This window comes from Salvelinus sp. IW2-2015, unplaced genomic scaffold, assembly GCF_002910315.2.
Source record: "Salvelinus sp. IW2-2015 unplaced genomic scaffold, ASM291031v2 Un_scaffold16448, whole genome shotgun sequence".
Lineage (NCBI taxonomy): Eukaryota > Metazoa > Chordata > Actinopteri > Salmoniformes > Salmonidae > Salvelinus > Salvelinus sp. IW2-2015.
The window spans coordinates 28,487-172,665 of NW_019957591.1; the positions used below are offsets into that span (position 1 = coordinate 28,487).

Sequence of the window (144,179 nt, forward strand, 5' to 3'; positions counted from 1 at the left end):
GACATTATGGGATATTGTGTGTAGATCAGTGACACAAAAATCTAAATGTAATACATTTTTTATTCAGACTAACAAACAATTTTTGAAAAAGTAAGAGGATGAACTTTACCGATGTCAACTAGATTGAAGCATTCATTCTATTGATGTATGACACATTTTCTGGTGAGCAAGGGTTTATTCAGAAAGTATTCACATTTCTTTACTTTTTCAAAAATGTGTTGTGTTAATCTGCATAAAATGTATTACATTTAGATTTTGTGTCACTGATCTACACACAATATCCCATAATGTCAAAATGGAATTATGTTTTTAGAAATGTTTACAAGTCAATAAAACATTTAAAACTGAAATGYATTGAGTCAATAAGTATTCAATCCATTTGCTATGGCAAGCCTACAAACTTGCTTAACACGTCACATAAGTTGCATGGACTCACTCTGTGTGCAATACTAGTGTTTAACATGATTTGTAAATGACAACCCCATCTCTGTACCCCCCACATACAATTATGTGTAAGGTCCTCAGTCGAGCAGTGAATTTCAAGTACAGATTCAACCACAAAAACCAGAGATGTTTTCCAATGGTTCGCAAAGAAGGGCAAAAAAAAGCTAACATTCAATATCCCTTTGAGCATGGTGCAGTTAGTAATTACACTTTGGATGGTACACCCAGTCACTACAAAGATACAGGCGCCCTTCCTAACTCAGTTGCCGGTGAGGAAGGAAACTGCTCAGCGATTTCACCAGGAGGCCAATAGTGATTTTTAAACAGTTACAGAGTTTAATGGCCGTGATAGAAGACAACTGAGGATGGATCAACAACATTGTAGTTACTCCACAATACTAACATAAATGACAGAGTGAAACGAAGGAAGTCTATACAGAATAAAGCTATTCTAAAACATGCATCCTGTTTGCGATAAGGCACTAAARTAATCTGTCAAAAATGTGGCAAAGAAATTAACTTTTTGTCCTGAATACAAAGCRTTRTGTTTGGGGAAAATCCAACACAACACCTCACTGAGTACCACTCTTCATATTTCCAAACATGGTGGTGGTTGCATCATGTTATGGATATGCTTGTCATTGGCAAGGACTATRGAGTTTTTTTAGGATACAAATAAACGGAACAGAGCTAAGCACATGCAAGTTGCTTACTMGAGTGATCTAGTTACAGTTTTGACTTAAATCGGCTTGAAAATACAGTTGAAGTTTACATACACTTAGGTTGGAGTCATTAAAACTAGTTTTTCAACCACTCCACAGATGTCTTGTTAACAAACTATAGTTTTGGGAAGTCAGTTAGGACATCTACTTTGTGCATGACACAAGTAATTGTTCCAACAATTGTTTACAGACAGATTATTTCACTATATAATCACTGTATCACAATCCAAGTGGGTCAGAAGTTTACACTAAGTTGACTGTGCCTTTAAACAGCTTGGAAAATTCCAGAAATTATGTAATGTCTTTAGAAGCTTCTGATAGGCTAATTGACATCATTTAAGTCAATTGGAGGTGTACCCTGTGGATGTATTTCAAGGCCTACCCTCAAACTCAGTGCCTCTTTGCTTGACATCATGGGGAAATCTAAGTAGAAATCAGCCAGACCTTCAGACAAAACAATTGTAGTCTGGTCTGGTTTATCCTTGGGAGCAATTTCCAAACGCCTGAAGGTTACCCGTTGTACAAACAATGGCACGCCAAATATAAACACCATGGGACAAGCAGCTGTCATACTGCTCAGGAGGGAGACGTTGTTCTGTCTCCTAGAGATGAATACTTTTGGTGCGAAAAGTGCAAATCATCCCAGAACAACAGCAAAGGACCTTGTGTGAGAAGATGCTGGAGAAACGAGGTACAAAAGATTATTCTGTCCACAGTAAAACGATCCTATATCGACATAACCTGAAAGGCCCGCTCAGCAAGGAAGAAGCCCACTGCTCCAAAACAGCCATAAAAAGCCAGAGTACGGTTGCAACTGCACACGAGGACAAAGATTTTACTTTTTGGAGAAATGTCCTCTGGTCTGATGAAACAAAAATAGACCGTTGTGCCATAATGACCGTCATTATGTTTGAGGAAAAAGGGGATGCTTGCAAGCCGAAAACACCATCCCAACCGTGAAGCAAAGTGTGAGTGGCAGCATCATGTTGTGGGGTGCTTTGCTGCAGGAGGGACTGGTGCACTTCACAAAATAGATTGCATCATGAGGGAGGAAAATTGTGGATATATTGAAGCAACATCTCAAGACATCAGTCAGGAAGTTAAAGCTTTGTTCACCAAATCGGGGTCTTCCAAATGGACAATGACCCCAAGCATACTTCCAAAGTTGTGGTAAAATGGCTTAAGGACAACAAAGTTAAGGTATTGGAGTGGCCATCACAAAGCCCCGAMCTCAATCCTATAGARAATTTGGGGCAGAACTGAAAAAAACGTGTGCGAGCAAGGAGGCCTACAAACCTGACTCAGTTGCACCAGCTCTGTCAGGAGGAATGGGCCAAAATTCACCCGACGTATTGTGGGAAGCTTGTGGAAGGCTACCCAAAACGTTTGACCCAWGTTAAACAATTTAAAGGCAATGCTACCAAATACTAATTGAGTRCACTTCTGACCCATTGGGAWTGTGATGAAATAAATCATTCTCTCTACTATTATTCTGACATTTCACATWMTTAAAATAAAGTCATCCTAATTYTTACTCGGATTAAATGTCAGGAATTGTGAAAAACTGAGTTTAAATGTATTTGGCTAAGGTGTATGTAAACTTCTGACTTCAACTGTATATGGCAAGACTTGAAAATGACTGTCTAGTAATGATCAACAACCAACTTGACAGAGCTTGACATTTAAAAAAAAGAATAATTGGAAAATATTGTACAATCCAGGTGTGCAAAGTTCTTAGAGACTTACCCAGAAAGACTCACAGCTTTAGTTACTGCCAAAGGTGATTCTAACATGTATTGAWTCAGAGAGCTGAATACTTGTGCAACAACTATATTTCAGTTATTTAATTTGTATTAATATTTTTTAAAATATTGAATAGTTATCTAATCAAGATATAATAGTATTTCATTTTCCATAATAAAAATAAATGTAAATAAATTTTTTCTTCCACTTTGACATTACAGAGTATTTTGTGTAGACTTTGACAAAAAAAATGACAATTACATCCACTTGAATCCCACTTCGTAAGACAACAAAATGTGGAAAAAGTCAAAGGGTACGAACACTTTCTGAAGGCACTGTATGACAGAAGATAAGTTGCATGTAGCTAATTATAGACAAGTTGACGAACAAATAACCCATCTGCAACTGCCCTACTATATGTGATAAAGTAAAAATCTGAGGCCCACACCGCACCCTAACCCASAAACACAGAAAATGCACTGTAGAGATGCTGGAAAAATGTTTTGACGGGGTGCAGGATATTTTTTTTACCGCCACTAGGCTTTGTTTCTTATAATTTCCAACATTTTGATAGGCTATTAGGAATTGTGGGCTGTTGCGGGTTAACAAAAATATGACCCGCACATCACAATAAGGTGCTCTGTACTGAAGTTATAGACTAGGGCATTTGAACTTTGAATGTGTATTTACAGTTACATTGATTGCACAGAGCCGACAGAGTAGACTTAAAGTACTCATTAGATTACAGCAAGGTTCAAAATTTTCAAGCAGACGCACTCCACTTTTCCAAAACCATAGATAGCACACAAACTCCAATGTTTAATCGCATTTTAATGACATCGCACATATTTGAGGGAGAGAGAGAGAAAAAAAGTCTACAGGTGCAGTTTCATACATCAGAAATCCGGGTCAATGTTCTATATATGCCCAAAGACCCAGGCATTGCAAAGCATTTCATTCCTATTACATAATTTATGATTGTACAGTAAGATGTTATTTTTCTCAATACAATAGATAAAGTGACAAAGAAATGCACACTATGTATCTAWTAGCAGGATAACATAGCAAAAAGTATAATGTGCATTGCTAGAGCCAACAAGCAAGCAACCTTTTTTTTGCAGTAAATGCTGAATTTCCACTTTTCCATTTAACATCAATGCTTTAAAGTGTTTGTTATACATACTCATTTTATAACCTGTAGCCAACTATTATTATTTGGAAACATATTATGATGCAACTCAAGAGGGACAAAAGTAAACAAACAAAGGAAAAGAATTACTGGTCCATGATGTATATAAAACATTACTCCATGAGGGAATAATTTAAAGATATTCATCTTGTTTCAATTACAGGTGTATTATTAGGCTYATCTTGACCTAAAAAGAAATGCGCTTATTGATAATATTGGCTAGCTATGCCCTTTTGGAGCCTGATATTTTCTCGAGGTTGTTTGTTTTCAATTTAAACTCAAGTAGGAATCATAGTAAATTATGTTGAAAAGTTTCATAAAATTCTTTATTCARTATGTGTATGTCCAGTCACAAAAATGATTTATTTTGAAGTAATGTTGTCTCCCTTTTCAACAGAAAAAAAATGTAGGCCTGCCTCTTGAAGACACCCTCACAAAATTGAGGAAATGTTTAAATACTCAGACCCATTTTAACAAAACACAATGACAAGGAAAAAGCACAAAAACACACAAAACACATTTTTACAAGTAAATAATTAAGGTTAAAAAATAAAATGGTCCTCATGATATTTGATATTACCAAATCTATTTCATGATGGAACCTGCCAGATACACCTTGACACTAACAAAGTTCAAATGTTTCATTTACATTTGTATTTCAAGTYTCAATCGTTTTACCCAATTCAAGGAACATTWAAACACAGCATGTGGTGTAGTTGAGCAGGAATATCATTGTGGCTGGACAGACAAAAATTAAAAAGAAGTAAAGAAAAAAACAATACTGCACTAATAAAAAACAGAATGTCTTCATTGCTGAGAAACTTTATAGTTTTTTCTTGCCAAAGAGGCTGAATCGCTTCTCCTTGTCCTTTTCCTTGTCTTTCTCCCGCTTGCCCGGGCTGGATTCGGTGGTGAGGGTGACGGTGGCGGGCAGGGTCTGGGCTCGGCTCGACGCCGGAGTGCTCTGGTTGCTGGGCGTAATCGATACCTTGTCAGGTGTCCCCGCATTCAGAATGGCCTGGATCCATGTGCTCATCTCCTCCTGTAAGGGGTCATTGAAAGGTCAGTTTCCTAAGCMCTTTTTAGCTAATGTTGTGCTTTCTGTCTCAAAAAGAGAATGGCAATTGTAAAGATCTATGTTTATAAGTGAATGAAATTTGCCAAAGAAGTACTTTTCTTTTCTACAAGTGGACTGAGTCTGGGTCGTCATGAGATTTAAAGTGCCACATTAGCTAGGGAATTTTGGGGAAACTCACCCTAGAAGAATAGGTGAATGCAAGGTGGTGGAGGCCAGTTTAACAACTAGCCCAAGAATTAGGTTGGGTAGTCAAGACCAGGGCCTCTATACAAAAGTTGTTGTTCATTTGTTTTACAGTATACCCACTGTTTTGTTTTGGCCTACTGAAACAATCTTTAACACGATTACACAAAATGTTAAACAAAGGAAGCCAACTTACTTCTTCTTTGGCTTGGAAGAGATACTCATTTCCATCAGCAACTCTGAAAGAAAAATGAAAAAAAAATTGGTAACTTTATAAACATATATATTTCAGATTCAAAAGAGATTCGGATAGCAACATTTGCACAAAAAAAAAACATTCTGAAGTGGCAGTCATTAAGCTGAACTGGTTTGAACAAAATGAACTAGAACATTAAGAAATCCGATTTAGACTGAAGCAGATAGCKTAATGAAGTGCAACTGAGAGGATCCACTTCTGGGGTGATTCYGTGAGAAGAACCATGAACACAACTCAAATTTTTAKMATTTTTAACCTGAGTTTGAAGACATGCTTCTTTTTTTTGTAGTCCATGGCCACATCACACACAGCCCCCATTAGACTGATCGGAATCGCATTATGGTAGGGGATGCCTTGACCAGCACCCTTGTTGTCTTTGTAGAAGCCCATTTCCTGATTGTTGATAACGCAGTACACGTTATGCCAGGATCTGAAAAAGAGAGCCGAATGAGTCATTGTGAGCCTGGGATGTATTGTACAACACAAGTTAACTTCCTTAAAATAATATATTTTACATAAAAATAAACTGTATAATTAAATTACGTCTTCMAAACAATGCTATTTGGATTCTCTCTTTTGATCCAGTTCACCATACCTGCTTGAGGCCTTCTTGTTGTGTCCCTCCCATTCATGCTTGCGATGCAGGAAGCCCTCCAGCTGAGCTGCAGGCGAATCGTGGTTTTGGGTCAGCAACGTGGAGGACAGGCTGCCCTTGCCCTGCCGGCTGGCTGTGGGTGAGGGAATGGGGCTCGGGTCCTTTGAGTTCTGCTCCGCCACTCCATTCATGATCTCAACTCTATCCAAGCCATTCTATGTGTGTGAGAGAGAGAGAGCCCAATCATTTCCCCAATCATGCCTTAAAACTAGAGTATGCAACGCTAATAGCTCATTTTGGTTTCTGAATTGTATTTGGACAAAGAATGTTGTGACTGAGTAGGCCTCTTGTTGCCTCGGGCTGTGATTGAGCCCTAGACCTGTTGGAGTGTTGGAACACGCTGAGCCAGGAGCTTCTGTCTACATCCAAGGAGCCTGTGCGCATGGACTACTCGTYGGCTGTGAACGGAGAAGCGTAATAAGCCATGTAAGTCATTAGAGCAGCCTCGAATGATGCTGACATCTAAACTATAATTTCCCCTTCCAGAAATGAGCCCAATATAACATATTGGTCYATATTATTAGCAATAGGCATTATCACCTGATGTAGCTAACCTGATCAGTGGTGTAAAGTACTTAATTAAGTAAAAATACTTTAAAGTACTAAACTCTGCAAAAAAGAAATCTCCTCTCACTGTGAACTGCGTTTATTTTCAGCAAATTTAACATGTAAATATTTGTATGACCATAACATGTGACTAACAGAAATGGAATAATGTGTCCCTGAACAAAGGGGGGGGTCAAAATCAAAAGTAACAGTCAGTATCTGGTGTGGCCACCAGCTGCATTAAGTACTGCAGTACATCTCCTCTTCATGGACTGCACCCGATTTGACAGTTCTTGCTGTGAGATGTTACCCCACTCTTCCACCAAGGCACCTGCAAGTTCCCGGACATTTCTGGGGGGAATGGCCCTAGCCCTCACCCTCCGATCCAACACGTCCCAGATGTGCTCAATGGTATTGAGATCCGGGCTCTTCGCTGGCCATTGCAGAACACTGACATTCCTGTCTTGTAGGAAATCACGCACAGAACGAGCAGTACAGCTGGTGGCATTGTCATGCTGGAGGGTCATGTCAGGATGAGCCTGCAGAGGAAGGGTAGTCTGACCACACTCATTGGGTTGCCGGCCAGCCTGTCCTCTCACAGCCCTTTGTCTCCTGTTTCTAGGCCCACCCCTCTTATCGATGGCCAACCGGTGTACACGGGGAGGCGCCTCCTGAAGGTTCGACAGCGGGGCAGGGGATTCCAGTACCTGGTTGACTGGGAGGGTTATGGCCCGGAGTAGAGGTGCTGGGTCCCCGCTAGGGACATCCTGGACTGTCACACAGTACAGTCCAGGATGTACTGTCACACCGTGGTCTGTTTCACATGTCTCTGTGCTTGTTTCCACCCCCCCTCCAGGTGTCGCCCATCTTCCCCAGTGTACTTATACCTGTGTTCTGTCTGTTGCCAGTTTGTTTTGTTTGTCAAGCCTACCAGTGTTTTTCCTCTTGCTCCTGTCTTTTTCTAGTTCCTGTTTTCTAGTTTCCCCAGTTTTGACCATTCTGCCTACCCTGACCCTGAGCCTGTCTGCCATTCTGTAACTGGTCACACCCTCCTGGATTATTGACCTCTGCATACCCTGACCTTGAGACTACCTGCCGTTCTGTACTTGATGGACTCTGATCTGGATTACTGACCTCTGCCTGCCCTTGACTTGTCGTTTTGCCTGCCCCCTGTTCTAGTAATATACTTTTGTTACTTCGACACTGTCTGCATCTGGGTCTTCTCCTGAAATGTAATAAAATGCCTGGGTTACATGCATGGAAGTGTATTTGAGTTTTAAAATACATTCCAATTGTATTTCCTAATACATTCCAATAATGAACTATTTGTAGTAAAAATTAAAAATAATACATATTTACTTTGGAATGTCTTTGAAAGTAATTAAATTACCCTAAATAGTATTTGAACCCTAGGCTGCACTGTAGCACCATACCAATGCTGTCTATTTGTATTTGTATTTATTATGGATCCCCATTATCTCTTCCTGGGGTCCAGCAAAATGAAGGCAGTTATACAATTTGAAAAACATTACAATACATTCACAGATTTCACAACACACTGTGTGCCCTCAGGCCCCTACTCCACCACTACCACATATCTACAATACAAAATTGATGTGTACGTGTGTGTATAGTGTGTATGTTATCATGTGTATGCATGTGTCTCTGTATATGTTTGTGTTGCTTCACAGTCCCCACTGTTCCATAAGGTGTATTTTTATCTGTTTTTTAAATCAAATTGTACTGCTTGCATCAGTTACTTGATGTGGAATAGAGTTCCATGTAGTCATGGCTCTATTTAGTACTGTGCACCTCCCATAGTCTGTTTTGGACTTGGGGACTGTGAAGAGACCTCTTGTGGCATGTCTTGTGGGGTATGCATGGGTGTCCGAGCTGTGTGCCAGTAGTTCAAACAGACAGCTTGGTGCATTCAAAATGTCAATACCTCTTATAAATACAAGTAATGATGAAGTCAATCTCTCCTCCTCTTTGAGCCAGGAGAGATTGACAAGCATATTATTGATGTSAGCTCTCTGTGTACATCCAAGGGCCAGCCGTGCTGCCCTGTTTTGAGCCAATTGCAATTTTTTTAAGTCCCYTTTTGTGGCACCGGACCACACGACTGAACAGTAGTCCAGGTACGACAAAASTAGGGCCAGTAGGACCTGCCTTGTTGATAGTGCTGTTAAGAAGGTAGAGCAGTAGCGCTTTATTATGGACAGACTTCTCCCCATCTTAGCTACTGTTGTATCAATATGTTTTGACAATGACAGTTTACAATCCAAGGTTACTCCAAGCAGTTTAGTCACCTCAACTTGCTAAATTTCCACATTATTTATTACAAGATTTAGTTGAGGTTTAGGGTTTAGTGAATGATTTGTCCCAAATACAATGCTTTTAGTTTTAGAAATATGTGACAGGCATGCACAAGCAGGAATTGCTGCTTCATTGTTCTACATATACTTGGGTCTTAGTTTGTCGTTAGTAGTTATTGAAGAAGTACTGTAATGACAGGGTAGCGCAGGACAAAATGCAGATTAACCTACATAAGAGGTGGCCTTGACACCAGTGGGGTCATGCACCAACATGAATTATTATTATAATTTGAAGGGGCATGGATGGGCCTTCACACCAAAATAATTGAATTTATATTTTTTTTATACATACATAAAATATTTCAATATATTAATATTTCATTCTTCAGCTTTAATGCAATTATGTTTTCTGGGAAACACCTCAGATGCAAACAAGGCACCTTAGGTGAGATTTAACAATGTAATGCTCTGAGAAGTAAGGCCCTAGTCAGTCTATTGACCCTAAAAGCTGGCACATTTTTGGTGGTAAACTTTGGAGCAGTAACTTACCTGTGGAGAATCTTGGTCTGAGGGCAGTCCGTTCTGCAATCCGTTCTCTACCCCACTGTGGAGAATATAAAGTAGAAAGGGATAATCAGGAAGCAAGTCAACGAAGATAAGTAAGTGTCCATGAGCTACCTAACAACTTGTCTGTGGTGATTTTCATAGCTAACTTGATTTACTTGAAAGAGTCACAATTGTTTGATGAGTGCACATGTTGGTTCTTTGCCCTAGCACTACACAGATTATTCAAATAATCTAAGCTTAATGATGAGTTGACTATTTCAATCAACTGTGTGGTGCTWGGACAAAAACCAAAATGTGCACCCCTTGGGGTCCCCATGACAGAGTTTGGGAAACACTGAAATACGTAAAAGGAAGCACTTTGTTATTCTACGATTGGAATGAGTCTGGGAGTGGAATGAGTCTGGGTCTTTGAGATAAGTAACAAACTACATTAGCTATGATGACTTTGGGAAACACACCCTTGTCTGTTTCTTTACCAACACCGCTACTAGGGCGGTGACAGTTACAACATTTCGTCAGCCAGTGATTGTCAAGGAAATAACTGGTCTCACCGTAATTGACCATTCATATCCTGGCTTTCACACATAGCCTACCAATGCAGACCTTCAGAACATCTACATTTTAAAAAGTATAGTAAATCCATGTAATATAGCCTACACCTTCACAATAAATCCCTTATTTATTTTAGAYAGGTCTAAAAAATCATGATATGAAGAAAATGTAGTCTATTTCAGAAGAACAGAATAACATACTCTGATATGTCCTTGTGTCACGTTCATTATAAGGATGAGACCAAGGCGCAGCGTGAGTAGAGTTCCACATATTTTAATAAACTGAAACTCGCCAAWACAATACAATACAATACAATACAATACAATACAATACAATACAATAAAGAACAACCGAAACGTGACGCTACTGGTATGCACTCAGGCATCTCAATGTAGACAAGATCCCACAAACACAAAAGGAAAATGGCTGCCTAAATATGATCCCCAATCAGAGACAACRATAAACAGCTGCCTCTGATTGGGAACCATATCAGGCCACCATAGACATACAAATTTACCTAGATAACCCACCCAAGTCACCATCACGCCCCAACCAACACAGAGAAAAAACAGCTTGGCTGTGGGCTACACTTGTTCATTTAACAGACAAGATTTGTTTAGAATTCTGTGACATTATTTTATATTATTTTATAGTATGAAGAACACAATTGAACAAAGCTGAATAAAATCGAAATATTTTTTCCAAACGATTTGAGGGAGTGCGCAAATTCGGCTATTCTGTATTGAGCGATTAGCAAAGAAATAGGTACTCCTATATGCTTCATTTAGAGTTATTAATGTAACTTTAGTTGTTCTAGAAACGTTGTGCTATATGTTTTGATGTTTAATACATTGTAAGGCTGCATGATGCGACTAATGATGATTTGAAAACAGTAGCATGAGCTCTGCTTTGTTTTTTGCACAGGCTGTAAACACTTCACTAGTCTTTCATTCACAATTTGACAAACACTTGATAATGCCTCGATTTCACTGTGGCATCCCCTTTGTGGCCGTAATGCACTCTAAAAAAATCCATGCCTTTTGCGGCCAGTGGCCGGAGTGCTGCGTTGTGCCCTTCTCCCTGAGTGCTGCATTGTGCCCTTCTCCCTGAGTGCTGCATTGTGCCCTTCTCCCTGAGTGACGAGCTTCAATGCCATACAACTCTCCTTCCGTGGCCTCCAACTGCTCTTAAATGCAAGTAAAACTAAATGCATACTCTTCAACCGATCGCTGCCAGCACCTGCCCGCCCATCCAGCATCACTACTCTGGACGGTTCTGACCTAGAATATGTGGACAACTACAAATACCTAGGTGTCTGGTTAGACTGTAAACTCTCTTTCCAGACCCATTTTAAGCATCTCCAATCCCAAATTAAATCTAGAATCAGGCTTCCTATTTCGCAACAAAACATCCTTCACTCATGCTGCCAAACATACCCTCGTAAAACTGACTATCCTACCGATCCTCGACTTCGGTGATGTAATTTACAAAATAGCCTCCAACCACTCTACTCAACAAATTGGATGTATCTATCACAGTGCCATCCGTTTTTGTCACCAAACCCCATATACTACCCACCACTGCCACCTGTATGCTCTCGTTGGCTGGCCCTCGCTTCATACTCCGTCGCCAAACCCACTGACTCCAGGTCATCTACAAGTCTTTGCTAGGTAAAGCCCCGCCTTATCTCAATTCACTGGTCACCATAGCAGCACCCACCAGCAAGCACGAGCTCCAGCAGGTATATTTCACTGGTCACCGCCAAAGCCAATTCAACCTTTGGCCGCCTTTCCTTCCAGTTCTCTGCTGCCAATGACTGGAACGAACTGCAAAAATCGCTGAAGCTGGAGACTCATATATCCTTCACTAACTTCAAAACACCAGCTGTCAGAGCAGCTCACAGATCATTGCACCTGTACATAGCCCTTCTGTAAATAGCCCATCCAACTACCTCATCTCCATACTGTATTTATTTATTTATTTTGCTCCTTTGCACCCCAGTATCTCTACTTGCACATTCATCTTCTGCCACATCTACCACTCCAGTGTTTATTTGCTTATATTGTAATTACCTTGCCACTATGGCCTATTTTTATTGCCTTACCTCCCTTATCTTACCTCATTGCACACACTGTATATATACTTATTTTTTTTCATACTGTATTATTGGTAATGTATTGTTTATTCCATGTGTAACTCTGTGTTGTTGTATATGTCGAACTGCTTTGCTTTCTTGGCCAGGTCGCAGTTGTAAATGAGAAGTTGTTCTCAACTAGCCCTACCTGGTAAATAAAGGTTAAATAAAAAAAAAAAAATTGGAGGTGTACCTGTGGATGTATTTCAAGGCCTACCTTCAAACTCAGTGCCTCTTTGCTTGACATCATTGGAAAATCAAAAGAAATCAGCCAAGACCTCAGACAAGAAATTGTACTCCACAAGTCGGTTCATCCTTGGGAGCAATTTCCAAATGCCTGAAGGTACCACGTTCATCTGTACAACAAATAGTATGCAAGTAAAACACCATGGGACCACGCAGCCGTCATACCGTTCAGGAGGAGACGCGTTCTGCCTCCTAGAGATGAACGTACTTTGGTGCGAAAAGTACAAATCAACAGCAAAGGACCTTGTGAAGATGCTGGAGGGGGGCGGGGGGGGGGGGGGGGGGGGGGGAGGGGGTGGGAGGGGGGGGGGGGGGGGGCGGGGGGGGGGGAGGGGGGGGTGGGGGGCGGAGGGGGGAGGGGGGGGAGGGGGGGGGGGGGGGGGGGGCGGGGGGGGGGAGGGGGGGGGGGGGGGGGGGGGTGAGGGGGCGGGGGGGGGCGAGGGGGGGGGGGGGTGGTGGGGGTGGGGGGGGGGGGGGGGGGGGGGGGGGGGCGGGGGGGGGGGGGGGGGGGGGGGGGGGGCGGGGGCGGGGCGGGGGGGGGGGAGGGGCGGAGGAGGGGGAGGGGGGGGGGGGGGGGGGGGGGGGGGGGGGAGGGGGGGGGGGGGGGGGGGGGGCGGGGAGGGGCGGGGGGGGGGGGGGGGGGCGAGGGGGGGGGGAGGGGGGGGGAGGGGGGGGGGGGGGGGGGAGGGGGGAGGGGGCGGGGGGAGGGGGCGGGGGAGGGGGGGGGGAGAGAGGGGGGGGGGGGGGGGGGGGGGGGGGGGGGGGGGGAGGGTGGGGGGCGGGGGGGGGGGGGGGAGGGGGCGGGGGGGGGGGGGGGGGGGGGGGGGGAGGGGGGGGGGGGGGCGGGGGGGGGGGGGGGGGGGGGGGGGGGGGGGGGGGAGCGTGGGGGGGGGGGGGGGGGGAGGGAGGGAAGGGGAGGGGGGGGGGGCGGGGGGGGGAAAACAGGTACAAAAGTATCTATATCCCACAGTAAAAACAAGTCCTATATCGACATAACCTGAAAGGCCGCTCAGCAAGGAAGAAGCCACTGCTCCAAAACCGCCATAAAAAAGCCAGATTACGGTTTGCAACTGCACATGGGGACAAAGATGGTACTTTTTGGAGAAATGTTCTCTGGTCTGATGAAACAAAAATAGAACTGTTTGGCCATAATGACCATCGTTATGTTTGGAGGGAAAAGGGGGAGGCTTGCAAGCCGAAGAACACCATCCTAACCGTGAAGCACGGGGGTGGCAGCATCATGTTGTGGGGGTGCTTTGCTGCAGGAGGGACTGGTGCACTTCTCAAAATAGATGGCTTCATGAGGAAGGATAATTATGTGGATATATTGAAGCAACATCAGTCAGGAAATTAAAGCTTGGTCGCAAATGTGTCTTCCAAATGGACAATGACCCCAAGCATCCTTCCAGAGTTGTGGTAAAACAGGGCTGTCCCGCAAGCGGGACACCTGTTGACAGCTTCCGGTGAAATTGGAGTGCGCACAATTCAATTAAATAATCATAAAAATTATGGATATTAAACATTTAGGTACATACAAGTGTCTTATATCGGTTAAAAGCTTAAATTCTTGTAATCTAACTGTACTGTTTTACAATAGGCTTTACAGCGAAAGCATGYCATGCGATTGTTTGAGGATGGCGCCCCACATCAACATATTTTTCCACCGGCACAGGCTTCATAAAATCACAAATAGCGATGAAATATTCACTTACTTTTTTAAATCTTCCTCTTATTTGCGATCCAAAGGGTCCCAGCTACAACATGTAGTGTCGTTTTGTTAGATAAAATCCTTCTTTATATCCCAAAAAGTCTGTTTAGTTGGCGCCATCGATTTGAGTAATCCACTCGTTCAACATGCAGAGAAAGGAATCCAAAAAGCTGTCGCTAAACTTTGTTAAAACAAGTCAAAATACATTTCTATATAATCCTCAGGTACCCTAAAATGTAATTAAACTATAATATTTCATACGGAAAGCAGTATGTTCAATAGGAAAACGATATTAACAGATGCGCGTCCTCTTCGTCGCGAGTGCACAGACTGATTTCCAACTCTGAGTCCCAGTACTAAAACTCGTACTTCTTCCTCGTTTGGGAAGAAACAAGCCTGAAACCTTGAACAAAGACTGTTGATATCTAGTGGAAGCCATAGGAATTGCAATATGGGAGCTGAATTTGGATATGCCCCTATACTTTCCATTGTAAGAGCATAGGCTCTCAAAAAAAAAAGAATCTGGTTGGTTTTTCTTTGGATTTTCTACTCCCATATCTATTGTGTGGGAGTATATATGCATATACATTATTTTAACATTTCTACAAAATTCAAAGTGTTTTATATCTAATGGTACCAATGATATGCATATCCTGGCTTCTGGGCCTGAGTAACAGGCAGTTTACTTTGTGCACGTCAGTCAGACAGGAAGTGGAGAAAAATAGACCCTAGCCTGAAAAAGTGTTAATGACAACAATGTCAAGGTATTGGAGTGGCCATCACAAAGCCCTGACCTCAGTCCTATAGAGAATTTGTGGGCAGAACTGAAAAAGCGTGGGAGAGCAAGGAGGTCTTAAACCCTGACTCAGTAACACCAGCCCTGTCAGGAGGAATGGGCCAAAATGCACCCCTTATTGTGGGAAGCTTGTGGAAGGCTACCCAAAACGTTTGACCCAAATTAAACAATTTAAAGGTAATGCTACCAAATACGAATTGAGTGTATGTAAACTTATGACCCACTGGGAATGTGATGAAATAAATAAAAGCTGAAATAATTAATTCTCTCTACTATTATTCTGACATTTCACATTCTTAAAATAAAGTGGTGATCGTAATTGACCTAAGACAGGGAATTTTTACTAGGATTAAATTTCAGGAATTGTGAAAAACTGAGTTTAAATGTATTTGGCTAAGGTGTATGTAAACTTCCGACTTCAACTGTACTAAATAATATATGTGTGATTTTTTTTAAATATAGAATGGACCATTATCATGCACCTGTCTCGAAACAGGGGCAGCGGGAAAAAATACAAGTCATCTATGCACTTAAATAACAAATGGAGGACGCTTTTCCCTTGGTTCATTTTCATGCCAGCCAGGTAGGCTATACTCCTGTTGTAAAGATAAACAATGTGGTTAATATTAGGAATGTTGAGAATTAAATATAGTAGGCCTAGCCTATGTAAAGCTGATGGGAWCCTCCTCTTTTTAGTAGAGGCCATCACTCTGTTTTTTGGCGAAAATGCAAAGGCTATAGAAATGTTGCTCAACATGAGCTCATGGGCTCTCATGAAGTGTTTGATTAGATTTTCGAAGACATTTGCATTGATGTCAGCGTGATTACAGGGACAATAGAGTGCTGAGTAAAAGGCAGTTAGCAAGTTTGGTAGGCTACTAATGATCATAAGCAGCATCAGAGCTTRCCGTGACAAAATGGTCACGTGGAATTTGCTGCATTCATGACTCGTGACCGCCGGTGTGGAGGGAATATGGTCACCGCAACAGCCCTAACCGTTACACTTACCTCTGCAGTGGTGAGTCCTGCACCGGTAAAGGCTCCGGCGAAGGGGGTTTTCTCCTTCTCTCTTCTTCCTCTTGCTGTCTTCTCACTTCCAATAACTCCAACTGGAAGAACAAGACACAACGGAACCTCAGTCTCATTTTACCACCTTTATCTGAGTAAATTTGGCAATGCCACCTTCAAAGAGTGATGGGTCACACATCAATTTTAAAGTTTGCTATTTACTTGGGACTTAAGACGTGAAAAATGGTAGCTCATTTAATTACATTGTAGTTTCTTTGGGATTCATTGGAACATGCAAAACGTTGTACCAATTATGTTGAATTCTTTGAACTTTGTATTATATTATTACTACCAAATTTTTCATGAAATATTGGGTAAATACTGTAATGACATGCAGTTAACACTAGGTGTCAATGTTAGTATGTGAACTTAAATAATTGACTAGCACAAGATAGCTGTTCACTAAACAATGTTTTATGAACATTACAAATACCCACTGGAATAGAACTGAAAAAGTAACTGTCTATGAGTAAGACTAATGTCTAAGAATAATTTTATCATAAACATTCGTGACACGTGACAGAAAAATTGCAACCCGCCAAAACACTCACCGTAGTCAACCTCTCCAGCGCTGAGAAGCGCTCCTCCCAAGTAGCGGCTGACTTCTCGAATGCCTCGTGCCTCTTGATCAGTTTCTCCACTTCGTCCACRCTCTGCCCCAACTCCCGGCCGAACAGGTATGGTTCCTGTCCCAGTAGCCACGCCTCTGCCACCCCTGCATCCCTCCCAAACTGGTGGACTTCCAAAACTAGACCATGCAGAGCAAAGAGAAGAAAGTCAGCAGGGAAAACTGGAGGAGAGAAGGCCCAACTGAAATTGTTTCCTTACAATGTTGTAGCTAACTTATGGCCTCTGGCATGGGGGAACAGGTAACCTGAGCACTCATGACTAATATCCACCCTCCCAAAACAGAAACACTCACTTTAGCCCACAAGCATTAGTTATCAGCAGAGCCAACATGGTCTCAGAGCATTTCGTATTATTCTGTATGTAAATCCGAGACAATCCATTTAGTATAATATTTCATGTGGTATGTATTAATTTGTTGATTTGCATCATCAATTTCATATATGTTACAAATGACAATTTCTATGATATGTTATGAATTGCAATTTGTACAATATATTAYGAATTTGCAAAACATATTATATGTTACRAATTTGCAAAACGTACAATATGTTATGAATTGCAATTCATACAGTATGTTATGAATTTGCAAAACATACAATATGCTACGAATTTGTTAAACATACAATGCATTCGGAAAGTTTTCAGACCCCTTGAATACTTTTTGTTACGTTACAGCCTTATTCTAAAAWCGGTAAAATATTTTTTTCTTCCCCTCATCAATCTACACATAATACCCCATAATGACAAAGCAAAAACAGGTTTTTCRATTTTTTTGTAAATGTATGAAAAATAAAACAAATACCTTATTTACATAAGTATTCAGACCATTTGCTGAGACTCGAAAATTAGCTCAGGTGCATCCTGTTTCCATTGATCATGTTTCTACAACTTGATTGGAGTCCAACTGTGGTAAATTAAATATTCCAGTCTGTGCAAGCAAAACAGTCCTGTAATTTAGCATCTGCTTCATCTGACCACTTTYTTTATAGACCTAGTCACTMGTGCTTCCTGCTTTAATTTTTGCTTGTAAGCAGGAATCAGGAGGACAGCATTATGGTCAGATTTGCCAAATGAAGGGCGAGGGAGAGCTTTGTAAGCGTCTCTGTGTGTGGAGTAAAGGTGATCTAGAATTTTTTTCCCTCTGGTTGCACATTTAACATGCTGATAGAAATGAGGTAAAACTGATTTAAGTTTCCCTGCATTAGAGTCCCCGGCCACTAGGTATTTTATACATAGATTCCAAATCAAATCAAATTATATTTGTCACATACACATGGTTAGCAGATGTTAATGCGAGTGTAGCGAAATGCTTGTGCATCTAGTTCCGACAATGCAGTAATAACCAACGAGTAATCTAACCTAACAATTTCACAGCAACTACCTTATACACACACAAGTGTAAAGGGATGAAGAATATGTACATAGAAATATATGAATGAGTGATGGTACAGAACGGCATAGGCAAGATGCAGTAGATGGTATTGAGTACTGGCCACCCCYCMTAGCCTGGTTCCTCTCTAGGTTTCTTCCTAGGTTTTGGCCTTTCTAGGGAGTTTTTCCTAGCCACCGTGCTTCTACACCTGCATTGCTTGCTGTTTGGGGTTTTAGGCTGGGTTTTTTGTACAGCACTTCGAGATATTAGCTGATGTACGAAGGGCTATATAAAATAAACTTGATTGAGTACAGTATATACATATGAGATGAGTAATGTAGGGTATGTAAACATATAAAAGTGGCATTGTTTAAAGTGGCTAGTGATACATGTATTACATAAAGATGGCAAGATGCAGTAGATGGTATAGAGTACAGTATATATATATGAGATGAGTAATGTAGGGCATGTAAACATTATATTAAGTTGCATTGTTTAAAGTGGCTACTGATACATTTTTTACATACATTTTTCCATTATTAAAGTGGCTGGAGTTGAGTCAGTATGTTGGCAGCAGCCACTCAATGTTAGTGGTTGCTGTTTAACAGTCTGATGGCCTTGAGATAGAAGCTGCTTTTCAGTCTCTCGGTCCCTGCTTTGATGCACCTGTACTGACCTCGCCTTCTGGATGATAGCGGGGTGAACAGGCAGTGGCTCGGGTGGTTGTTGTCCTTGATGATCTTTATGGCCTTCCTGTGACATCGGGTGGTATAGGTGTTCTGGAGGGCAGATAGTTTGCCCCCGGTGATGCGTTGTGCAGACCTCACTACCCTCTGGAGAGCCTTACGGTTGTGGGYGGAGCAGTTGCCGTACCAGGCGGTGATACAGCCCGACAGGATGCTCTCGATTGTGCATCTGTAAAAGTGTGTGTGCTTTTGGTGACAAGCCGAATTTCTTCAGCCTCCTGAGGTTGAAGAGGCGCTGCTGCACCTTCTTCACCACGCAGTCTGTGTCGGTGTACCAATTCAGTTTGTCCGTGGTGTGTACGCCGAGGAACTTACTACCCTCTCCACTACTGTCCCGTCGATGAGGATAGGGGGGTGCTCCCTCTGCTGTTTCCTGAAGTCCACGATCATCTCCTTTGTTTTGTTGATGTTGAGTGTAAGGTTATTTTCCTGACACCACACTCCAAGGGCCATCACCTCCCTGTAGGCCGTCTAGTCGTTGTTGGTAATCAAGCCTACCACTGTAGTGTCGTCTGCAAGCTTGATGATTGAGTTGGAGGYGTGCATGGCCACATAGTCGTGGGTGAACAGGGAGTACAGGAGAGGGCTCAGAACGCAACCTTGTGGGGCCCCAGTGTTGACGATCAGCGGGGTGGAGATGTTGTTACCTACCCTCACCCTCACCACATGCAATGATGTGTATAAACCCTGGATTGGTTTTGCTATGTAAYGGCCAATGTGAGGCTTTGAAGCCATTGGCCTCCATAGGAATGAATGGAAGTCTACAGTATTTCAATAAAACATTTCTAGGACAAAAAACATGTATTTAAGTATGTCTTTGTTATGGGGACAGTAACATTAGTACTCTACCCCCAAAATGTTTTTAAGTAATATATTTATATATATATTTTTATTTTCTCTTTCATGTTCAGTTCAGAAAATATATTTTTTAAGTAAGCATTAAGGTGTCTGTAATAGAATAGACTTGTCAAAAATGAATATAGACATACAAAATGTGATTTATATAGCTAAAATATTTTTTTTAATGGAGGAGAGGTACCAAAATGGCTGCTCGTGGCTTCAAAACAGTGCCCTGTCAGTCATCTTAGGGTAATACATATATTAATTGCATGTCATAATACATTGACAAATTATGTTGTAACAATGTTGATTGAATCAGTTTGGTGCCCAGTAGTGACAAGATTCCATCCAATAGCATGTGGGAAAGTATGAACAAAAATCCTTACTTAGTCTTAACCACTCCCGTCGGTCCTCCCACTTGTCAATCATGTCTTTCCTCTTGTCCATCAGCTGTAGTAATTTATCTTTGATCTAAACAGAGGACAGAGCAGCAAGTTATTATCTTTTAACATTGGGTATCATCACATACAAACAATGCAATACACTAAAACCTGAAGAGGCTACGATGCAGTATGGTCAATCCACAAAATGAGTGCCTTTGATATTTTAAGAAGAAATGGTGCCCTTTAATAAATCAGATTTTTATATCAATAAAGACGTGCTAAAGTGCGAAGATTCAGAACTTTGACGTCCCTCATTGCACCCTCTGTGACTTCCAGGAACCCACTTCACCCCAACATTTCTCCAGGTTTTCACCATCATTGTAAAGCCCTAGTTATTAGTTTTTTTTGACAAAGCCATTTCTGAAGATGATTATTTATTTAATATGATTAGTGATTCATTTTAAGGTAAAAAACAACCTGTCCCTCATTTGAAGGTCAACCCTGTTATGTGAACTGAACTCTCGTTTTAATATGGCGAAACTGTTCCTTAAAAAAAATACAAATCAAAAGAAACATTAAACATCTGAACAGTCAAATCATACTGTAAAAGCAGGTGAGATGGATCTACTCTTTTAGGGCATGTTCTGGTGTTTTGTGGTGAGAATCYGAGTGGGTCGAGCATAACATGTCAATCATGTTAAATATTTTTTATGAAACCTGCATTCAATTGCACCTCCCTGTTGCATATAACAAGCTTCAATTTCCCCTGTCATTTAATCCCAATTTCCCCTGGGATTTATAGTCAACCATGTTCTGGTCAACACTGTTACTTTATTTGGCAGTTAATAGGCACTTACTATTGTAGTTTTTTTCATTTAACCTCTTGAGATGTAAAAATATGTTTTTTATTAAGTTGAACATGTACTCTTTATGACASAATGTTAAAATTAGGTGAAATCAAAAGTTTATTTTCACCAATTTACACATCTCAAAAGGCACCAAATTGGTGGAACCACCCAATAACATCGGCCTGTCAAATTAATTCACCCAAATGGACCATTTCTTTGAGAAAGAGCAGTGGTCCTCAAATGGCTCATGAGCTGCCCTGCAGTAGCATAGCATTGGTTCGGCAATGGAACGTACCTCCTCTGATGCATAGTGCTTTCTGGCTAGCAGAGACTTGCCCAACTCAATGCAGGCGGTGAAGCTGTCATTGCGGGCGTCGATCTCAGCCTTGATACCCTGGTGGTTGTTCATCAACAACTCCACCGAGGACACGTCCCTGTGCAGAGAAAAAAAATGCGCATGCACGCAGACAGGCACACACACACACACACACACACACAGATCAGGATATCAGTATACAAACCTAAGATTGGAATAGGAATTTCAGTTTACAAACCTAAGATTGGAATAGGAATTTCAGTTTACCTCCTGAATTGACTGAATTGAAATTGAACTGACCCCCACCTAGCTAAGTACAATAATAATTTACCTTGGATTCTCCTGGGCTTCGATGAGACGGATGACGTCCTCCATCCACAGCATGAGGTCGCGCACCATGCTGAAGAAGCGGAATTTGTCGCCCGTGTSCAGGAGGTGGACTCTGCGGACATCGCAGGCCTCCAGCAGGGTATTCCAGGCCTCCAGCACCTCGCTCTCCYTCCGCTGGATGTCGTCTGCCTTGTCGCCGGCGTAGGCCGACTGGAGGCGGACGGCATCCTCCTGCAGCTGCCTCACCTGAAGGTCCAAGCACAAGTCGCTTTAATGCATTTTATTCTACAWTTACACTACCTTTTGCTGCCTGGTATTAACATGAAATTACAGGCTATGTGTATTTAACAGGTTAATAATTACTAGTGATGTGCATCGATATGGAAAATCTATATTGATATTGGTAAAAAAAAATWATAACCGATACCGATATCATAGCGGTTTTATGAATAACATTGTGTGATTGTTTCATTTTCTGTTCATTTCCATGGCTTTGTGAAGCTCAGACAACTGCTTTCTTATTGCCTATTGGGATTGCCTATTTGGATTGCCATCTGGGGGCCAGTTTGAATACAATGGGAAGCCAGTTGTTGACCCATCAGCAGGCAGTTAAGTACAGCGCATTCTGAAAGTATTCAGACCCTTTGACTTTTTCCACATTTCGTTACGTTACAGCCTTATTCTAAAATGGATTCAATACATTTACCTCAATCTACACACAATACCTGATAATGACAAAGCAAAAACAGGTTTCTAGAAATGTTTGCAAATTTATTAAAAACAAAAAACAGAAACACTTTATTTACATAAGTATTCAGACCCTTTGCTATGAGAYTCAAAATTGAGCTCAGGTGCACCCTGTTTCCATTGATCATCCTTGAAATGTTTCTATAACTTGATTGGAATCCACCTGTGAAAAATTCATTTGATGGGACATGATTTGGAAAGGCACAGAACTGTCTTTATAAGGTCCCACAGTTGACAGTGCATGTCAGAGCAAAAACCAAGCCATGAGATCAAACAAATTGTTCTTAGAGCTCCAAGACAGGATTGTGTCGAGGCACAGATATGGGGAAGGGTACCAAAAAATGTCTGTAGAATTGAACACAGTGGCCTCCATCATTCTTAAATGGAAGAAGTTTATAACCACCAAGACTCTTCCTAGAGCTGGCCGCCCGGTCAAACTGAGCAATCGGGGGAGAAGAGCCTTGGTCAGGGAGGTGACCAAGAACTCGATGGTCACTCTGACAGAGCTCCAGAGTTCCTCTATGRAGATGGGAGAAGCTTTCAGAAGGACAACCATCTCTGCAGCACTCCACCAATCAAGCCTTTATGGTAGAGTGGCCAGACGGAAGTCACTCCTCAGTAAAAGGAACATGACAGCCCGCTTGGAGTTTGCCAAAAGGCACCTAAAGACTCTCAGACCATGAGAAACAAGATTCTCTGATCTGATGAAAATAAGATTGAAGTCTTTGGCCTGAATGCCAAGTGTCACGTCTGGAGGAAACCTGGCACCATCCCTACAGTGAAGCATGGTGGTGGCAGCATCATGCTGTGGGGATGTTTTTCAGTGGCAGGGACTGGGAGACTAGTCAGGATCAAGGGAACGCTGAACGGAGCAAAGTACAGAGAGATCCTTGATGAAAACCTGTTCCAGAGCGCTCAGGACCTCAGACTGGGCGAAGGTTCACCTTCCAACAGGACAATGACCCTAAGCACACAACTACGACAGCACAGGAGTGGCTTCGGGACGAGTCTCTGAATGTGCTTTTGAGTGGTCCAGCCAGAGCCCGGACTTGAACCCGATCGAACATCTCTGGAGAGACCTGAAAATAGCTGTGCAGCAATGCTCCCCATCCAACCTGACAGAGCTTGAGAGGATTTGCAGAGCAGAATAGGAGAAACCCCCTAAATACAGGTGTGCCTAGCCTGCAGCGYCATACCCAAGAAGACACGAGGCTGTAATCGCTGCCAAAGGTGCTTCAACAAAGGACTGAGTCAAGGGTCTGAATACTTATATAAAATGTAATATTTCTATTTTCTAAAAACCAGTTTTTGCTTTGTCATTATGGGGCATTGTGTGTAGATTGATGAGGGAAAAAAATATTTAATCCATTTTAGAATAAGACTGTAACGTAACAAAATGTGGAAAAAGTCAAGGGGTCCGAATACTTTCCGAATGCACTGTATGCTAAGTTGAGAGCCTGTGAGAGGGTTTTGTGTCTGCAAGAACAGTCATGTKTCCTATTTTACATAATAGTGTAGGTTATCAATATCAATATTACATTGAATGATCGATATTGGTGCCCACTACTAATAATAACATGAGATTTCATTTTCCGCAGTGCAGTGATCTGGTGAAGTGAGCTACAGGGAGATATTAGCTATATCTACCTGTGTTCCCAGGGCCTGGATGTCATGCTCGAAGGTGGTGTGCATCCGCTGCAATGTCTCCACCGTGTTCTGGTCACGTCCCAACTCCTCGGGAAGCTTCTTGTGTTTGTCCAGGATGCGGCCCAGGATCTCCTTGGCGTCGTGGTAGAACTTGTGTAGCTCGTAGGAGGCGGCCAGGATCTGCGTGCGCGTGTCRATGAGCTCCAGCAGGTCAGCCCAGGCCTCGTTGAGGCCGTCCTTCCACTCAGCCACCGTGGCGGCATCTGCGTGGCCCGCATTAATCAGCTCGTCGGACAGGCGGTTGACGGCATCCACACGCTCCTGGCCGATGTTGCCTGTGTCGCGGGCAAACTCCCGGAAGCGCTCCTGGAGCATCTGTGGATGGATAGATGGATGGAGAGGAGGAGAATGAGGACCTTTAACACAAATATACATTGTACTGCCCTGTCTTACCTACTAAAAGGTAATGGTGGTATCAAATGGGCAGTACTGAAATCAGTCTACGGCCGTGTTACAGACTGTTTGCAAAGCAGTCACACACCAAAGCACACAACACCTGGATAAGTGTTAAACATGTCAACCATATCAATATGATATTGAGATATGATACCCAACTGCAATGCAGCATTCAATTATTGGTACATTTGTGCAATGTGCTGCTTTTTAGATGATCTGGAMTGCAGACAGTTTTTCCTCCCTGACAGCACCAGGAGTGAAAGGWTAGGGTTTGAAGTCAGGTGACGTAGCTTACAGTGACATGCTCGTAGTCCTGTCCCAGCTCGTGAGATCCGGCCACCACCTCCCGCTCGGCAATCCACTGCTCCAAGTCGTCAACCTCGCGGTTGAGCTGGAACAGGCGGAACCTCTCATCCAGTTTGCCCCGCCTCTCCTCAGACAGGTCCTTCATGCCGGCATAGAGCTTGTCCACCTGAGACTGACGCATGCCTATCCTCTCACTGCCCACACAAACAGAAATCAAGACTTCAATGATCAGTGGATGGGTTTATCAAGAGTAATCTTTTTTGTTTTTTGCAAAAAATCAAGGCTTTCGTTAGTGAAATCAGGTCTGTTAGGGTTAAGATGAAACAAAAATATGCATACACACCACACTCTGGTCTACTGAATGCTCCACTCATAGAAATACTGTTTCTAGATCGGACATTCATATTCAGGTCAACGTTCCTTGACGGGTGGCAATAAGTGACATTCTACTTCAATGGCTTCACTCTGGGCTCTCTCACTGACCTCTCTGGATGTCCTGCAGCTGTCAGGCCTCTGCTGGTCTTGGAGAGCTGATGGACTGTCTCAGCGTAGTCCTCCACCGACTGTTCCACAATCTGGTGCTTCTTCAGCATGGCTACAGAGCTCTGCTCATCCTAAGAGGGAAAGACACTTGTTTTTAGCACTTTTGGGAATTCTATGTTAGAAGCAACATTATCAATACAGACACACACAGACAAAATTCCTCACAATAGGGCACACCCATGGCAAAAATATTATTTGTACAGCACCAAAACACTGTCAATAACACCAAGGCATTCCATGCTTTTCTTAACTCCTGTTCTGAACATTTGGGATTTACTATGCAATCTGATAAACGTCAAATCAATTTTCTTGATCTTCTGATCTTGTGTGAAAATAATGTTCTATACACTGATCTTTACAGGAAACCTACTGATCATAACAGTTTGTTGAGGGCTGATAGTTGTCACCCACTTCCCTTGAAAAATAGTTTGCCCTACAGCCAATTCTGTCGAATCAAAAGAATTAGCAAAAAACAATCAGATTTCGACAGAAATATGGCTGAGACGCAAGGAAAGTTCAAGGAGAGGGGGTACAAAAATTATCTGATTAATATTGCCATTGAGAAAATTCAAAACAAAACATGACCTTTTTCAAGGGCAGTCTCGCAAAAAGACGCATTCTTGCATTCTAACTACCCGCTATTCAAAGCTCTCTGAACAAATTAAGGGAATCGTTCACAAACATTGGCACATTCTAAAATCCGATGACAGTCTCGGTAATGTGTTTTCGGACCTTCCCTTGGTCGTATTCTTGCGGGGCAGAAATCTCAGAGACCAATTGGTACACTCTGATTTACCACCCCAAGATATTACAGAACAACGTCTATTTGCGCCCCTACTGGATGGAAATTACAAGTGTAATGGCTGTGCTCAATGCAATGGCACTTATAAATGCAGATCCTTCAAACACCCACAAACAGGGAAATCGATCCCAATCAAAGGCAGTTATTTATCTTATAACTTGTCCTTGTGGTAAAAATGATGTGGGTAAAACAAAGCGCAAATTAAAAGTACGTATCTCAGAGCATYGTAGCACCATTAGGTGMAAAAACTTGACTTACCCAGTTGCGGCCCACTTTTTGGAGGCAGGCCACTCGATTTCGTCTCTGCGTTATATTGGCATCGAACATGTCAACCTCCCTAGGAGAGGGGGTGACCTTGATGATTTATTGTTAAAACGAGAGGCTGCCTGGATCTTTAACTTAAAGACCCTTGCTACCTTCGGTCTCAACGTAGACTTTGATCTGAAGCCATTCTTGTGATTATTGTGACTTTTCCATTGTAATTGTTTGTAAGCTTGTGTAGTCTAAAATGAATCTATGATCGTATGCTATCCATTTGTTTTTTGTATGCTGTTTTTTGTATGCTGTTCTTTTTATGCCATTTTAATATTTGAGAATTAACCAATGATATTAGGCCACTTTTGGCCATGATTACAGACACCTGTGTGTCTTTTGACACTATATAAACGAGTCATCCCGCAGTGTTTGTGATTATACCCTGATGAAGACAGCTTTGCTGTCGAAAACGTTGGRTATTACATTTTTGCATCTGAGCTCCTAGAGTGTGCGGCTCTCCTTTATTTTCAAATAACACCCTAGTACCTTGGCCTTCTCCTCCGACATCATGTACAACTCCTGCTCGCTCATCCAGGCCTCAGCCTCGGCGGCATCAAAGTAGTACTTTTGGGCGTTGTGGGACTGCTCCAGTCGGGCGTGACGCTTCTCTGTCTCCTCAATCATCAGACCCCACAGCTGTTGCAGGTCGGCCAGGTGCTGGCGAATGGCCTCCACGGCAAGGCTGTCCTCCATCAGAAGGCTCTCGCTCCGCTCGAAAATGTCATCGAAGCGGGGCTGGTGTCCCTGAATCTCCTTCTGCAAAGTCTGAGAAGGGGATACAATRCTTTTATTGCACATTTCCATGGAAATTAATTTTGTAATGTTAGCAATACATTAAAATACTAGATACACAAAACCAAGAGCACAATACAGTAGATACACTTCAAGTAAGTAAGTAAGCCTTGCCTGAACGGCTCAAAGGGCAGGAGCCCTATTTCTGTACTGTACACCCCCTGGAGAGGACACAAATCTGTCGTAGCCTATATCTCAATTAAAACTCAATAAGACAGTGATAGTCTTTGCTATGTATGATATCATTCAATATATTTGTTTAAATAACTTGGTAGGAATAGGATAACAGATCTAGGCAGGCACTATCCAGCCACCTTATCACCAAAATGATCAGCCTCATTGCTTTTAAAAGTTTTGTTGATGCGAGTGGTTGTATTAGGTTGGGATCTATCGCATCCCACAACTCTCCCAGACTATGTTAGGAATATTTATTTATTGCACAGAAGGACAAGTTGACCAATAGAATAGATCAACTTTTGTACTATGGGGGATAGTAGATTGACATAGGCTATAGTAGATTGACATAGGCTAGTGCTTTTGCTGTTCGTTAGGCCTAGTCATCTCGTTGGCTGACAAAAAGCAGGCTAAATGTGGACATATTCAATATGCGCCTCGGAATTCACAGTTGTGTCACCGTCTGTCATCATTCACTTGTAGCCTACGTCTTGCCTGAGAAGGACCCAATCACGTGATGGGCATTGGCTACATCTGAGAGACCCATGTGAGTGAGAGGTGCTACAGAGCTCGGCAGCCGGGAGAAGGGAATTATAAATCRCCTATTATATTCAGCCCAGGGGCACAACTGCCACTTTTTCAATTGTATTCCTCATACTGTAAAATAATGTCACGGAATTGTAAGTAAATCTTGTCTGCTAAATTAACTAGTGTAGCCCACAGCCATAGCCATATCAGGGCCTAACATAAGAACAACTGAGAGTATGCTATTCTGTTCTTCTGAAATAGACTACATTTTCTTTATATCATGTTTCTTTAGACGTGTCTAAAATACATAATGGATTTATTGTGATGGTGTAGGCTATATTAAATGGATTTATTAGACTTTATAAAATGTAGATGTTCCAAAAGGTCTGCATCAGTGGCTTGTAGGCTATGCCTGGAAGCCAGGAGATGCTAAACGTGTTTATGCTAATTACCAGGCAATTACCAGTGAGACCAGCAGTTATTTGCTTGACAATCACTGGCTGACAAAATTTAATGAACAACACAGCCCTAAACACTGACACTAGCAATTATAATTTTGCTTATAAATCAGTGCATAAACGTATTCACAACAATAGAATGGTGCTTATTTTGGGCCTAAGTGTGACTTCCTTGTAAAGTGACATTGTCACGATCGTCGTAATAACATTCGGACCAAAGCACAGCGTGATATGGGTTCCACATGTTTATTGAATGAAACGCACAAAAACAATAAAGAACAAACGAAATGTGACGTAAATGAAGTGCTCACAGGTAACTGCACATAAACAAGATCCCACAAAACACAGTGGGGAATGGCTGACTAAATATGATACCCAATCAGAGACAACAATAAACAGCTGCCTCTGATTGGGAACCATACCAGGCCAACATAGAAATAAACAACCTAGATTACCCACCCTAGTYACACCCCGACCTAACCAAAATAGAGAATGAAAAAGCTCTCTATGGACAGGGCGTGACAGACATGTTCAGTACATGAGAAAAATACACATACCTGATTTTTCTTGATAAGCAGTTGAACGGTCTGTAGGTTGTGACCATGCTCTGTGGAGGTTGCAATTGGCATCCTCTCTTCGACCCAAAGCTAAAATGGACAAGCCAAATAGATTATTAAGTGCATTGAATGAAAATACCAGAACAAATAAAGCCTCAGTAGAACATGTGCATGCATGCCCACACACAAACGTTTGTTTTAYTATCCTTGTGGAGACCAAACAATTGAATCCCATTCAAAATCCTATTTTCCCTAACCTAACCTTAACCTAAAAAAAATGCCTGAAACTAGATGCCCTACATACTGGTCTTGACGAGAACAAAGACATTTGTTGAGGGAGATTCCCTTCTGTACCGTTCAACCAATCCAGTAAATGTGGGGGAGTTAAGATGGAGTGTCGCCTTGTTAACGTCCCAAAGTTGCGTCACAGGCTCTCTTTACATTTCCSCTGAAAACCAAAATGTCTCCACTTGTCTGAATTTTCCTTGTTTTACTATTKGAAAACCAAAAACACACAAACAAACAAACACACACAGTACGCCCCCAGGAGGCAGCTCAAACAACTGTCAACTTACTATCTCGTCCTCCACGTCGCGGTTGAACTGGTGGATCTCGCGGGAGGCCACCAGGAAGTTCTTTCTCTTCCTCAGCGGGTCGAGCAGCTCTTTGAACTTGTGCTCCACCATCTGTCTCTGGCAATCCACCTCCTCTGTGACATTCCCTTCCTGGCTGAGGACCAGTGCCTGGCTCTGCAGCTGCACCACCTCCCTCTGACGGACCTCCACCTGGTTCTCCAATATCTAGGGGCCACCAGGGAGAGGGGGGAGAACATTTTGAACACTATGTTTCCCCTAGATGATGTTCTTGGCGTTGCCCAGGCCACTAAGTCCACATCCATGGTTTCGTATCCAAGATTTTCAGATCAGACCAATTGATGCCATACATTTTGTATTGTTTAAAACCAATTAAAGCCAACTTATTTCAATTATTATTAGTATTAATATTTGGCATTATTATTTTATTAATGCCAACATGATTTATCAATTTGATTACAACGACGCATGCTCCACCATGTACAGTACCTGCTGCTTCTTGAGCAGGATGTTGACGCTGGTCAGGTCTTTGCCATAGTCATCCGATTGAATCTGGCCCTCCAGGCCACCCAGCCACTTGTCCAAGTCAGCACAGCTCTGTGTTAACAGCTCGGCCTTGTTGGCGTCAAACAGGCACTGGGCTTTGGTCTGGGTGGTGGACTCCAACACTTCCCACATCTTCTGGAGGGCTGAGAGCTTCTCCTTGACCACCGACTCTGTCTCAGGCTTCTCCAACACCAGCTGCATCCCATCCTGGAGAGGAAAGAATTAGAATCACCTTTATTCGCCATGTACATTTTACAAGTACCAGGAATTTGACCTAGTGAAGTGGTGCTGCCATGCCTTACAGTAACAAAATATGCAGTATAAAATAGAAAAGGTAAAGTTTATGGATAATCTTTGTGTTTCTGCAGTTGTTGAAACACATTTTATGGTAGTGAAACACATTTAGTGCGGTGGGCAGGTACAGTCGGTTAGTTATGGTGGGGTAACCCCATGAGTTTTGGAGTGGGTATAATAGGGCAGTTAGTGAGTATAGGGTAGTCATAACCAGTTGGGGAGTTATTGTGGGTACATACACTCAATAGACAGTTTATTAGGTACACCCATCTAGTACCGGGTTGGACCCCCCTTTGCCTCCTGAACAGCCTGAATTCTTTGGGCCATTCTACAAGGTGTTGGAAACATTCMACATGGATGTTGGTCCATGCTGACGCGGTGGCATCACGCAGTTGCATCACGCAGTTGCTGCAGATTGGACGGCGGTACATTCATGCTGCGAACAGCCCATTCCGTCTCATCCCAAAGATGCTCTATTGGGTTGGGGTCTGGGGACTGCGCAGGCCACTCAAGTAAACTGAACTCGCTGTCATGTTCCAAGCGATGTTCTTCCACTCCTCAATTGTACAGTGTTGGTCATCTCGTGCCCACTGGAGCCATTTCTTCTTGTTTTTAGCTGATAGGAGTRGAACCCGGTGTGTTCGTCTGCTGCAATAGCCCATCCGCTACAAGGATCAACGAGTTGTGCGTTCCGAGATGCCGTTCTGCACACCACTGTTGTATTGTGCCGTTATTTGTCTGTTTGTGCCCCAACTGTTAGCTTGCACGATTCTGGCCATTCTCCTTCGACCTCTCTCGAAGCTATACAAGCTATTTTCGCTATACAAGCTATCCATTTTCGTGAACGGGGTKGTGTACCTAATAAGAAGTGAGTTGAATATTTTACATAAAGTAATGCTAAAGGAAATTGTGACAGTTTACCGTTATGTGCTCTGCCTGTACTTAAAACTTCTTGTCAATAGGGGGGGGGCGCTATTTTCACTTTGGAAAAAATCATGCCCAATTTAAACGGCCTCATACTCTATTCTAGATCATACAATATGCATATTATTATTACTATTGGATAGAAAACACTCAAGTTTCTAAAACTGTTTGAATTATATCTGTGAGTAAACCAGAACTCATTTGGCAGCAAACTTACAGACAGGAAGTGAAAATTCTGAAAATGGGGCTCTGTTTCAGGGCCTGCCTATTCAATTGCCTTATATTTATCGATATGCATGCACTTCATACGCCTTCCACTAGATGTCAACAGGCAGTGGAAGGTGGAATGGGGTGTCTAGCTTGATCTGAGGTCGAATGAGAGCTTTTGGAGTGGCAGGTCAGGAATTTCCTTTGTCTACCAAGGCGTGAGGCGGAACTCGACATTAGCTTCTGAAAAGCTTTCGGTTTACACGGCGAATATCTCCGGCTCTGATTTTATTTGATACATGTGATAATAACATCGTAACGTAGGTTTTTTCAACCGAGTTTTATCAGTTTATTCAACGTTTATTGGGACTTTTGGAGTTTTCCATTCTTTGCGTCAAGAGAGGATGGGAACGTTACCAACCTTGGCTAGCATTGTGGCGCGAATTCGACAGAAGAAAAGGACATTCTAAAACCAAACAACGATTTATTGTGCTGTCTCACAATAACGCAAGCTGTATGTTATGGTAAAGTAATTTTTTTAAATCTAACACAGCGGTTGCATTAAGAACCAGTGTATCTTTCATTTGCCATACAACAAGTATTTTTATGTAAAGTTTATGATGAGTTCTTTGGTCAGATTAGGTGAGTGTCCAAAATATCTCTGGAGATTCTGGTGAATCGATGCTACGTATTCACAATGTATAATCAGGATTTGTAGCTCTAAATATGCACATTTTCGAACAAAACATAATTGTATTGTATAACATGATGTTATAAGACTGTCATCTGATGAATTTGTTCAAGGTTAGTGATTMATTTTATCTCTATTTTGTCGGTTTTGTGCAAGCTATTTTTGCGGGGAGTAAATTGCGTTGTGTGTTTGGCTACTGTAGTGTGCTGAGTATTAAGTAAAGGTTTTAAACAAATGTGGTTCTTAAATGGCTCTTCCTTAGCTCTTAAAGTTCCTTGGAGAATTCTTGCTCGATAAAAAACTTTAAGTGTGGGGTTCTTGATGTGGCATCTATGGTTCTTCAGAATTCTAAAAGGTTCTTGAAACGTAACGAAGCCTGCAGATGTGTCCCTTTCATAGCACACAGAAAATTGGCCAGTGTTGATTTTTCTGTGTAACATATTTTAGTGTTGACACTGTAAAGAGTTAAATTAACACTCAGTGGTGTAAAAGAACCCCACTGTTGGTGTTAATAACCAGAGTTAAAAAAAAAACACAGTTATCATTATCATATTTCCCAGCATGCTCTACTGCAGGTCGATTTTTGAAATTGTTTGTTTCAATATATTTTTTTTTGCATGTACATTGATTAATTAATCGTATGCTACTCAGAAATAAATAACATAAATTTTCTAAACTATTCAAATATGTTACTTGGACTTATTGTACCCGTTACTGAAATTGTTGTTCAATTCTAGATGTTTAAGGTAGTCTCATACCTTAGTCTTCCCAACCCTGGAAGTCATTCTGAATGCAGGTTGCGGGTGAATAAAAATTCTAAATGTTGGATATCTCCACTCCAATAGGAGTTACACCACTTTGCAAGCCAGCATAATGTGGCTTGCAGGTCTGATGTGGCCTGTAAACTATGAATTTCAGGCCACTGTATAAGGGTAAAACTAGGCCCTCAAAAGAAGAACTTATAAAATATGTATTTTATTCTTAAAATAATGTAATTTTAATGACAACATACACTTAAGAATACTTAAGTCTCGATAACTGATCACGCTAATTTCATGTAATTGGAGGCGCTTATTAACTTGTGTTCATTCATGTAATACCCAATGCAAAATCATCAAGACAGAGTGAATCTTATTTTGGTTTGCTAACCTTCTCAATTTTGTCCAGCCACTCCTTGTTGGACTGCAGCTCGGCCATGAAGGCCTGATGCTTGAGCCATTTGCTGTGGAGGTTCCTGGCCTCGTCGTACGACATGTCCTGGGCCGTGAGCATCTTCTCATTGATCCACAGGGACAGCTGCGCACACACACACACACACACACACACACACACACACACACACACACACACACACCAACACACACACACAACACACACACACACCACACACACACACACACACACCACACACACAACACACACACACACACACACATCACACACACACACACACACACACACACACACACACACACACACACACACACACACACACACACACACACACACACACACACACAACAGCACACACACACACCACAACACACACACAAACACACACACACAACACACACACACACACACACACACACACAACACACACACACACACACACACACACACCACACACACACACACACACACACACACACACACACACACACACACCACACACACACACACACACACACACACACACACACACACACACACACACACACCACACACACACACACACACACACACACAACACACACCACCACACACCAACACACACACACTACAACAACACACACCACAAGCACTACACACACACACACACACACACACACAGCACACACACACACACCACACACAAACACACCACAAACACACGACCAGACACCAGCACACAGCACCCACACACACAACACAACACACAACACAGCACACAACACACACACACACACACACACACACCAACACACACACACACAGCACTACACACACACAACACACACACACACAACACACACACACACACACACAACACACACACACACACACACACACACGACGAGCAGAGCGCGGAGGACACGCACTAACACACACACAACCACCACCACACACACGACCCACAACCCACCATACACACACACACCAACACACACACACACAACCACCACACACAACACTACACACAGCGCGAGCACACACACACACCACAGCACACCACACACACACACCACACCACACCCACACACAACCCCACACACACACACACACCACACACACAGCACCACACGCACACACACACAGAACAAAACAGCAACACCACACACACACACCACGACACACACAACACACACTCAACACATCCACACACAACACAAACAGCACAACACACCACAGCAGCATCACACATACGCACACACACACACAGTCACACACAACACACACAAACACACAGCAACATCACACACACACACACACACACACACACACACACAGGTAGCTAGGTCATTGTATTTGACTGCCTTAGACTGTGAAAGCAGTCTGTCACTATGCATACATTGCCACACAACGTATTAAATATAAAACAGTGCAAGTAAGTATTCATAGTATCGGGACTGATACCAATGTTAGACTGTTATGAATGATTTCTCACATCCAGATTAAGCATATTCCTGGAATAATAAGCACTTTCAATGGAGAATCTCTATTTTAAAGGAGTGGGCTTAATCTGGGTCCGGGAAAGACATGTTAGGCAGCAGACCTCCTGGCAATCCTGTAGGAACTTCTGAAGGTCCCGGTTATCCTTCAGCCTCATCAGTAGCTCCAGAGCAGCTTCGCGGTTCTTCTTATGCCTGTGCAAATGTTGGGTAAACAGATTTGATCATGGATAATAGATCCYATGTTAATTGTGACTACCACAAGCAAGCTACCAGTTGTGTGTACCATATATACAGTTGAAGTCGTAAGTTTACATACACCTTAGCCAAATACATTTAAACTCAGTTTCACAATTCCTGAAATTTAATCTGAGTAAAAATTCCCTGTTTTAGTTCAGTTAGGATCACCACTTTATTTTAAGAATGTGAAATGTCAGAATAATAGTAGAGAGAATTATTTACTGAGTGTATGTGGGTCAGAAGTTCACATACACTCAATTAGTATTTGGTAGCATTGCCGTTAAAATGTTTAACTTGGGTCAAACATTTTGGGTATTCGTCCACAAGCTTCCCACAATAAGTTGGGTGAATTTTGGCACATTCCTCCTGACAGAGCTGGTGCAACTGAGTCAGGTATGTAGGCCTCCTTGCTCGCACACGCTTTTTCAGTTCTGCCCACACATTTTCTATAGGATTGAGGTCGGGGCTTTGTGATGGCCACTCCAATACCTTGACTTTCATGTCCTTAAGCCATTTTGCCACAACTTTGGAAGTATGCTTGGGGTCATATTTGCGACGAAGCTTTAACTTCCTGTCTGATGTCTTGAGATGTTGCTTCAATATATCCAGATAATGTTCCTTCATGAAGCCATCGATTTTGTGAAGTGCACAGTCCTCCTGCAGCAAAGCACAAACAACCTATCCCTCAACGTAACAAAGACTAGGAGATGATTGTGGACTACAGGAAAAGGAGGACCGACCATGCCCCATTCTCATCGACGGGGCTGTAGTGGAGCAGGTTGAGAGTTCAAGTTCCTTGGTGTCCACATCAAAACAAACTAGAATGGTCCAAAGACACCAAGACAGTCGTGAAGAGGGCACGACAAAGCCTATTCCCCCTCAGGAAACTAAAAAGATTTGGCATGGGTCCTGTGATCCTCAAAAGGTTCGACAGTTGCAACATCGAGAGCATCCTGACTGGTTGCATCACTGCCTGGTACGGCAATTGCTCGGCTCTGACCTCAACGCACTACAGAGGGTAGTGTGTACGGCCCAGTACATCACTGGGGCTAAACTGCCTGCCATCCAGGACCTCTACACCAGGCGGTGTCAGAGGAAGGCCCTAAAAATTGTCAAAGACCAGCCACCCCAGTCATAGACTATTCTCTCTACTACCGCATGGCAAGCGGTACCGGAGTGCCAAGTCTAGGACAAAAAGGCTTCAACAGTTTTTACCCCAAGCCATAAGACTCCTGAACAGGTAATCAAATGGCTACCCGGACTATTTGCATTGTGTCCCCCCAACCCCTCTTTTTACACTGCTGCTACACTCTGTTTATCATATACAGTGGGGAGAACAAGTATTTGATACACTGCCGATTTTGCAGGTTTTCCTACTTACAAAGCATGTAGAGGTCTGTAATTTTTATCATAGGTACACTTCAACTGTGAGAGACGGAATCTAAAACAAAAATCCCAGAAAATCACATTGTATGATTTTTAAATAATTAATTTGCATTTTATTGCATGACATAAGTATTTGATCACCTACCAACCAGTAGAAATTCCGGCTCTCACAGACCTGTTAGTTTTTCTTTAAGAAGCCCTCCTGTTCTCCACTCATTACCTGTATTAACTGCACCTGTTTGAACTCGTTACCTGTATAAAAAGAACCTGTCCACACACTCAATCAAACAGATTCCAACCTCTCCACAATGGCCAAGACCAGAGAGCTGTGTAAGGACATCAGGGATAAAATTGTAGACCTGCACAGGCTGGGATGGGCTACAGGACAATAGGCAAGCAGCTGGTGAGAAGGAAACAACTGTTGGCGCAATTATTAGAAAATGGAAGAAGTTCAAGATGACGGTCAATCACCCTCGGTCTGGGCTCCATGCAAGATTTCACCTCGTGGGGCATCAATGATCATGAGGAAGGTGAGGGATCAGCCCAGAACTACACGGCAGGACCTGGTCAATGACCTGAAGAGAGCTGGGACCACAGTCTCAAAGAAAACCATTAGTAACACACTACGCCGTCATGGATTAAAATCCTGCAGCGCACGCAAGGTCCCCTGCTTAAGCCAGTGCATGTCCAGGCCTGTCTGAAGTTTGCCAATGACCATCTGGATGATCCAGAAGGAGATGGGAGAAGGTCATGTGGTCTGATGAGACAAAAATAGAGCTTTTTGGTCTAACTCCACTCGCCGTGTTTGGAGGAAGAAGAAGTATGAGTACAACCCCAAGAACACCATCCCAACCGTGGAGCATGGAGGTGGAAACATCATTCTTTGGGGATGCTTTTCTGCAAAGGGGACAGGACGACTGCACCGTATTGAGGGGAGGATGGATGGGGCCATGTATCCGGAGATCTTGGCCAACAACCTCCTTCCCTCAGTAAGAGCATTGAAGATGGGTCGTGGCTGGGTCTTCCGCATGACAACGACACGAAGCACACAGCCATGGCAACTAAGGAGTGGCTCCGTAAGAAGCATCTCAAGGTCCTGGAGTGGCCTAGCCAGTCTCCAGACCTGAACCCAATAGAAAATCTTTGGAGGGAGCTGAAACTCCGTATTGCCCAGCGACAGCCCCGAAACCTGAAGGATCTGGAGAAGATCTGTAGGGAGGAGTGGGCCAAAATCCCTGCTGCAGTGTGTGCAAACTAGTCAAGAACTACAGGAAACGTATGATCTCTGTAATTGCAACAAAGGTTTCTGTCAAGATTACCTATAGGATACGTTTATTGTATGACTGTCGTTATTTATGCGTGTATGATCCTTCAAACTATATCGCAACTTCATAGACACACTACTTAACCTATAAGATCTAGACACCTAACTAGGCCTAACCCTTAACATCTATACTTTAAACTCATACACTAAAATAAGCCTTTAATAGATTATTTCTCGGATAATCTTTGACTGAAACTCTCTTATAGCGATTCAGGTCCAGTCTCTTAGATTTATCTACTCGATAGGTGTAGTGATCTCGTATGATAGTGCTGACTAACAGATGGAAACTTTCACCATGACAAGTAGTTGAACCAATATGAGGCTTTGTAGCCTTTTAGTTGTCACACGGTCGGTCTCAAATGATAGTTGTGAAACGAGTGTAGTAGCTACTAAAAATATACTTGTTCTACTCGCACTTGATAACTCATGTATGCTAATATAGATGTTGCATACTATTTATATACTCATAACAATGACAGGTAATACTACTTACTATACGTACCAGAATTGTAGGCCTACCACACACAGTGCGGCTCTCGCAGCAGTGTGGTGCGACAGACATAGTTTCTGGCACCTGCTCTGTTCTCGCTCGAGTCGTCCGAATGGTAACATGAAACTAGCGTACAGCAACACCTCGTGTCGGTTTTGTTATCGTTACACGGACATGGGGCTTCGTTCGGTATCATTCACCTATGACTTCCTGTGACCTACTATCAGAGGATACAGACTCGATAGAGTAGTAACATCCGCTACAATTACCTAAACGACAAGTGGAGTGAGTGTAACAGAGGCCTCTAGACTCACACTCCTGAGTTAGGATCTCGTACCTCTGCTACGCACAATCACTAGACTTTTATAGGCGGATGCGAGGGCGAGCCGATCTAATATAGAGGAAGGGAGGGACGTGCTGTCTATTCTCTACAGACTTTCCTTGTGAGTGTGGTCTCCTATCAGTTTGATCTTCTGTTATATACAGCGATGTACAGCGGTCCAATACTGAGAGTGTCTTCCACTTCTGTATAAGTAAACAGCTATCTCTTACGAGGAGAACTCGTTAATCCTGGTTAGAATTCCCAGATGTTGTACAGTATATCACACTGGAGGAAAAGCTGTGTCTATCCAGCTGAGTATGCGAGATACCTCTCAGAAGGTTGGTGTTGTAGAGTTAGTGACTGCGTTCAGAAGAGCAATATGTAAAAAACTTTGATTTGACTCAGTGCTACTCGAGATCGCACTAATTAGTAATGCGTCTAGTCACAGGTCATTGTATTTCGTACGCTGAGATCATGCGCTTGAGTAACTTTTGTGTATAGTACATAACCATGTGTAACACAAGGGCTATTGTCTCGCGCTATACTGCTTATTCCCTGCGCATAAGTTTTTCCTCAAACATAATGATGTATCTGCTATGTCATATACTATGGCTACAAATCTGTTAATAGTGCTTCATACTGTGTCTGTCTGTTCAAGAGACCGAGTAGGATATTTTAGATATATAGTGTTCTCAAAGAAGTGTTACGAGTCTTATTTGTCCGGGCTATGGGTTCGTGGGCTCAGGGTGACAGGGATAGCGCGTATCGTGAGCGTTGTATATGTTAGATGGGGGTGAGGTCGTAGACACTATTTCTTCTGACATGTGGATCGCTAAAGACCTGGAAGGTCTGGCAGTTCTCACGATGCCAATCGATATAGGTTAGTCGGATGTGTAAACGTTCTAGCTCGCTGCTCTGGTTACTCGTGCTGAGCAATAGAATAGGATTTATAACATGGTCACATGTGCTACTATGCACTGTATGAAGCGTGTCGACAGTCTCACTCTTAGTACGTCTTTCTCTAGAGAGGTGTGGACTATAGGTGCTGGATGTGTCCTCTCGATAATTACTGGAAATAGTCACAGAATGTTGTAGGACGGTCTCTTTGATCGTCACGCTCGAACATCAATAGCTGAGACAGGAATGATGCACTCAATGCTCTAGGTGCGCAGCACTGGGACGACGACGCTCATGCACGTATTCGCCGTGAGACGGCGATGTGACAGGTTAGTCGATGCGTATCGGGAGGCTTTAAGATCTCTGCGATACTACATAGTGGTTCTGCTAGGGCGTGTTGATTTAGCGATAGGTACCTGGATGTGTTGTGATAAGGGAAAAGGCCTCGAAAGGAATAGAACAACAGTACATTCCGAGTGCGCAGAGGTACTTCTCTCTCACTATGACAGTATGTCAATGTCCGTGTTGATCCTAGATGGCGATTATTGGCTTTGATGATTCTATCTGTACATGTGTCAGAGACCATGAATCTGCATACTATTCCAGTATTTATATATATATGTGATCTTGATATATTTGTTATCATATGTCTCAAGGTGTGACACTCGGTATATTCAGAGATTCATATGTGATGATGACGGCACACTCAGAGTTGTCTGAGAGTAAGAGTCGGTTTTTCAACTCTTGTGGGCTACACCTCACCCATGTACACACACAAACACTCACTCCATGATTTGGCTCACCACACATAATAATGCCATACAGTGGCACTTGGGAAAGTATTTTGACCCTTTGACGTTTTCCACATTTGTTAGGTTATCAGCCTTATTCTAAATTGATTAAAAGTGTTTTTTTCTCATCATCTACACACAATTACCTCATAATGACAAAGCAAAAAAGGTTTTTAGGAAATTTTAGAAAAAAATGAAAATCAATTTACAATAAGTATTTCAGACCCTTTACTCAAGTACTTTGTTGAAGCACTTGGCAGAGATTAACACCCTCGAGTCTTCTTGGGTATGCCGGCTACTAAAGCTGGCACACCTGTAATTTTGGGAGTTTCTCCCATTCTTCTCTGAAAAGCCTCTCAAGCTCTGTCAGGTTGGATGGTGAGCGTCGCTGCAACAGGTCTCTCCAGATGTTTGATCAAGTTTCGAGCTCTGGCTGACAACTCAAGGACATTAAGAGTCTTGTCCCGCGAAGCCACTTCCTGCGTTGTCTTGGCTGTGTGCTTAAGGTCGTTGTCTGTTGGAAGGTGAACTTCGCCCCAGGTTCTGAAGTCTGAGCGCTCCTGGTTTTCAATTAAGGATCTTCTCTGTACTTTGCTCTGTTCCATCTTTCCCTCGATGCTGACTAGTCCCAGTCCCTACCGCTGAAAAATATCCTCAGCAGCGTATGCTGCCACACCATCGCTTCACTTGTAAGGGATGGTGCCAGGTTTCCTGCCAGACGTGACGCTTGCAACAAGATTTTTCAATCTTTGTTCTCAGACAGAGATCTTGTTTCTCATGGCTGAGAAGTCCTTTAGGTGTTTTTGGCAAACTCTAAGCGGGCTGTCATGATGCTGTTTACTGAGAAGTGGCTTTCCATCTGGCCACTCTACCATAAAGGACTGATTGGTGGAGTGCTGCAGAGATGGTTGTCCTTCTGGAAGGTTCCTCCATCTTCCACAGAGGACTTTGGAGCTCTGTCATCGGTTCTTGTCACCTGCCCTGACAAGGCCTTCTCTCCGATTGCTCAGTAGTCCGGGTTGGCCAGCTCTAGAAGGAGTCTTGGTGGTTTCAAACTTCTTCGCATTTAAGAATGATGGAGGCACTGTGTTCTTGGGACCTTCAACGCTGCAGACATTTTCTTGGTACCCTTCCCAGATATGTGCCTCGACACATCCCTGTCTCGGAGCTCTAATGGACAATTCCTTGACCTCATGGCTTGGTTTTTGTTCTGACATGCAACTGTCAACTGTGGGACCTGTCACGCCCTGACCGTAGAGAGCTTTTTCTGTCTTATTTGGTTTGGACAGGGGGTGAATTTGGGTGGGCAATTCTATGTTTCTTTTTTATGAATTTTGTTTTTCTATGTTTTGGCCGGGTATGGTTCTCAAATCAAAGGACAGCTGTCCTATCGTTGTCTCTGAATGGGAATCATCACATAGCAGCCCTTTTCCCACCTGTGGGTGTGGGTAGTTATCTTTGTTAGTGGCACTCATGCCCTGTAAGCTTCACGGTTTTTCTTCCGTTTCTTGTTTTGCTTGGCGACATTTACTAAAAGAAAAGAACATGTACGCTACCACGTGCCACTTTTTCGTACTTACGTTTCGACGGCCGTGACAGGGACCTTATATAACGGTTGTTTGCTTCTTCTTTTCAAATCCAGTGTAATGTTCCATTCAATTTAATTTACCAGGTGGTCTCATGATAATGAAGTTGTATTAAATATTGCTCAAGGATGATTGTTATACTGTGTACTCCTGATGTTAATTCTAGCATGAGTCTGAATACTGTGTTAGTGTTTGTTATTTTTTCTCACACTCACTCTCTCGCAAACATTTCTAAAACCTGTTTTCACTTTGTCATTATGGGTTATTGTGTGTAGATTGATGAGGAAATCATGTGATTGAACATTTTAGAATAAGGCTGTAATGTCACAAAATTTGGAAAAGTTCAAGGGTCTAAAAAACTTTCTGAATGCAGTGGTACATTTATACCTGATCTACACACAGCACCCCTCACCACGCACCACACACTCCACGCACCCACGCACATACAATTATCATTATGCTGCTGTACTGCTGTTTATCATTATCTGATGCTAGTACCCAATAAGTGGTACCAGCTTATTTCTAAAAGAGCACTGTTGACCTCATAAATGGGAGTCATTACTTACTGATGTGGCTTCACAGCTGCTCTTTAGCTGCACATCTGGACTCGCTGGAACACATCACAGAATTACAGGGGTTAATAGTTTGAAGGGTTATTTATAAGACGGACCTATCTGATAAGAGAGTTATTGTAATGAATGGAAATTCTTCCCTCTGTGCATCTGGAAATTGAGGAGATGAATTGACCGTAGTTTAAGGCATGGTTCCAGGTCAGGTCAGAGGTGGGGGACTTTAGCGCAGGGAGAGAGGGAAGGAGGTGTGTGTGACGTGTGTGTGGTTGTCTACGATCGTGAAGGGGTTGTCGTGAGCGACGATGGTTTGGGGTCGTTCTGAGACCTCCTTTTTGACGGCCGAGTACAGCTTCCACTGAGGACAGAGTCCACCATCTCATTCTCCTGACGAGACCTGGATATAATTTATTTAGTATTGTAATATCATATAGAGTATTATATGCAGTAATTATAAATATACAGCAAATTAAACATAATTACTTCTCCAAAAAGACCTGGAAGGCTGGAACATACAATCCAACCATGTTAATTTACACAGACATGTACAGAGATGAAGTATGTTTGCCACTGGAACTAACTGACACATGATACATTCCCATTCAAAGGATCTTGCTTTCTCAGACATGCGGCAGCACACCTGTCCAGGCATATCACTGTCATTTAACCTCTCCTTGTCCAGTCTGTAATCTCCACATGTTTTTAAGATGACCAGCATCATTCTGTTTCAGAACTCTAAGTTTTCATGCCACATGACTACGGCCTGTAGCACTCACATATGTAATCTATGAGGTGCTTTGAAAGGCTGGTAATGGCACACATCAACTCCATCATCCCAACACCCTGACCACTCCGATTTACATACCGCCCAACAGATCCATAGAAGACACATTTGAATAGCACTCCACACTGCTAGATAAGAGGTAACACTATGTGAGATGCTTTTAATTGACTGCAGATCAGGCGTTCAACAGCATGTTGCCTTCCAAGCTCATCACTAAAGCTTTGGACCTTGGGACTGAACACCTCCTCTGCAACTGGATCAATGGATTCCTGAACAGACCTGTCCCAGGTGATGAGGGTCGGCAACTCCCTCCGCACGCTTGACCTCAACACGGGGCCCCACAGGGGTGCGTGCTTAGTCCCTTCCTGTAATCCCTGTTCACCCAGTGAGTGCCACGTACGACTCCAAACACCAAGTTTGCTTGACGAAACAGTTTTCAGGCCTGATCACCAGTGACGATGAACACTTTCTCAAAAGTTCTCAGCTGTACCATTAAGAGCATCTTGATGGCTGCATCCTGCTTGGTATGACAGTAGCACCAGTACATCACTGGGGCCGAGCTCCTGCCATCTCAGGACCTCTATATCAGGCGGTGTGAGGAAGGCTGAAAAATCGCTAAGACTATTTCTCTCCTCTTCTGCCGGCAAATGGTGTCGGTGCATCAAGTTCTGACACCAGCAGTCTGCTGAACAGCTTCTTTCCCCAAGCATAGGACTGATAAATAGCTAACTAAATGGGCTAACGATCATCTGATTACTATTATCTGATTATTGTTCTTAGCAGATTATTGTTTTATGGCACACTCAAGGGCCATACACACACGCACACTGTCACTCCAACACACACACAAACAGTCACTCATCATTTGTTCACACCACACATAATATCCACATACAATTATACTGACTCTGCACACCCACTCAATACAATCATCATATAACTGTACCCTGCTGCTATCTGTTTTATCATATACCTGATGCTAGTCACCTACCCCATACATATTACATCTATGACTCCAGTATCCTGCACATTTGTAAATTGTACTAGACTGACTGACCCTGTACACTGAGTCATACAAAACATTAAGACCTGCTTTTCCATGACATAGACTGACCAGGTGAATCAGGTGAAAGCTTTGATCTTATTGATGACCTGTTTAATCCACTTCATCAGTGTAGATAAAGGGAGGAGACCAGGTTAAAGAAGCTTTTTAGTGTTGAACAAGTGAGACATGGTTGTGTATGTGTGTTGATGTGTGTGTTGTGTGTTCTATGTTGAAATAACTGTAGTTGCCTGACGAGGTATTGTTTTTTATGTGTCAGGTTGCACTGGTTATGTCAAGTGTCTGTCAACGTGTTTGTGTTTTCTCTCTCAGTCTCATTAATGTTTCCCATAGTTGTGTTTTTTAATATGTGTATTGTGCTCATACTCAATGTGACATTATGTTAATTTGACACTCTATGTGGGTCTTGGAGTCCATACGGCAGCTGTGAGGGGAACGGCACTCCGTACCTCGGTTCTGTATCAGGCTTCCTATAACTAGGGTACTTGCGTTCATCATTTGGTGTGTCTCTACTCTGTGTGTACATGTTTCTCTTTTTTCGCTCAGCCCATGTAGTTATCTGTTCGCTGCTGTTATTTTTTTCTTATTATTGGTTGTATCTACACACACACTCCATCCACTCTCACAGACGCAGGTCACAGAGAGTCAATCACATAGCGCGCACCTCCAAATATGTCGGAAGATCATTCACGTGAACCCTAACTCTCATGTAAGAGAGATCTTCTAAAGCCTCAGTGGATACATCGGATATTATTACTAGTGTGATACTCCTTTCCAAGCTGGTTTAAAGGCACAGTCAACTTAGTGCGTGTAAACTTCTGACCCACTGGAATTATGATACAGTGAATTATAAGTGAAATAATCTGTCTGTAAACAATTGTTGAAAAAATTACTTGTCATGCACAAAGTAGATGTCCTAACCAACTTTCCAAAACTATAGTTTGTTAACACGAAATTTGTGGAGTGGTTGAAAAATGAGTTTTATTGACTCCAACCGAAGTGTATGTAAACTTCCGACTTCAACCGTAGTACATTTCTGGAGATAAAAAAAAATAAAAAATGTACATCATGATACACAATACCAAGTAAATGCAAAGATCAATATCAAGTGTTGTACTGGCATTTGTGGTAGCTGTAAACCTAATAACTGGGTGGTCATATATCTAACCATTGGTTGTATTCTGGGTAGTCTTTTTCGCAGTAAAGCTGTGCACRTAGCCTTACTGGTTAAGCATTTTGGGCCAGTAACTGAAARGTTGCTGGTTTGAATCMCCAAGGTGGAAAAATCTRCTGCTCTGCCCTTGAGCAAGACAATTAACCCGGGCGCTGATGATGTCGATTAAGGCAGCCCCCCCGCACCTCTCTGATTCAGAGTGGTTGGGTTAAATACGGAAAACACATTTTAGTTGAATGSATTCAGTTGTGCAACTGACTAGRTATCCCATTACCAGTTAGATTGCTTTATCATATTAATGTGGTTCCTGGGGCATTAAATACTCCAACAGGTGTGGGATCTAATCTGCGCAGCAGAGTAACCGCAAAAATTACGACCTGTCCACCAGTGTCATTTGTAACTATATAGCAGAAGAGGCTTCTAACCTGTCGTCAACAGACGTCGCTCTCTCCTGGATGCGGTCGGCGTTGATGTTGCCATCACTCGCCAGCCGCCTGCCAGCCTCCACCACACCGTTTATCTTCTCTTCGTTGGCGTCCATGGTGGTCATGAAGTCCTCCTGCTGCTTGATGGCTCCTTCGGCCCCCTCAAGCGTAGTGGCCATCTCTGTATGGGCCAGCATGTACTCCTAAGATTAGGGTTATTAAAAAGAGAGAGTAAGTGGGATTATTAGAAAATCCTGTGACTGAGACTGGATATCCAGGTTGGGGTCAATTCCATTTCAAATCAGTTAGGGAGTAAACTGAAATTCTTGAATTGACTGAACTGAAACAGAATATAGAACCCAACCATGCTGGAATTCAATCTAAAGCACATTGAACACTTTCTGAAATTTACTTTTTTGATTGGCAAAGCAGCATGTTGCGCACGAAAAATGACACATTTTTACCACATCCCTGCCTAGTAAAATTAGGTAATAACAGCTAAAAGAGGACTTTAAAATAAACTGTTACCAAAAATCTAATTTTGAATGAGTGGAATCAGTGAAATGAAATAATAGTGAAACGGAACCATTCACTTTGGATTCCTAGGCTAAGATTTTTCCACTCTTGGAATAGAATTTAAACTCAAATGAATCGACCAATCAACGTACCTGGTTGTTGAGGAAGGCCTCGGCCTGCGTGGTGTCCCTGAGAAACAGCTGGTAGGCGTGGGASTGGAACAGCAGKTTCTGCCGGTTCTCCCACATCTTGTGCAGCTCATTCCAGCCCGTGTCCAGGGCCTGTAGCCGCTGCCTCAGGAACATGTACTGGGCATCGGTCTGGCCCTGGGTCACCATCTCGCCCATGTCGCGCATCTTCTGGTAGTCCTCCTCGTAGTTGCRGATCTCGTTCTTGAAGCCCTCGTGCTGCGCTAGCAGCTTCTCCGCCTCGGCCAGCGTGTTGGGCGTCTCCTCCGAGGCGACGGCTGTCTGTGTGCGCGACAGCCACGACTGGAAGTCATCCAGCTCGCGCAGGAACTGCTGCAGCTTGCTGGCCTCACCAAGGGACTCCTCGCGATTACGCAGTGTGGCCTTCATCTCCTCCCACACGGCGGTGATCTCGGCCAGGCGGTCCTTGATGGCCTTGGCCTGGTCCGGGTGCTCGCCGGCCAGCCGYTCTGCCTCGCCGCGCAGGTCGCCCAGCTTGTCYTCGATGGCAGCCAGGTCACGCTCCATGCCAGTGAGTTTACGCTGCAGYGCCATGACACCCGTCAGGTCGTTGCCCAGCTCCTGGGTGGACTCGATGACCTTTGTCTTCTCGCGGATCCATGACTTGGTTTCGTTGCAGTCCAGGTGGTAGTTCTGCACACCCAGGCGCCGAATTAGAGACTCTTCTTCTGGTCCGCCAGATCCCGGAACTGGCTCCATCTGAGGAACAAATTAATAAATAGAAATATGTAATTTAGCAGACACTTTTATCCAGTTGACAGACAGTGGCACATATTTCAATATTTGTGGCCCGTACGGGAATCAAACCAACCATAACCCTGTTGTTGCCAGACCAAGGCTCAAATTGACTGAACTAGCCAATTAATTTGATGATAACCAATATTATTGTCCAGCTCAATTCAAAGGATACAGTGATATCCAACACACAATAAACACAATTTTGAGTCAATAGGTATTATTAACTCACCATGAGAAAAGTAAAGGTCAGGCATATTTAAAATCACATAACTGCTTAACTACATTAAATAATCTAATCATCTTTTTGGTTTCTTCATTTGGCATCAGGTACAGTGCCTTGTAAAAGTTTTTTTCCTATTTTGTAGCATTACAACCTGTAATTTAAATGTATTTTTACTTGGATTTAATGCAATGGACATAAACCAAAATAGTCCAAATCAGTGAAGTGAAAAAAAATATTTTATTGTTTCAAAAAATTCTAAAAAATAAAGAAGTGGTGCATGCATATGTATTCCCCCCTTTGCTATGAAGCCCCTCAATAAGATCTGGTGCAACCAATTACTTCAGAAGTCACATAATTAGATAAGTCCTCTGTGTGGCAATCTAATGTCACATGATCTGTCACATGATCTCAGTATATATGCACACCTGTTCTGAAAGGCCCAGAGTCTGCAACACCACTAAGCAAGGGGCACCACCAAGCAAGCGGCACCATGAAGACCAAGGCGCTCTCCAAACAGGTCAGGGACGGTCACGATCTGGAAGCATACTCGGACCAACGTGCAGCGTCATCTGGGATCCAGATCTTTTATTAGAAATAAGTGAACCACACAACAAACAATAAAAACAAACGAAACGTGCGACGATAGAGTGCTAACATGCAATACACACAAACAATATCCCACAAAACACAGGTGGTAAAGCTATCTAAATATGATCCCAATTAGAGACAATGTTACCAGCTGCCTCTAATTGGGAATCATACAAAATCACCAACATAAAAACAAAACTAGACCTCTCATAGAAATAATAAACTAGACTAACCCCAGTCACGCCCTGACTACTCTACCATAGAAAATAAGGGCTCTCTATGGTCAGGATGTGACAGTACCCCCCCAAAGGTGCGACCCCGGCCGCAAAATCGTGCTGGCTCTGGTGCGGGACAAAGAACCCGCTCAGCTCGCGGATCCACCATCTTTGGCGGGGCTCTGGTGCGGGCCGAAGAACCCGCTCATCCCGTGGATCCAGCCATGGACCCAGGCTGAACACTGTGCCTGGACTGGACCTAGATCGAGGAAGGCTCCTGCCATGGAGCGGGACTGGACGCCGTGTTTGGACTGGGCATCGGCGCAGAGGAGAGGCTCCGGACAGTGGACCATCTCAGGATGTTCCGGACAGTGGGGGGGCGGGACCGTCTCCGGAAGGGTTCCGGACCGGGCACCGTCGCCGGAAGCTCTGGACTGGGGAGGCGCACTGGAGGCCTGATGCGTGGGGCGGGACAGGTGGCACCGGGCTGGTGACACGCACCTCAGGGTGAGTGCGAGGAGCAGGCACAGGACGCACCAGACTGGGAAGGCGACCTGGAGCCTAGTGCGTGGAGCGGCACAGGTGGCACCAGACTGGTGACACGCACTTCAGGGCGAATCCGGGGAACAGGCACAGGACGTACCTGACTTGGAAGGCGCACTTGAGGGAGAGTGCAAGGGGCAAGCACAGGACGCACCGGACTGGGGACACGCACTTCAGGGAGAGTGCGAGGAGCAGGCACAGGACGTACGGGCTGTGGAGGAGTACTGGAGACCTGGTGCGTATAGCCGCATCAATGGTACCGGTTCGATGACACACCTCGCACAGCAAGTGCGAAAAGCTGGCACAGGACGTACTGGGCTTGAAGGCGCACTGGAGACCTGGTGCGTATAGCCGGCATCAATTGTACCGGACCTATGACACACTTAGCACGGTGAGTACGAGGAGCTGGCACAGGACGTACTGGGCTGTGGAGGMGCACTGGAGACCTGGTGCGTAAAGCCGACACACATGGCACTAGACAAATGACACGCTCCTCAAGACGAGTGTGGAGAGCTGGCACAGGACTTACTGGGCTGTGGATGCGTACTGGAGACCTGATGCGTGGATCCGGCACAGATTTCACCAGACTAATAACACGCTCCTCAGGACAAGTACGGAGAGCTGACTCAGGTGGCATTAAACTGATTACACGCTCCTTAGGGCAACTGTCATGCATCTTCCACCAACTCAACAACTCTCTCCGCTCTTTCTCCTCCAATACCCCCATCCACTCTCTGACTATCTCCTTTCACTCTCCTCCAGTTTTTCCCTCTTCTCCCAGACTGGCTCTGGTTCACTCCTCRGCTCCGCCGACCACCCCATGTTCCCCCTCCCCCCCAAAAAAAAATTGGGCTGTCTTTTGGGCTATCTCTGTGGCCGCGAACCCCGGCGTCGTCGCTGTCCTCCGTTTTCTCCTTGCGTCTCCCGCCAAGGAAGGCGATCCTGTCCTGCCAGGATTTCCACCCAAGTCCAGGATCCCTTCCCATCCAGAATCTCCTCCCAAGTCCATGTTACCCTCTCCTCCTGGGCACGCTGCTTAGTCCTGTTGTGGTGGGATATTCTGTCACGATCGTTGGAAGCATACTCGGACCAACGTGCAGCGTGATCTGGGTTCCACATCTTTTATTAGAAATAAGTGAACCACACAACAAAACAATAAAGACTAAACGAAACGTGATGACAATGGACTGCTAACATGCAACTACACATAAACAATATCCCACAAAACACAGGTGGAAAAAAGCTACGTAAATATGATCCCCAATTAGAGACAACGATTACCCCACATAGAAATAATAAACTAGACTAACCCCCAGTCACGCCCTGACCTACCATAGAAAATAAAGKCTCTCTATGGTCAGAACATGACAGGGACAACGTTGTGGGTAAGTACAGATCAGGGTTGGGTTGTAAAAAAATATCTGAAACTTTGAACATCCCATGGAGCACCATTAAATCCATTATTAAAACATTTAAAGAATATAGCACCACAACAAACCTGCCAAGAGAGTGCCGCCCACCAAAACTCACAGACCAGGCAAGGAGGGCATTACATCAGCGAGGCAACAGAGACCAAAGATAACCCAAAAGGAGCTGCAAAGCTCTACAGYGGAGATTGGAGTATCTGTCCATAGGACCCCTTTAAGCCGTACATTCCACAGAGCTGGGCTTTACGGAAGAGTGGCCAGAAAAAAAGCCATTGCTTAAAGAAAAAAATAAGCAAACACATGCCTTTGGTGTTCGCCAAAAGGCATGTGGGAGACTCCCTAAACATATGGAAGAAGGAACTCTGGCAGATGAGACAAAAATGTAGGTTTTTGGCTATCAAGGAAAACACTATGTCTGGCGCAAATCCAACACCTCTCATCCCGAGAACACCATCCGAGAACTCATCCCGAGAACACCATCCRATGTTTTTCATCGGCAGGGACTGGGRAACTGGTCAGAATTGAAGGAATGATGGATGGCTCCAAATACAGGGAAATTCTTGAGGGAAACCTGTTTCAGTCTTCCAGAGATTTGAGACTGGGACGGAGGTTCACCTTCCAGCAGGACAATGGCCCTAAGCATACTGCTAAAGCAACACTCGAGTGGTTTAAGGGGAAAAATGGAAATGTCTTGGAATGGCCTAGTCAAAGCCCAGACCTCAATCCAATTGAGAATCCGTGGTATGACTTAGAATTGCTGTACATCAGCGGAACCCATTCAACTTGAAGGAGCCGGAGCAGTTTTGCCTTGAAGAATGGGCAAAAATCCCAGTGGTCTAGATTGCAGCTTATTAGAGACATACCCAAGAGACTTGCAGCTGTAACTGAGTGGTAGGCAAATGGTAGGCATGTTGTGTGTTCAAATGATACAAACCACGAAGAATCTATTTTATTTCCAGGTTATAAGGCAACAAAATAGGAAAAATACCAAGGGGTGTGAATCATATCGCAAGGCACTGTAGTTGCCAATCATATTGAATGGCATTAAATCAGAACCTGAAAGTGCAAAAACACATGACTCCGCACTTCAGGCCGCTGCCACAGATCAAGCAGTACCAGCACTTCAGGTGAAAATCATTTTCATTGCTTGTATGAGGTTATTCTTCTTATCTAAACTTGGGGGTGAATTGATGTTGTGCATGGTTGTAATGTCTTCTGTTTTTTATTTTTTATTCCCTGTTTTACAGCTTCGATGCTCTGGAGCCTGGTGTTGTCGTCGCCAGGGGTGCGTTCGGGCTGTCAGGACCAGGTTTCAGCTGCTGCGCAACACTGACATTCTTCCTCCCATAGATGGTATGCCTGTACAAGCACCACCTGGACTGGACACAGCTAGACAAACTTATCTTTTTGAGAAGATCAGGGAGTTTTGTGACATAGAGGCTATGGACATCACATGCACTGCACCAAAGTCAAGGGCAGGACAGAAACAGGCTCTCCGAATATAGATTCCCTTGTTAATGTGTGGTTCGGACGGACCAGTCATCAGCACTATCTGCAGTGCCTCTATTCAAATGACTCTCTCCTAATACGTTGCTGCTACAATTTTTTTAAACTTTTTCCACACTGGATGTGGCTGGGGATTATAGCATTTCTTTCACATGACCCATCAATTTAGATTTTTTAAAGATTTTGTCTGGGTAAGCGTCATCTATATTTTATAAATAGTTTTATTCTGGACACTCTGTTAACCTTTAGAATTGTTCCTTATTGTAGTCGACTACCACGTTTAGATGTAATCTTTACTGCACTACTCACTGTTTAGCACATGACCTCACATGTTAATCCTTAAAGAGATGGGTGGGCTGGCTTAAGAGGGTGTGAACAATGCTGAATGAGTGTAGACAAGGAGAGCTCTCCAGTAGGTACCAAAACATTCAAAGACCCTTTTCTCAAAAGTGAGTTTACAAGTATCAACTTTCAAAGCAGAAGTACTTTCCCATTTTGTTCTCAAAAATAGTGTATAATATACCATTTTGTAGCTCTGATTCTCTACTTTTATCCAATGTAGAAAAAATAAACAAGACCGATTTGAGCCAGTCAGTCACAAATATGCACCCAAGCCAAATTGAAATGTTATCAGAAAGATGTTGGGTTGTTTTCATATATTTATATTTCCTTACAACCGGTCAAACTGACGTCATTTGAACATTTTGCACATAAAATCTTTTACGTTTTTTATAGTTATTGTATTTTCTCCCGGTCCCTAAACGTCTTTGCACCGTGAAAGAAGCAGAGATCACTCAGAAAACTTCACTGAAGTTTTCACAACTACATTGAAGCATTCATTCCATTGATTTATGACATTATTCTGGTGAGCAAGGGTTTTTAGTCTTCTAGGGCAACATATAATGACAGAAGAGAAGCTGCATGTATCTAATTCTAGACAAGTTGACAAACAAATATAATTTCCAACATTTTGGTAGACTAAGTAGAAACATATCTAAATGTTCTATATTAGTGGGTTAGGGTCAACAGTGGGACTCAGAGTTTCACTTTATCACATATAGTCGGGCAACTGCGGATGGGTTATTAGCAATTGCGGCAGGGTGAGGGTGAACAAACAGCTGATCCACGTTCCACTGAGGGACATATCAGCTACAGATGTAGGATCTTAATTTGAGCCAGTTTGCTACTGCAGGAAATAATCCTACAGCAACAGGAAATGTGGATTATAATTACTGGACATTTTTTGTAGGGGTTGATACATTTTTAATTAGGGCAAATCAAGTCTGAACATTTTAAGTGGAAGTTAAACTTTAGAAGCCGTGATTTTTGATTATACATTTTTTACCCCCTTTGTTGTGATATCCATTGGTAGTTACGATCTTGTCTCATCACTGCAACTCCCCAACAGACTCGGGAGAGGTGAAGGTGAGAGCCATGCGTCTTCCAAGGCGCTGTTCTTTTTTTGACACACTGCTCACTTAACCCGGAAGCCAGCCGCCAATGTGTCAGAGGAAACACTTTCCAACTGACGACCGAAGTTAGCTTGCAGGCGCCCGACCCGCYAAAAGGAGTCCCTAGAGCACGATGAGCCAAGGAAATCCCACCTGCCAAGTCCCCTAACCCGGACGACGTTGGGCCAATTGGCGCCGGCCCATTGGGCTCCCGTTCACGGCCGGCTGTAACACAGCCTGGGATCGAACCTGAGGCTGTAGTAGCGCAGTGCCTTAGACCGCTGCACCACTCAGGAGGCCCCCTTGAAGCCATGTTAAACCTCGAATACACTACAAGTTTGCATTTCCTGCAACAGATGCAACGGCATCTGTATGACAGGAGATAGTGTGACGTCTGTCTGTGAATGGCTCAACTTGCCTGTTGTTGAGCTTATCTTGCTGGGATTTGATGTTCTTCTCACTGKGGTGTCCATTGTGYATCAGCTGCCTGGCGATCTGGTTCACAACAGCGACGCGTGACGCCTGGTTGTTCATCTCAGGCTCCAGGCTCTCGAACCTGGGAAAGAGAGAGCATGCCATGTCATGACCAATCAGTTCCACTTCAAAACAAACCATTTTCTCTTCAAAACTAATTTTAAGATAGCATACGGACATTGATGTCTTGGCCACGTTCAGGCCAATGTTGTGGAACGCTGCAGATAGAACTGTCATGAATAGAGCTGACATGATTCCTTCTACTACCTATAGCACCCAATGTCACAGGAAGGCCAAAAAGATCATCAAGGACAACAACCACCCGAGCCACTGCCTGTTCACCCCACTACCATCCAGAAGGCGAGGTCAGTACAGTTGCATCAAAACTGGAACTTAGAAACTGAAAAACAGCTTCTATCTCAAGGCCATCAGACTGTTAAATAGCCATCACTAGCACAGAGAGCTGCTGCCTACATACACAGACTTGAAATCATTTGCCACTTTAATAAATGGAACATGAGTCACTTTTAATAATGTCTCTTTAATAATGTTTACATATCTTGCACTACTCATCTCATATGTATATACTGTATTCTATACTATCTACTGTATCTTAGTCTATGCTGCTCTGACATTGCTCGTCCATATATTTATATATTCTTAATTCCATTCCTTTACTTAGATTTATGTGTATTAGGTATTTGTTTTGACATTTTTAGATACTAATTGTTTAGATATTGCTGCACTGTCGGAACTAGAAGCACAAGCATTTCGCTACACCTGCAATAACATCTGCTAAACACGTGTATGTGACCAATAAAATTGGATTTGATTAGATACATGTCAAGGCATGTTTGTTCTACATACCATAATTTTATCTGAACGTTCCACAACGTTGTACCCTGATGAATGCACCTCAGACGTATTCCCCTGTTTGGGGATTAACCTAATTTCTCCTTTGTATTATCTGTCTTCTTCTGTCTGTTTCAAAAATCTATTTCATAATTTTCTTTTTAACTTTTATGGCTGGGGCAGTATTGAGTAGCTTGGATGAATAAGGTGCCCAGAGTAAACTGCCTGATACTCAGGCCCAGAAGCTAAGGTATGCATATTATTAGTAGATTGGATAGAAAACACTCTGAAGTTTCTAAAACTGTTTGATGATGTCTGCGAGTATAACAGAACTCATATGGCAGGCAAAAACCTGAGAAAAAATCCAACCAGGAAGTGGGAAATCTGAGGTTTGTATGTTTTCAAGTCTTTGCCTATCCAATATACGGGGGGTCTCATATTTTAGAACCTGTTTTTAGAACCTTGTTTCAGGCTTCTACTGTGAAGGAGGAGAGAATAAGAGCTGATTGAGTAAGAGGTCTGGCAGAATGCCATGAGCTCAGTCAGGCGCGCGCCCGTGAGAGGTAGCTGCGTTCCTTTTCCTTTCTAAAGACAAAAGGAATTCTCCGGTTGAGAACATTATTGAAGATTTATGTTAAAAACATCCTAAAGATTTATTTATACATCGTTTGACATGTTTCTACGAACTGTAATGGAACATTTTGACTTTTCATCTGACCTGCGCCTCGTGAATTTGGATTTGTGAACTAAACGTGCAAACAAAAATGAGGTATTTGGACATAAATGATGGACTTTATCGAACAAAACAAACATTTACTGTGGAACTGGGATTCCTGGGAGTGCATTCTGATGAAGATCATCAAAGGTAAGTGAATATTTATAATGCTATTTCTGACTTCTGTTGACTCCACAACATGGCGGGTATCTGTTTGGCTTTTTTGGGCTCTGAGCGCTGTACTCAGATTATTGCATGGTGTGCTTTTTCCGTAAAGTTTTTTTGAAATCTGACACAGCGGTTGCATTAAGGAGTTTACATTTTAGTCATTTAGCAGACGCTCTTATCCAGAGCGACTTACAGTAGAGTGCATACATTTTATTACATTTTTACATACTGAGACAAGGATATCCCTACCGGCCAAACCCTCCCTACCGGCCAAACCCTCCCTAACCCGGACGACGCTATGCCAATTGTGCGTCGCCCCACGGATCTCCCGGTTGCGGCCGGCTGCGACAGAGCCTGGGCGTGAACCCAGCCCAGCCTGGGCGCGAACCCAGAGACTCTGGTGGCGCAGCTAGCACTGCGATGCAGTGCCCTAGACCACTGCGCCACCCGGGAGACCCGGTTTATCTAAAGTTCCCTGCATAACACGTGTATCTTTTATCAATGTTCATTATGAGTATTTATTAGTATTTAGTTCAGAAGTTCCAAAACATCCTTGATTTTGCAGAGAGCCACATCAATTTACAGGAATACTCATAATAAACATTGCTAAAAGATACAACTGTTATGCATGGAATTTTAGATGCACTTCTCCTTAATGCAACCGCTGTGTCAGATTTCAAAAAAGCTTTACGGAAAAAGCAAACCATGCAATAATCTGAGTCGGCGCTCAGAGCCCAATCAAGACACAAATATATCCGCCATATTAGTCAACAAAAGTCATAAATAGCATTATAAATCTTCACTTACCTTAGCTGATCTTCGGCAGAATGCACTCCCAGGACTCCCACTTCCACAAGAAATGTTCGTTTTGTTCAGTAATGTCCATCATTTATGTCCAAATAGTTACTTTTGTTAGCGCGTTTGGTAAACAAATCCAAAGTCACGGACGCGAAAATACTGCCCCCTACCCCAAAGAAGTTAAAATGGTGTATAATACTTGAATGTTTGAGGAATTTTTATTATGAGATTTCTGTTGTTTGAATTTGGCGCCCTGCACTTTCACTGGCTGTTGTCATATCGATCCCGTTAACGGGATTTCAGCCGTAAGAAGTTTTAAGGTGAATTTCAGTTTCTAGAAAGGAACCTAACAAATAGGGCACCTAACGCCCAGTAGGAGGAGCTGTTGCATTATAACTCATTTGTATATTTACAGTTTTTCTCAATCCCGTAAAACAGTTTTTTGGAACTGTGGTCAAACGTGGCTATAGCAGAACATCAGTGATCAAATGCTCAAATACATTTGCAGATCTTCTGATCATTTTCTTTTCATTCTACTTGGATTGCATCTCTTGGATTGCATCTCTCTTTTGCTAAACCTGAAATACAACTGCCATCAATGAATACAAAATTCACAGTGAAGTGTTTTGTTCACATAAGAGAATTTTGCAAATCTGTCCATTGTTTCCAGAAATCAGTAAATACTASTGCACAAAAGTGTAAAATGGCTCTATCAGTGTAAATTCACGTAAAATATAACAGAGTTTGGGCACGTGCCCCAGGGTAAAAAAAGTCAGAGTCAAGGCTAGTAATAGGGGTCAAGGCTAGTAATAGGGGTGGCACACATCTAAAGTGTTATTTATATTTACAATTACCTTCTTCAAATGGATGACTCATTTACTTAGCTGTTATCAATAGCTCTTATCAAGTTGTAAATTACATTGCATGGGGAATGGTGTTATTTTTATAGGAAAAAAATTCAGTAGATACTTTTTCCACTTGGAACTAATAGGTTCGYTAGACCTTATTAATTGYTTCCTCGTGTGTAAAGGTGGTGGAATGATTAGGAAATGAAGTCAAGGTCAGAATACGGCGTATGTGTAGACACACCTCTGCCACACTAACTTATTCACCAAAATAAATAGCAGGTGAATAGCACGCTATTCTCATTCTTAAATTCAAGGTCAGAATACACATTTAGAGAAAAGTGCATAAAAAAGGAATTACGTTCCATTTTCACACACTTAACTCGGGTCGGAATCGGGCCTTTAATGTTTTGCAAATGGCCAGAGTTACGTGCCTTCTGTACAGTGTTTTGAAAATCAACAACATTGTTCCAAAAACTGCTTGCATGTGTGTTATTTCACGTCTTCACTATTATTCTACAATAATAGAAAATAGTAATATACAATAATACAATAATAATAATACAATAATAGAAAATAGTAAAAATAAAGAAAACCCCTGGAATGAGTAGGTGTGTCCAAACTTTTGACTGGAACTGTATGGAAAGTATTTGAGTGGCACACTAAGCTAAATCAGGCCTAAAGGTGTAGGCGCTAGGGGTCGACTATGACTTCAGCATGCATTTATATATATATGGGTTCTCTCACCWGTGCTGAATGACCTCTAGGTCTTCCAGCTTCTCTGGGATCTCCATACTGTTGAGCCACTGCTCCTTCTCATCGATCCACACCTCGCAGGCGTCCGCCTCGCTGAACATCTTGTAGAGGGCCAGGGCGTCCTGCAGTGCCTGCTTTCTCAACCGGGTCAGCTCGGCCACCTCCTTGTAGCGCTCCTCTATGCCTGCCAGGCGGCCCTTGACCTCTTCCGACTGGACCTGCTCCTCAGGCAAGGCGCCCGCCTGCTCATGGAGCGCATCGATCACCGGCCGATAGCTGGCCACCTCGGCGGTGGCGTCCTTGTGTTTGCGCACCAGGGCCTGTGTGGAGAACTCGTCATGGCCCACCTCGCCGCTGGACACGATGCGCAGGGCATCCAGGGTCCAGGCGTCGGCGTCATCTGCGTCCGCCTGGAACTGGTGCAGGGCACACGCTTCCTCCAGATGGGCCTTCCTCACGGCTGCCAGCTCCTCCAACGCTGCCCACTGTGCCCGCAGGTTGGTGATGCGTTCACGGATCTTGGCAGCGCCGAAGTGGCCGCCGTCGGCCATGGCCTGGCCCTCAGTGATGGTGTGCTGCAGGTGACCTGCACGGCCACTCATCTCGTCCTCCAGGGCGCGGTGCTGGCTCAGCAGGCGCACAGTGCCCGTCAGGTCCTTGCCGCTCTCGTCCGACGACAGGATCTGCTCCTTCTCACGGATCCAGCCCTCCTCCTCGGCCATCTCCCATAAGAACTTCCAGAGGCGGTGGGACTCCTCCAGGCGGGMCCGTCGCTCGGCAGCCAACTGGGTCAGTTCCTGATAGCAGAACTCCATGTGTGCCACGCGGTCGCGTATTACCTGAGGGTCACAGGGCTTGTAAACTGTAGAGGAGACAGAACAGAGGCCCAGTTAGCATCTTGCAGCACCCACAGATTTACATTGTACTGTATTGACTTACATGTTATGATATCATTCCGTTGATTATTCCTTTYATGTTTATTTTTCCATTTGCTTGTGTATATCTTGCAAAATGCTATGCTATACAACTGAACCGTAAAATTGTGTGTTGACATGTATTATCATCATCAGTTAATAATACAAACACAAGTGATAACAATATGATTCACAATTAGAATAATAGCAGTCGGAATGTTTAGGTCATTCTTACCATCGCCGTCGATGGCAAACTTCTGAGCATTGTTGTTGACAGCTTTGACTCGGTCGGCCTGGATGCCGATGTCAGCCTCCACCAGGGCATGTTTCTGCAAGAGATCCTCCACTCCGAGCAGATGCTTCCCATAGTCCTGGGACAGTAGCATCATCTGTGTGGCAGAGACATAAAGGCATGACATACAGGCATGTGTGTTAGCAACATACAGGCACCTTCAATTACACTGGCCTTAGTTCGTCAGTTGCCAATATGAATCGTTTACTTGTTGTGCACTTTGAAACGCAATATGAGTATTTATTTCAAGGTGAGGAGAGGAAACTTTGAAACTTTTATAATTTAGATGAAGTGTCAAAATCAATCCAAATCAACCACTACTGTAAGGTTCTGTATTTATTTTCTTAGTCAACCTTGTGTTCTGTTTCGTTGGGTTCTTGAAGCCCTGTTTCTTTGTGTTCTTGAACATAGCCCTGTCTTTCATTTTTGTTCATTGATTTCACCTGGTCTCATCAGCTCCTTATTTAGTTCAGTTCATTCTGTTTGTGCCTTTGTGAGGTATTGTTTGTTTTGACTCTACTAAGCCTTTTCCTAGCTTGTTTGTGAGAACCAGTTATAGCCTTCAGTCCTAGTTTTGATTCACCTGCCTGTTTGCCTACCTGTGTAAGACCATTGCCTCCCTGTGTATGACCATTGCCTGCCTGTGACCACTGCTTTCTGTGAAGGTGAAAACCACCTGCCACGCTCTGCGTGTGAATCTATACCTTTTTCTCCCTGAGTATTCATTACAACTACCATCAACTCCCTTGTGACTCCTGTAAACCTAAGAGGATTCGATAGGTGGAAGCGATATGCGAGAATTCCACCCAGCCAATCARAAAGGCAAGATGATACTTAGTGSCAACCCAATCCTCTTGTATCTACAGGAGGGCCTAGGATGAGGTTCAGGTGTGCCGATTTGGAATTATTCAGCATTGGACTGACATACGCCAGTTAGTTTCACCATTGATACTTGGTTAAAATTATTATTTAGAAGAGGGATGGGACATTAGGGTAATATTATCTGACAAGGTAACATGATATGACACCCCCTACCGGAAATTTCACATTTTAAATGTGTTCATGTGTTAGTGAATTTTTATTTATTTAACCTTCATTTAACTAGGCAAGTCAGTTAAGAACAAATTCTTATTTACAATGATGGCCTACCAAAAGACCTCCTGCGGGGGCAGGGTCTAGGATACTTTTTTTTTTTTTTTACATATACATATAGGACAAAACACACATCACGACAAGAGACAACACGACACTACATAAAGAGAGGCCTAAGACAACAACATAGCAAGGCAGCAACACATGACAACACAGCATGGTAGMGACATGACAACAACATGGTAGCAGCACAAAACATGATTTCAAACATTATTGGGCACAGACAACAGCACAAAGGGCAAGAAGGTAGAGACAACAATACATCACGCAAACATGCTACAACTGTCAGTAGTGTCCATGATTGAGTCTTTGAATGAAGAGATTGAAGAGTAAGAGTGAAGGCAGGGTAGATGAGGTAGAATGCATTTTGAACAATTCAATTTCTGTTAAAATAAAAAATTAAATGTGCAATTATAAATGTTGTCTTGCCAACACAGTTTTAACAGATACATTTTCGGAAGGGTCCTCTCTCCCTCTCTTACCTTCATCTCGTCCATCCAGTCCATGATGTAAAGCATCTCCTGGAAGACCCTCTGCAGACCCAAGTTCATCTCCAGGCGCTGGCGCCTCGCCTTCAGAAGCTCCAGCAGGTACTCCCACAGCCGGATCACATTGTCCTTGCGTGCTGCGATTCGTTTGATGTCGTGGTATTTCTCTGCCTCCAGCTCCTTAGCGACGGACACCACGGCCTGCACACGCTCCTCGTAAGCCGTAATGTCCGTCTCGATGGCCTCATGCTTCTTGGTGGCCGCGTCCACCGCTGGAAGGTCGAAGCCAAAGTTGTCCTGCGAGATAGAAGTGATGGGAATGGAATAGATTAAAATACAGTATTTTAATACAGTAAAATACAGTATATCCTAACAGTATTATATTGTATGGTTGGCAACATACTGGCATACAAGGAAGAAATACTCTCTATTTCTGTAAAGTTAATTGGGCTGCAGGGGCAGTATTGAGTAGCTTGGATAAAAGGTGCCCATTTCAAACGGCCTCGTACTCAATTCTTGCTCGTACAATATGCATATTATTATTACTATTGGATAGAAAAMACTCTCAAGTTTCTAAAACCGTTTGAATTATATCTGTGAGTAAAACAGAACTCATTTTGCAGCAAACTTCCTGTCAGAAAGTGAAAAATCTTAAATCGAGGCTCTGTTCCAGGGCCTGCCTATAAATGTGCTTGATATCTATTAGTATACATGCACTTCATATGCCTTCCACTAGATGTCAATAGGCTGTGAGAGGTGAAATGGGGTTTCTAGGTATTTCTATGGTCAAAAGATAGAGCTTGGAATGACATRACCCCAGAATTCCTTTGTTCAGGAAGCGCATAAAGGTCACCAGTATTGGCTTCTGAAAAGCATTCGTTATAGACGTCTTATATCTCCGGCTTTGATTTTATTTGATAAATGTGAWAATATCATCGTAAAGTATGTTTTTTCAATATAGTTTTATTAGATTATTGAAATTTTTTCGGGAGTTTAGGCRTGTTGCGTTCTTTGCGTTTGGTGACGAAGGAGAGCTTAGCGCCACTTGGCTAGTTTTGCTTGCTMATTCGAGAGGGAAAAATGCCATTCTAAAACCAAACAACGATTGTTCTGGATAAAGGACCCCTTGTACAACATTCTGATGGAAGATCATCAAAAGTAGGACCCATTTATGATGTTATTTCATATATCTGTCGAACATGTTTACTATTAGTTTGYGCCCAGATTTTGGGCGATCTCTCGCTATAACGTAAGCTGCATGWCGTACTGAAGTTATGTTTAGAATTCTAACACGGCGATTGCATTAAGAACTAGTGTATCTATCATTTCCTATACAACATGTATTTTTTAGTAAAGTTTATGAATAGTTATTTGGTCAGAATAGGTGAGTGTCAGAAACATATACGGAGATTCTGGAAAATAATTGCTACATGGTCACATTGTTTAACCACGGATTTCAGCTCTAAATATGCACATTTTCGAACAAACCATATATGTATTGTGTAATATGATGTTATAGGACTGTCATCTGATGAAGTTTATGAAGGTTAGTGAAAAAATTTATATCTTTTGCTGGTTTATTTGCCATCGCTAACGTTGAATTGAATGAATGGGGTTGTGTGGTAGGCTATTGTAGTAAGCTAATATAATGCTATATTGTGTTTTCGCTGTAAAACACTTAAAGAATCGGAAATATTGGCTGGATTCACAAGATGTTTGTCTTTCAYTTGCTGTACACCATGTATTTTTCATAAATGTTTTATGATTGTCACGCCCTGGCCTTAGTATTCTTTGTTTTCTTTATGTTTTTTAGTTAGGTCAGGGTGTGACATGGGGAATGTATGTGTGTTTGTAGTGTCTAGTGTAGTTGTCTAGTTATGTCTATGGCTGCCTAGATTGGTTCTCAATTAGAGGCAGCTGTGGTTCATTGTCTCTGATTGAGAGCCATATTTAAGGCAGTCATAGGCATTGGGGTTTTGTGGGTAATTGTCTGTGTCTATGTTGCATGTTTGCACTTAGTCTTTGATAGCTTCACGTTCGTCTGTTTGTTGTTTTGTTTCGTTGTCCTTCTTCTAATAAAGAGAAGATGTATTTTCCACACGCTGCGCCTTGGTCCTCTCTCTCTCCCATTGACGATCGTGACAATGATGAGTATTTAGGTATTTCAATTTGGTCTCTGTAATTGTTCTAGCTGCTTCGGTGCTATTTCCGATTGTAGCTGCAATGTAAAACTATGATTTATACCTCAAATATGCACATTTTTCGAACAAAACATAGATTTATTGTATAACATGTTATAAGACTGTCATCTGATGAAGTTGTTTCTTGGTTAGTTTGGTTGGTTTTGTGCATGCTACCTGTGCTGTGAAAAATGTCTGTGCTTTTTTGTATTTGGTGGTGAGCTAACATAAATATACGTGGTGTTTTCGCTGTAAAACATTTAAAAAATCGGACATGTTGGCTGGATTCACAAGATGTTTATCTTTCATTTGCTGTTTTGGACTTTTTAATGTGTGAAAGTTAAATATTTCTAAAAAATATATTTTGAATTTCGCGCCCTGCACTTGGACGGGCTGTTGTCATAAGTGTACCGACACCGGCCTGCAGCCATAACAGGTTAACGTCTTTACAATTTGACAATGACATAAAATACTATGCTTCCTTTAAAAGGGGCAATCAGCAGCTGCTATTTTTGGATTTATACATTGATGTACCCATTGATTCTTGAAGAATATAACTTAGAAATGCCTCATGAGGGGCCTCTCGAGTGGTGCAGTGGTCTGCGTCACTACAGATCTGGGTTCGATACCGGGCTGTGTCGCAGCCGGCCGCGACCGGGAGACTCACGAGGTGGCGCACAATTGRGTTAGGGGAGGGTTTGGCCATCTGGGATTTCCTTGTCTTATCAAAAAACTATAAACAAAAAAAATGTTATGCCTCGTGACATTATTTCAACTGTCACACCACATCAGAACCCAAAATATAAGCTTGTTTTGCTCCATTGTAAATGTAAACAAACACTGTATAGCCTCAAAACATGGTTAAGGATCCACCCCTTTTTTCAATTTTCGCCTAAAATGACAGACCCAAATCTAACTGCCTGTAGCTCAGGCCCTGAAGCAAGGATATGCATATTCTTGGTACCAGTTGAAGAATGTGAAAGGAATGTAGGATAATATAACACAATARATCTGGTAAAAGATAATACAAAGAAAAAACCAACCGTTCTTTTGTATTTTTTTTGTACCATCATCTTTGAAATGCAAGAGAAAGGCCATAATGTATTGTTCCAGCGCAGGTGCAATTTAGATTTTGGCCACTAGATGGCAGCAGTGTATGTGCAAAGTTTGACTGATCCAATGAACCATTGCATTTCTGTTCAAAATTTTGTATCAAGACTGCCCAAATGTGCCTAATTTATTTCTTAATAACGTTTCATGTTCAAAATTGTGCACTCTCCTCAAACAAGTATGGTATTATTTCACTGGAATAGCTACTGTAAATTGGACAGTGCAGTTAGATTAACAAGAATGTAAGCTTTCTGCCAATATCAGATATGTCTATGTCCTGGGAAATGTTCTTGTTACTTACAACCTCATGCTAATCGCATTAGCCTACGTTAGCTCAACCGTCCCGTGGAAGGGACACCACCAATCCCGAAGAAGATTTATTAACGATAATTTGTGATATCATGGATGGTCAAGCCTTGCATCCATAGCTCTGTCTATGAATTTGAGAGTGGTTACATTTTCCCGGCCCATCCCTCAGGATATTGCCAAAACAGAGGCGGGGTGTCCGCTTTGTTATTGTTTCAACTTCAGATTGGCCCTGATTTCAGTTTGACAAAAGTAGGAAAGCAAATGAGATGTACCGTTTACATCTGCAGCACTTCATCTTAATGTGCACAGAGATGCTGCCATACCAGTGGCATACCATACCATATTACACTGAATCTGTGTGTCCACCAAGTGGTGCAAAACTGTGAGAAAACAATAGCTGAGACATTTGTATTAACAATGATGTGGTAAAGTACTGTATTTTGTGTAAATAGGAGGTAAAGTGTCACAATTGCTTTTTATAATTATTCTTTGTGTGAGTGTGTGTGTGTCTATGGCTGTGCGACAAGCCGTTGGATTTCATTTAGCCAGTTGTCCCTCATGGCTACTTTGAGTGTTTGTGTGAGTATGTGCATACATATGCATGTGTGTTCTTCTATTTGTGCGCAAGCGTTTGTTTTTACCTGTGAGACGAGGCGCTGGTTCTCACTCAGCCAGGTCTCCCTCATGGCAGCCTTGCGGTCAAAGCGGCGAGCCAGCTGCTCCAGTTTCTCCTGTCGAATCAGCTCTGTCCTCAGAGCCAGCTCCCGCTCATGCTCTGCCTTCTCCAGTCTCTCCCAGGTCTACCATAGACAAAGTTAAACACACAATATTAACTCAGGTATATCATATGGACAAGACAGACCAACATGAACATCGGACGTTATTTGTCTGTTCATTTCTARACTATTCTACATGTTGAATTGCCACCATTTTCCACCAGTCTGTCTTGTACTACACACTATGCCAATGGTGGATTAAACTCTTTCATAATCTCACAGTTTTATGTCCGGATGCAAAATGTATGAGTTGGCTGTAATAATTATACCATAGGAAAACGCCTACTTACTAATAATAATACTACCACACACCAAAGAAAGACTACCAAACACCTTGACACAGACAAACAGGAGAGAGAGATAGTGAACAACTTGATGTTTCATGAAGACAAAACATTGGTCAAGGAGTAGGGTAACTTTGTCCCTAGACCCTGATCTTGAGTCAGTTTGGCATTTTCTCCGCTAATGGTAAAGGTTAGGATTGGGGGAAGGGAAACTGATCCTTAATCTGTACCTAGGGAAACGTCACCCTAAAGCATTCGTCAGAGACTACAGGCATCACCTTGTTAATGTCAGAGATGAGTTTGCCCTCCCTGGGCATGTAGACTTTCTGATTGTTGGCCCTCATCTTGCTCTGGATGGTAAACAGAAGCACCTCCAGGTTGCCCTTCTCAGTAAACCTGATCGATAAAAAGAGAAATGGTTTTGGGGGAGTGAAAATGTTGACAGCGTATAAAAAGGCTAATGTCTGAACACATCATATTACTTCAAGTTTGCAGGGTTGCACTTATTTCAAAGCGTTTTTGGAATGCAACAGTCATGTCTTATTTCTGCATCGTTACATACTAAACATGCATACTTTATCACTTCAATTCATGGACATAGCAGAACAAAAATTTTGAAGAACATTCCACTACAAGCAGGAGAGAGGCGTGCACCCAGAATGTTGTGCCATTCATTTAACATTAGGACTTGACATTTTTTGCTTTAGGTAGTGACATACATTTTTCATAGAAATATTGGTTCAGAAGTTTGGAACAAAGAATTTGTGATGTTCAGGGAATGTCACAGGAACAGTAACCAAAAAAGGGGTCAAGGAATGGCAAGGTAACTGGACAATGTTATACCTTGAGTAAATATTATTAGACATTTACAAATATTCTTAAGAGGGTCTTAAAAGCTGAAGATTGCCCATCTTGTCAGATCTCCATAAGTGCATAGGGGTTGCATTGGGGTATAGGCGCTGATTTGGGATTGGGTGCTGGCGGGGGTTACTCACTTAGGGGGTTTCTCGACCGTGCGATATGTGTTGAAGGCTTGAAGCTGCTGCTGCACCCCGTTTAAAGAGTTGGCAAACTTGCGATTGTTGAGGATGATGATGGTCTGCTCGATCCACTCCAGCAGGTCTGAGGCCAGAGACTCGTACTTCTCAATCATCTTCTCTGTCTCAATGGCATTGTCTAGTACCTAGCGGAACAAAGAGTATTTGTTTTCTTTCTTTTAGTTTGGCCTTCCTGAAGTGCCAGATTGACAGTTTGCACTTTTGGTACTATTCCATTGGTTTCATTATGCCCTAAAAGCTCAATCAAGTACAGCTTGAAAGTTTTTATACTATTTGAATCCAAATCTGAAAAGCTCTTACYCTGCCCCGAACAACTGAGGCAACTTGTTGACAACAACCCAACAAACAAACATGGAATTTGAGATAATAAATTAAGAATAAACACTGAGTCACCTTCCCAATACGTTTCCCCTCCACTTTCAGGGCCTTCATTTTGGAGAAGTAGTGGTAGTATGTCACCACGTATGTGATGACAGACTTCTCATCGGGGTGGTCCACACTGATATCTGTGAAGCAAAAATTACATTTCTGATTGGTTAATACAATTTTTAAGTCATAGTGACAATGATTTGGAACATTACAAAAATATTAAAAGAAGATCTCCTTTTGTATTTCATTATTTTGTATGACAGGGCAGTGGGAAGGTAAAGCAGGTAGAAAGTGGAAAATGGCAGACATGGCTCAAATCCCCATCACCAGGGGGTATATGTAGTCTGGAGTCTGCAGCGCTATCACGAGACCAGACTCTGGCCCCTACAGTATTTTATACATTCCAGTTAAGAATTATTACTTTTTTATTACGTTTATTTGGATAACAAAAACATAAGTAACAGTACAGTCGTAGCCAAAAGTTCTGAGAATGACACAAATATTAATTTCTACAAAGTTTGCTGCTTCAGTGTCTTTAGATATTTTTGTCAGATGTTACTATGGAATACTGAAGTATAATTACAAGCATTTCATAAGTGTCAAAGGCTTTTATTGAAATACAAATATTGACAAATACATGAAGTTGATGCAAAGAGTCAATATTTGACCCTTCTTTTTCAAGACCTCTGCAATCCGCCCTGGCATGCTGTCAATTAACTTCTGGGCCACATCCTGACTGATGGCAGCCCATTCATGCACAATCAATGCTTGGAGTTTGTCAGAATTTGTGGGTTTTTGTTTGTCCACCCGCCTCTTGAGGATTGACCACAAGTTCTCAATGGGATTAAGGTCTGGGGAGATTCCTGGCCATGGATCCAAAATATCGATGTTTTGTTCCCCGAGCCAACAGCAACAATGCTGGAAAAGGAATTGTCCGTCACCAAACTGTTCCTGGATGGTTGGGAAAAGTTGCTCTCAGAGGATGTGTTGGTACCATTCTTTATTCATGGCTGTGTTCTTAGGCAAAATTGTGAGTGAGCTCACTCCCTTGGCTGAGAAGCAACCTCACACATGAATGGTCTCAGGATGCTTTACTGTTGGCATGACACATGACTGATGGTAGCGCTCACCTTGTCTTCTCCGGACAAGCTTTTTTCCGGATGCCCCAAACAATCAGAAAGGGGATTCATCAGAGAAAATGACTTTACCCCAGTCCTCAGCAGTACAATCCCTGTACCTTTTGCAGAATATCAGTCTGTCCCTGATGTTTTTCTTGGAGAGAAGTGACTTCTTTGCTGCCCTTCTTGACACCAGGCCATCCTCCAAAAGTCTTTGCCTCACTGTGCGTGCAGATGCACTCACACCTGCCTGCTGCCATTCCTGAGCAAGCTCTGTACTGGTGGTGCCCCGACCCCTCAGCTGAATCAACTTTAGGAGACGGTCCTGGCGCTTGCTGGACTTTCTTGGGCGCCCTGAAGCCCAAGAAGTGGTTGATTTAGGTGCAATCTTACTGGCAGCAATATCCTTGCCTGTGAAGCCCTTTTTGTGCAAAGCAATGATGACGGCACGTGTTTCCTTGAAGGTAACCATGGTTCATAGAGGAAGAACAATGATTCCAAGCACCACCCTCCTTTTGAAGCTTCCAGTCTGTTATTCAAACTCAATCAGCATGACAGAGTGATCTCCAGCCTTGTCCTCGTCAACACTCACACCTGTGTTAACGAGAGAATCACTGACATGTTGTCAGCTGGTCCTTTTGTGGCAGGGCTGAAATGCAGTGGAAATGTTTTTGGGGGGATTCAGTTAATTTGCATGGCAAAGAGGGACTTTGCAATTAATTGCAATTCATCTGATCACTCTTCATAACATTCTGGAGTATATGCAAATTGCCATCATACAAACTGAGGCAGCAGACTTTGTGAAAATTAATATTTGTGTCATTCTCAAAACTGTTGGCCACGACTGTACACTGAGAAATGATGCGTTGCACCAGATGTATCTATTTTCCATATGCACTCCTCTATTACATAGAAGAGCATAGTCCAGAACTCACCCTCTGGGTCCAGGAGCTTGGTAAGCCCCAGATGCTGCTCAGCCAAATTGAAGGCATTCTGCAGGTTGTGGTGGGCATTGGACTTTTTCAGCTTGTCAAAGTCAATCAGGTCTGGCCTTTACACGAGACAAAGCATCATACAACAGCACCAGTCACACAGTATACCACCAAAGAATCAGAAGGTAAATACCCAGATGTCATTTACCTGTTGAAATGTTAGTTATGTTCCAATATCTCAAAGATTCAACACAATTATACCAAATGACATACAGTAATGCATCAATAAATCCCAAAGACACCAAAAAGTAATTATTTGAACATTACTCTATGGTAAATAAGAAAATAAATCGTCATAAATGAGGGGGGTTGGAGGTGGGATAAAAAAAAGATATATTGGGTCATTACATGTGACCATATAAAGTAAATAGCAGACTGTGACATAAATCACAAAGGATAATTGGTCTGAATTACATGAGAAAAATGATCTGAAATATGTTAGGAACGTTGTAAAATGTGACCCACAAGGGCATGAAGGATAGTTGATCAAACAGACTCTTGTTACCTGTGCTTATGGATGAGGGCATTGAATGCCATGCCGTCTCGCCAACTGGTGCTGAAGTTGTGAATGTTCACGTTTGGATAGCTATAAAGAACAAAACAGAGAACAACAGATATTACGATGTGTTCAATGTTCAAATTCATTCCCAAAGCAATTTCTATATAATTCAAGATGTGGATCTTCTTCTGGAATTTCTTTAATGACTTATTCTGAAAGTAAATGAAAATGTCACAATGGTGTTGCTGTCTAAATAAATGTATATCTTAAGGAGGATTGTTTCAGTCAAGTGGTGGAACTGAGAGCTGTAATATAGATGACCCAAGTCTAACTATTTCAAATCTCTAAGAAACGTGTCTGAAAGCAAGGTGACAGTCAATCACTCACCCAGCAGTCTTCATCTGGCACCAGAGGAGCAGGGCATCCTTGGCTGATCTCTTCTCTTTGTTGTCTCCATCAGTCTCAACACTAATGTCCTGGATCTGTCACACAGACAATGATACAACAGCACCCGTGAACAGTCTCAAATCAAAAATCGAATTTTATTTGGCACATTCGCCAAATATAACAGTTGTAGACTTTACTGTAAAATGCCTATTTACGAGCCCTTTCCCAACAATGCCGAGTTAAAAAGTAAGAAAATGTGATAAAAAAAGAAATAATAGTAATACATTAAAATAACAATTACACAGCTATGTACAAGGAGTACTGGTACCGAGTCAATGTGCTGGGGGTACAAGGTAGTTGAGGGGATTGAGGTAATATGTAAATGTGGGTAGGGGTAAAAGTGAGTAGGCGATCAGGATAGATAATAAACAGAGTAGTGGCAGCGTGTGGGAAGAGTGTGAAACAGTGTGAATGTGTGTGAGTGTGTGTATGTGTATGTTGAGAGTGTCAGTGTAGTATGTGTGAGTGTGTGGGTAGAGTCCAGTGAATGTGCATAGAGCCAAAGCAAGAGAGTCAGTGCAACAACAAAAAAAGGGAGTCAATGCAAATAGTCCGGGTAGCCATTTGATTAACTGATCAGCAGTCTGATGGCTTGGGGATAGAAGCTGTTCAGGAGCCTTTTGGTCCCAGACTTGGCACTCCGTTACCACTTTTCGGAGAGAACAGTCTATGACATGGGTGACTGGAGTCTTTGGCTTCCTCTGACACCGCCTGGTATAGTGGTCCTGGGCTTTATGCATTACCCGCTGTAGCGCCTTGCGATCTGATGCCAAGCAGTTGCCATACCAAGTGGTGTGCTCTCATACATTGCCTTACATATCTTATTCATGTTATAACAATCTTTATGTAAATAATTGACTGTGTAATATGTGTGCTGATAAGTACAAGTTAGTATTAGATCACTGTTATAAAGGATGAGGCCCTACAGTAAATACGCTTTTGACGCTCTGTTGGATTGAAATCAGCATACTGGCCAACTCTCCTCATGGAGAGCAACTGGGTTTGTTGCTCACATACCAATAACAACATACCTGATTCAGATAATCGGGACCCTGCTGTACACAATAGGTCTCCAGGATAATAATAGAACACTGGCTAAGTGAGCGTTCAAACCAGACAAATGGATGCACAAAAAAACACAGCAATTCAATGGTTTTCAATGGGAGCAGTGCTTTGGGGGAGGCCCTCGGGTTGTGTTGCGCTGTCCGTTATATATGTTGCAAAGACTTATCCATCACCCAATTGAAAACCTAGAAAAGCATTTGTAGCAAATCATTTCTCCCCACCACACCTCTGCATCAGACATACGTTTCATGCGTTTTGGTTTGAAGACTCTCTTACCTGGAACCTGAGAATGATGGTCCAGATGAGGCCCAGGGTGAGGCGGTGGTTGCCGTCGACGATGTCATGTGAGCCCATGTTTTCCAGGTGGACCCTCTGCTCCTTGAGGAACTGCAGGGCCTTGTCCACATTCTCCAGGCAGTGGATACGCATCCGTCCCCTGGTGGGCTTGGGCTGGGGAGACAGGACAGGACACCGAACACGTCAGCTACAAGAGTTTCACACTCTTGAGAGTGGCCGTAGGTTAAAAAAATAAGTTGGTGACACTATTTCTTGTTATAAGCATGTACAGTATGAGCCCTTAACACTGTCTAATTATAAGTCTTCCCCAAAACATTATAGGATCATACATGCCCATGGCATCATAATGCATTATACTTGTTGGCCTAAAGTTAAAAAGGATAGTTCACCCATATTACAGAAAATTACACATTGCTTTCCAGTCTATGGACAAGGTATGACAGCCAGCCATGCTTTGGTTTAGTTTTCCTGTCACTGTTTTAGCATTTGTGGCATAAATCCCATACATTTACATTTAAGTCATTTAGCAGACGCTCTTATCCAGAGCGACTTACAAATTGGAAAGTTCATACATATTCATCCTGGTCCCCCCGTGGGGAATGAACCCACAACCCTGGCGTTGCAAGCGCCATGCTCTACCAACTGAGCCACACGGGACCATACAAGTCATGGTAGCGATATTAGCATTTTTCGCACATCAAGTCCAAATCATCCAAAAGTATCTGAAATTTATTGTGAGGATAATATCTGTCCCATGACTTGAATGGGAATTGTGCCACAAATGCTAACACGTTAGCATGTGGAAACAGTGCCAGTGAAACTAAACCAAAGCATGGATTGCTGTCATACACTTTTTTTTACATTTTACAGACGCTCTTATCCAGAGCGACTTCATACTTTTAAATATTTTTTTTCAAACTGGTCCCTCATAGGAATCTAACCCACAACCCTGGCGCTGCAAGCACCATGCTCTATCAACCAGCTCTACCAACATAGTTACACAGGACTGGAGTTACACTCCATACMTTTTCCATAGACTGCTTACAGGGTAAGGAAACCAATATGTCATTTAGTAATTTGGGTGAACTAACTATTATTCCCATGCCATTAAAAAGCGTGTTCATACTGATATGTAGTTCTGTTTTTGTTTGTACATTACATGACCAAAAGTATGTGGACACCTGCTCGTCAAACATCTCATTCCAAAATCATTGGCCTTAATATGGAGTTGGTCCCCACTTTGCTGCTATAACAGCCTCCACTCTTTTGGGAAGGCTTTCCACTAGATGTTGGAACATTGCTCCGGGGACTTGCTTCCATTCAGCCACAAGAGTATTAGTGAGGTCGGGCACTGATGTTGGGCTATTAGGCCTGGCTCGCAGTCGGCTATTCAATTCATCCCAAAGATGTTCAATAGGGTTGAGGTCAGGACTCTGTGCAGACCAGTCAAGTTCTTCCACACCGATCTCAACAAACCATTTCTGTATGGACCTCGCTTTGTGCACGGGCACATTGTCATGCTGAAACAGGAAAGGGCCTTCCCCAAACTGTTGCCACAAAGTTGGAAGCACAGAATCGTCTAGAATGTCATTGTATGCAGTAGCGTTAAGATTTCCCTTCAGTGGAACTAAGGGGCCTAGCCTGAACCAGGAAAAACAGCCCCTGACCACTCCTCCACTAAACTTTACATTTGGCACTATGCATTGGAGCAGATAGCGTTCTCCTGGCATCCACCAAACCCAGATTAGTCCGTCGGACTGCCAGATGGTGAAGTGTGATTCATCACTCCAGAGAAAGCGTTTCCACTGCTCCAGAGTCCAATGTCGGTGAGCTTTACACTACTTCAGCCGACGCTTGGCATTGCGCATGGTGATCTTAGGCTTGTGTGCGGCTGCTCGGCCATGGAAACCCATTTCATTAAGCTTCCGACAAACAGTTCTTGTGCTGACATTGCTTTCAGAGGCAGTTTGGTACTCGTTAGTGAGTTTTGCAATGGAAGACAGACGATTTTTACACCCTATGCGCGTCAGCACTCGCCAGTCCCGTTCTATGAGCTTGTGTGGCCTATCACTTCTCGGCTGAGCCGTTGTTGCTCCTAGACATTTCCACTTCACAATAACAGCACTTACAGTTGACCGGGGCAGCTGTAGCAGGGCAGAAATTTGATAAACTGACTTGTTGGAAAGATGGCATCCTATGACGGTGCCACGTTGAAAGTCACTGAGCTCTTCAGTACGGCCATTCTACTGCCAATGTTGTCTATGGAGACTGCATGGCTGTGTGATACATTTTATATACCTGTCAGCAACGGGTGTGGCTGAAATAGCCGAATCCCCTCATTTGAAGTGGTGYCCACATACTTTTGTATATACTGTATAGTGTATCACACTTTTACAATTGCCTGGTAGTCTACATGAAATCAAAAGTGCACTCATGGTTGCAAATTCAACCTGACAAAAAAAGTCCTAAAAGTGCAAACTTAAAGCTAATTCAAGCTCACCTCAAATACATTCAAGTTTAAGTATATGACATGTATTTGAAGGGTTTTATTTACACAACATGCCACTTCTTCACTCTCCTAAAAGCAGAGGATGCAGCTGACTATGTTAATCTGATGAAAGTGAATGAGTAACCTGGCAATAAAGCAGCCCTCTGCCCTCTGATGTGCGTGGAGACTTTACTCTGAGGTGTGGTTTTGGAGGAGCAGAAGAGGGGGGACAGGCCTTTGTGCAGGCAGGGGGAAGTCAACCCTATTCAATCAAAACCGCAAAAAATTGGAAGCAGGCACTTTTGGATTGAAGTACTCAGCAAAATAAAAAAAGGCAATAGTGTAAAACAAAAACATAACTGCTTATTTAATTTAAAATACAGCACTGTACATGCCTAGTTTTTCACTRWGYTGAAAGAAGAAAATGTATCCCCGAAAACRGATGATGGTTTGGATTGAAGAATWAAAAAATKTACTTACTGTATCTTAACACCATTTCATTGACACCCAAGTGAGAGTGAAAGCAAAATCCCTATTCAACTCCTATTGCTGAGTCAGTCAGCACAATACACTGCTGACCTCTAAGGCATGTGTGTTTGTCTCTATCTCTGTGTGTGTACATGTATGCCTGAGTGTGTGTCTCTGTGGAGACMCACTGGCATGCTGTGTGGTGGCGCAGCTCTTTGAGATGCAGATTTATACTCTSTAGGAGCGCCAGCTGAGTAGCAATGACATAAGCACTTTTCTACCAGACCATGAGATCATGTACAGGAAGCATCATTCCTACAGAATCTACAGGTTCACTTTACTTAATCATTGCTGAAAGATGACGTACAAAATGTGGGGAGACCATGGCTTGCATTTTATWTGCAATGTATGTACGTACACACACAGCTGGGTATTCTACATTTTAGCAGACGTTCTTATCCAGAGCAACTAGGGATAAGTGCCATGCTCAAGGGCACATCAACAGATTTTTCACCTAGTTGGCTCAGGGATTCGAACCAGTGACCTTTCGGTTACAGGTCCAATGCTCTTAACCGCTGGTAAGCACATTCTGTATGTATAGTATCTTGAATTATGTCATAAAAAAAGTGCTAGGTAGTGACAAAAAGATATTCAGTGCTTATGAGCAGTGATGTACTTGTGACGACCCTCCCACTCTGTCTGCCGTATTCTCTCTTTGTTCTTGTTTCCTTATTAGGATGCCGGTGGGCGGAGTTGGGAGGGTCGTCAGCTACATGGGAAACACCTGGGCCCACTGTCATAGGATAAAAGCAAAAACATAGGTGGGTAAACTCTTATAGCTGTAAATAAAGTAGTAGTCCCTATATTTTCAATACATTTTCCCGCAGTAAGTGGGTAAATGCTCGCACAAAATAAAAAAGGTCTGTAAATGACATTTAGGTGTATTTACCCTCCACTACACCACTACTTCTCAGTGCTTATTAATACATGACTTGTGTATGATCTATTTACTGGTTTCCATATCATGATACCTGAAGACACACATAACAGGGTCAGAAGAACATTGGTATGGGGCCTATGCAAGTCGAATCATCCTCCTATGTGTTGCACAATATCCTGGTAACCTAATATGGTACCAGACCTGGGTTCAAATAGTATTTACAATCTTTCAAATACCTGGAGTTTTTGCTTGAGCCTGCCTGCAGTGCCAGATGGGCGGGGTTTGCAGTTTTGGGACTATTCCATTGTTAACATTGCGCCAAGAAAGCTCAGTCAAGCGCAGCTTAAGTATTTGAACAATTCCAAATACTATTTGGTCCCATGCCTCTACCTGGCAAATAGCTGTTACCTGCTATGCCTAAACTCAAATCGAGTTACACATTGACCAGGAAAGTGACAAATTAAACCCGGCACAAGGCGTGCCCAGAGGAAGTAATTCATGTCTTGTAGTCCTTTTTCACAATAGGAAAAGCAAAAATAAGAGTTGGGGATTACAACAGCCAATTACCTTAATACAATACAATACAAAAGAGAAAGCCCTTTGAGTKTTGAACATCAACTGCTGTTCGTAATTGCACACATGGATTAACCCAATAGCCACATGGCATAACGCCCACAAAGTCAACTCTGGACCTCAAAGTCAGTTCCACTGTCACACCCTGATCTGTTTCACCTGTCCTTGTTATTGTCTCCACCCCCTCCAGGTGTCGCTTGTTATCCCCAGTGTATTTATCCCTGTGTTTCCTGTCKCTCTGTGCCAGTTTGTCTTGTATRTTCCAAGTCAACCAGCCTTTTTCCCGTACTCCTGCCTTTCCTATTCTCCTTTTTCTAGTCCTCCCGGTTTTGACCCTTGCCTGTTCTGGACTCTGTACCCGCCTGCCTGACYATTATGCCTGCCTTGACCTTGAGCCTGTCTGCCACTCTGTACCTCCTGGACTCTGAACTGGTTTTGACCTTTTGCCTGTCCACGACCATTCTCTTGCCTACTCCTTTTTGGATTATTAAACATCGTAAACTCCAACCATCTGCATCTGGGTCTCACCTTGTGTCATGATATCCACTACATTTTTTTCATTGTTCCCCTCTAATCAGGGACTGATTTAGACCAGGGACACCAGGTGTGTACAATACATTCAGGTAGAACAGAAAACCAGCAGGCTCCGGACCTCATAGGGTAAGAGTTGCGTACCCCTGCAATAGAGTATCCTTGGTAGATTACATTATGGGATGTGCCTTGTTGGGTATTTTCTAATAGAGTGAGATATCTTATCGGGCGCCTTGTACATGATAACAAGCCTGGACCCTTTGATGATATATGGCTCTGACCGTGTGAATATCTTTTCCCGACATCAGCAACAACAAAAAAATCCCAGACAGCCCACCTGCTTCAATAACTGCACTTTAGTAATATACACTGAATGTACAAAACAGACTGACCAGGTGAATTCAGATGAAAGCTATGATCCCTTATTGATGTCACTTGTTAAATCCACTTAAATCAGTGTAGATGAARGGGAGGAGACAGGTAAAATAAAGATTTTTAAGTATTGAGACATGAATTGCGTATGTGTGCCATTCAGATTTTGAATGGGAAAGACAAAATATTTAAGTGCCTTTGAACGGTCTATGGTAGTAGGTGCCAGGCRCATCAGTTTGAGTGTGATAAGAATTGCAACACTGCTGKTTTTTTCAYAATCAACTGTTTCGTGTGTATCRAGAATTGTCCACCACCCATAGGAGTAGTAATTGAATGCGAACTTCACAAAAAAAATTGAATTGTTAAAACCTTTCTAGCCTGTCTATCTATGGGAAACAGAGTTGACGTGTTATGCTCAACCCGCTCAGTTTTCCACCACAAAACACCAGAAAATTGCAAAAGAGTAGAACGAAATGACAAGCTTTTACACTGATTTGACTATTAGATGTTCAATCTTTCTTTAGGAAAAAATATTCAAAAAAATAAAAAGTTTCACCTCCTTAAAATGAGTGTTCAGTTCACGTAATAGGGGTGACCTTAAAATGAGGGACAGATGTAAACGAATCAGTAATCACAAGAAATAAATCATCTTCAGAAATGACAAACTAAGGCTTTACAATGATGGTGAAACTTGGAGAAATGTTGTCGTTAAGTGGATTCAAATCTTCCTAGAATTACACAGGGTTGACGGAGGGACATGTCAAAATGCTGAATTTTGGCACTTTAGTATGTCTTTATTCATATTAATTGAAGTATTCAGTTACTGTGTATTATAAATACTGTGTATTAAAGGGCACTTCATTTAATATAACACGCTTTTAAAATGCAATATAGGTGCAAAACTGCTACTTAAAATATCAAAATGGACGCAAAAGGCACTCTTTTCGTGGAACGACCCTCAAGTATCTCAGAATAGAAGTTCTGATCTAGGATCAGGTCCTCCCTGTCCATGTAATCTTATTCATTGTGATCTAAAAKGCTAAACTGATCCATATAAGCCCGGGTAGCACGGTACTCACCAGTTTCTCCCCAGACAGCACCTCCAGCAGTTTGATGAGCATGCGTCCATCACTCAGGTCCCTGTACAGGTCCGTGATGCGGCAGGACACCCGGGAGAGGTGAGAGTTCACCCATTTGGTGAAGGTCTTCTTCTGTACCGCTTCGCGCTCATCTGGAGAGAAAAGAAGACAGGGAATAAAATGAAGAAGGAAGAAATAAAGAGAAGCTATGTCAAAGTGATATGTCATTCAATTAATTGGGATATGAAACAAGTGAATTCCTGATGACGGATAAGCAGAGTTGGGGTAAAAAAAAAACATTTTAGCAGACATGCTTATCAAGAGAGACTTACAGGAGCAGTTAGGGTTAAGTGTGTTGCTCAAGGGCAYATCGGCAGATTTTTTACATWGTCGGCTCAGGGTTTTGAACAAGTGACCTTTTGGTTACTGGCCCAACACTCTTAACTGCTAGGCTACCATGCTGACCTATGTTTGCCAAATTAGCAGTGTTGGGGAGCAGTGAACTACATGTAGTTCAACTAGTAATTAAACTACATTTTGCAGTAGCTTGGTGGTAGATCAACTAAATTAAAATCTTGGTAGTGTTTGCAATCGTTAATTGCTTTTTGACCATGTAGCCGTGTAGCTAACTACTGGAACTACACACTACTTTTTTGGCAAAAAGAGAAGAAAATATGGGTGGAATACTCAGTATTATATAATTTTTGGGGCATCAGACGTTCCTAAATCTCACTTGAAATATCGTTTTTGTGTTTGAGAGGGATCTGTTCTTGCAATTTGTAATCTATGACTTTTAAGATATAGATATTATAATTACTCCCAATATAAGCTTTGATGTAGTGAACTACTTTGTCAAAGTAGCTTTAGTTAAGGCTATGGAAGATAATAATGCTGGAACAAGACATTGAAGTATAGTTAACAGYTCACACTGTCCCTATACAGCCTGGTCTTTTAATTTCAAGTCTGAAATACTATAGAGTAGTGATCTAACTAATCAACTACTGTAATCATCCCCTGATTAACTGAATAAGGTGTTTTAGTGCTGGGCTAAAGCATATTTAAAATGTGTACTCCCTGGGTCCCCAAGGTTAGATTGAAAATGTCAATAAGCTTGTAAGACTGCCCTTCAGATGTAACACTTTTTACCTAAAGAAAATAAATACTGTGTAGCTAAGTATTGTGGYAAATGATGGAACCCATGTGTTGTTATATACAGTAACAGTAATGATACTCATTGTATAATTGTGTCATATGAGAGGTTTTGGTCATTGTGGGTGATTGGCCCGCTTTGTCACATGCAACTCATCATCCTTTCATGATCCAGATATTAAAACAACTAGACTGGATTGGGACTGGTGGCCTTGCCTCTTCAGACCAATTGCAGAATTTCTTACGGCTTCCTCTCCTGGTCTCTGGTCATCTCCACTGAGATGAAGGAAATGGACAGGTGAACGCAAATGCTTGATAGGGGGTCGACCATATTGTTTGCCATCTGTTCTGGGTTCTCAGGACAGTGTGCATGAAAGTGAGGAGACAAGGGGAGAAAGCCACTGCAGACTAATGAGATACAGCCATAGCTTTAAAATGTTAAAAAAAAGTGAAGGTGGGAATCCTGTTTATGTTCGGGGCCCTTGACAGGGACAATGCCCCACCCTCTGGCTCAGAGTTCATATCCATGAACACAAGGCGGGTTTATTTATAATCCTCCCCAATTTTCCTGTTATTGCATTCCTTATCCCTGCAAAGACGTAAGCATGTGATTTGATTGTTCGTTTGCCACATGGCGGAATGAGAGAGATGACCTTGCCGCATGCAGGGCTGGCTGCACCTTGCGATGAACTCCAAGGCCCTCTAGACTTTTTTGTTATGAGTGATTTATTTGACACGTTTGACGATCTTGCCGRAAGAATAACAATTGGAGAAGGTCGAACCTATTCCTCACATCCCCCCCATTCCTGCAACATGAAACATTATATCAACATATGAAATAAAAAGGTATCCTTTGACTATAAACACTATTGATTTGGAATCGACCGCTCAGTTAATACTGAACCCTGACCACAATTGTACTGTGTATGACATCACTAACTAGACTCAGAGCCAACCTCCTGCCTGCTGCCCTACCCCTCGGGGGTACAACCAGCTATCATCACAGACGCTGCTGAGGAGAGGACGGCTCATAATAATGGCAGGAAAGGAGCGAATGGAATGGCATAAACACATGGAAACCATGTGTTTGATCTATTTCATAAATTTCCACTTATTCTGCTCCAGCCATTACCACAAGCCCATCCTCGCCAATTAAGGTGCCACCAACCTCCTATGCATCCAAACCCATTTCTGTGGCATTATTGCAACATGGTAACATCACCACAAGCGTTACATAGAGGTACATGCTAGTGGGGATTTTTTAAGGAGTCTTCTGTGAGACAGGAGGACAAGACAGAGCTGGACAGAACAACAGTGTTCCTCTCCTCCATCACTGCCCTAGCTCAACTCCGGGGAGGGCTAGCTAGAGGAATGTTGCACTAGCATCTGGTCTTATCGTTAGGTAAACACACAGCTCCCGTACTATTAACACAGCTTGAAGAGTAAGTTTTAGCTGTTTAACAACAAAAAACTGATGCCAATGAAGACGATTTCAGGTCGTTCATTAAAACAAGGCTACGTCAGGTCGTTTGTCATTTTTCAAAGACCTCGGGCTGATGGCCCTTCGAGATACTGCTAAGACAAATACATAATTTATTATGTGAAATGACAACCATATTTTTWAAATGATTCCAATGTCATCTCAATGCCATTTTTAGCAGATGATCGCTTTAGGACCTTTATGCAATAGAGGAAGTTCAATTCAATCAATACTACTAATATTTTTGGGGGGGTTGAGTACCACCAATTGAGATTCTTAGTTTGTGCTATAAAATGGCTCTGTTGGTATAAAGAGGTTTTAGTATCAATCGTTATAGTAAGTAGCTAGGTTTCCATCCAATTGGKGACAGATTTGAATGTGAATATTCAAAAATATGCATAAAGAAAATATGCAAATTTTCCCACCAGTGTGTGTTTCCGGAAAACAKACTTTTTTCGGATAAAAATCAGTGCGTGATGATCTAAAGTTCAATGTGATTCAAACTCTACAAATAGTTTTGTCACAAAATAGCAGTGACGTAAAGTACTTAAGTAAACATACTTTAAAGTACTATTTAAGTCGTTTTTTGGGGTATCTGTACTTTATTTTACTATTTATATTTGACAACTTTTACTTTTACTTCACTACATTCCTAAAGAAAATTATGTGTTTTTTACTCCATACATTTCCCCTGACAACCAAAAGTACTCGTTACATTTAGAATGGCTAGCAGAACAGGAAATTGGTCAAATTCAGGCACTTACTGTATCAAGAGAACATCCCTGGTCATCCCTATTGCCTCTGATCTGGCGGACTMACTAAACACAAATGCTTCGTTTATGTCTGAGTGTTGGAGTGTGCCCCTGGCTATCCGTAAATAAAAAAAGAAAATGGTGCCGTCTGGTTTGCTTAATATAAGTAATTTTAAATTATTTATACTTTTACTTTCAATACTTAAGTATATTTTAGCAATTACATTTACTTTTGATACTTACGTATATTTAAAACCAAATACTTTTGACTTTTACTCAAGTAGTATTTTACTGGATGACTTTCACTTTAGTAATTTTTTATTAAGGTATCTTTACTTTTACTCAAGTATGACATTTGGATACTTTTTCCACCACTGCAAAACAGCATATGTGCCTACTCTGGTCTTGGCACGTGCGCTCTAGCCAACAGCTCGTAAATACAGTGTGGGTAGGCTAGTCTAGATGAAGAGATTATTATAGATAAGGGTGAAAATATTTATATTTGTCAAACAGCAGTCAAGCGTCGATCATCGTGTCACCAGAATAAGACCCTATGATTTTTATTGGAAAGGAGAATCAAGATCACTGTGCACATTCACCACCCTGTGAAGTTCATAAGTTATTTCATATTTAGCCTAATAAACTGCATAGTTTCCCAAGTTGTAGTTTTTTTTTTTTTTTTTTTTTTATAGGTTTTACTGACACAAAAATATCCCACCCTGTCAAGCGTATTTCGTTTTGTCGACATTTGGAGAGTTTAGCAACAAATTTGATGTTTCCATCAGGCCTGTCGTGACATGTACTTTACTAGCATAAAAAGGTTGGATACAGGCCTGTCGCGACATGTACTTTACTAGCATAAAAAGGTTGGATAAAGGCCTGTCGTGACATGTACTTTACTAGCATAAAAAGGTTGGATGGCAACCTTTTTAGTGTCACTAAAAAACATGCAAAAGGTAATTGCATTGGAACGTACATTGATTGGAGGGTACATTCATTGTACTTTGTACATCGTACTTACCCCTATTTGACGCTGTTCTAATCCAAATTTCATCTATATGAGCGCATGGAATACACTTTGTTTCACTTTGCACTCTGTGTCAGTTTCTGTGTCTTAAGTAGAAATTGTCCACAAATATTGAATTGAATATTGAATATTAAAAGTCAGTTATATTAATTGAAGTGCCCTTTAATATGGACCACATGGAAAATTCAATATATCTGATTTATCTGATTTTTTAAAGACTTGCTATTAGTGATAAATTTTATGCAGACAAAAACCTGTCCCTCTTTTAAGGTCAACTGAGGGAAATGTTTATCATTTTATACAGGAGTAATAAAGGCCTAGGCACTAATTTGGTGGGAATGTATTTTTATTCATTTTTTAAATATTCATTATCTCTTTATTGTGATTTATCAGGGGGTGCCAGCACCCTCAGCACCCCTACTTCCCGCGGCTATGCAAATTGAACCTAATTTGTGGAATAACCCATATATTCAAGTATATCCACTTATTTATCGGAGGCTATTCATGAATTTCTTACTATTGCACTGATTAATAGTGTCCTTTAGTCCTAATCGTGTTGGATATCACTCTCTTCCAGAGAAAATCATCCCARGTTGTGACCTTGACTTGACCCACAGCTCTATTGTCTTTGGAGTTCAGGAACAAAGAAGCAAATCTAACCAGCTGGGATATGAGCAGTCTGGTCATCATGACTGACACAGAATAGAAACTATTGATTTATTGACGCATCTTGTATCTCTATCCTGGGGGCTAACTCTCCGGTTCCCAAAAGCAAATCTCTCATCTTATCTCAACAGGGATACACATTCATTCAAATTCCAGTTTGGTTTCTTTTCTCTMWATTTTTTCCTCTTTCCAGGTTTCGGCAGGAAARGTAGATYTTGATTAGGGCACTACTCAGGAATTGCAGAGTTCACTTTGGATCACTACCCCACCCTTAGCTGGTAGGAAATACTTAACGTGGTGAAAGATTCCATTCTGCACCTCTAAAGCACTGTTCATGTTCAAAGCTAATTACCTATTGACAAGATTTACTCCTCTCATATTCTGCAGTCTGTATCTCAACCACTCTTGTGAGGGAAGTCGAATGATTGGCAGAGACTGAAAACAATCATTCAGAGGGACAACAATAACAACAGCCATTTTGTTTAGGCCTAGATATACATATTATATGATATAGCATTCATTGGCAAACTAACAAATGAACAGACTAGAAATCAGTATCCGAGGTTGAAAAACAAAGGTGGAAGACTGGACATCTTAGTGAAGCAGTTCAAAGCTTGCTTCCTTCTTCCCTCACTGTTGAATCAACATCCTGTGGTGTGTGGCGGGCCAGAARATTGAAATTCTTCCTGTGTGTAAGGGCTGGATTAATGGATGAGGTCACACTGCCATGTTTAGGGGTGACTAACCTCAGGACAAATGCGTTGTCAAATCAACATCCAACTTTGGTTGATATTTGATTGAGTTGTCAGACAGGAAGTCAACTTCATGTAAAACCTGAAATGCTATTGTTGATTGTTGTTTGAAAACTARATCGAAATTATACAAAAACTGTATGTGTTAATGATGTTTTGCCAACAAACCAGCAATGTTGATGTAATAACATTATGCTGACAAAACACATGGGAAAACAAGGAAAACATAAATACCAGCTACCGTACTTGACAAGATGTCTCTATTTCATAAAGTGGATAAAGTCCCTCCATTGATAGAAGGGTAAAACAGATCATCAATCAGATAAGTCATGGTGTTATGGCAGATGGACTGTTTGTTCTTTAATAAGGCCTCAGATTATCACACAGGCAACTACCAACAGCTATATATTTCAAATCAATGACTCAACATCAACATTTCCCCGGCAGTCAATGCCTGGTAAAAGGGAAAACAAAGCACTAAACAGAACATGGCTTTGTGTCCATTTACACACAGTTAAAACATTCACTACATTTCGGTATCACTCACTCTTATTTATGTTTTTGGATTATCTGACATGTTTTATCATTACTTAAAGTAAAGATGTGTTTGAAAACCTCAAGATCATTCTTACTATTTTCAAAAGTCATGATAACACTATATTTTACAGTACAGTTTCCACTGGTATTTACCTGGTATTAACACATTTCATTGCTACCTCATCCACTCCGGGTTTTCTGTCATTAAAACCCTGACTAGCATACCTAGCCTAGCGCCAGAGGGTAATCATAAAATTAATTTCTGAAATCACAAGTGGAGTATTGCAAAACACAGCTTAGCCTTTCCTTAATCCATCTGTCGTCTCAGATTTTGAAATGATGCTTTACAGCGAAAGCAATACATGCATTTGTGTAAATGTATCGATCGCTCGACAAAACAATAAGAACAGCTAGCGTCAGGTAACTCTGTAACAACATCCAGCAAAGCAATCAAATGGATCGTTTACCTAGTTGATTTTCGGTTGGTTTCACTCATGAGACTCCCAGTTAGACAGCAAATGTTCCTTTTGTTCCATAAAGATATGTTTCACATCCAAATAACTACGTTTGTTTGTTGCGTCATGACCCAGGAATTCACAGGATAAAGCGTTCGCGACACGGCGAAAAAAATTCCAAAGATTATCCATAATGTCACATAAACATGTCAACCGTTGTTTCTGATCCAACTTCATTGTGTTTTTACAAATCTATTCGATAATAATCAACAGCACAGTTGGCTCTTCACGAGAGCGAGAGAAACAATGGCTACCTTCTCAGATTTACGCATGATTCACCCGGAGAGCCCCCACCTGTCCACTTGCTCAATTTGCTCTTACAAGCTCATCCTTCAAAATAAAGGCCTGAAACTACGTCTAAAAGCTGTTGACACCTTAGGGAAGACATAGAAAAAGAGGTCTTATTGATGAGACTTCACATATGCAATAGGAAGGCTTCGAACACAGAGCTCTCAAAATTGTGCCACTTCCTGCTTAAATTTTCTCAGGTTCACCTGCAATAAAAGTTCGTTTAACTCAGAAAAAATTCTTACAGTTTTGGAAACTTCAGAGTGTTTTCTATCCTAATCTGACTATTATGCATATTCTAGTTTCGGGGGATGAGAAATAGGCAGTTTAAAATGGGTACGCATATATTTGGCCATATGTTTCCAATTGCGCCCCTATCAGAAGAAGTTTTAACTAGGACGATGGCCGGAATTCAATCCAATCACGCTTTGTCGACAATGCGCCTTTAAAGGTAATTTCCGATTTAGCCGACATATGCAGCGTTTACTGTGATGCGTCGCAAAAGCCCGGGAACATTGCCTTTAAAAGCTGCATTATTGACCAAGCACAGTCAGATTTAATCCCAGCCTATGCACGTATTATTCTCTGGTACTTATCAGATTCAACACTGAGGGCATAACAGAAGTTAACCTTCAATGATATATTTCGGAGTATCCTGCAAATGGGGAGTCAAGGTCAAATAGTCAGTCAGTGTAGCTAAATCGAGTAAATCAAACTTGTTAAGGCCAGAACTGCACTCTTTTTCAACACGTCTCTCAAGTTTGCCCCCTTCCCAACCAACCATTCAAAGACTTCTTCAGTTCCATGACTTGTTGCCTTCTTTTTGTCTCTCCATAAAATATTTTCTTGCCAGCAGAAACAGGCGTTCATTTAGAGACTGACTGTGGTGGAAACCGGGTTGGGCGACCTGTTTGCCGACAAAAGTAGTACTTCAGCACTCAGTCTGTGTGTGGTAGTCCAGGTCATTGGTGTGGAGAAGTAGCTACAGTCTGGTACAAAAGCGACTGGAGTGCATCTAATAATTATTTTTACACTATTGTGCCGACCAAAACAATACAATGTTAGATCGGATATTGTCTTTTCACACTGTCCTTTCCAGCACGGCTTTAGCAGCTATGGTGGATATGTGACCTAGCCAGCGCAAGCTGTCAAGGCAAATTATTGACCTAAAAACCCCACTTCAAGGACCAGATTAAGCTACCCTGGATAAAAAGGAGCAATGGAAAATCTCATTAAAAGTGCTTTTAAGTACAGGAGACAACCAGCCTAAATGTATAGATAAAACAGAAAAATACATGAGACCTGACAATGCACTTCAATTTCCTTCGGTGATACAGCCACGGGACAGCTGTACAAAATTATTTGCTAAATGTTTTTCACAGTTCAGTCTGTTTGTAAAAGGTCACTGGCACAATGACACCACGTGGTTATGCTGAAAATATAACACTTTTATGAACTATGAACCAGAGAGCTCTGCCTAATATCAGGTCATGCGATAGACTAGATTCCTGTCCAGGGGGTGTATTTGTACATTAAGCTGTCTCACGCTACAGAAACAGGAATAGGCTCCTGTTCTATGACCAGTTCTGGGTCGAACAAGGCTACTACTTACTCTGGCTAAAATCAAGGGTCACGGGATACAACCAATGGTAATCACCTACCCCTTACACTAGGTCTGAAATTTTCAGTTGAACGTTACTGTTCCTAGATCAACATTTGTTATTTATTGAACCTTTATTTAACTACGCAAGTCAGTTAACCTCTTGACGCTAGGGTCAGATTATATATATTTTTTAAATAACGTTCCAAGGTAAACGGACTATTTATCAGGTCCAGAGCGTAGATATGCATATAATTTACAGATTCGGATAGAAATCACTCCAAAGTTTCCAAAACGGTCAAAATATTGTCTGTGAGTATAACAAAACTGATTCTGCAGGCGAAAACCTGAGGAATCTAACCCGGAAGTGATTTTTTATTTTATTTTTTATCTGTGTTTCCTGGCCCGTCTTTCTTCCATTTAAAGGGGTATCAACCAGATTCTTTTTCCAATGGCTTCCTCAGGCTGTGACCATGCTTTAGACATAGTTTCAGGCTTTTATTTTGAAAATGAGCGAGTTTTTCAAAACTAGTCAGGTGTCCTCTGATTAGTTCCTGCGCGCGAGAGGGTTAGCGCTCCATTTTCTTTCTCTCTTTTTTGAATAGGTTACGTCCGGTTGAATATTATTGATTGTGTTTGTTAAAAACAACCTGAGGATTGATTATAAAAACATTTGACATGTTTCTATGAACATTACGGATACTTTGGGAATTTTCGTCGAACGGAACGGGGCTTTGGTTTCTGAACATAACGCGCAACCCAAATGGCGTTTTTTTGTTAAAGTTAAAAGTAATATTTATCGAAACAAATACATTTGTTGTGTAACTGGGAGTCCGGTGAGGGCAAAAATCCGAAGATTATCAAAGGTAAGCGATGAATTTTATTGATTTTCTGACTTTCGTGACCATGCTAATTTGGGCGAGCTGTTGTAGCATTGATTGAATTACATTCTTCCTACACAAAAGCTTGGATTGCTTTCGCTGCAAAGCATATTTTCAAAATCTGACACGATAGGTGGATTAACAACAAGCTAAGCTGTGTTTTGGTATATTTCACTTGTGATTGCATGATTATAAATATTGTTAGTAATATTTTGCGCCCTGCAATTCAGCGGTTGTTTAGGAAAATGATCCCGCTAAAGGGATCCGTAGCGCAGAGAAGTTAAAGAACAAATTCTTATTTACAATGACAACCTACCACAGCCAAACTCTCCCCTAACCCGGACGACGCTGGGCCAATTGTGTGCCGCCCTATGGGACACCCGATCACGGCCGGTTGTGATACAGCCCAGGATTGAACCAGGGTCTGTAGTGACGCCTCTAGCACTGCGATGCAGTGCCTTACACCGCTGCGCCACTCGGGAGCCTGTTACAGTAGTAGTGTTGCTCCACAATTTCAATTATCAGYACACCAGGTCAATCCATAAATGTAGTCATATCTTCACTCAATTTAAAAAATAAATATGACGAAGCATAACTATTTCAAGCTAGCAGTACATGACACAAGAATAGTAATCAATAACGTTGACTCTGATGTTTTATCAATTCAGTCATCCCATGACTTAGTAAAAGCCAATAGACCAGAGGGTGAAAGTTCAAGTCTATATCTCTGTCTTCCTTTTCATTCTGGCTGCTTTACAACATTGGACGAGGTTTCAGCAGTCAGTAAAATCTACACAAAGCTACATATTAACAAACGGCACACATTCATCCAGTCGTATCCACGTAGTTGTTGTGGCCAGTTTATACCATTCAAGTGAGCCAAACTGGACACATTCTGACCATTGCTGTAAATTTAAAGAGCTATTAATGAAAAGGGGACTTACATATAAAATGTATAGAAGAGACACATTCAACAACACAATAGTGCATTCAGACACAATTATTCATAGAGAGACTGAGTTAATGACTGATATTATCATGTGGCAAAGACCACATTCTCTTTGGGATGAGAGAAACCCCAACAACGATGTCAACAAAAGACATCTACATGTCATCAATGACAGCAGGACTATACATTTTTTTTACTATGATAATGGTTACATTAGCATGTTAATTTCTAATTTTTTCTGTTGCAGTCTAACCTGGGGTTCATCATAATGAAAATATGAAAATGAATGTAAAAAATGTATTTAGAAAATAAGTAATTTTATAGTAATTATACTAAACAAGAGTAAACAATATCACACAATATAACACAATGACATACTGTATAACTAATAGTAATATATGCCTTTTTATGTAAAAGGCCCTTATACTAACTGTGTAAAAACATGTTGTTAAGCGCTATCATTTCCTAGAATTTGGCTCCTTGAAAGTGTATTTGCATGGGATAGCTGGACAAAACAACCACTCCCACCTTCCCTGTCCCCTCTCATGCTATTGTTGTCCTGACTACCCACTAGGAACTAGCATGCATGCCGTTTAGATAGCATTGTGGATTGTGTGTTTGTAGACAGAGGGCCTTTTTCGAAAACAGCTATTTAGTATTTTATTGTCAACACTAAATTAATATCCCCCAAAAAAAGACAGCCTTATTATCCAGTCTGAGTCATCCTTTTGTCAGATCATAGTGCTGCCATACTAAACGTGTCATACCCACCACTAACAGTTACCGTTTCCTTTAGGATTATCTAAGAAGTAAAAGAACAACAATGAAATRTAATGCTCTTCATCCACATAACATTACCCTGATAAAGAACTGCCAAATTCAACACAGACGATCCAGAATTCTCTCTCTAGACTCCACCGTCTATATGCTGACAGAGCATATAGCATAGCAACACCTACAAACAAAAGGCGCCTGCAGCCTCCAGCATTCACTTACCTTGAAGCTGTTTAAAGCGCCCTTCTAACATGTTGTAGTTGAAAGCCACCTGAGCAGAGTAACCAGAGTCCGGCTCTGTGAATTGTACATCTTTCCCACCCAACTCCCAGTCCATTTCCATAGTTCAACACTAAAACTGGGACCCGCTGAAAGAAAATTTCCCCTCAGAAAAAAACACAAGCACAGCAAGGCGAAAAACGTAGGGAAGTTAAGAAGGGATCCAATGGGCTCTTTTAGCCTCCTACCACCACCACCCTTGCTACACCACAAGCCCCAAAAAAGAATCCAGTAAAAGTAACAAAAGGAAGTAATATTCTCAAGGACACCACTCTTCCCAGAACAGCCACTGAATGAACAGGAGTGGAGAAGCTGGATGTGTGTCAGATAGGAGGCACAACATGCTTCTTCTTCTCTCTTGATTGTTCTGACTTCCCTCTCAACCCATTCAAAAGCAGCCTCCACCCCACCCCCTCTCACGCCCCTCTCCCTCTAGGTTGTGAGCTGCTCACCCATTCAGGAGTGCACACTTTTGAGTGGTATTGTGGTATTTCCCCCCCCAAAAAAATCACTGCACCTCATCCTCAACTGGCAGACAGTTAAGGAAGGTGTCCAATAAAAAAGTGAATGAAAGGGTTTTCCTCACACACAGCACACCTTTCATAAGTCTGCAGGGGAAAGTGGAGGAGGGGATGGTTTAGAGAGGGAAGAGGCGTTTGTAATTTCGTCACTGGCTAGCCACGGCCTGGGAGCTCAGTGATGATGTCACCGCCTCATTTCCATGCAGTGGGGAGAAAGAGGGAGGACGTTGGGTCGTACCAAGCCTGAAGAGAGGAGGGGGTAGAGGGAAGCTAGCCAGGATACAACCCTGCCAATTCCCAGCATTGTTGTTCAGTCAGTGACAGAGGAAAAATCTGTCCATTCCAGAAATGTATAAATGCTGGTTTTAAATAATGTGAGCGACCAATGTCCTGTCAAAAAGTGACCATACATACATCCTGTTTCAGAGGTGAMCTGAAAGCCTCCCCCTCTTTCTTCCTAATGGATGAATAGTCYGCATATTGGCCCGTGAATGGTTGCTTCCCAAACAAAGGAGGAGCACAATCAACCAGTTTCCACTAGGCAGAACATCACAAAACGAAAAGGATTCTGATTACAAATCAAACATAAATAGCCAAGGTACCTCAGCGAAYACTGCCAGGGAAAGGACAGACATAGATTTCTCTCAAAGCAGAGACACTTTCTATAACAGTTAGTGTTTCATATTCTGAGCTAGTCATTAAAAAAGTGTGGTCACACAAACAAAGTAATTGTAAAGTCCAGATAATCCTAGTAAATACAACCAAATTTAATCCATACCATACAAGACTCTGACAAAATGTTTTCCATAATGATTCCCCCTTGGATTTAGCCACTGACTCAACCATGTTACCTTATATTCATGGCAGGCTCAGGAGTTCTCTGCCGCAGTGTATTTTTGCTACATACAGTAGCAGCACCATCAACAATATCCCTTTTGTCCTCCTCCTGTTCACGAGAAAGCCTTGTGGCGAAGGAGGAGGCCACAGATATGCTACCTTATATCTACTCCTCATGATGTTATGAATTCACGCTCATCTCAATACCACGATGTCTTGCCGTCATTTGTTTTCCAGCAACTGTGCGAAAAGACAAATCAAAATCATTACAACAATGGACACAGGGAATGAGAAAAGGCCAGAAAGGCCTCCCGGGTTGCGCAGTGGTCTAGGGCACTGCATCGCAGCGCTAGTTGTGCCACCAGAGACTCTGGGTTCGCGCCCAGGTCCTGTCGCAGCCGGCCGCGACCGGGAGGTCCGTGGGGCGACGCACATTTGGCCTAGCGTCGTCCGGGTTAGGGAGGGTTTGGCTGGTAGGGATATCCTTGTCTCATCGCGCTCCAGCGACTCCTGTGGCAGGCCGGGCGCAGTGCGCGCTAACCAAGATGTTTCCTCCGACACATTGGTGCGGCTGGCTTCCGGGTTGGAGGCGCGCTGTGTTAAGAAGCARTGCGGCTTGGTTGGGTTGTGTTTCGGAGGACGCATGGCTTTCGACCTTCGTCTCTCCTGAGCCCGTACGGGAGTTGTAGCGATGAGACAAGATAGTAATTACTAACAATTGGATACCACGAAATTGGGGAGAAAAGGGGGTAAAAAAAAAGAAAAAAAAGAAAGGACACCGTCTGTCTGTCTTTCTGCTGTCTGCCTGTCTGACTGTCTGTCCAACCTTAGATGCAGATCCCTAGATGACGGTAGCGTCCCACCTGGCCGACATCCGGTGAAATTGCAGAGCGCCAAATTCAAAATACAGAAATAGTCAAATTAAACATTTATAAAAATTCAAGTGTTATACATCGGCTTAAAGATTAACTGGATTCGCTGTGTCAKATTTCAAAAAGRCTTTACGGCGAAAGCATACCATGCGATTATCTGAGGACAGCGCTCCGCTTACAAAAGCATACAAACATTTTCAAGCCAAGTAGAGGAGTCACGAAAGTCAGAAATAGCACTGTAAATGGCACAAACACACGACAAATTAAAGTCTTCCTTGGTTTGGTCACAAGGTATCCACAAGGCCATCGCCTGCCRAAGGGCTATTCTTCCACAGCCTCCCTACCAGAGGTGGGACCAAGTTATTGTTTTACAAGTCACAAGTAAGTCTCAAGTCTTAGCACTCAAGTCCCAAGTCAAAACAGGTAAGTCTGAGTCAAGTCTCAAGTCAAGATTGACAAGTCTCAAGTCAAGTCTCAAGTCCTAAACTTTGAGTTTCGAGTCATAATGTTCTCTTCACCAAATGTAATACCAATTCATATTTTTAGCAGGAGTAAGAGTTAGTATATTACATTTACGCAAATCATGTTGCTTTTTAAAATATATTTATTACTTTCCAAATCAACTTTATATTTCATGGAAATACATGGGTAGCCATGAGGAAGACCCCCCCCCCCCATAGCAATCGACTATCGAGGATCGCTATGGGGCGCAATCGGGCGATGTAGGCTTGTACACAATCGCCCAACCTTAACACACACCCTCTCTGTGTGTGGTTACAGTAGGCTAATGTATGTCAATGATTTTAGGAACAGCAGTAACATCAGGCAGGATTTAGGCTACCAAATGCCTAGCAAGTTGTAGCTCAATCTTGGGTGCAATGATCCCGTTCCCGCACTGACTGACTGTGTGGAGGCTCATTGATTTAACATTACGTTAGCCTACATGCTACACTAGCAAAGTTATAAACTATATAGCTGTCGGCTATATTAGCCACGACTTCCCGTTCTTTGTGCAACTTCAAATGTCGAACAAAGTTGGAAGTTGTTTCTTCCCGCATGTTTTGCAAGTTGCAATCCGTTTTTTGTTGATACAGCGTAGTCTTTATATCCGAAAATAATAATTTTGGGTATCATCTTTCCAAGGGCTCCGTCTGAATTCACCCGCCAACGTCCCTCTGCACTGGCACAATTTGATTGGCTGCTGTCTGATTCAAACTGTAATCCGTTAAATGAAGAGTTGATGAACTGCACACTTTTTTTAATAGCATCATTTTTTTTATTTGGGCTTGGGGAGAGTAGCAAGTCAGTTTGAGTTAAAAGGCTCAAGTCCAAGTTAAGTCACGAGTCATTGGTGTAAAAGTCAAAGTCGAGTTGCAAATCACCTCTGCTCCCTACTTTTCCATAACCTCTTTATTACAAGCCTCATCTAGTGCTTGGTTTTAAGTTAGATTCTTAGACAAGAAAAATACCACACATCCTTCCACATGACTCACCTCATAGGAATTACTATGAAACAGAGAAAGGAAATAGGGTGGTGACATAGGGGTGTGGGTTTMTGGGTGGGTTTGTGTGATGGTCAACCTCTGTGATAATCAGACAAATTGAAAATACCAAAAAATTGAGAGTGAAATCTCTTTAAAATGTCAAATTGAGTTGTTCATAACAATTACACAGTCTTCCATTCCATTTCCTTGTGGCAAGGTTAATGTAGATATGCTTTTATTTGAGTTGGATGTGAAACAATAGTCTTTGCTGAGCTTATGACGTAGCCTCTTCTCAAACGTTTCACATGATGCTACAAAGAATGAGGTCAGAACAATTCATGGAGAATGGCCAAGCCCACAGATTTGCAGTAAGTGGAAAACGTATGCATCAAAATAAACCTTGCTTTTCTGACTTACCTTGAAATAGGACACCTGMATACAGATCTGCAATCTTAATTTGATCACTCCATTGTCGCAGAGAAGCAGGAACAAATTAAGATAGTGTTTGTGTGTGTGAAGAGTACAGTCGTGGCCAAAAGTTTTGAATGACACATATTAATTGCCACAAAGTTTGCTTCTTCAGTGTCTTTAGATATTTTTGTCAGATGTTACTATGGAATAATGAAGTATAATTACAAGCATTTCATAAGTGCCAAAGGCTTTTAATGACAATTACATGAAGATGATGCAAAGAGCCCATTTTTTTCAAGACCTCTGCAATCCGCCCTGGCATGCTGTCAATTAACTTCTGGGCCACATCCTGACTGATGGCAGCCCATTCTTGCATAATCAATGCTTGGAGTTTGCCAGAATTTGTGGGTTTTTGTTTGTCCACCCGCCTCTTKAGGATTGACCACAAGTTCTCAATGGGATTAAGGTCTGGGGAGTTTCCTGGCCATGGACCCAAAATATTGATGTTTTGTTCCCAGAGCCACTTAGTTATCACTTTTGCCTTATGGCAAGGTGCTCCATCATGCTGGAAAAGGCATTGTCCATCACCAAACTGTTCCTGGATGGTTGGGAGAAGTTGCTCTCAGAGTATGTGTTGGTACCATTCTTTATTCATGACTGTGTTCTTAGGCAAAATTGTGAGTGGGCCCACTCCCTTGGCTGAGAAGCAACCCCACACATGAATGGTCTCAGGATGCTGTACTGTTGGCATGACACAGGACTGATGGTAGCGCTCACCTTGTCTTCTCCGGACAAGCTTTTTTCCGGATGCCCCAAACAATCGGAAATGGGATTCATCAGAGAAAATGACTTTACCCCAGTCCTCAGCAGTACAATCCCTGTACCTTTTGCAGAATATCAGTCTGTCCCTGATGTTTTTCTGGAGAGAAGTGGCTTCTTTGCTGCCCTTCTTGACACCAGGCCATCCTCCAAAAGTCTTTGCCTCACTGTGCATGCAGATGCACTCACACCTGCCTGCTGCCATTCCTGAGCAAGCTCTGTACTGGTGGTGCCCCGAACCCACAGCTGAATCAACTTTAGGAGACGGTCCTGGTGCTTGCTGGACTTTCTTGGGCGCTCTGAAGCCTTCTTCACAACAATTGAACTGCTCTCCTTGAAGTTCTTGATGATCCAATAAATGGTTGATTTAGGTGCAATCTTACTGGCAGCAATATCCTTGCCTGTGAAGCCCTTTTTGTGCAAAGCAATGATGATGGCACGTGTTTCTTTGCAGGTAACCATGGTTGACAGAGGAAGAACAATGATTCCAAGCACCACCCTCCTTTTGAAAGTTCCAGTCTGTTATTCGAACTCAGCCAGCATGACAGAGTGATCTCCATCCTTGTCCTCGTCAACACTCACACCTGTGTTAACGAGAGAATCACTGACATGATGTCAGCTGGTCCTTTTGTGGCAGGGCTGAAATGCAGTGGAAATGTTTTTGGGGGATTCAGTTCATTTGCATGGCAAAGAGGGACTTTGCAATTGATTGCAATTCATCTGATAACTCTTCATAACATTCTGGAGTATATGAAAATTACCATCATACAAACTGAGGCAGCAGACTTTATAGAATTTTATTTATATTTGTGTCATTCTCAAAACTTTTGGCCACGATTGTCAATGCTGCTTTCGCAACAGCTAATGGGGATCTTACAGTTTTTTCTGAATGTTTAGACACTAACAGTGATTCTTGAAGTACTATCTCTGAAACCATTAACACTTGTAGCCAATGCATTTACCAAGGGTGCCAAACTGAATGCACGTTCTCTGCTTTACACTCAGTTTGTAATTTAATAAACAACTTCTAGCAAAACTGTAAACATTGGTGTCTACATTGCTRCACTATTTTGCCAATTGCCTTTCCACATTGACACGTGGAAACACTTTCAGATAATGAGTTCACTTACAAATCAGAGCTTGAGCACTATAAATAGACCMCAGGTAAACATTTGGTTTGGACAACAATGGAGTCCAATATTGGACAAAGACTAAGAGGGGTGAGAACTAGAGGAGGACGAGGAGGTGAAGAAGTAAGAGGAGGAGGAGAAGGAAGAGTTGAAGTAGGATGGGGAAGAGGAAGAGGAGTCAGGAACATAATAACTGATGAAATCAGAGCGACTGTGGTTGACCATGTTGTCAACCATGGGATGAGCATGAGGGATGCCATGGGATGAGCATGAGGGAGAATGGGCAATGAGTTCAACCAAATCTGAGCCGCTATACTGTTGTTGTTGGATATTTCCAAATGACAACCGGTAAGTAACTGTAAGTGCTGTTGTCTTACTGGTACAGTAATATGTACTGTAACTTCCAAATGAGAAGGATCTATCACTAAAACCATTCAAATGTTTTTACAGAACTGCAAGAAAACCAGTATCTGGTTGAAGAGGTTGACTATTCACCTGAGAGCAGGAGYCCCACATTGTAAATATGATCATTGCAAATAACTGCATCAGACGCAGAGAACTGCAGGACCACATAATAGCAGATAACACCATATTCCAAAACGTCAGCGTTAGTCTCTTTACACTATCTTATCATTGGTACTGGATCTGGAAGTGTATGGTGCTACATCATATTGACTGATCCCTGCCTCTTCGTACTGTGCTACATTGTTTTGTCTTCTTTCTTTCAGAGAGTCATGGAGCTAGAAGCAGATGCAGTGCATCATGAGCTAATATATGTGGACGAGGCAGGTTTCAACCTTGCAAAAACAAGGAGCCGTGGCAGAAATATCATCATACACCGTGCATCATACACCATCATACACCGTGCATCATACAACGTCTATCTTATGACAACTGAAGAGAGGATATGCCGAGAAAGAATGGTAAATTAGCCTGAAATGCAAAAATACAAAATATGCAGGTGCGACATATCAACTCTCTGGATCGATTCATACATTAGACCAGTCATCACAACACTAGCACCCTACCATATTTAGGCCTACTCAAGTCCCCAATAGAAAACATCTCTTAAGCTACACGGCTTCTATAAATTGAATTGCCTAYTATATGTGCAGCCTACAAGCGACCTCTCGACGTAGACAACGTCCAATCTCAATCTCCCTCTCACATTCAAATCTCCACTAATGTGTGGCACTGGCAGAGGCTCAAATATAAACTGTTGCTAATCACAAAACGGCTGATACACTATGACCACAAAAGCACTTGAGGAAATAAACATTTGCCCAAAAAATTCACAACGTTACGTTAACAAAAGCGGGCGCACGGTTGGCTACTGGTCAGATTCGCAGACAATTGACCCACTGCGCTATTCATTGTGCTGAATCTCCACTAGCCTAGGCCTGTTTCTTTAGTGGAGAATCTGATGTTGCCTGTGACAGTCACCACAATAAGTGTCTTATCATGAAGTATAAACAGCCACAACCTTCCCAAATTCCCCCGATAGCAGGTGCAAGGGGAGAGAAAAGAGTCAACAAGGTAGGCTAAAACGAATGTAATTTTCACTAAACCTCATAATATTTTACCAGTCGGCCAGTGCTTCATAGGCCTAGGCTACCTTAAAACTAAGCTACAACAAAATAGTGTTGTGAATTTGACATGATTTTAAATGGATTAAATTGCAACAAATACAAAAATAACACTTTAGATTCATGTGTATATTTCTCCATTTACAGTGCCAGATTTTCCTATGCTTTTAAATAGCACTTCCGGTTGGAACAGAAATTTCTTGCAATTTTCTCAGGATGGAAAATTGGTAGAATCTCTGGAAAATATTAAACCTTACTTACAACTACATCTTTGTAAGATGAGCATTGTACTGTATTTCTCTCTCATGGCCATGCGGCTGGGTTGTCAAGAAATAAAAAATTGCCACCCCACGTCAGTACGTGAAGGAAAAGGTGATGTCTTTGCAATTCAGCTACACCTGTAAGAGGTCATAGCCAGCATTCTTTAATCTGGTGATCCACCTGAAGGAATTAAAATAATACAACTYAATCTGGCAACCCTGAAACGAATGAGACGACCTGCCATTCATTGTCAGGGGGCCTGATCCTGAACCAGATGGTACACATTAAAGTGGCAATATGTAWCTTTTTTGGCGACCTGACCAAATTGACATAGAAATGTGAGTTATAGATTGATCATTCTACTTGAAAACAARTCTAAGAAGCGGTAGATCTGTTCTATGTTCACTATTTCTATGCTTTCTGTTCTTAAGTTTTGTTTTTGCATCTTTTACTTTCGGTTTTGTACACCAGCTTCAAACAGCTGAAACAACAATATTTTTGGTTATGGAAAATATAATTTACAGTGGTTTAGAAGGCACAATGACTCTCTACACTATACTAGCTTATTTTGTCACATAAACTAAAATCAGGTGAACTATTAGAGTTTTAGCAACCAGGAAATGTCGGCGCGATTTCTGCATTCTGCATATCGCAACTTTAACAGAGTATGTTGGCTGCTCGTGTGTGTGGGGGGGGTTACAGAGTTACCAAGCCACTGGGAATGTAATGATGTCACTTCCTGTTTGAGTCATATGGGGCGAGATGATTCTCAGATGCAATAGTAACACCATTGCTGTAAACATCAAGCGGGCCCTCTTCAATCAAATGTTTTGAATTCCTGTTCCCGTTGACTTCATTCTCATTTTACAAAGTTTTATTGCAGAACAAAGTTTAATAGCAGAATGACCAGTTTTCGATTCAACCCAGGGYGCCTGGTTACTGGGTTGGATTTGAAGGGCCTCTAGTAGGTAGGTGTTCAAGTAGCCATTGAAGACTCTCTTGACTGTAGCAAGTGGAGGTGGGGGAGAGGCGTATGCTCTGCTGGGCAGGAATGCAGGAAAACACAATYATGTGAGAAGCAGGATGCTCATCGGAGTGCAGAGGGCTTTTTTTTTCGAGTTCTGTAAACAGCTTGTGGTCTCCGGGCCAGAAAGAAGAGAAACCAAGGAACACTTTCTCATTTCTATTTTTGATCATTTTTTCTCTCTTGTCAAAACACTTTGTTTAATTGCAGGGCTGGTTCTGTGCAGGCATTTACCTATTGAAACTCTCTCTGTTCCAGTAAGCATAGGTGACTTTGCCATGGGGATTTTGTACATAATCTCTCATTTAAAACAGCTCAATGATAGAAAGTCACAACCATTCTACTATTACCGCCAACAATAATTGCTTACAAATGTGCACCAAATGATCACTTCTTATTTTCTAAGTTTAATTTCTCAACACACATTGATCTATATACAAATTAATGATGTGGTCGCCGAGCAGTTTCAAAGAGGTTTCTTCCATATCTTCCTGTATCCGTCTGCAAACATCTACTTTGAGCTTTTGCTTTGCCTGCCTAGGGGGCCAGGTGGGTGGGGTTTGCACTTTTGGGATAATTTTTATTGGTTTCATTGCATCAGGCAAGCACAGCTACAGTATTTTGAATAGTATTTGAACCGAAGTCTAGGTGTACATCATCATATGACCATTGCTATTCTATGAGGTTAAGTGAATGCAATGCCAACAACAGGAGTTATCCTGACACTCTCTCTTCTCTCTGCCTCACTCACCTGCCAGGGCCTTGATGCGCGAGCGCTCGAACAGGCGAGCCGAGCTGTTCTCGTTATCCCACTCGTCATCCCAGCGTTTGTTGACCGTGTCGCCGCTACTGTACTGCTGCGTGATCTCCATGTGTTCATATTCCGCGGCTACTGTCGTCATCCTGACCTTTCACCTTGGACCTGTTCACCGATTACACTTCCTCATCAGTGGCTTCTGATGAAGCCCTGCAATCACAGAGACAGAGAGAGACATGTTCACATACACGCCACATTCAGTTAGGAGAACAGGGCTGTATTAGGTGTAGGATGAAGTTGCCCCGAGATGCTGATCTCCGGTCAGTTTAGCATATTCCCCTCTAATGGTTTGTGGTTAGGGTTGTGGGAGGGGAAGCTGATTCTAGTTCTGTACCTGGGGTGAACTTCTCCCAGCAGTGGAATTACATATTGTAGATGGCGTTCCAAGTCGTCAATATGCTGTCATGTAGTGCATCTCAAAATATTGCTGTATCATATTAATGTGGTTGTGAGATCTGATCATCTGTGCAGCACGACTGCAGAAAAGATGACCTGGAAYGCAACCATTGTATAAGGGCAGAACTATGGGGATATTTTGAGTAAGATCTCAGCCTGATTATCACGCTGTACTCTCGGTTAGTTGCCTAAACATGGTTCATAGGTAAACAAATGGAGCAATAGGACACAATGTCTATCTCTTGGTTTAATCACATTTTCCAAATATGTCAAGGATTTAACACAATTAGATTTGTGAAAAGTGAGAAATTGAATGACAGACACTTTGTCATAATAGAAATGACATTATAGTGAAATGGAGACAACAGTGTTACAAATGTAAGTTGTGTTACCCCACTCAAAGTGAATTAGCCAACAATGTGTTGCTGATGCCTAAGGACAAAACTAATCAAGACACACAGTGCCATCTTCTGGTAAAACCCAAGACTCACTTCTACCAGAATGTTTTCTATCAAATATACCACAATCAATCAGGGTAGCCCTTTCCTGCAGTCAATGAGCAAAAACACACTCTTTGGCGTCATGGGTGGAAAGTTATTCATATTTTCACAATTTCATCATTAATAAAGATAATAAAAATTAAACAACGAAAATTCTGTGTTTCTATGTCAAACAGTTTTGTTATATTTCAGTCTTCTGTGATATATAAAGTTGATGGCAGCATTAGATTCAAAATATTATATTTCCATTTTTAAATATAGCTACCCTGAAAGTCCTGAGCTCTTTATTTAAAATAAATGTATTGACACCAGATGGTATCATGTTAGTCATCATTAATAGTGACAAGGAGAGGAACTGCTGTTTGACAAAGCGAGATATTGGTATATCAAACTCCCCAAAAACCTTACTCTTCCACAGGTATTTTCCCTCTCCTAGCTTTGCAGTCCTCTATTGTTGAGAGTGTGCTTCCCTTGGAATTCTCTCAACCAGCTTCACCTGGAATGCTTTTCCAACAGTCTTGAAGGAGTTCCCACATATTYTGAGCACTTGTTGGCWGATTTTTCTTCACTCAGCGGTCTAACTCATCCCAAACCATCTCAATTGGGTTGAGGTCGGGTGATTGTGGAGGCCAGGTCATCTGATGCAGCACCCCATCACTCTCCTTCTTGGTCAAATAGCCCTTACTCAGCCTGGAGGTGTGTTGGGTCATTCTCCTGTTGAAAGACAAATGATAGTCCCACTAAGCGCAAACCAGATGGGATGGAGTATCACTGCAGAATGCAGTGGTAGCCATGCTGTGCCTTGAATTCTAAATWAATCACTGACAGTGTCAACAGAAAAGCACCCCCACACCATCACACCTCCTCCAACATGCTTCACGGTGGRAACTACACATGGAGATCATCCGTTTACCTACTCTGCGTCTCACGAAGACACGGCGGTTGGAACCAAAAATCTCACATTTGGASTCATTAGACCAAAGGACAGATTTCCACCGTTCAAATGTTCATTGCTCGTGTTTCTTGGCCCAAGCAAGTATCTTCTTTTTATTGGTGTCCTTTAGTAGTGGCTTTATTTGCAACAATTCGACCATGAAGGCCTGATTCACGCAGTCTCCTCTGAACAGWTGATTTTGAGATGTGTCTGTTATCTGATCTCTGTGAAGCATTTATTGGGGCTACAATCTGAGGTGCAGTTAACTCAAATGAACTTATCCTCTGCAGCAGAGGTAACTCTGGGTCTTCCTTTCCTGTGACGGTCCTCATGGGAACCAGTTTCATCATAGCGCTTGATGGTTTTTGCGACTGCACTTGAAGAAACTTTAAAAGTTCTTGATATTTTCCGGATTGACTGACCTTGTTTTAATGTTTTAAAGTAATTATGGACTGTCGTTTCTCTTTGCTTATTTGAGCTGCTCTTGCCTTAATATGGACTTGGTCTTTTACCAAATAGGGCTATCTTCTGTATACCACCCCTACCTTGTCACAACACAACTGATTGGCTAAAACGCATTAAGGAAAGAAATTCCACAAATTAACTTTTAACAAGGCACACCTGTTTATTGAATTGCGTTCCAGGTGACTACCTCATGAAGCTGGTTGAGAGAATACCAAGAGCGTGCAAAGCTGTCATCAAGGCAAGGGTGGCTACTTTGAAGAATATAAAATATATTTTGATTTGTTTAACACTTTTTTGGTTACTACATGATTCCATTTGTCTTATTTCATGGTTGTGATGTCTTCACTATTATTCTACAATGTAGAAAATWGTAAAAATAAAGAAACTCTCGAATGAGTAGGTGTATCCAAACTTTTGACTGCTACTGTATATAATAAATAAACAAATAATACTCCCATCCGATGCTTTTGAAAATAGGCCTCATACCCTAGAAGAAAGAATAATAAAGAATAAAATAAAGAGAGACGGAGAGCATCATTATCATCATCACCATCATCATCATCATCACAGCTCCTACAGTTGATTTGATTTGGAAGCAGCCGTACTTTGTTTCCCTAACCAGAGGCCTCCACAGTGACTACGGCTGCTTTTTACCCACTTACCCGCCATAGACAGGGCTAAGTGCTTATCATCAGCAGAAACTGCAACCAAAGGGCTCTCCTCTTCCTGTAAACATTAGTAGTTGTCTATAGATTGCCTCAGCCGTTTCCTCCTCGTCTGATACGTTGTGTATCCCCCTCTATCCCTCCCCTGACTAGGGATGAGTCCCAAATGGCACCCTTTTGCATATTACATATTTAGTGCCCTATGGGCCCTGGTCAAAAGTAATGCACTATAAAGGGAATAGAGTGAAGTTTGTGACGCACCTAGGACGCATGTTGACGTTTATTGTCATGTGTCTTGTCTTGGAGGCAGAACTGAGCGATTTCCGCTAGATAGGCCAGCTGCAAAGTCAAAATTGGCAATATTGTAACTATTGATGAAAACTAAAAGGAGCTTTTTGGTCTTCATTTAAGGTTAAGCATTAGCAGTGTGGTTAAGGTTAGGGTTAGGTTTAAAATCAGATTTTATGACTTTGTGGATGTACCAGCTAGTGATGACTCTGCAGAGCTGCCTACAGAACAAGATTCATGACGAAAAATGATAACCTACGCCTAGGRCTGCCAAAGAGTATTCAACTCAGCCAATTTCATTAGCTGGTTAACAACACAGCYCATGTCTATATTTGACCAGTTATCTAAACATTACAATTCTCAAGTTCTCAGTCTTTGTTTTGTAAAAAAAAACTCAAATCATTTTAAAAGATGTAGTTCGCAACATATCATACACTTTGTTTTTAATGCAGGACATAACATATATGAGGTAGATGAGGTACTGTAGATGACATAGATGAGGTAGAACACAATTGTGGACAATCTTCAGGGACCCGTTTTGGCACATTGATCACTACATTCAAAACTACTGGCTAAAATTATGCAAATTACTTGAATAATATTGCTTTAAGGCAATCATTGATAATACTTCTGCTCAACTGCACTGTATTGATCTTTTAGGTCTTCTTTAATAAAACATTTCCATCCATATTCTTTAATATTAATAGTTTTTGTGCTTTTATCCCTTTTTCTCCAATTGGTAGTTACAGTCTTGTCCCGTCGCTGCAACTACTGTACGGACTCCGGAGAAGCGAAGGTCGAGAGCCATGCGTCCTCCGAAACATGACCCTGCCAAGCCGTACTGCTTCTTGACACATTGCTCGCTTAACCCGGTAGCCAGCCACACCAATGTGTCAGAGGAAACACCGTGCAACTGGCGACTGAAGTCAGTTTGCAGGCGCCCGGCCTGCCACAAGGAGGCACTAGAGCGTGATGAGACAAGGACATCCTGTGCCAATTGTGCGCCGCCTCATGGGTTTCCCAGTCATGGCCGGCTGTAACACAGCCTGGGATCGAACCCGGGTCTGTAGTGCGCCACTCGGGTGGCCCCCATCCATATTCTTAATACAAAATAAATGTTCMGTTTTAATGGAATGATTCAAGGGGAGATACATTTTGTTCATCATAAGAAGTCCTAGGATTCAGCGAAAGGTTCATTAGCAATTATGTATTAGTGGTCTTAACATTTACTGTATGTAAGAGGAGATATCAGCCCTCGAGGAAATGGAGGAGGAGATATGGGTTGGTATAGAGCTCTACAAATGGCATTTGTTTATTGTCCTGAAAGGAAAGAAGAACTAATAATGGTTCTCTAATGGAACTTGTAACATGAGCCCTCAAAACWCTCCCTAACCCTGTGTAAAAATTAAGATATAAAAACAGACTTCCGTCAAACCTAAAGTATGGCAAATATCAAATGCATTGTTCATTTTACGATACAGGTATACTTTTTGCTGGGTGAGTTTAGGTCAAAGGTCGTTCTTCAGGTCAGGTCAGACTGTATGGGGTCAGCTAGTAGATTAATCTGTTCTTTCCTTGTAAGAAATTATTGAATTATAATTGAATTATGTGGTTAAAATGTTATTATTTGCAGTGTGTTCTTATGCCAATTACTGAATGGGTTTCTTAAATTCCTTGGTGTGTGTACTGATGTTTCCAGGCAAGTCAACATGTACTCCCTGCCCTCAATATAGCGTAAAATTCGCTATAAACCTTTCCMTCTGCTAATTTCAGAGAGGAATAACATGAAACTACCCACTCGGCAAAAACTGGTTGAACCAACGTTTCCACGTCATGTTAAAAAAATTATCAAAGTGATGCCGTTGAATCAAYGTGGAAAACTGATTGGATTTGCAAAAAGTCATCAAATTAAGGGAATTTCGTATTTTTTTTCACCCAACTTTAAATCCAATGACATGGTGACATGTTTTGTTGATTTCACGTTAAATTCACATTAGTTGACAACTCAACCAAATGTAAATCAAAAAAAGGCGTTGAACTGACGTCTGTGCCCAGCGGGTAGCCATCCTTTCTCTCATCCCACTAAATCTAGGGTTTGTTCAGGATAGGTGAATAATGTCATCTCTACACATCGCATTTCTATGAGCAACAGCGTGAACATTTCACCTCATTGAGCGTTTAAGTTCAGCGGTTAAGAACGTAGGTCCGGTAAACGAAAGGTCGCTGGTTTGAATCCCCAAGCCAACTAAGTGAAAAATCGGTCAAATGTACCATTTAGTAAGGAACTAAACCATAATTGCTCCTGTAAGTCACTCTGGRTAAGAGCATCTGCTAAATGACTAAACTATAAATGTAATGATATTTCACTCACAGCCATAATTTCACCAACTATGGAACTGAGATCCACATTGATCAGAGATGGTGCAATCATGGAATATCAACCCCAAAATGTTTTCTATTTATTTTTACAGATAGTGAGGCTTACGTTCGTTCATTTTCATCATGTTTACTTCACAGAATGAGAGCAGGCTAMAAAAGATACATGCCAGTTACATTGCACCTCCATTGATGGGATACATCCTATTTACMTACATTCCAAATACTGCGGATATGGGGTATATTCAGAATCTGAATGTCCCACCTGCCTCCTCCCCTMAGAAAAAGTATCATGATATTCACACCCTATTCAGATGGTATGTAAATCCAGTAAATATAAATCCGGGATACTCCAATGATATGTTACGTTTCATATGGTATGTATTCATTTGTGGATGTCCATCATCCATTCYGTATGATATGTTATGAATAACAATTCGTATGATATGTTATGAATGGCAATTCGTACAATATGTTACTAATTGCAATTTGTACAATATGTTACGAATTTGCTAAAGTTATGATATGTAAATGAATTCCAATTTGTTGCGGCTAACGTTATCTAGGCTAGGAGTTAGGGGTTAAGGTTAAGGTTAATCCTATCCTTTTTTGCTCATGCAAAAAAACAGATATCTCTACTTTAAACAGAAGGATTTTGGTGGGGAATTTTTAAGTTATGCTAATTMGATTTCTGCAGGGGCACGGACATCGACTGTAGGGGATTAAATGGTTAAGGTTAGGGTAAGCTAACATGCTAAGTAGTTGCAAAGTAGCTAAAAAAGTAGCTAGAAAAGTTGCTAATTAGCTAACATGCTAAAGTTGTCCTTGATTAGATTTGAACATGCAACCTTTGGGTTGGTTCACGTTATATACGCCCACTCATCCATCTCGACCAACCACCCTACTTTTGGTTTTGCCTTAAGTAACCTTCTGTCTTTTGTAACCATTCCAAACTATTTGAGTGTCCCGGATTTACATTTACTATGTTACGTCTAGTCTATGAAACTAGACTGCTTCCACCCCCTCACTCTGAGCAATAGCAGAAATTGCAACAGCTTGGATACTAGCTTGGCAAATCACCATGGAGTGCTATACACCCAGCAACCTTTGTGCTATCTAACAGTTTGCGGTTGTGTGGACCCGTTCAGTCTGAAGCTATCGTTTACCATCTACTCTTCACAATGTCCGTCATGTAAAGCTGTCTGGACAAGAGGGGAATGATGGCCATACTTTCCTGATATAGCAACCGTCTGGCATCACTCACCATGACAGTGCTGCGTGTTTCTAAACTARTGCTAAGCTGAGGGTATGCATGTGTAATGATGGGGCGGTGAGTCGGAAGCAGGTGAAACATTTTAATAAAACAACGACACTAACATAAGGCAGTACACCGATACACAAGAACAATACCAGCTGGTGAGTGAACATGGGAGAGTGACATATAAAGGGGAGGATATGATGAAGAGATGGAGTCCAGGTGTGAATCATAATGATCATAATTATGATAATGMTTCACAGGTGCACGTAATGATGAGTGCCAGGTGTGCGTAATGATGAATCCCAGGACCGGTGGTTAGTACTCTGGCGACGTCRTATGCCGGAGGGGAGGAGCAGGAGCAGATGTGACAGCATGTTTAAAATCCACATGGCAWTCACAAAACACATGATTTACTTTGCAAGCAGGACATTCTACTAGAGCATACAATATGTACACGTTCCCCCTTTTGCAATGTATAAAGGTACCAGACAATCCTTGTTACGTCACACCTCCCCTTCCCAAACACACACACAACAAATCTGATTTTGTGTCTCCACACACCCACACAGACGCTGCTCTACACCTCGCATCGCATATTGGTGCTATGGTAACGGATTGCATCTATTGTTAAGCCCCCCTTCACTACCTCTGTTTAATGCGACATCATGCCACTCAGTCTTTGTGCATTCAAACATGTATGCTATCCAAGGCATGTAGTTTGCAGCTGACCATATTACTGTATGACTTGCTTTTTGTAACGCATCACTAGCATACCAGGCAATTATATTTGGGAGGGTCTCCTACTAACTGGACACACATGCATGGAATGTGTGTTAGCGCAAGTGCTTACTTCAGCAGTGCTACATCTTTTTAGCATGACACACATAGAACAAGGCCCTACAGAAGGCACTCATTTATATTCTACTGCATATGTGCTGTAAGAGATAAAATTGCTCAGAGTAGGATTTGAAACTCGATTGTTTATAAATTGTGTAGATTTGTGCCAAAACGAGGCACAGTTAAAAAAGAATTTCAATCAAATTGATTGAAGTCTAAGTACACTAACCAATTCATGTGGAGAGTGAGACTAGTAGTCACAGTATTACTATTGTCATTCTTTGTGCATCATATGCCCATCATTACAATCATATATCCTACTGTAGGCCTAGATCAAGGCAACAACACTTAACTAACGGAAAGACGGTATACTGTTAAAAGTCTCTTACACCAAGACAATGTGAGACGACAGTATCTACATTAAAACTGGGACTGAAACATCATGATGACGTACAGTAACAGCAATGTCTGCATCGCCCTCCATGTACTGTATCTCTGCCACTGGAGGGCGATGCTAGAGGAAGGCTTCATGGACCTTGCAGGGTGTAGTTGAAGTGACCTTCTAAAAGATCAAGGCTGACACTGGACTTTTGGAAGCCCTCTCCACTGTAGTGTCGTCCGTAAACTTTGAGTCAAGTCTCATGTCCTAATAAGTCAAGTCTCATGTCCTAAACTTTGAGTTTCGAGTCCTAAACAAGTCATAATGTTCTCTTCACCAAATGTAATACCATTTCATATTTTTAGCAAGAGTAAGAGTTAGTATATTACATTTACGCAAATCATGAATGCTTTAAAAAATATATTTATTACTTTCCAAATCAACTTTATATTTCCATGGAAATACATGGGTAGCCATGAGGAAGGGCCACATCGGTAAAGGGTAAAAAATTCAATTTGCGGGACAGAAAAAGGGCAGYTATTTGAAAATATATAGGTCCATTATAATTTCTACATACTTTCTAACTAGTTTTAGAAGTTSAAGTGTGGCCTGGAGTCCCAAAATAATAATTCCCCCACCTCCAAAAATCCTCACTCAAATCTCCCATGGGCCAGACTGAATGGGTTTGCGGGCCTGTGGGCCATATTTGCTACAACTTGATTAGAGTCCACCTGTGGTAAATTCAATTGATTGKACATGATTTAGAAAGACACACAATTGTCTATATAAGGTCCCACCGTTGACAGTGCATGTCAGAGCAAATATCAAGCCATGAGGTCGAAGGAATTGTCCGTAAAGCTCCGAGACAGGATTGTGTCGAGTCATAGATCTGGGGAAGGGTACCAAAACATTTCTGCAGCATTGAAGGTCCCCAAGAACACAGTGGCCTCCATGATCCTTAAATGGAAAAAGTTTGGAATCACAAAGACTCTTCCTAGAGCTGGCCACCTGGCCAAACTGAGCAACTGGGGGACAAGGGACTTGTTCAGGGAGGTTACCAAGAACCCGATGGTCACTCGGACAGAGCTCCAGAGTGCCTTTGTGGAGATGGCAGAACCTGCACCAATCAGGCCATTTTGGTAGAGTGGCCAGACGGAAGCMAMTCCTCAGTAAAAGGCACATAACAGCCTGCTTAGAGTTCGTCAAAAGGCACCTAAAGGACTCTCAGACCATRAGAAACAAGATTCTCTGGTCTGATGAAACCAAGATTGAACTCTTTGGCCTGAATGCCAAGCGTCACATCTGGAGGAAACCAGGCACTGCTCATCCCCTGGCCAATACCATCCCTACGGTGAAGCATGGTGGTTTTTCAGCGGCAGGGACTAGGAGACAAGTCAGGATCAAGGGGAAAGATGAACGGATTAAAGTACAAAGATATCTTTGATGAAAACCTGCTCCAGAGTGCTCAGGACCTCAGACTGGGGCAAATGTTCACCTTTCAACAGGACAACGACCCTAAGCACACAGCCAAGACAATGCAGGAGTGGCTTCGGGACAAGTTTCTGAATGTCCTTGAGTGGCTCAGCCAGAGTCCGGACTTGAACTTGATCAAACATCTCTGGAGAGACCTGAAAACAGCTGTGCAGTAATGCTCCACATCTGACAGAGCTTTAGAGGATCTGCAGAGAAGAATGTGAGAAAMTCCCCAAATACAGGTGTAGCGTCATACCCAAGAAGACTTGAAGCTATAATCGCTGCCAAAGGTGCTTCAAGGCTGTAACTTAACAAAATGTGGAAAAAGTGAAGGTGTCTGAATACTTTTTGAATGCACTGCATCTCACTAACGAAAACATTTAATGGGTTGTGCTTTATTTTATTGATGACTTGTTATTAATATTTACATACAAATGAACTGTTAAAATGGTAATTATCTAATAATGGCCAAATTATTACTTTTCAGTTCATGTGATGTAAATACTAGCTGAAATACAACTGCCAAATAAAGTATTAACCACAAAGTAAATTTCCCATAAAAAAAAAAAGAAAACACTCCTGGGTGTAACCAATGATATCTTTATCAGCCACTGGAATGAAACAAGATTTACCATGCCTATAAGAGTAGAGAGCCAGTGGGATCAGATAGTGGTGTGGGAAGAGACCAGGGAGGGAGCATCACCACCTCCTTCCTCTGGGTTGTATTATTGGCCAGAGGAGGTGATAGCCACATTCCAGAGAGAGGTCTAAGGCTAGGGCCAGAAACAGATGGCTGATAACGTTGGTTTGTTATCAATACTTTGATAGGTGATAAGTATACATTGTCACAAATTACACACAAATTATATAATCTGGTCCCAAACTGGATTGGGGTCCCAAACTACAGTCGTGGCCAAAAGTTTTGAGAATGGCACAAATATTAATTTTCACAAAGTCTGCTGCCTCAGTTTGTATGATGGCAAATTGCATATACTCCAGAATGTTATGAAGAGTGATCAGATGAATTGCAATTAATTGCAAAGTCCGTCTTTGMCATGCAAATKAACTGAATCCCCCAAAAACATTTCCACTGCATTTCAGCCCTGCCACAAAAGGACCAGCTGACAACATGTCAGTGATTCTCTCGTTAACACAGGTGTGAGTGTTGACGAGGACAAGGCTGGAGATCACTCTGTCATGCTGATTGAGTTTGAATAACAGACTGGAAGCTTCAAAAGGAGGGTGGTGCTTGGAATCATTGTTCTTCCTCTATGAACCATGGTTACCTTCAAGGAAACACGTGCCGTCATCATTGCTTTGCACAAAAAGGGCTTCACAGGCAAGGATATTGCTGCCAGTAAGATTGCACCTAAATCAACCATCTATCTGATCATCAAGAACTTCAAGGAGAGTGGTTCAATTGTTGTGAAGAAAGCTTCAAGGCGCCCAATAAAGTCCAGCAAGCGCCAGGACCGTCTCCTAAAGTGTATTCAGCTGCGGGATCGGGGCACCACCAGTACAGAACTTGCTCAGGAGGCAGGTGTGAGTGCATCTGCACGCACAGTGAGGCAAAGACTTTTGGAGGATGGCCTGGTGTCAAGATGGGCAGCAAAAAAGCCACTTCTCTCCAAGAAAAACATCAGGGACAGACTGATATTCTGCAAAAGGTACAGGGATTGGACTGCTGAGGACTGGGGTAAAGTCATTTTCTCTGATGAATCCCCTTTCCGATTGTTTGGGGCATCCGGAAAAAAGCTTGCCCGGAGAAGACAAGGTGAGCGCTACCATCAGTCCTGTGTCATGCCAACAGTAAAGCATCCTGAGACCATTCATGTGTGGGGTTGCTTCTCAGCCAAGGGAGTGGGCTCACTCACAATTTTGCCTAAGAACACAGCCATGAATAAAGAATCACATCCTCATCAACACATCCTCTGAGAGCAACTTCTCCCAACCATCCAGGAACAGTCTGGTGACAAACAATGCCTTTTCCAGCATGATGGAGCACCTTGCCATAAGGCAAAAGTGATAACTAAGTGGCTCGGGAAACAAAACATCGATATTTTGGGTCCATGGCCAGAAATCTTCCCAGACCTTAATTCCATTGAGAACTTGTGGTCAATCCTCAAGATGTGGGTGGACAAACAAAAACCCACAAATTCTGACAAACTCCAAGCATTGATTATGCAAGAATGGGCTGCCATCAGTCAGGATGTGGCCCAGAAGATAATTGACAGCATGAAAAAGATGGGTCAACATTGCAAACATTGACTCTTTGCATCAACTTCATGTAATTGTCAATAAAAGCCTTTGACACTTATGAAATGCTTGTAATTATACTTCAGTATTCCATAGTAACATCTGACAAAAATATCTAAAGACACTGAAGCAGCAAACTTTGTGGAAATTAATATGTGTCATTCTCAAAACTTTTGGCCATGACTAGATTTGACCAACTCTGATCTAATATAATTTCATGCAATAGCCCTCAAGTAGAAACAAATAGAGCACGCGGAGAAAGCAGCGGTAGAGAGGTAACGTGTGGAATGCAAAGGAGTGACAAACGGTACACCAAATTCCGTGGGTTAAAATTGATTTTGGGTCAAGAGAAACGCCGGGAAAAGGAAAACTATACCAAAAAAAAGTATATGATTACCAACTCTGGTTAGAGCAGCTTTTCCTAAACTCGGTCCTCGGGACCCAAAGGGGTGCACGTTTTTTTGGTTTTGCCCTAACACTACACAGCTGATACAAATGAACAAAGCTTGATGATTAGTTGAATCATCTGTGTAGTGCTAGGGGGAAGAAAAGAAAAAAATGGCACCCCTTGGGGTCCTGAGGACTGAATTTGGGAAACCCTGGGTTAGATGAATATGTATGAACTTTCCAATTTGTAAGTCGCTCCGGATAAGAGCGTCTGCTAAATGACTTAAATGTAAATGTAAATGTAGATTGTCCGCATCAAGATTGTTTGGGGGTTCAATCCCTGGTCGAGTCATACCAAAGACTAAACATGGGACCTAATGCCTTTCTGCTCGGCACTCAGCATTAGAGGGATAGTTTGTGATTTTGGCAATGAGGTGTATGTATCTGCGTGCAGTTTGATGGAAGTTGCTAACTAACATTTGCTCAATTGCTAACTAGCATTAGTACAATGACTGGGAAAGTCTACAGGAACAACTAGCAAACTCTCTCTAACTTCTTTCATACTGGACGCAGATACATAAAAACGATATCCACAAGTTCATCTGACTCTGGGGACGAAGATAAAATCTTATGTGTGTGAACTATCCCTTTAAGGAGATGGATTGGGGCTAAGGCCCTGCGACAGACTAGCATCCTGTCCAGCAGGTGTACTTGTACATCAATCTGCATCATGCTGCAGAAACAGTAGGTAGGCTCCTGCGCCTATGGGCCGTTCTGGCTCAGACAAGGCTTACTTACTTAATAAGCTGGAAAGTGAGGATACCATGCATTTCATTTAACCTTTGTGTGTCTTCCTCCAAATATTCTTGTTTGTATGTCTTCATGAAAATTTGCCAACGAATATCTAAGGGACTTGAACAAATACATGAAAAACGAATTAAGCATCTATCTATACGTTAGAACAACCTCATTTAAAGTTCTGACCTACGTTTAAAAAAATCTAACTAGCCGGCAGTCGTTTCCGCTGTCCGTCAACCCCCGTAGAAAAACAATATGGTAAATATGTATTTGGAGGGTAGACCATTTCAATCTGAACATGACCCATGACAACTTTATGCAACAGGTGGAATTAAGAATCTAAGTTCTATAAGTGACTACCTGTTTGTCTTAGTCAAAATTGTAGGGCTATATATGTTTATGTAACCAGCCCCAGATCCTCACAACCATGCATGTGTGTCTGACGTCTTCTCAAGAAAAACAGATTAATAACTTGCGATCCAAACATTCACGCTAACAAGGCTGTGTATAAGTATCATGTGTTTATACAACTGAAAAGCGGTTTGACCTGGGGCAGATACCTCACTACGGGGTTAGAAGACACGCTTGAGTCAAGCCTGAAAAAAAAGACAAACTGGCAATCCCCAATCCCACAGGTTTCTCCCGTAGACATAAATACATACACTACCGTTCAAAAGTTTGGGGTCACTTAGAAGTGTCCTTGTTTTTGAAAGAAATGCAAATTTTTTGTCCATTAAAATAACACCAAATTGATCAGAAATACAGTGTAGACATTGTTAATGTTGTAAATGACTATTTTAGCTGGAAACAGCTGATTTTTTTATGGAATATCTACATAGGCGTACAGAGGCCCATTATCAGCAACCATCACTCCTGTGTTCCAATGGCACATTGTGTTAGTTAATCCAAGTTTATAATTTTAAAAGGCTAATTGATCATTAAAAAACCCTTTTGCAATTATGTTAGCACAGCTGAAAACTGTTGTCTGCTTCAAGAAGCAATAAACCTGGCCTTCTTTAGACTAGTTGAGTATCTGGAGCGTCAGCATTTGCGGATTCGATTACAGGCTCAAAATGGCCAGAAACAATGAAACTCATCAGTCTCTTCTTGGTCAGAGAAATGAAGGCTATTTCATGCGAGAAATTGCCAAGAAACTGAAAATCTCATACAACGCTGTGTACTACTCCCTTCACAGAACAGTGCAAACTGGCTCTAACCAGAATAGAAAGAGGAGTGTGAGGCCCCGGTGCACAACTGAGCAAGAGGACAAGTACATTAGAGTGTCTAGTTTGAGAAACAGACGCCTCACAAGTCCTCAACTGGCAGCTTCATTAAATAATACCCGCAAAACACCAGTCTCAACATCAACAGTGAAGAGGCGACTCCGGGATGCTGGTCTTCTAGGCAGAGTTCCCCTGTCCAGTGTCTGTGTTCTTTTGCCCATCTTAATCTTTTATTTTTATTGGCCAGTCTGAGATATGTATTTTTCTTTGCAACTCTGCCTAGAAGGTCAATTAACCTTTTAAAATTATAAACTTGGATTAGCTAACACAACGTGCCATTGGAACACAGGAGTGATGGTTGCTGATAATGGGCCTCTGTACGCCTATGTAGATATTCCATAAAAAAATCTATCAACTGTTTCCAGCTACAATAGTCATTTACAACATTAACAATGTCTACACTGTATTTCTGATCAATTTGATGTTATCTTAATTGTCACGACTTCCGGCCGAAGCCGGTTCCTCTCCTTGTTCGGGCGGCGTTCGGCGGTTGACGTCACCAGTCTTCTAGCCATCGCCGATCCACCTTTCATTTTACATTTTGTTTTGTTTTCCCACACACCTGGTTTTTCATTTCCCTCATTAGTTGTTGTGTATTTAACCCTCTGTTCCCCCCATGTCTGTGTGTGTAATTGTTTATTGTCAGGTTGGCACGCTTCCGGCTGGTTTGCGCCGGGTTCTGTTTTATTACCCGTGCTTTGTGGCAGCCGGTACTTTGTACATGATTGTGGTACTTTGTGCTGCCTCACTTGTTCGTTGGGCATTTGTTTTTGTGACGCAATTGCGTTCTGTTATAATAATTGCCTCAGTAAAGTGCTTTGTCCACTCATCTCTGCTCTCCTGCGCCTGACTTCTATGCACCAGCTACACCCACCGTTGACATTAACGGACAAGATTTTTTGCTTTTCCTTCAAAAACAAGGACATTTCTAAGTGACCCCAAACTTTTGAACAGTAGTGTAGATCGATTTACTTTCTAAAAACCTGTTTTCGCTTTGTCATTATGAGGTATTGTGTGTAGATAACAAAATCTGGGAAAAGTAATATGGTCTGAATACTTTCCGAATGCACTGTATCTCCTCTGAATTTCACTAGCATACTTTCAAAACACGGGAGTCTGCTGTGAAGGTCTGGTTGTCATTATACTCTCTCTCTCTCACTCTTATCAGATACTTACGAATCTAGGCCTCATACCCCATTTCTGCCAACTTAAGGCCCCTATGACTACTACTTACCCATTGCTCTTGCTGTCCCTCTTTTGCCATAGTACAATTGTGTGTGTGAGGCACTTCAAGGAATCAGGGATTATCTATTCAGCACATTAATCATATGATAAATGGGGCACACCATTTCAAGAAGTAGATATATGAATATCTGCAGTGGCTGGTACTGAAATTGTTTGAGAGARTAAAGGGAGCCAAGGTGGATGCTGTCCTTCAGCTGTGTWAGCAGCTACAAGCCACATGACATGGAAACTGCACCAGTGGAACTCCAGGTCACGATTTCCTGCTTTCATGGCACCAAGAGACATGGGAAATGGGGGAACACAAGTGATATGAGGTTCATGACACGGGAAATGCATCCTCTTAGAATAACCTCCTCTTTTCCAGAGACTCTTCAACAACTTTCCCCTCCAGGCAAGAGTGATAGACCATGGATAGCGCTGGTCCAGGGAGTTAGTGCTTTTAGGATGTGCACTAACGCCGTTAGACAAGAGCTAGACCACAGACAACAAACAAAGGACAGCATAATGTCATTACAGCTGTAGCACAAATGAAAGCACAAAAAGACACCATTTCCAAGAGACTAGCCCAGCTGCAAAACTAAATTTTGAATGACATGACAAGCCATTGCAAATAAGCTAAAGTTGAACCAGAGTCAGACACATCATTAACTATTTGGTTCTGTACGAGCACTGCTACCAAATGAGATTGATTGATTATATTATATCATTATGTATATTAATCATACAGCCAACATTCAAGACAACTTCTTACTGCAGGGTCAGTCAGAGGAGTGAAATATCGGGTGCAGCCCAGCTGTGCACCCTTGGGCAGGACACTCCATCTGAATTCCTTCAGTTCTCTTGGTTCTAAGCCAGCTGTGCAAATGGCTAATATGTCAAAACAGTAAGTGATCTGAATAAAATACAACTGGGAGCCTGTATCAGCAATGCAAGAAATGCATGTCGCTGTGTAACTCATCCTCACCAAAAACAATACGTAGTACTAATGCTTTTAAGGTGCTATAGGCCCCAACCGAGGTTAGGAAGGACAAAACATCAACCCAACACAGTCTTTGCTGTGCTTCTACCTCACAGGACAGATATTGAATTAGGGCACTTAGGGAGAAATCATGGAAACAAATGTGTGTCAAGTATCCAGGGGAGGAGAATTGRGAAAGAGTAAAACTATTTGGGGCTACTGCTGCTGCGCATGGTTCTCGCCCACTCCCAAGGGGTCTTTGTCATTTCCGCTTGTTCTGTTTGGGCTTAGATAACAGAGAGTACAGTATGCTATCAGCTATTTGGCTTCAGTTATGCTAAACATACCCCCAGTCCAAACATTGGCGTATGTTATGTTCTATTTTCCTTGATCTACTGTTGTTTCCTAAATACTCATAGTATCACTAAATGGATGAAAAGATGGAACTGAATAACACAATGAAAATGACTAAACTATTACTACCAATTTCAAAGGGGGTGACACTCTAGACCCAAACTGTTATACACCTATATCCATCCTGCCCTGCCTTTCTAAAGTCTTCGAAAGCCAAGTTAATAAACAGATCACTGACCATTTCGAATCCCACCGTACCTTCTCCGCTGTGCAATCCAGTTTCCGAGCTGGTCACAGGTGCACCTCAGCCACGCTCAAGGTACTAAACGATGTCATAACCGCCATCGATAAAAGACAGTACTGTGCAGCCGCCTTCATCGCCCTGGCCAAGGCTTTCGATTCTGTCAATCACCACATTCTTATCGGCAGACTCAACAGCCTTGGTTTCTCAAATGACTGCCTCACCTGGTTCAACAACTACTTCTCAGACAGAGTTCAGTGTGTCAAATCGGAGGGCCTGTTGTCCGAATCTCTGGCAGTCTCTATGGGGGTACCACAGGGTTCAATTCTCGGGCCGACTATTTTCTCTGTATATATCAATGACGTTGCTCTGGCTGCAGGTGATTCCCTAATCCACCTCTACGCAGACGACCCCATTCTGTATAYATCTGGCCCTTCTTTGGACACTGTGTTAACTAACCTCCAAACGAGCTTCAGTGCCATACAACACTCCTTCTGTGGCCTCCAACTGCTCTTAAACGCTAGTAAAACCAAATGCATGCTTTTCAACCGTTCGCTGCCCGCACCCTCCCGCCTGACTAGCATCACTACTCTGGACGGTTCTGACTTAGAATATGTGGACAACTACCAAATACCTAGGTGTCTGGTTAGACTGTAAACTCTCCTTCCAGACTCACATTAAACATCTCCAATCCCAAATTAAATCTAGAATCGGCTTCCTATTTCGCAACAAAGCATCCTTCACTCATGCTGCCAAACATACCCTCGTAAAACTGACCATCCTACCAATCCTCAACTTCGGCGATGTCATTTACAAAATAGCCTCCAACACTATACTCAACAAACTGGATGCAGTCTATCACAGTGCCATCCGTTTTATCACCAAAGCCCCTTATACCACCCACCACTGCGACCTGTATGCACTAGTCGGCTGGCCCTCGCTACATATTCGTCGCCAGACCCACTGGCTCCAGGTCATCTATAAGTCTATGCGAGGTAAAGCTCCGCCTGATCTCAGCTCACTGGTCACGATAACAACACCCACCCATAGCACACGTTCCAGCAGGTATATCTCACTGGTCATCCCCAAAGCCAACACCTTCTTTGGCCGCCTTTCCTTCCAGTTCTCTGCTGCAAATGACTGGAACTAATTGCAAAAATCGCTGAAGCTGGAGACTAATATTTCCCTCACTAACTTTAAATATCAGCTATCTGAGCAGCTAACCGATCGCTGCAGCTGTACATAGCCCATCTGTAAATAGCCCACCCAATCTACCTACCTCATCCCCATATTGTTTTTATTTACTTTTCTGCTCTTTTGCGCCCCAGTATTTCTACTTGCACATCATCATCTGCTCATCTATCACTCCTTTGATAATTTGCCAAACTGTAGTTACTTCGCTACTATGGCCTATTTATTGCCTTACCTCCTCATGCCATTTGCACACACTGTATATAGACTTTCTTTTTTTCTATTGTGTTATTGACTGTACGCTTGTTTATTCCATGTGTAACTCTGTGTTGTTGTTTGTGTCGCACTGCTTTGCTTTATCTTGGCCAGGTCGCAGTTGTAAATGAGAACTTGTTCTCAACTAGCTTACCTGGTTAAATAAAGGTGAAATAAAAATAAATAAAATAACAAATAAATTACATCAGCTTAAATGGCCTAGTCTTTGTCTTGCACATTTGTCTTGCACTGGGGAGGCTGCAAGACAAATGGCTCAGTCTCTAGGCATTCTCAGACTTTGGTCCCTAAAACAAGAGTGTCAATTCCTTTTAGCCTAAAAGACACAGCTGTGGAAACTTGCTTGCAATGGCTGCGATGTTTGATGGTCCTACTGAAGGGGAGATGGCCCAAGCATGTCCAAGTTGGCTGACCACTCCCAAAAATGTACATACCATCGACCAAACCATTTTCTTTTGCACATTTACATTTTAGTCAACACTCATATCCAGAGCGACTTACAGGAGCAATTATGCTCAAGGGCACTTCAGCCGATTTTTCACCTAGTCGGCTCAGAGATTCAAACCAGCGATCTTTCGGTTACTGGCCCAATGCTCTTAAACTGCTAGGCTACCAGCCACATGCGCACACACACACAGCGAGGCCGTGTGGTCCTCACCTGTAAAACCCCAGTGGTGGCAGCTGTTCCACACCCTTCCACCCCCCTCCTCTTTTACTGACCATTGCCTGCCCTGATAGAAAACAGGATGCCACCCTCTCCACCACCTATTTCACTATAACACATGCTGTTGTGTCAATTTCAAATACCAGCCCCAAACACACCAGGCATCAGTTTATGTGATGACATTCATTGTCTTTTTAATAATTGATTCTTAAGATGCCTCTCAGATCGGACTTATAAAATATGAGATATCTATCTCAAACAAATAGAAGATTTTAAAAGCAGTTTGGAGTTAAAAGGGCCAGTGGATAAAATGGCTGGTTGCTTACAGTATCTGTGCAGTTTGAGCATGACTGTTTTATCAGTCATTTGACTGGATGAGCAGATAATATAAGAAGAGTTTAGGGAAAATGGAGCCTGAAGGTCAGAGAAATTCAATTCAAGGCAGAATTCTGAAAATAATCTCTCCKTAACACAACTGATTTATTTATTTTGAAACCATCAGGGCACATATAAATAACTGTTCCACTGCTCCCTGAACAGATGATACTCATTGAAAGGGCTACCTTGGTTTTATGCACCTGCTACACAGTGAACTCAATTGACATGAGAAGCTAATGCAGTCATGCGCTCAAAGGCTGTTAATGAAACAAGGTTGGTGTAACTGCACAGAGACTGAGAGGGGAAGGCAGACACTAGGTCTGCATACAGAAAATGGTCTTAAGAAAAGAGCCTGATCCATCAAGCAAAACCTAATAGGAAAATGCACCAGAGTGCCAAACTTAAATGGCACTATGCCATAGCAAGCCTGATCAAACACACTTCCGGAGAACCATTAAAACCCCAAATAACTTGAACCAAACATATCCCTCAAGCCTTGTTGTTTAGAAAAAGTATTGATTCAGTAATATCAAGTCCCATAGAATACCCACAGTGTAACTAAATTGCAGGTCTTTAGAGTTATTAAAAATCCTTTAAATCCTATGCCACCTTTAACCGTGCATGTGTTCCTTTGATTTTCACAATGGATATTTCACAMCTTCAGTTCCCACTGTGGCTGACATAACTTTTGTTAGGTAGGATAGATAGGCCTACCAGGTAAGCTAACATGCCACCACTGGAACTAGGAAGTTATTGACTTCATTCATTGGACTGGTTGCTTGAAAAATAGATGCTTGTAGTAACTTCGGCCTATAGCTTCACTACCATAGAACCGAGTATTTGGCTCAGCAGAATCCCTTTGTTTAACTTACTCATCTCCCTCATTGCTCGCATTTTAAATGTTGTTTGAGTCCTTCTGTGACTAGGACATTGAGGACTCGACTCGACCAGGTCGCATTAGTGCTGCAACGCTGGACTGGTTTTATGCTGAAGAGTCCTCGGCATCACGACAAGAAGGCCACATGTAGCATCAACCGCAAAGATGTACAGTCCACCAAATAAAAACTATATTGGAGACACAAACAACATGTTGATGAGATACATGTAAAGTATTTGGTCATTAGCACATACTAAAGAAAACCATGTAGGTGATGCTTCATGTCTTTGAAGTTATGTTTTGAGGAGGAGCCGAACACTTGCGTATTGCTAGTTACTGTATCATCATCGCATCAAGCAATGACAGATTTTAGCTGCCAATGTAACATTAGCCAACAGCGGCCATTTCAACTACCGATACACTTCACCTAAAAGGAGTAATGTTGTCTATATCAATAACCCAAAATCATCTATCATTACCAACTACGCACCACGTAAAACAAGGACCATAAAATAGTGGATTTGTTGTTATTGTGCACGACCTAACACTCACATCCTGTCAATGCCACAGTTAGCCTGTCTTTTGAACTGTACAGAATAAACAAACCAGCTAATCATTGCCCTAGCAGCATCACCACCGGCTACCTTCCGCGCAGCGCCACAGATCCGCACGACCACGCCTGTTTGCGTCCATTCTACTGTGCGGTTATTCCACCCATAATGGAAGTCACAGAACAACATGGAAATTGATATCAGACACTATACAAATGAAATATTATCCAAATTGCGCATAATGTATAAGATAGGCCTTTAAATAAAGCTATTTCTGATATGAGCAGTAGGCCTACAACATCAACATGTCTAATGATTTTAATAGCATAGGCCTATAGAAAAACAAAGACCGACAAAAACATAATTTCAATCGTATGTCTATATACGTGATTCACGATTTCATATTCTTAATTTCACAATTTCCCATCACCTCACAGTAAATGTAGGTAACCTATTTGCTTTGTAGCCAACCCGTGGAACTGAGATTGTCTAACCTCGGCCCTAATTACATTATAACTGGCAATGTGATGAGATAAACTCGTCTGTTTGAAACAACACATTTAATTGACTTACCAATCAAATAATGAGGAACGAACTTCACCGCCTGGAGAGTCCGCAACGGGCAAACGAGAGGCTGGGCAACAAGAGATGGGAATGACTGGGAGAATCCGCACTGCCGCCCACAGTCCACCAAAAAGTGTAACGCTGCACTGAATTTCGAAGGGGCGGGGATTATAGAGACTGAAGTAAACCTATCAGAGGCTACACTAAATACAACAATTGGAATATTTGTTATAGATTATATTAAAAACATAAATTAAATATGACATAGTCTAGCCTACATCAACATACAGTTGAAGTTGGAAGTTTACATACACTTAGGTTGCAGTCATTTAAAACTTGTTTTTCAACCACTCCACAAATGTGTTGTTAACAAACTATAGTTTTGGCAAATCGGTTAGGACATCTACTTTGTGCATGACATAGGTAATTTTTCAAACAATTGTTTACAGACAGATTATTTCACTTATAATTCACTGTATCATAATTCCAGTGGGTCAGAATTTTACATACACTAAATTGACTGTGCCTTTAAACAGCTTGGAAAATTCCAGAAAATGATGTCATGGATTTAGAAGCTTCTGATAGGCTAATTGACATAATTTGAGTCAATCGGAGATGTACCTATGGATGTATTACAAGGTCTACCTTCAAACTCACTGCCTCTTTGCTTGACATCATGGGGAAATCAAAAGAAATCAGCCAAGACCTCAGAAAAAACATTTGTAGACCTCCAAGTCTGGTTCATCCTTGGGAGCAATTTCCAAATGCCTGAAGGTACCACGTTCATCTATACAAACAATAGTTTGCAAGTATAAACACCATGGGACCACGCAGCTGTCATACCTCTCAGGAAGGAGACACGTTCTGTCTCCTAGAGATGAACGTACTTTGGTGTGAAAAGTGCAAATCGATCCCAGAACATCAGCAAAGGACCTTGTGAAGATGCTGGAGGAAACAGGTACTAAAGTATCTATATCCACAGTAAAACGAGTCCTATATCGACATAACCTGAAAGGCTGCTCTGCAAGGAAGAAGCCACTGCTCCAAAACCGCCATAAAAAAAGCCAGACTACGGTTTGCAACTGCACATGGGGACAAAGATTGTGCTTTTTGGAGAAATGTCCTCTGGTCTGATGAAACAAAAATAGAACTGTTTGGCCATAATGACCATCGTTATGTTTGTAGGAAAAAGGGGGATGCTTGCAGCACCATCCCAACTGTGAAGCACAGGGGTGGCAGCATCATGTTGAGGGGGTGCTTTGCTGCAGGAGGGACTGGTGCACTTCACAAAATAGATGGCATCATGAGGAAAGAAAATGATGTGGATATAATGAAGCAACATCTCAAGACATCAGTCAGGAAGTTAAAGCTTGGTCGCAAATGGGTCTTCCAAATGGACAATGACCCCAAGCATACTTTCAAAGTTGTGATGAAATGGCTTAAGGACAACAAAGTCAAGGTATTGGAGTGGCGATCACAAAGACGTGAACTCAATCTCAATTTTCTACACTACAATTGTACATGTGAAAAGTTTACCTKAAATATTCTCATTTCAGTCATTGCTTGTAGATGGACAGGGTATGTCATGATTCTGACAGGCCCTCATTTTGTTCATCCATTGTGAACACTTATCAATAGTGCGTTGCAGCCATATACAGGAGGTCATAATGGATCTTCAGAAGGACCTCTGATCTACAGTCCCTTCAGAAAGTATTCATACCCCTTAACTTATGTTTTTGTGTTACAGCCTGAAATCAAAATTGATTAAATACGATTTGTTTTCTCTCACCCATCTATACACAATATCGCATATTCACAAAGTGAAAACATGTTTTTTTTTTTTTTTGTAAATTTCTTGAAAATGAAATACAGAAATATCTCATATACATACAGTAGCCCTGGGTCAATAGTTTGTAGAATCACCTTTGGTGGCGATTACAGCTGAGCTTTGCACACCTAGATTGTGCAATATTTGCCCATTATTCTATTGAAAATTCTTCAAGCTCTGTCAAGTTTATTGTTGTTCATTGCTAGACAGCCATTTTCAAGTSGATTTAAGACAAAACTATAACTAGGTCACTCAGGAACATTCAATGTCAATTGGTAAGCAACTCCAGTGTAGATTTGGCCCTGTGTTTTAGGTTATTGTCCTGCTGAAAGATGATTTCACCTGCTAGTGTCTGTTGGAAAGCAGACTGAACCAGGTTTTCCTCTAGGATTTTGCCTGTGTTTATAGCTGTATTCAGTCTCTTTTTATCCTAAAAAACTCCTTAGTCCTTGCCAATGACCAGGATACCCATAACATGAAGCAGCTACCACCATGCTTGAAAATATGAAGAATCACCATTGGCCTTATGGTGAAATCCCTGAGCAGTTTCTTTCCTCTCCGGCAACTGAGTTAGGATGGACGCCTGTACACCATCCAAAGTATAATTCATAACTTGCTCAAAGGGATATTCAGCGTCTGCTTTTTCTATTATTTCACATTTTGTGTCTTTGTGAGGCATTGAAAATTGAGGGACCTTACAATTATCTGTATGTGTGGGGTACAGAGATGGGGTAGTCATTGAACACGGAATGAGTCCATGCAACTTATTATGCAATGTGTTAAGCACATTTTTAATACTGAACTTATTTAGGCTTGCCATAACAAAGGGGTTGAATACTTATTGACTCAAGACATTTCAAGTATTCATTTTTTAAATTAATTTCTGAAATATATAAATTCCACTTTGACATTATGGAGTATTGTGTGTAGATCAGTGACACAAAATCTAAAATTAAAACATTTTAAATTCAGGCTGTAACACAACAAAATGTGGAAAACGTAAAGGGGTGTGATTACTTTCTGAAGGCACTGTACTTTAGGGTGAAGATGGGCATCAATAGAAAATGGGAACTGAACCAGCAGCTGGAGGGCTGCTGATCTCTTAATCCCAGGTACAAACCACCAACTTTGTGCCCTTGAGCAAGGCACTTCACACCAAAATTGCTCTCCATCCAGGGGCGCTGACCCTGGGCCTCTCAACATGTGTGTGTGTCTGGGGGTATTGGGGAAAAGGTATACATTAATCTTCTAACCATCTTCTAAAATACTTATTCCTCTATTCTATTATTCTACACAAGTGTACTGAAACCTGATATAGATCCATCACCTGATGCAGATCCATCATTCTATCTAAATGCAGAAAACTGGTGTGGGCTTCATCATGAGGACTATGAAAAACGATTAGATAGCTCACAAAAGCTGTATTCTCTGATTTCAACGTGGTCTTTTTTTCATAAATTGGGTGCTGGCAAAGTATATTCAATTTGCTAAATGTTGTAAATATAGTCTGTTAATTTTAACACTCCAGTACATCAATCACAATCTATAGCCCCAATAGCCAAAGTAGTCACATTTTAATTCGTTTTTCAGACAAACATTCTAAAGTCAAACAACCTAATACTTTGGATAGTGCCGGCATAAGCRACATCAAATCAAATCAATTTATATAGCCCTTCTTACATCAGCTGATATCTCAAAGTGCTGTACAGAAACCCAGCCTAAAACCCCAAACAGCAAGCAATGCAGATGTAGAAGCACGGTGGCTAGGAAAAACTCCCTAGAAAAGTCCAAAACCTAGGAAGAAACCTAGAGATGAACCAGGCTGTGCCGGGTGGAGAACAGAACATGGCCAAGAWGTTCAAATGTTCATAAATGACCAGCATGGTCAGATAATAATAATCACAGTAGTTGTCGAGGGTGCAGCAAGTCAGCACCTCAGGAGTAAATGTCAGTTGGCTTTTCATAGCCGATCATTGAAAGTATCTCTACCGCTCCTGCTGTCTCTAGAGAGTTGAAAACAGCAGGTCTGGGACAGGTAGCACGTCCGGGGAACAGGCCAGGGTTCCATAGCCGCAGGTAGAACAGTTGAAACTGGAGCAGCAGCATGGTCAGGTGGACTGGGGACAGCAAGGCGTCATCATGCGTCATCATGCCAGGTGGTCCTAGGGCTCAGGTCCCCCGAGATAGAGAAAGAAAGAGAGAATTAGAGAGAGCATACTTAAATCGCACAGGACACTGGAGAAATACTCCAGATATAACAGATTGACCCTAGCTCCCCGACACAAACTACTGCAGCATAAATAATGTAGGCTGAGACAGGAGGGGTCAGGAGACACTGTGGCCGCATCCAATGATAACCCCGGACAGGGCCAAACAGGCAGGATATAACCCCACCCACTTTGCCAAAGCACAGCCCCCACACCACTAGAGGGATAACTTCAACCACCAWCTTACCATCCTGAGACAATGCCGAGTATAGCCCACAAAGATCTCCGCCACGGCACAACCCAAGGGTGAGCGCCAACCCAGACAGGAAGACCACTCAAGTGACTCAACCCACTCAAGTGACGCACCCCTCCTAGGGATGGCATGGAAGAGCACCAGTAAGCCAGTGACTCGGCCCCTGTAATAGTGTTAGAGGCAGAGAATCCCAGTGGAGAGAGGGGAACCAGCTAGGCAGAGACAGTAAGGGCGGTTCGTTGCTCCAGTGCCTTTCCGTTCACCTTCACACTCCTGGGCCAGACTACACTCAATCATATGACCTACTGAAGAGATGAGTCTTCAATAAAGACTTCAAGGTTGAGACCGAGTCTGTGTCTCTCACATGGGTAGGCAGACCATTCCATAAAAATGGCGCTCTATAGGAGAAAGCCCTGCCTCCAGCTGTTTGCTTAGAAATTCTAGGGACAATTAGGAGGCCGTTGTCGTGACCGTAGCATACGTGTAGGTATGTACGGCAGGACCAAATCGGAAAGATAGGTAGGAGCAAGCCCATTTAATGCTTTGTAGGTTAGCAGTAAAAACCTTGAAATCAGCCCTTGCATTAACAGGAAGCSAGAAGACATCAGCAGTTGCTTAGGGCCCCCGGCCACTAGGTGGCCCTCAACCCAACATTTCTGAGCTCCTATTTAAAAAGAAAACTCAGTCAGGGTCTCAATTTACTACTGAGTGTAAGAATAGTAGAATACACCAGGTGCAATTTTGAAATTTGGTTGTGTGTGCTCACTCAAATATCATACTAACAGGGCAAAAGTCATGGCAAAATGTGTAAAATTGCAGAAAACTTGCTTTAAAATTACAACATTTTCTCTATGCCCCATGGCAAAATGTGTATAATTGCAGGAAATTTGCTTTAAAAAAATGTTTCTCTATGCCATCAAGAGGGAAGCCACTAAAATATTTTGCTGCTAGGTAGGGAGGGGGGGACCAACCAAATCTTGCTTAGGGCACCCAAAAAGCTAGCACCGTCCCTGATTTGGGGTTAGAATTGGGTATGACAGTTGTACATAACTTATACTGTAATTTTTGTTGTTGTTGAAAAAAACATTTAACAGCAGTTACTTTTGCAGGTTGAACCTTTTATTATTTGAATCTTTATCTTCAGATGACTTCTGACCAAAAATGTAACACAATTGCAACCGATGTCTACTCAGATCTTTACAAAATGCAGCCCCTAAAGGGTTAAAATGCCATCAGTGCCATCAGTTGTTAGGCTCTGAGCCCGCTATTTGGGCTGGGACTTGAACCTCCACCTTGAACCTCCACCTGTTGACTGTTGGATCCCTGCCTTTGCAACAGTCCCCTCGCTGTTCGCATGCATAGCTCTCCGRCCCTCCGCAGCCCTGTCAGGGACTGAGGAGATCCCCTCAACCCCTCTCTGGGGTATAACCTCCTCCCTACGTGTCACGGGAGTGTAGAAGCTGTGAAACATCTGGCTGGAGGGATGGGTTGTCGAGTGGCGGGCTATGGCCTTGGGGCCTTTAGCTCTGGGGCCCACCTCTCCGGAGTGGACCCTGCCATCATTGAAAACCTGCTGCTGGGGAGAGGTTACCTCTTTCCCCCCTCTTCCTCCCTGCACTGCTGGCGATCATGACCGCTCGGAGTTGAGGTACGTGCTCTCCCCGCCGGGAGACCACGGCACAGCCTCGCTCCACACTAAAGCTTCGTGTTGCTGGAGAAAGGGGAAACAGACATGAGCATAACTGGGGGGAAGCAGAGGGTGTGGAGGGGGAAGGGAGGGAGGAAGAGATGGGGGAATGCAGCTGTGGCTGAGAGTTGAGTTCATCGCATGGTTCAAACCCTGTCCAAAGTTGACTCCCCGATCGATCAAAGGAAAATTCTGAAAACGTTTGAAGGCTAATATTAATTTGCTTTGAATCCCATTTCGTTGTATTTCTACATTCTGAGAATTCATTAAAATACCTTTACGGAATAACATTTGTAACATTGCAAAATTACATTTGATTTTGGAAAAATACTATACATTCCAGGCCATTACTAATACACATGATTTAACACTGAACCCATGGGCTGGTCTCCCAGACACAGATTAATCCTAGTCCTGGACAAAGAAAATGCTTTCAATAGAGACTAGGCTTAATCTGAGTCTGGGAAACCTGCCCTATGAGTTTCCAGGAACACGATTGAAGAAGATTTTATTAAATGTTAGCTGCAGAGGATAGAAAGCAGCAAAATTACTCTGCTGAGAAATGTTATAAATCTTACCCTTCCTTGGTATGGTTGGTCCTGTAATTTCCTTGAATCATATTGGTGAATGAAAGACATGTGCTCCAGCAACACTTTTGGGCTCCCAATAGAGCTCAGTATGGGAACTGTGAACCATAAGCCATGAAGTAAAATGTCACTCACTGCAGTTAGTTACATTTTATTGCACAGATCACCTTTTAGATGCAACTAAGCAATAGAAATCTATTTGTTCTAATCCATACACTCCTTCAACCACAAGTGCTGACCTGACATAATATCAATGCCTTTATTTGAATCTAATGCAAGTGAATGTAAAAAATAGAGGCTTAATTGTATAACACAAACACACACAATCATTAAAGTGCTTGCGCAAACACACACACAGACAGACACACACAGCTCACCGGTTTCCTGAAGCAGGCACTCTGTTGTTGTTCCTCCCATGTCTGACCAGGGCGTGTGTTTGTTGAATGGCCTTGTAGTCTTGTCTCTGAGCGCTGTCCTTTCTGTAAGGTGCCTGGGTGCTCACATCGTGACACGATGTATTGGGCCACCAGTGACACTGTTATAAGTCTCATGGAGAGAAAATKAATTATCATGGAATGAAATGTAACTAAACTGGCAGTTATTTTATTTGTCCGCGGCATGTAACTAAACTGGTCATTGCTGAATTGTTGCAATTATGAATAACATTTCATGGAACATACCTGCTCAGCCATTGTTCTCTCTGTCTCCATGTGAGTAATGGGTGCATTCGTGAACCTGACAATGGTTCTTATGAACTTTGCATTGTATACATTTGTGGGGTATTGTGTATTTTAAGCTGATCATATTCCTTGGGATCTCTCTTAGCATATGAATGGACTTTATAGACTTTATCAGGGTCCAATCTGTCAGGTATCTTCTCATCAAATATCCTGTATGTATTTGAGCTAAGACAGAGGGAAAGAGGCAATATACTTAAAGTTTGCAACAACAAATAAATGGCTGTTGTTGCAATAAGTCATAGCCTAACAAATAGAAACAATTCGCATGGAACTGTATGGCATTGGGTTGTAAATAATCGTCTGCCATAGAAACCTTTAAAAACAACAACACAAATTTAAAATAATTTAAATATTCATTAAAATACCTGGTGGAATACTTGCAAGCGTGCACACAATAATTGTGAAGAAAGTTTATTGAATCAATATGCACTCAATCATTAATCATAAGTCTTCTGAACATTGATCTAGGCCTTTTACAATCGGAAATACTACAGAGGTAAAGACAGTTTCAAGTTGGATATTCGACGGATATTCACGCTTTCAAACCTGAATAGCTTTTTAACCACTTGAGCTACAGACTCCAAATAAGTGTCAATATGTTGAAAAAATTTAGCACAACATTGCACAGGTCATATTTTCACGATTTGGACATTCATTCACTTTCCAAAGCTAATAAACATGTGGAAATGTAAGCAGCTTTTTGTATTCCTAGTTGAATTAGTTAGGGAGCGTAAACAAAGTAAACTTTTTTTGCTTCAAAGACCCATTTTGCTTCAATATATCCACATAATTGTCCTACCTCATGATGCCATCTATTTTGTGAAGTGCACCAGTCCCTCCTGCAGCAATGCACCCCCATAACATGATGCTGCCACCCCTGTGCTTCACAGTTGGGATTGTGTTCTTTGGCTTGCAAGCCTCCCCCTTTTTCCTCCAAACATAACGATGGTCATTATGGCCAAACAGTTCTATTTTTGTTTCATCAGACAAGAGGACATTTCTCCAAAAAGTATAATATTTGTCCCCAAGTGCAGTTGCAAACCGTAGTCTGGCTTTTTTTATGGCGGTTTTGGAGCAGTGGCTTCTTCCTTGCTGAGCGGCCTTTCAGGTTATGTCGATATAGGACTCGTTTTACTGTGAGATATAGATACTTTAGTACCTGTTTCCTCTAACATCTTCACACGGTCCTTTGCTGTTGTTCTGGGATTGATTTGCACTTTTCGCACCAAAGTACATTCATCTCTAGGAGACAGAACACATCTCCTTCCTGAGCGGTATGACGGCTGCGTGGTCCCATGGTGTTTATACTTGCGTACAATTGTTTGTACAGATGAACGTGGTACCTTCAGGCGTTTGAAAATTGCTCCCAAGGATGAACCAGACTTGTGGAGGTCTACAAATGTTTTTTCAGGTGAACTTGAGTAACTACAATGCTGTCATGAGTTTCTTGAATGTGAACCAGAACCACTGGAAGTTCATTGTGAGTAAAATCCTTTTTCCAAAATACATTTTTGTGAAGGGGTATGAGGGTTGTGATATGGGTCATTTAATAGTAAAATCATTTAAGGGATCAATACATTTCTATATTGCTTCCCCAGTATCTGCATGAACCATCAGGCCCAGCGTTTTTGGTTGACCCTGCTGAACAGACAGAGAAGGAGGTATCGGAACACGCTGCATTCAAAATCAGGTCTTAATTATTCCATTGTACTGGATCTAATACATATTAACATTTTACATACATTAATAAGTGTAATCATTTTTTTATGACATACTGTGAAAAACTCTTGGCTGCTGGCTCTGTCACTTTCACTTTCCCGTTCAGTCTGCGCAGAGCAGACTGAACGGGGAAGGATAGCTCTTGACTTGAACCACAGAAAGAGAGAGAGTAATCCAAAAGGCACAGACACACCCCTTGACTTTCAATTGGCACCCTTGACCTGTATATTCTCTCCCGATTGGCTCTGTGGTGCTTAGTCAATGGGAACTCCGTTGCCGGCCCCGTCATAACGTTTTTACACAGTCTGGCAGTCTGACTCAAGTGCCAGAGGTATGAGGAGAGACATCCTCCTTTGCATTTATGGGAACAAATATTTCCTAACACTTTGGATCCTATTCTTGGACAGTTAGAAGACACAATGCATCAATAATTACTGTCCATGAGTAACCTCAACCTTGTGGGTCTGTGGGTGTTTGGGCCAATAAAGTGCCAACTCAATTCTACCACTGACTAGTCTCTCATGCCCCTATGAACGGGGACACAGGGCAATAGTTTTTAATCTAAACCAGCCCTTTCTTACTGGAGTACACTAACCCCTAATTGGGGCTCTTTTCTTGACACACAGTAGAAGTTTACCAGATAAGAAGTCAAGAAGATCAAAAACTAGATTGTTGTAAGGGTGCATTACGTCCTGTGCTGGCCCCATTGTCATATCCATTCTGGATTCTGAGTGGTAAAATCATATCTGAAAAATGCCTCTATGTATGTGTACACTATGTGGGAATGTCTTATGTCCGTCCTACATGTAGTGTTGGTACATTGAATATTCCTCATCTGCATATATCATAAATTGTTATTGCAAATAGAAGTATTATGTTCAACAACTGACATTTTCAGATATTATTTTGACAAACACACTTTGGTGCTTACAATTCATTCTCTATTGTAATAGATTTGGTGGGCATTGTCATCTGTGATCTTAGTGATATGACTTTCTTTAAGCACGTACTGATGAAACTGTCACTTAATATTTTTTTCTTAAAGTCTACAAACGCTCTACATTTATTCACTCTGTGATAGGGTTGGATCCTATATGCTACTTTTATTATTGTCCTTTAAACGGTTCAGTGCCTATAATTTAGGCTGTGTGTTGAATGGGGCATAAAGGAAATTACCTCTACTAGATTATAGTGATAAGGAAAACAGCATACAATTTTGGCCTGTGTATTCATTTGCCTATAACTAATCAGAATTCCATTATGCTTACATAAAAAGGAGAATACTTCAAAATGAGAAGATCCTGCCATGGAAAAGATGACTGGGTGGACATAAAGTGGAAAGGAGGGGAAATAACTCACACCATGCATCAGGACACCTTCAGCTGCGGGGTCTTTGTAATGCAGGTTTGATAGTTATATTTTCAATAATGAATGGTTAGCTGTTATGTGACAATTAGGTCAAAAACTCTATTTTATTTTTTGCTGTAGATGGCCAAGGAAGTTGCACAGAACTTCCCCAACATCCCCTCCCAAATTGATATAGAACCTTCACAAAAACACATGGAGCAACTGCAAAAAGAAATGGCTGAGGATATACTAAAAATGTCTGGTACGTAATGACATTTAATTCAATGAAATTGAATGGAAAAATTTATGTAAAATCATGTGAGATGAAAATGGACAAACTACAGGGTGTGCAATGTGTAGGCCCACTGAGTGGACATTCTGAACCTTGTTTGAAGTCACTAGGTCACATGACCAAGRAGCTATTGAAATTTAACATTTGGAAAAATTAATGTAAAATCATGTGAGATGAAAATGGACAAACTAAAGGGTGTGCAATGTGTAGGCCCACTGAAGGCCTAAAACTACTTCATCCTAATTTAAGCTAAATGCATCGGATCCAAAACAAATACTGGCATGAGCTAAAAGATTACAATATAATTAAATAAATGCATATCGAACAGGAATATATATTCAATGAAATKAATACAGCATTATTGATATTMTTGATGCTTTTCTCTCTCTGTGCAGGGGATTAGACATATGAACTACAGTCACCAGCTGCCCAAGCCTCAAAACCAGAAACAGCTAATTACTAGACACTGGCTAAACGAAAAGACCTTACCTCTTCAGAGATACTGGTGTCCGTTTCCCGTGTTTGACATAGGAGCTCAGCCAAGATAACATGAAGYAAAAAGGCTGCACTGTTTTCCTACCTGCATCTCCATCCCGAATCTCCCCATTGCCAGCAAATTTAGCCAACTTTTAGGCTATTGTTTATGTGTATTTCACAATATGTTGAGGTAAAAAATCGGAGTATAATGCTTGTATGGATGTCAACACCAATACATGTTCATATCACTGTCATCAATCGATTTTTCTAAATCGGAAAAGGGACAACTTCTAAATGCTATGCAGCGAAAACAGCCAAATATATCAAAATCTTATTTTAGTAACCCCATTGTGGGCCTTTTACAATCAAGCATGGCGGATTTGACAAATATCTACCTTGTTAGATCAGATTTGCTGAATGTACACCAATCCAGCGTCTTTCTATCCCCCACGGTCTGCATTCCATTGACTTCTTTACGGCATCTATCCCCATTACCTCCCCAATCTCTTTCCAGGAGTTCAAACCAATTTATGTGTCTTTGAAATTCGTACGCAATGTATCATAAATGTGTATTTAATTTGTGAACTTGTTCTGATAGCCTTTAGTCAAAGTTCTCCATGTTTATTGTCAAGGAAGTGAGTTTGTGTTTCTGGATGTACCACCCCCACTTACCGTTAACCAATCAAACCAGTCAAGAGATTTGAGAGGCGCATGCCATTGCTGTGCTYGCAGTACAGAGCTCGATTTGGCCTCTAAAAACCTCCAAGAGGCTCTGCAATTGCGTCACATCCTCCATATGGAGCCTCTGGCCCGGCAATTTCGAATCTAGCATAAATCGCCTATTAGGCATACAGAAATAAATGCATATAACAACGTATCTAACTGTTGAGATACAAATGAGCTACAAATGCAACAATGAGCTGCAGTTTTGAAATAATTGTGTCACGACTATTTTCTGCTTCGGCTACTTTACGGTTGTAGCTAGTTACCACAGCCACAAAGTCAAAATTGGCTATATTGTAAAAATTCATGAAAACAAAAAATGTATGCTTTTGCATTAAACTTGTTGGTATTAATTTAATGTTAGGGTTAGGCATAAGGTTAGCAGTGTGGTTAAGGTTAGGGTTAAGGGTTGGGTTTCAAGTGACGACCCAACTTTGCAAACTGCTTGTGCCATTTAGAATTGGTTAGCCTAGGCTATAACCCTCCTGAACACAGACAGGTTCCACACTGAAAATATGCAAAAGCATTAGTTTGATAAAGAGAGAGTATTTTTTATCAGAATCATTAAGCTTAGGTCTACTTACCAAACAGATATTGTGACCGTAATTTTTCCTATGCAGTGTTCAATGTGGAATTGTTAATCCATTTAGAAAATTCCAAAGAACAGACAGAATAAACTAAATCGAATGTCTGTATATTGAAAAGATGACAGATTTTGATTTGTAAACAGGTTGGAACTGAAATTGTTTTCCAATCTCTTTGTTCTGAACAGAACTACTATTTTTTTCGTTCCATTCCACTGTTCCGACCTGTACCGGTTTATATCGTTCCTTTCTGTTCCTTTTAACCTGTGAAATCAATAGTTTTTTACAGTTGGCTCATTAAATTACTTTACCAATCAGTGTGGATAGAGCAAGTAAGGTAGTTGTTAACCTGTGTGATGACCGACAAGTGTAGCCTATATGGCACAAGATGCAACTGAAATTTTGAGATGTGGAGAGAGCAAGAGAGGGTTGAGGAGGCTTGAAGCGCTGGGCATGTTGGTATGACATGCATTATCTGAATTAGTTCCACAGAATTACACCTAGGAGGAGCAGCTTCTATAGATGAACTTTGAATGTCATTTGAGCTAGCTAGCTAACAAGCTTGTGTGTGCAGAGGTGCACCAGAATTAAAAACACGTCTTCACTTTTTGTAGTTAATAAATCCAAAGTGAAACGTGATAACTAGGCCTATAGTATCCTTAACTAGCATCGGAAAAGTGAATCCATTATTTTCTAGCTAACTAACAAACTCTAGCTAAATCTATCCCAATCTTCTGAATCACACTCGTAACGTCAGTACATTAGCTTATGCTAAGGAGGGAGGGTCAGGTTTTGTGGGACTAGAAAAAAATTGCTAAATGTAAAAGAAAGTTATTAACTGGTTCCCATGCTTTTAAAATAATGCTTCTGTTCCAGAACAGCATGGATCACTTTCATTCCGTTTCTGTTTCTGTTTGTTGAAAAGTGTAGTTATTTTCCGGTTTTCGGTTACCTGAACCGGTTCCAACTTTTTTGTAACCTGAACAAAATTGTATTTCCACTCGCCAAATCACCAAATTGATCCCTGTTTCAAATGATCACTCATTCCTGAAGCGAGATACGCATCACTTCTCACTGTTCTGTTATATTTTATTCTGTTATATTACATCAAGTTTTTTACTATAAAATAGGTGTGTCTTGACTGTGATATGGGCTCAGGACATAAGAGTGTCTTGTCTGCTAAATTAACAAAACAAGGCTGTACCATTGCACAGCCATAGGCTTGTACAAGGAAGGGCCACCTTTTTGAATATTGTGTTCCATAATATAACCAGTTGATATTATTGTTTCAATAAATTAATCTTAAATAGCACTTGTTTTTTTATTGACTGGATATAGAGTGTACAAAACATTAGGAACACCTTCCTAAAATTGAGTTAAATCCCCTTTTGCCCTCAGAACGGTCTCAATTCATCGGGGCATGGACTGTACAAGGTGTCGAAAGAGTTCCACAGGGATGCTGGCCCATGTTGACTCCAATGCTTCCCACAGTTGTGTCAATTTGGCTGGATGTCCTTTGGGTGGTGGACCATTTTTGATACACACAGGAAACCCAGCAGCGTTACAGTTCTTGACACACTCAAACCGGTTTGCCTGGCACCTACTACCATACCCTCTTCACAGGCACCTAAATACTTGGTCTTGCCTATTCACCCTCTTAATGGCACACATACACAATCTATGTCTCAATTGTCTCAAGGCTTAAAAGCCCTTCTTTAACCTGTCTCCTCCGCTTTCAGCTACACTTATTCAAGTGGATTTAACAGGTGACACCAATAAGGGATCATAGGTTTCTCCTGGATTCACCTGGCCAGTTTATGTCACGGAAAGATTTCGCAATTAGGATTCGTTATCAGTAAAGGTTATGATAAATTAGGCATTGTTGCATACTGTTGGCATATAGATAAATGGACACATATTTGTTTCCAGTGCGGGCCTTGTGATCTAAAAATAGCTTTTTAAATAGACGTTGAATTGACATCTGTGTCCAGTGGGCCTGGGATTTGTCCCCCGGAAAAATCTAACAGCGGATATAAGGAGAGACGAGGCAAAACTAGCCAGTTATAGAATATTATGTTGTAGAACAGCTGAGCTGATTCAAGACTGGACATTCAACTCACAGTTCATGGTGATGAAATGTTGAAACTAAGTTGCAAGATACTTTCGTAGCAAGGTGTTGTAGAACGAGTGTCTTAGGAAACACATTCCAGACACTGGCTCTTGCTATCTAGCTATAACTGATTTGACAGAGAAATATCAGCTAGATAGGCTAGCCAGCTGCAGCTCTATCACCAAGCTATGCTAGCTAGCTGCTGTCAGCTTGGCTAAACAGCGCAGGCTTTTGCATACACATACAACTGAATTAGCTGACCATCTTGAGATGGCAAGTCAGTCAGGAGGGGGGGGGGGGAGTCCTCAACTTCAAAATGTAGTTCTCTCCATAGCAAAGCTAGCTTTGTTAACAGTCCATCTCAATGCCCCATTATTGACTATTGAATGTAACAAAACACATACCAGTCTACTGCACCCTTTTTTGTTGACATTTGAACATGGTTTATTGAATGGTTTACCCCATCCTCATGGTCAGTCTTCATGTCTTTCCAGGAGACTTGCAGAACAAACAAATCTTCTGCATGAGGTCAAAGCAGTGGTTGGTGAGACCTTTATTTACCTAGGCGAGTCAATTAAGAACAAATTCTTATTTACATTGACAGCCTAGGAACAGTGGGTTAACTGCCTTGTTCAGGGGCAGAATGACAGATTTGTACCTTTTTACCGATCTCGCAACCTTTCGGTTGCCCAACGCTCTTGCCACTAGGCTACCTGCCGCCAGAGTCACAGCCCCCCCAAACCTAATATCCCTGCCAACAGCGCCACAGAACCTCTCTGGGGGCTCCCATTTGGGGGCTCCCATTTGATGAGCAAAATAGAGGGAGCACAGGAGGAGGAAACCACGGCATTTGGATGGAGTCCTGTCATATTTGTCCGAGACGGACAAATCGGCATCGCTGACCTGGACAAGCTGCTGAATGGGCTGGGGTGCTGGCTGGTGGTGGTGACGCCCCTTGAGGAAGATCTAGACGTTGAAGAATGCAGAGGACCTCATCCATAGCCGTCCCCAGTTGCGCCAGCTGGTCGTGGGCGTTCAGAGTCATTTTGATACAATGGGAGTTTGCTGTTGTGGGACCTTTCACATCTTGTCTTGAGTCAACTTCTTTGTATCCCAGCAATATCTGTGAGAGAAAGAAGAAAACGCTATTACACATTCATGGGCAATCGTTGTGTACTGTCTGTATTCCTACTGTAGCAGCATAGTGTAGAATATGAGACATCTCACAGACACAGGTTAGCTAGCTCATTCCTTGATTCTCCAGTGTCATCATCAAAACATTTCTCCAGTTTTGCTCATAATGAGAGGCACTGAGGCTAGTTAGCTAGCTACAACGTTAGACCACAGTACATTTTAGGTATAGCAAACAACACAGCTCGCTAGCTTAACTTGGCTAGCTTGACTTGTAGTGGTTCTAACAAGCCGTGTTATGGCCAAACCGATCACAATTGTACTGAACAACACTGCCTCGGTTAAAAGAGAGATTATATTGCTAGCTAGCTACCGACAACCAAACAACACAACTGTCAGTGTCCATGCTAGCTGGGCTAACAACAAATGTAGAATTACTGATGCTTGCATTGGATATGCTCATGGAAGCAGAAAAACTTTTGTCGTCGACAGGTGCAGGTGTAGTACTGCTGGCAGTAGCAGTACTACCAGTAGAGCTGGTATGTCTCTCTATAGACGCAGGCCTTTTTTTTACCATTCATCAATTTTCGAGCAAATGGAATGAGCAGCAGCTACGTTTGGCTACATATGGACCATTAGAGGAATTCCCGCGAGAGAGTAACAGTTCATGTGATTGGATGTTAATCATTTGACTAGGCTACCTGTATTTGACATTGTGTTGTTATTTAGCTGAACACTAGATGGTTTTTAAAAAATTGGGCAGTGAAACAAGGCTACTCAGGCGAGAAAAAAACCTCACCCAAATGTATTGCTCCGACGGAAAATACTGTTTAAATGTGATGACATTTTTTTTGTTTTTAAATGTGAATCACATTTTTATTTGGCGTACCCCCGACGGCATTTTACTGGACTAAACAAAAAAGGCCAGGCAATGTATTAAACATAATCTATTTGACCCAGGTCTGGTGTCAATGCACTGACAGACACAACAATAAATATTGCCAGCTACATCTTGGCTGTAACAGGCCACATGTTTTGAGTCCCCAGCATAACGCAAACACAATGAGATCAATTCAYGTTGGTGGTAATCATTTCATGGCTGCAAGCGATGAGCTAACACCAGAGGACCTATATTCCCTTTCCTGTCAGTCTGTATGCTAAATCCCTCATGCTGTATTCTAGTGAATCAAGAGGTTACTAAATGCATTATGGTCCACTGAGGGCCCATCACTCCATTCTTATTGGATGAGTGCAAGCAGGAAGGCGCACCAGTTGGCAGTCGGAAGCTTTTTTTCAAGGTAAGTTCATGTTGAGACTGCCGGGAAAACATCTTGCGTTGGAGGCTAGGATGGAGGAAATTGACTAACAACAAAAGAGAGATGCATGTATCATTGCCATGGAAGAGATGTCTCATTCTCTTTCGCGAGGGTACATTGATATTTCCCTACTGTTTTCCCTTTCAATGAAATWCAAGTAATTCTACTAGTACACTAAACTATGCATTATCAAATTGAGCACAGAGAGTGTCTGMGCTTTGGGAATACAGGATTTAAAAAAGCCTAGAAAATACAGATGACCGACTAATTAAAAAAACATTGCTGCCTAGTTAACTCTGACACTGTTACACCTCAGTGCTGTCAAATATGTTGATTATTGTGCATTGTCCCTGACAAACTATATAAATAACTAAAATGTTATCAATACTGACATTGTAAATATGGGATACACACCAAAGTGTATGAAACAGAAAAAACACAAAGTTACAAATCTACTAAATAAAAATATAAGCGCAACATGTAAAGTGTTGGTCCCATGTGTAGTGTCTTAGCTCTTATTACTTATTTATATAATAAGAAAGACTCTGAATACAAGAAATTGAACTGGAGCTTCACATTTACTAAAATGAGTTAGTACCAGAATAACACAGAACAACACTGCGCATGACCATTTTTAAAGGGGACATCAGTAATTAACAGAACACCATGTTTCATRAGCTGAAATAAAAGATCCAAGAAAGGTTCCATATGCACAAAAATATTATTTCTCTCAAATGTGCACAAGTTTGTTAGTAAGCATTTCTCCCTTGTCAAGATAATCCATCCACCTGATAGGTGTGGCATATCAAGAAGCTGATTAAACAGCATGGTCATTACACAGGTGCACCTTGTGCTGGGGGAAATAAAAGGCCACTGTAAAATGTGCAGTTGTGTCATACAACACACTTTTTTTTTATTTAACCAGGAAAAGCCCATTGAGTCCCAGTCTCTTTTTCAAGGGAGTCCTGGCCAAGAAGGCAACAACAATCAATACATTACAGAATTAAAACATACACACTTACACACCATACACACTTACACACCTCTGTGACAGAGTCTCCTATCAATATTTTAAATTAATTCAGTGGCACTAACATATCTAGATGAAGCATGGATTGTAGACTATTTCATGCCTCTGGTTTACTGCCTTCTCATCTTGTACTACTGTACATGTCCTGGTGACTTTAAGTAGCTACCACCTAGCAGACTGGGTATGGTAGCTGCTTGTGGGGATTGAGACCAGACTACAGAGGTAAAGAGGGAGTTTACCCAAAAGGGCTTTGTAGACGAACACACACAAATGGAGCTTTCTGCGCATATAATGTCTCAACTTTTGAGGGAGCTTTCTGACACAGATGTCTCAACTTTTGAGGGAGCACGCAATTGGCATGCTGACTGCATAAATATGCACCAGAGCTGTTGCCATAGAATTTGATGTTAATTTTTCTACCCCTTTACCACCCCGGCGTTCCGCTAGCGGAACTCCTCCCACATTCCACTGAAAAGCCAGAGCGCGAAATTCAAAAATATTTTTTGAAAATATTTAACTTTCACACATTAACAAGTCCAATACAGCTAATGAAAGATACACATCTTGTGAATCCAGCCAACATGTCGGTTTTTTAAATGTTTTACAGGGAATACACATTATATTTATGTTAGCTCACCAACAAATAGAAAAAAGCACAGACATTTTTCACAGCACAGGTAGCATGCACAAAATCAACCAAACTAACCTAGAACAAACCAAAGAAACCAAGAAACAACTTAATCAGATGCAGTCTTATAACATGTTATTCAATAAATCTATGTTTTGTTCGAAAAATGTGCATATTTCAGGTATAAATCATAGTTTACATTGCGGCTACAATCAGAAATGCACCGAAAGCAGCCAGAATAATTACAGACACCAACGTGACATACCGAAATACTCATCATAAAACATTTCTGAAAAATACATGGTGTATAGCAAATGAAAGACAAAGATCTTGTGAATACAGCCAATATTTCCGATTTTTTAAGTGTTTTACAGCAAAAACACATATAGCATTATATAGCTTACTAATAGCCTACCACACTACCGCATTCATTCATCAAGGCACGTTAGCGATAGCAATAGGCACGTTAGCGTTAGCGAATAAACCAGCAAAATATATTAAATTTCACTAACCTTCATAAACTTCCTCAGATGACAGTCCTATAACATCAGGTTATCCATACACTTATGTTCTGTTCGAAAATGTGCATATTTAGAGCTGAAATCCGTGGTTATACAACGTAGCATAACGTAGCATAACGTGCTAACGTAGCATCTTTTTCCCAGAATGTGCGGATATTTCTATTAGACTCTACCTATTCTGACCAAATAGCTATTCATAAACATTACAAAAAAATACATGTTGTATAGGAAACGATAGATCCATTAGTTCTTAATGCAATCGCAGTGTTAGAATTCTAAAATATCTTCATTAGGACATAAGACTTAGTTATGGTAAGGGAATAACCAAAACCGAGCGCAAAGCTACTAGTAACAGTTCGACAGATATATATGAAATAGCATCACAAAATGGTTCCTACTTTGCTGATCTTCTATCAGAATGTTGTACCTTTGGTCCTTTGTCCAGAACCGTCTTTGTTTGGATTCAGAACGTTCTTTCCCTCTTGAATTAAAGCAAGCACACTGGCCATGCGGCGCTAAGCTCTCCAACGTCAACAAAGTCAAACAACGCAACACAAAACGTCCCGAATAAATTTCAATAATCTAATGAAACTATATTGAAAAAACATACTTTAGGATGATATTGTAACATGTATCAAATAAATCAAAGCCGGAGATCATATTCGTCCATAACGACTGCTTTCCAGTAGGCAATAACAGGTCCTCCACTCGTCTTGCAGAAAACAGAAATGGGGACGTTGTTCCAAGAGGGCTCATTCAACGTCAGACAGAGATAATCAACTCATTTTTCCTCTCACTTCCTCTTGACATCCGGTGAAGGTGTATGACGTGCCCGTATAGTCATACGTATAATGCCCATTTAGGCAGACCCTTGAACAAGCATCGATTTCAGACTTTCCACTTCCTGGTCAGAAAGTGTGCTGCAAATGAGCTGTGTTTTACCCACAGACAAAATTCAAACGGTTTTAGAACTAGAGAGTGTTTTCTATCCAATAGTAATAATAATATGCATATTGTACGAGAAGAATTGAGTACGAGGCCGTTTAAATTGGATACAATTTTCCCCAAAGTGAAAACGCCGCCTTCTGGTCCTCATCAGGTTAACCCCTTGTGTTGTCTTAAGGGTCAAAAATGACCCACCACTATGTTTAATAGTAGAGAAAACACCCTAAATGATATTTTTTCTACTTGAAATTTGATGACAGTTAGAAAGAACAAGCCTGAGCTCCCCCCTGCACTCCTCGCAACAAGAGGGAGAGAGGCCTTCTCATCAAAGTTTGACTTCAGCCCCACCACCACTCTAGCTTCTTACCTCCCAAAAAGGAACAAGAATGTGGTCCTCCTGAGCACACTGCAAAAAATGGCTGAGATCAGTGATCGTGAGGACAAGAAGCCAGCCATTATCCTGGACTAAAACCACAGCAAAGGACGCGTGGAGAACCCGGACAAGGTAATTGGAACTTACAGCTGCAGGAGGATGACTGCCCACTGGCCCCTGGTCATCTTCCATAACATCATTGATGTGTCCTCATACAATGCCATCTTGATATGGAACAAGATCAACCCTACCTGAATGCCTGATAAGTGGAACAAGAGGAAGGTGTTCCTGGAGCAGCTGGGAAAGGCACTTGTAACTCCACACATTCAAAAGGAGCGCCTCCCTCGCACAGCAGCCTCTGCAACGCTTGTGAAAGCTGTTCAGGGGGCTGAATCTTGTCCTGATCCACCTGCGGTTGCAGCTGGGGCAGGCAAGAGGAGATGCCAATTCTGCCCTACAAAGAAGGACTGTAAAACAAATACTATGTGCTGCACATGTGAGAAATACATCTTCAAAGTCCATGCACACACATTTGCGTACTGATTGATTTATGTCCTTCATATTTTTGTATCTATTATCTTATTTATTGTTGTTGTTTATACACCTTCTGGATGGGGGCAATGGTTCAAAAAACGGGAGAAGACTAGTATTTTGTAGCTGAATTCCTCATTGTACAGTATATAAGAATATAATTTTTTTGCCAAAAAAGTTCAAGACTGTTATTGTTTCCCTTCAATAAAATGCATTCAAAACTACTTTCTGCACATTTCTTCTACTTTCTTAGGCTATACAAGTGCTATCACTTTCTTCCAAGATGGCGTAGCAGTCAGACGTCTTTGTCTTTATCTTGTCTTATGTATGTATATTTCTATATATTTTTCTTCGCATTCTTTTTAATATTTTTCCTAAACCTCAACTTCAAAATACTCTAATGCAAACCGCCTCACCCAATGTGGTGTGGATCAGTTTTTTTTCTAAAGTATTTCTATTTTCCTCCGAACTGGAATACCTCAACTGAAGCTAGCTAGCTAACTAGCTACCAGCTATCAGTCAGCTAACCACTGCTGGCGGTCATCAGCTAACCTTTAGCTCAGAAAGCTCTCGCCAGTTCGTACAACGCGTTTCAAACCAGAGCATACCGGACCTATTTTTCTCTCCATATCCCCGGATTCCTACCGCAAACTCTGAACCTTTTCATCTGGATCATCGCAGCTAGCTAACCGCAACCCGGGTTGACTACTCCTGGCTAACGTTTCCGTCCCGGAGCTAGCACCAACTAGCCTGGAGCTAGCCCATGCTAGACCCATCTCCCGGCTAAGGCTCCTGGGCTACTCCTGAAGCCCACTCCTACAATATCCGGACCCCTTCTACTGCCGGTACGGAGGACGGAACCCCGCYGATCCTTCACGACTGGAATACTGACATCTGCCCGAGGATCCCAACAGGCCCCTCAGGCACGACATCCCCTGAAGGCCCATTCTGCTAACCGCGGCCTGCTAGCTATCTAGAGCATATTGGACTGATAGCTGATCCATCGGTCAGTTTCTTGGACCACTATACCCATTTTGCCAACTGGACATGGACCCCTCTGCTACTTTGAACCCTACTAATTCCACGACTGGTCTATCGACGTCACCGCACGAGGAGGCGAAAACAGACTTTCCCCCATCTCGACGTCCCTCTAAGGCCCTTATGCTAGCTTGCTATCCCCGGCCTGCTAACTGCTAACCCTGGCCTGCTAACTGTCTGAATCGCTGTGTCCCCAGCCAGCCCAACCACTCACTGGACCCATAAGATCACTTGGCTATGCATGCCTCACCCTAATATCAATATGCCTTGTCCATTACTGTCCTGGTAAGTGATTACTGTCTTATTTCACTGTAGAGCCTCTAGCCCTGCTCAATATGCCTTAACCAACCATGTTGTTCCACCTCCCACATATGCGATGACATCACCTGGTTTAAACGTCTCTAGAGACTATATCTCTCTCATCATTACTCAATGYCTAGGTTTACCTCCAATGTACTCTCTTCCTACCATACCTTTGTCTGTACATTATGCCTTGAATCTATGCTATCGTGCCTAGAAACCTGCTCCCTTTACTCTTTGTTCCGAACGTCACTACCGATGAATCSACAATAATTGAGAATTTCAATAAGCATTTTTCTACAGCTGGCCATGCTTTTCACCTGGCTACCCCTACCCCGGTCAACAGCCCTGCGCTCCCCACAGCAAGTCGCCCAAACCTCCCCCACTTCTCCTTCACCCAAATCCAGATAGCTGATGTTCTGAAAGAGCTGCAAAATCTGTACCCCTACAAATAAGCCTGGCTAGACAAYCTGGACCCTCTCTTTCTAAAATTATCAGCCRAAATTGTTGCAACCCCTTTTACTAGCCTRTTCAACCTCTCTTTCATATCGTCTGAGATTCCCATAGATTGGAAAGCTGCCGCAGTTATCCCCCTCTTCAAAGGGTGAGACACTCTAGACCCAAACTGCTACAGACCAATATCTATTCTACCCTGCCTTTCTAAGGTCTATGAAAGCCAAGGTAACAAACAGATTACCGACCATTTCGAATCTCACCGTACCTTCTCCGCTATGCAATCTGGTTTCAGAGCTGGTCATGGGTGCACCTCAACCACACTCAAGGTCCTAAACGAGATCATAACCGCCATCGATAAGAGACATTACTGTGCAGCCGTATTCATCGACCTGGCTAAGGCTTTCAAATCTGTCAATCACAACATTTTATTGGCAGACTCAACAGCCTTGGTTTCTCAAATGACTGCCTCGCTTGGTTCACCAACCTACTTCTCCGATAGAGTTCAGGTGTCAAATCGGAGGGCCTGTTGTCCGGACCTCTGGCAGTCTCTATGGGTTGCCACAGGGTTCAATTCTCGGGC

General features: G+C 42.1%; 1 pseudogene; it reads right to left on the reverse strand.

Annotated features, from left to right (window-relative positions):
- Positions 1–4,397: 4,397 nt before the first annotated feature.
- LOC112080712 (spectrin beta chain, non-erythrocytic 1-like) lies at positions 4,398–120,868 on the reverse strand (annotated as a pseudogene).
- Between the last annotated feature and the right edge of the window lie 23,311 nt (positions 120,869–144,179).